Source organism: Lethenteron reissneri, chromosome 28 (assembly GCF_015708825.2).
Source record: "Lethenteron reissneri isolate LAM-NWPU_2019-01 chromosome 28, ASM1570882v1, whole genome shotgun sequence".
Classification (NCBI taxonomy): Eukaryota; Metazoa; Chordata; class Hyperoartia; order Petromyzontiformes; family Petromyzontidae; genus Lethenteron; species Lethenteron reissneri.
In genome coordinates, this window is record NC_083806.1 from 4,491,166 (window position 1) to 4,635,344 (window position 144,179).

Here is a 144,179-nt window from a genome sequence, read left to right on the forward strand (position 1 = left end):
CGGGCATATTTGCGGAATACACCACGCCGCCGTTGACCCTGGCCATTGACCGAGCAACCCAACGTTCCTACCAGCTCCCTCCGCAGGAATGTGTTAATCTGCATGGGAGCCTATGAATTTATATGTCGGTCACGGTGAACCGGGACTGATACCATCGACTAAAAGCACGCTTGAGAGCCCGCAGCAATCCCTGTTGTTGGGGCGGCTGACACCTGGGTTCAAACTCAGGCTTCCCAGCGTCTGTGACCTCTGAGCCGTCCGACGCATCTGAAAATGTTTTTATAAATTTGTATTTTATTTGTAATGTCTGCAGGGTTTACACAACTGCCAACACATCCACCCAATTTATTTTCTTACTTGATAGGAACAAAAAAAACAACCCAACACGTCGAGACACTTTGAGCATCTCTTGATTTGTGTTGCATCGTTGAGGTTTGGTTTTCTGAAGCAGGAGGAGGAGGAAGAGAGAGAGAGAGAGAGACGACATCTCGAGGGCGCGATTACCAGGCGATGATGCCACCCCTGCTCTGGGGCAGGAGGTGGTGTGGGGTGGGGAGACGGAGCGAGCAGTGAGTGGATTGATGCGGGTAGCCACACGGGTGCCTGGTGGTGTGTTCTTGGAAGTGCCGCGTGCCGTTTCAGAAGTTCGCGGTTCGAACCCCACCCCCCAACCACCCATCCAAATTCTAGATTTTAAGCTTTCGTGACTGCAAGGATTCATACTCTTAGGTTTTTTTCGGTAAAGTCACGTAGGTAAAAAAATATAAATAATAGAAATACTAAAATAAATAAAATAATCACCCATTCAAACCCACGGCCGCCCTGGTAAATACGGCGGGCGCATTAACTATGAATACAGTGTGCCGTGTGCTTCGCAGTAAATGTCACAGATCTCGTGACTATACTTGTAACGCCGGCGCTACGGTCCAAATTTGCTGATATTTGAATAACTAAAAAGGTTCAATTATCCGAATACCAAATGTGCCACTCGTGAAGAAATGCCTATATCCTATCTGTCTCTCCATTCGTGGTGGCTATAGAACGTGGCCTCTAATCCAGCACCGTCTAGGCGACGGTTGCTGGGTCACCGCAAAAATGTCGTGAAACTCCCCCTGCCGGTGGGCGTCGAGGAGGCGTAGCCACCACCACCAGTCACCACCACCACCACGGTCACCACCACCAGTCACCATCACCACCACCAGTCACCACTACCACCACCACCACTGTCACCACCAGTCACCACCAGTCACCACCACCAATCACCACCACCACCAGTCACCACCACCACTGACACCACCACCACGACCACGGTCACCACCACCAGTCACCACCACCACATGTCACCACCACTGTCACCACCACCACCACTGTCACCACCACTGTCACCACCACCACTGTCACCACCACCACCAGTACACCACCACCACAACCAGTCACCACCACCACCACTGTCACCACCACCACCACCACTGTCACCACCACCACCACCAGTCACCACCACCACAACCAGTCACCACCACCAGTCACCACCACCACTGTCACCACCACCACCACCACCAGTCACCACCACCAGTCACCACCACCACTGTTACCACCACCACTGTCACCACCACCACCACTGTCACCATCACCACTGTCACCACCACCACCACCACCACAACCAGTCACTACCACCAGTCACCACCACCACTGTCACCACCACCACCACAGTCACCACCACCACTGTCACCACCACCACCACCACTAGTCACCACCACCACTAGTCACCACCACCACTAGTCACCACCACCACTGTCACCACCACCACCACGGTCACCACCAGCCCTGTCACCACCACCACCAGTCACCACCACTGTCACCACCACCACCACTGTCACCACCACTGTCACCACCACCACTGTCACCACCACCACCAGTCACCACCACCACAACCAGTCACCACCACCACCACTGTCACCACCACCACCACCACTGTCACCACCACCACCACCAGTCACCACCACCACAACCAGTCACCACCACCAGTCACCACCACCACTGTCACCACCACCACCACCAGTCACCACCACCAGTCACCACCACCACTGTTACCACCACCACTGTCACCACCACCACCACTGTCACCAACCATCACCACTGTCACCACCACCACCACCGTCACCACCACCACCAGTCACTACCACCAGTCACCACCACCACTGTCACCACCACCACCACAGTCACCACCACCACTGTCACCACCACCACCACTGTCACCAACCATCACCACTGTCACCACCACCACCACCGTCACCACCACCACCAGTCACTACCACCAGTCACCACCACCACTGTCACCACCACCACCACAGTCACCACCACCACTGTCACCACCACCACTAGTCACCACCACCACTAGTCACCACCACCACTAGTCACCACCACCACTGTCACCACCACCACCACGGTCACCACCAGCCCTGTCACCACCACCACTGTCACCACCGCCACCACCACGGTCACCACCAGCACTGTCACCACCACTACCACTGTCACCACCACCACCACCACTGTCACCACCACCACCACCACTGTCACCACCACCACCACCACTGTCACCACCACCACCACTGTCACCACCACCACCACCACTGTCACCACCACCGCCACCACCACCCACTGGCCACGTCTATGCATTGTGAGCTGGTGCGTGATCGTGCGTGCAACTACGGGCATCTCTCAAGCGGCGTGATGCACGGTAGAATCCGAATGTTTGTTAACATTGGAGGTATCCGACGAGCTATGCAGCTACCTTTCACAGATGTCCAGTATAGATGTCCGTAGTGGACCACGTGTATCCCCGTGTGTGTGAGCATGCAGTGCCATGCACGTGTCGTGTGTCTGCAGTGTGCGTGTGCGGTGTGATGTTGGCGCTGCTGTGTACGCATTGGTGCACAAGCACAAAGAACAACTCAACACGCTCCGTGTCGTTATCCCCACGTGGCCTTCAGATGAATTATACAACAGGCGACGTGTCGGGCAATGTCCCTTCTTCATAATGAGACTTGTGGCGGTGCAGTAATGAGACTTCTGGTTTAGAAGCAGCAGCAGCAGCAGACGAGGAAGCGGCGGCGATATTGACATCTCACGCTGAGACCCCAGGCTCGCACCCCTCCCCCACGCTCCCCGGAACGCGTGAATTATAAACGAGGAGATGCGAGAGAGTTGTGCTGATGGGACCACGGGGAGGTGACGGCCAATGACAGAGACACGTTGGGGAGGGGGGGAGATGTGCGGCGAATGAGGAAGATACGGAACGGAGGACACGTGGGAGGAGGAGATACAGATATGATGCAGGGGTTGGGAGAAGAGAGGGGATGTGATGAGCGCACGATGGTGGGTAGAGAGAGGTTGATGTAGGGCAGCGGTCGGGAACCTATGGCTCGCGAGCCATATATGGCTCTTCCGGTGACGGCATATGGCTCCCAGACAATTTTGAGTTGAAAAAAATAATAATAAAAAAGTAAAAAATAAATCAGTTTGGAACTGATTTTAAAATACTTGTGATATTGCTTAATAATACTGTGCCATTTTTAAGTAAACAGAAATTAGTTTTGAAGATAAATTTCACGGGTCACGGGTCCCGTGACCAGAAGTCGCATTAAAAGTAAGACATTTAATTTATTATACGTTAAAAATACTATATGGCTCTCAATGAAAGATATTTAGAAATATTTGGCTTTTATGGCTCTCCCAGTCAAAAAGGTTCCCGACCCCTGATGTAGGGGATGAGAGAGAAAAATGAGAACGCGTGAAAAGAGGACAGGGATGAGAGAGAGAGAGAGAGGTGGGAAACACTAGGAGGAGGGAGTGAGGAGGAGAGGTGGTGAAGGTGGAGGATGAGAGAGGGTGGAGAGGGGAGAGAGAGAGAGTAGGCGGTGCTGCTACTCGCTACTGACAGCACTTGCCCCTACAGCCCTGCTAGAAGCTAGCTGGGGGAGCTTTATCTGTGTGTGCATCATAGGTGGTGCTGCTACTCGCTACTGACAGCACTTTCCCCTACAGCCCTGCTAGAGGCTACCTGGGGGAGCTTTGTCTGTGTGTGTGACAGCACTTGCCCCTGCAGTCGTGTGAAGTCTACCTGGGGGATCTTTGCCTCTAGTGTGGAACTGTAATAAATACATAAATATAAACTTTGCATGCCAAAAAAAAGAGAGAGGAGGAAGAAGAGACAGCGCGGACGAGGAGGAGCGAGTGAGAAAACACGCGGACGAGAGAGGGAGGAGTGAGACGGAGCGAGAAGATGAGACGGTAGGCGGTGAATTACTCGTGGGCGGACGGGGACCAGGAACGAGAGGGGAGAAGACGCGAATCTTGAGCGCGGGTTGCAGAGGCGGCACGGGGCGACTCGGCGCCCTGGACCGCTCGCAGCGCTCACGGCGGTGCCGGCAAGTGGCAGCAGAGCCACAGAGCCAGAGACTCCGTGCCGTGTCCTCTTCTCATCATCCTCCTGCTGCTGCTGCTGCTGTGGCTTCCGTCTTAAGTGCTTTTGGTTGCCGTTGTTGACGCTGCGGCTACTGCTGCTGCGGCTGCTGCTTTGACCTTGGATGCACGACGCACCGTCACGGGATGACGAGGAGGCGAGCGGGGGGTGGTGGGGGGTGAGTCCGTGGTCTTGAGTGGTGGAGGTGGTGGAGGAGGTGGTGATACAGCAAATCTGGCTGTGACGGTCCCACCTGATGACGGAGACTTGTGTTGCCTCCGAAACGTCGTGATTTTTATTATTTTACTTTTTATTAATTTTAATTTCATTTTTTTACCTACGTGACTTTACCGAAAAAACTAAGAGTACGAATCCTTGCAGTCACGAAAGCTTCAAATCTAGAGGTGGGGAGAGATGGTGGAGGTGGGACGAGAGTGCTGCTATCGTTACTCGGCTCCATGAAAACCTCGCCGGTTACTCTCCCGCAGAGAGAAGACGCCACGCACTGCTGCCCTGTGTGTGTTAGTCTGTGGTCATTACCCCGCTCCTCCGATGAGCGCGGTTGGCTACGTGCGGTGCGAAAGAAGTCCAACGTAGTACGTATGTACTCGATGGTGAACTTACTTCACTGCTGCCGCCTCCTGGGGCACAGGACGATCCCGAGTCAACGAGGACCGGTGGCAGCCGTGGTGGAGGTGGTGGTAGTGGTGGCGATGATTGTGGTGGTGTCGATGATGGCGGTGGCGATGATGGCGGTGGCGATGATGGTGGTGGCGATGATGGTGGTGATGATGGTGGTGGCGGTGATGGTGGTGGCGGTGATGGTGGTGGCGATGATGGTGGTGGTGGTGATGATGGTGGTGGCGGTGGTGATGGTGGTGGCGGTGGTGATGATGGTGGCGGCGATGATGGTGGTGGTGGCGATGATGGTGGTGGTGGCGATGATTGTGGTAGTGGCGATGATGGTGGTGGCGATGATGGTGGTGGTGGCGATGATGGTGGTGGTGGCAATGATGGTGGTAGCGGTGATGGTGGTGATGGTGATGATGGTGGTGGTGGCGATGATGGTGGTAGTGGTAATGGTGGTGGCGATGATGGTGGTAGTGGTGATGGTGGTGGTGTCGATGATTGTGGTAGTGGTGATGGTGGTGGCAATGATGGTGGTGGGGAGTGGTGGTGCAGTGGCCAGCGCGCCGCGCTACGAACCCGGCGACCCCAGTTCGATTCCCGCTCACGGCCACCAACACCACGTGACGATTACCTGAACCGGGCCTTGGGCCTCCCCTAGGTCGACTCGGCCTCAAATGAGCACCTGGTGCGATGTGTAAACATCGCCGCTCGGGAGACAAAGGCGGCCGTGCGTGGTATTGGCCACCCCATCCCCTCGCGTGCTGTCCCCGCCTTCATAGTCGCTCACGAAACAGCACTTGGCCCTAACAGTCCGTTAAGGCTACACGGGGGTTCTTTGTTATTTTGTTATTCATGGCGGTGGCAGCGGTGGCTGTGATGGTGGCGAGACATCTTTCAAATTCGCATCCCTTCAAGTTCATTCACGACCGGCCCATCACGTAAGGGGCCGTCCATAAATGACGTCACGCGATTTTGGACGATTTTTGACCCCCCCCCCCCTTCGTCACACGGCGTCACAAAAAGTCAGACCCCCCCCCTCAAATATGACGTCACAAAGCTCTGCCCCCCCCCCCTCGCCCCAAAAAATAAAGCATGCTTCAAATCGCTTTAAACTATTGTCATTGTAGTGCGTATTTAATGTGGCGATGTACTCTGATGTTGTAGGAGAAAACTTTTATTAAGAAGTCTATTTAATTAAGTAGAACGTGTTGGCTATATTTATTTAAAGTTGCGCATTTTGATGCGACGTCACATTTCTCGTCACAAATGTCTGACCCCTCCCCCCCCGCCCCTAGGTGCGTGACGTCATTTATGGACGGCCCCTAATAGAAGAGGCCAACGTTTCGGGCAACGCTCCTTGCCGCAGCCGCCGCGAGAATAAGAGGGCGTCTCTGTCGCGAGGAGCTCATCTTGTCTTCCACGAGTTTCGTATTCCAGGGCTCCGCACGATTTGGCCGCAAAGCGAATGGCTTCGCTTCCCCACACAAACTGTTGACACTGCCCGTGGCGGGGACCTCTCCGAGCGGATTAGAGCGCAAATAAACGTTTAACGTCATAGCAGTGCCGGTCTTAGATGTAGCACGTGTGTGTGTAGGGGGAGCGGTGGTGCAGCGGTTAGCGCCCTGCACTACGAACCTGGCGATCCGGGCTCGTTTTAGCCGCTCACGGCCAATACCCAGTGACGATTATTTGAACCGGTCCTGGGCCTCCCCTAGGTCGACTAAGCCTAAAACAAATACCGGTGTGTAGACATCGCCACTCGGGAGACAAAGGCGGCCGGGCGTGGTGTTGGCCACCCACCCCCTCGTGTGCCGTGCCGGCCTTCGTAAGTGCTCGCTAACAGCACTTGCCCCAACAGTCTGTTAAGGCTATACGGGGGACCTTTGTCTTTGTGGTGACTAAGAGAGGCACAATTTCCCCCGTGTAGCCTCCACGGGCCGGTGGGGCAAGTGCTGTTATCAGCAGGCACCTAGGAAGGCCGGTGCTGCGTGCCCGGACTGCTGTGTCCGTCACCCCGCGTGCGTTCACAACACAGCGCCGGGTTCTCATTTCAGCCCGAGTCGACCTAGGGGAGGACCCAGGGCCGGGTTGAGGTCATCGCCACCGAAGTGGGACACTGGGTTTTCATTTGAGGCAGAGTTCGACCTCGGGGCAGGACCCAGGGTTGGCTGCGTTGGCTATGTACGGCGCGAAAGAAGTCCAACGTCCTTACCATACGCAAGATAATAACCACCGACGATTTGGGAACGGAACACACGGGTTGTCGGGTTCATAGCGCAGCGTGCTAACCACTGCGCCACCGCTCCCCCCCGCCGCCCCGTACCATCAACAGAATCACCACAACCACTGCCAGCAGAACCATCACCGCAACAACCACGAGCACCGCAGAAACAACACAACAACCACCACCACCACTGAGCGCCACTCACGACAAGAGGCACGGTAGAGTTTCCACAATGGGGGTGGAGAGGGGCGAGGGGCGGGGTTATTGATTCATTGAGCGAATGCGGATCGATGGGGATGATAGGGGGAGGAGGGTGGCGGTGTTCGCCACACTGGGTAACAGCACCCCCCGCATCGATTGACGTGACCGCCCTCCCTGCTTCCTCCACCCCAATGAAGAGCCCTGGGGGCAATTGCAGGGCTGCGCCTTCACTCCACCCGCAGCTGTTGAGTTGTAGGGTGGGGGTGGGTAGTGTGGGGGGGGGGGACACGGAATTTAGCGATTGGTGGGTTCCGTCTGTGGGCGGGGCTAGAGTCGTGACGTAGTCAAACGACACGGCCCTCGCTCCTCCCCTAACCGCTGATTGGCTGGCAAGCTCAGAGGAGAATTCCTCCCGAGAATTCCGCCTGGTGATGCTGGTTGTAATTACTGGCGAAACGTCGGACTCGAATTGTAAATGTTGTGGGTTTATTCTCCAACACACAACCGGTGTTGCTGTACCAGTACGTTGCAAACCTTACTAATTGGCTGTGTCGGGTGGCGGCGGGTTTAACGACACATTCATATATTCACGCGATCTCACCCAAAACACCTCTATTATTGGAGCTATAGGGTTTGTATGTGCATGTATGTTGAACTTCTTTTGCACCGTACGTAGCCCAACCGCGATAATCGGACGCTGTCCAGGCCCATTGCCTCCTGCACGCCGGAGCCAGGTGGAGCGTTGCAGGGCTCAAGCGTGAGGGATGGCGGAGACTTGGGTCGTTAGGTCTTCATCCAGCAGTGGATTGATCAAGGCCGATGTTGATGACCATCACCATGACGACGATGATTGTACATGAATCAGGAGCAGTTGACAATCCTGTACATCGCCCACCGGTGGAATACTCACGGCCAATTGGGCCAATTTGTACTCAGGCAATTGCCTGAATATGGCTGATCGGTACCTCTCAGGGTGGCAAATGCTAACAAGGTTTTTTTCGAAGCGCTGCACTTCTAAATCACATCTGTGCGTGATAGCAAAGTGCCCACGGTAGCTTCACTGAAAGGTACCGAAGTACCCATTCAACGACCTTTTTTTCCCGTGCCTGTGCTGCAATATCCACAGCACGTGGAGAATAAACAGCGAGCGACGTGTCTCTAAAACCGACGCTCGATACCCCAAGCATCGTGCTCACGGTGGACACTCGGGGCAATTGCCACCCAAAGTGGTACCGACCCTATTCTTAGGTTATTTCGGTAAAGTCACGTAGGTAAAAAATTAAAATTAATAAATGTAAATTTAAAATAAAATAAAAATCACGACGTTTCGGAGGCAACACAAGCTTCCGTCTTCAGGTGGAACCGTCACAGCACGATAGCTGTATCAAGTGAGAAAAATTCCAAGAACACAGTATTTGTATATATACTGGTTGAGGGTGGAAGGAGCCAAGGTAGGCCCTGAATATTATTTTTGTGAGGTTCGGTGCAGCTGAAGCACGCTGTTAGGAATGGGCCTTTGTTGTGTAAACATCATCCGCACCTAGTTTGTGTGTTCTTGGAATTTCTCTCACTTGATACAGCTATCGTGCTGTGACGGTTCCACCTGAAGACGGAAGCTTGTGTTGCCTCCGAAACGTCGTGATTTTTATTTTATTTTTATTTAACTTTTATTAATTTAAATTTTTTACCTACGTGACTTTACCGAAAAAACCTAAGAATACGAATCCTTGCAGTCACGAAAGCTTCAAATCTAGAATTGGTACCGACCCACCAACCGCATTGGCACACGCGCTGGCAGGGCACGCGCGCGTGCCAAGCCGACCCCAGCAATGGCACCGGATAGCGCCGCAAACTCGACTCGGTGGCAACTCTCGCGCCGGACAGCCAGGGGAGGCTGGGCTCGACTCCCGCGTGGGGTGTGCACGTTCTCGCCGCGGCATTGCTGCAGATTCTCCAGTGTCCTCCTCCCCACGGTTAAATAAACAACGCACGCGCCGCGCGCTGTAACCGCTACTGAACCACACACCGCCAAGGTTAGTTAACTCGGTTGGGGTCACGCACGCTCACTCTCGCTCGCAGCAGCAGCAGCGGCGGCGGTGGCATCACCCGCCCACCTGACTGAGAAAAACTTGGCAGGACCCTCCTGCAAAAGAGTCTTGAGACTCGGCGAGGCTTTACTGGGTAAGCGAGAGGTGCAATGACGACAACAACAACAACAACGACAACAACGCGACACGCGCTTCTGCGCCAGACTCGATATCGGCACGAGGTCTCCGCCTTCATCGTCCGCCACCGAGCGCGAGGCCCGGGTCCAACGGAGACGCGGAGAGGCGGGGTGGGGGGCTCTCCGTGGATACATGGGGGGGGGGGGGGGGGTGGCGGTGGTGATGCCCGCCAGGCCCGTGGTGGAACGTGGTGCGCTCAACACGCGTGTCGCTACCGAGCGACAGCGAACCGCTCGTTAAATAAGGTAAGAAGGGTGCAACGGTTCCACCGCCGTGCCGCGGCCTCCCTTCCCCTCCCTCCCCCTGCCCCCCTCCCCTGCACCCCCCCCGCCCCCCCCTGCCGCACCCCCCTCCCACCACCACCACTCCCAACTCCCGCCGTGGCGACATCGCTCAGCTACCTGGATTGAGGATCGCGATTCATTTAGGAGAATGGGTTGTGCGTGCTGTTTCTTCTTCTTCTACTTAACGTTGCGGTGAGCGGTGGCGCCTCGAGTGACGCGAAGCCGCGGCTCACGATCCAGGGTCGGCACCGCTCGGCGTCGCGAGCGAACGGCACCCACGGCGCAGTCAGAGCGTCTCCCACGGTTCCAGCGGGCACCGCGCGGGCGGAGGGAGGGGGGGTGCTGCGGCGGCTTCTATCCCTTAACGACGGTCCCGAGCCAGCGGTGTCAACTCCACATTCACACGGCGGGGGGCCCAGTCCATCCGTATTCTCGCCACCGCCGCCGCCTTCCGGCAAAGTTCGTTGCGCGGGCTCCCTGGCCCAGGGCTCGAACTCGCGACCTTCCGACCGCAGCTCGCGCCCCTCTGTGCCCCCGACGCAGTCACACGCGCTCCTTGATGCGCTCCATGTAGTTCCGGAAGGCGTCGGGCTCCCGCAGTCCCATGTCGCGGCACACCCACTCCAGGTCCTCCGCGCTCGCGCCCACGGCCGGCGGGGACGGCGGCGGTCGCGGCGGCAGCGGCGGCGACGCCGATGGCGCCGCCGCCGCGTCCGGCGCTCCGGCCGCGAACGTCGTGAACTTTACCCTCTTGCGCTTGGACGTCGGCGAGTTGAGCGAGGCTTCCGCGACGCCGTTACCGACGCCGCCGCCGCCGCCGCCGGCATCGGCGCCGTCGCCGCCGCCCGGTCCGAGCGGCGCCGCGTCGGAGCGGCCGCCACGGCCGGGGGGGCCGCCGCCGTCGGTGGGCGTCACGTCGGTGGGCGTGGGCGAGCGCGGCTGCGGCTGGTTGAGCCAAACCCAGTCGTGCGGGCGGCGAGGCTTGGCGCCGGACGGGCAGCGCTCACTGCCGTTGGCGGTCGCCCCCCCCCGCCGCCGCCGCGGGGCCGCCCGCCCCGTGCGCCTTCTTGCCGCCGGCGCCGCGGTAGCGCAGGGCGAAGGTCAAGCAGTTGACGAGGAAGACGGCGATGGCGAGGCAGAAGACGGCGAGCAGCGCGTACATCCCGATCTCCAGGTCGGTGAGGGAGCGCGGCGACGGTGGCGGCGGCACCTCGGTGCGCACCGCGTCGTTCCCCAGTTCGTTGTCGTCGTCGTCGTCGTCCTCCGACGTCATCACGGCCTCCCGCTGCTCGTCCGGCTCCTCCTCCTCGTCCTCGTCGTCGTCGTCGCCACGCTCGCGGCTGCGCGGTGTCCCCGGGAAGCTCCTCTCCAAGTCGACGTCGTCGGGGATGCCGCGGAATCGCTCGTCGCTGCTCGTCGTCACCGCCACCATCGTCGTCGTCGTCGCAGTCGACCCCGCGGAGGAGGAGGCGTCAGCGACCCCGCGGCTGTTCTCATCGCCCTCATCCGACGCCACGGGGAGGCCCGGTGGTGGAGACGATATCGGAGGCGGCGGAGGCCGTCTGTCGCCGCCACGCGGATCGCCGTCAGCGTCGCTGCCGTAATCTCCGAAGTCGTCGCCGGCGGCGGCAGCACCGAACTTGACGTTGACGGCGCAGGTGCTCGCCGCCACGACGCCGCTCCTGCGCTTCGACTTCTGGCAGACGTCCGGCACGCCGAGCTCGGCGCGCAGGAGGTCGCCGCGGCCCTCGCCCTCGGCCGTCACCGTCGGACCCACCCAGGGGTCACCGTCGCCCCGGCCCCCCCGGGGAGCCGGAGCGCGCACGGAGACCACGGACTCGTCGAGCGACGTGAGCGTCAGCGAGAAGGAGCCCGGGTCGTAGATGTCGAGCGGGGCGGCCGTGTCATCGCTGAACTCGAGCCACGCGTTCAGCACCGCCTCCTGGGCAGCGCACGCAGCAAGGTCAGAGGTCACCCGAGGAGGAGCCTCAACAGACTGAGGGGGCGAGCGCTGTCAGCGAGTGGCACCTAATGAAGGCCGGTGTGGCACACGACGGGGGGTGAGGTGGTCAGCACCACGCTCGGCCGCCTTTGTCTCCCCAGTGGCGATGTTTACACATCGTACCAGGTACTCATTTGAGGCTGAGCTTACCTAGGCGAGGTCTAGGACCGGTTCAGATAATCGTCACTGGCATTGGCTGCGAGCGGAAATCGAACTCGGGTCGCCGGCTTGTATGTACGATGTAGCCAACCGTGCTGACCGGAGGTGCAGGGGAAGGACAACGAACTACACACAAAAATAATAGAGTTTTCAATCTAAATGATTTAAAAGTGCATAGCTCCAGTGGCTTCCTAATATCGCAAAGAAGAGCGTTCCAGACGGCCGCGAAGCGCATCTGAAAGCTCGCCATGTGGTGACCGTCTTTGTTCGACCGCCAGCCAAAACCTGCTCCTGCTGCTTCTGCGAGGATGAGTTCACGTGATGGTTTATCCAAGCGTGAGTGAGCGAGCATCTGTGAGCGAGCATTTGTTAGCGAGCGTGAGTTTGTGAGCGCGTTTGTAAGTGTCTTTGTGAGCAAGTGAGCGTGCATTTGTGAGTGTGTGTTTGTGAGTGTGTGTTTGTTGTTGTTGGTTGTTTGACTTGCATCCCACTGGGATTTTTGCACACAGCGTTGGTGTACGGTGTTTTTTTCCGCAAAATGTTGCTGTCTTTTCTTGGATTTTCTGTTTGCACTCAGTCACATATTCACTTTAAGATGTTTTTTGTTCATGTTTTTGTTTTTTGTTTGTTGCGGTTGCAACCGATTCAAGAGCCGAATGGCTCACAGGGCTATACCTTTTAACTTGTGAGCGTTCGCTTGTAAGCGAGCGCGCGTTTGTGAGCGTGTTTGTAAGTGTCTTTGTGAGCAAGTGAGCGTGCATTTGTGAGTGTGTGTTTGTGAGTGTGTGTTTGTGAGCGTTCGCTTGTAAGCGAGCGCGTGTTTGAGCAATCGAGCGAGCGAGCAGACCGGACCTGCTTGTGGGCGTGCAGGCGCTGTGCGGCGACGCTGGCGAGCACGGCGGGCAGTGGGCCCGGCGCGGCGCCCACGGTGAGCGAGAGGCCGCCCACCAGGAGGAGACGCAGCGCAGCGAGCGCCACGCGCTCCTCCAGCACGGACAGCGGCGCCTCGCCGTGCACGCCCTCCGACAGCGGCGACACCACCTGCACGCACGCGGAGAGCGGCACGCGTGCGGAGACACGCGTAGAGTGACACAGGTAGAGACACGTGCAGAGACACACGCAGAGACACACGCAGAGACAGACGCAGAGACACGCGTAGAGTGCCACACGCAGAGACGCGCACACACAGAGACACGCGTAAAGTGATTACGCGCGTAGATTGACACACGCAGAGATACGCGCAGAGACACACGCAGAAACACGCGGTGAGTGACACATGCGCAGAGACACACGCACACGTAGAGACACACACACACACAGAGACACGCGTAAAGTGATACGCGCGCAGAGACGCGCGTAGATTGACACGCGTGCAGAGACACGCACACACAAACGTAGAGACACACACACAAGTCGAAACACACACGCACACGTAGAGAGACACACACGCACACGTAGAGACACACACACACGCACATATACATGTCTAGACACACACGTAGACACACGCATACATAGAGACACACATACACACACACGTAGAGACACACACACACACAAGTCGAGATACACACGCACACACACACACGCGTGACCACGCGCGTGCCCACGAGTGGCGATGTTGCCCAAGAGGCCGCGGGCGGGCGCGTCACCTGCACGGCGGTGACTCCGGCCTCCCGGGCGATCACCACGAGGCCCGGCTGCTGCCGCACCTCGGCCACGGCCGGATTGGCGACCCGCACCAGGCCGGCGCGCGCCACCACCTCGCTCACGTCCAGCAGCCAGTCGGGCCCCAGCATGGGCGTGCGCAGGCCCGAGCCCTCCGAGGCCTCGGCCTCAAAGCGGGCGAGCACGCGCACCGTGGCACGCTGGGAGAGCAGCGTGCAGCCACGGCCACGTCGCTCCTCCGCCTCATCGGTGGCGTCGGCCCCACCGCCGGCCCCACCCCCGGCCCCACCCCCGGCCCCACCCCCGGCCCCACCTCCGGCCCCACCTCCGGTCGCCGCCGCCGCTTCGTCGTCATCGTCGTCGCGGTTGTCTTCGCCCCGGCTCCTCCGTGAGGATCTGCGGGGTGGGGAGCGCCAGTCTCGACTCGGTAAGTCTGTGAGTCTCTGTTGTGAGTCTATGAGTCTCTGTTGCGAGTCTATGAGTCACTGTGTGAGTGAGTCTATGAGTCTCTGTGCGAGTCTATGAGTCTCTGTTGTGAGTCTATGAGTCACTGCGTGAGTCTATGAGTCCCTGTGTGAGTGAGTCTATGGGTCTCTTGAGTGACTGTCTGAGTCTCTGCGTGAGTCTATTAGTCTCTGTGTGAGTGACTCTATGAGTCTCTGTTGTGAGTCTGTGAGTCTCTGTTGTGAGTCTATGAGTCTCTGTGTGAGTCTATTAGTCTCTGTGTGAGTGAGTCTATGAGTCTCTGTGTGAGTCTATGAGTCACCGTGTGAGTGAGTCTATAGGTCTCTTGAGTGACTCTATGAGATTCTGTGTGACTCTATGAGTCTCTGTGTGAGTGACTATGAGTCTGTGTGAGTGACTCTATGAGTCTCTGTGCGAGTGACTCTATGAGAGTGACTCTGTGAATCTCTGTGTGAGTGACTCTATGAGTCTCTGTGTGAGTGACTCTATGAGTCTCTGTGCGAGTTAATCTATGAGTCTCTGTGCTTGTGACTCTATGAGATTCTGTGTGACTCTAATAGTCTCTGTGTGAGTGACTCTATGAGTCTGTGCGAGTGACTCTATGAGAGTGATTTTGTGAATCTCTGTGTGAGTGACTCTATGAGTCTCTGTGCGAGTGACTCTATGAGAGTGACTCTGTGAATCTCTGTGTGAGTGACTCTATGAGTCTCTGTGCGAGTGACTCTATGAGTCTATGTGCGAGTGAATCTATGAGTCTCTGTGCTTGTGACTCTATGAGATTATGTGTGACTCTATGAGTCTCTGTGTGAGTGACTCTATGAGTCTGTGTGAGTGACTCTATGAGTCTCTGTGCGAGTGACTCTATGAGAGTGACTCTGTGAATCTCTGTGTGAGTGACTCTATGAGTCTCTGTGCGAGTGACTCTATGAGAGTGACTCTGTGAATCTCTGTGTGAGTGACTCTATGAGTCTCTGTGTGAGTGACTCTATGAGTCTCTGTGCGAGTGAATCTATGAGTCTCTGTGCTTGTGACTCTATGAGATTCTGTGTGACTCTAATAGTCTCTGTGTGAGTGACTCTATGAGTCTGTGCGAGTGACTCTATGAGAGTGATTTTGTGAATCTCTGTGTGAGTGACTCTATGAGTCTCTGTGCGAGTGACTCTATGAGTCTATGTGCGAGTGAATCTATGAGTCTCTGTGCTTGTGACTCTATGAGATTCTGTGTGACTCTATGAGTCTCTGTGTGAGTGACTCTATGAGTCTGTGTGAGTGACTCTATGAGTCTCTGTGCGAGTGACTCTATGAGAGTGACTCTGTGAATCTCTGTGTGAGTGACTCTATGAGTCTCTGTGCGAGTGACTCTATGAGAGTGACTCTGTGAATCTCTGTGTGAGTGACTCTATGAGTCTCTGTGTGAGTGACTCTATGAGTCTCTGTGCGAGTGAATCTATGAGTCTCTGTGCGAGTGACTCTATGAGATTCTGTGTGACTCTATGAGTCTCTGTGTGAGTGACTCTATGAGTCTCTGTGTGAGTGACTCTGTGAGTCTCTGTGCGAGTGACTCCGAGTCTCTGTGCGAGTGACTCCGAGTCTCTCCGCGTGGACCCTACCTGCCGGTGAGCGGCACTGCCCCGGCAGCGCCGGCGCCGTCGGTGACCGGCGGAGGCACCGGCACCACCGCGGCTGCTCCGCGGGGGGCCCGCCAACCTTTAACCTGCTGCAGCTGCGAGTCGGAGAGCAGCACGGTGAGGGGCAGCCGGGGCAGCCACACGGCGACCGTGAGCGTGGCGCTCAGGTGCTCGTAGGAGAAACGCACGCGCGCCGCCAGCGAACCCTTGCTCTCCTTGCCGTTCACATAGACGTAGTCACAGCCGTCGGACACCTGCGGGCGGGGGGTGATGGAGGGCGACATGCCACCGAGGTGATGATGGTCAGGGGTTTGGGTCAGGATTCAGTCATCGTTTAGGTCGATCTATACGGTGTGCAGTGTTTGATGTCGAGACACAGATCCCCCGTGCAGCCTTAACAGACTGTCGGAGCAAGTGTGCTGAAAGCGAATAGCACCTATGAAGGCCGGCACGGCACACAAAGGGGATGAGTGGCCAACACCACGCCCGACCGCCTTTGTTTCCCCAGTGGCGATGTTAAACACCGCACCAGGTACTCATTTGAGGCTGAGTCGACCTAAGGGAGGCCCAGGACCGTTTCAGATAATCGTCACTGGTGTTGGCCGTGAGCGAGAATCGAACTCGGGCTGCTGGGTTTGTAGCGCAGCACGCTAACCACGCACAGACGCACACACACAGACACAAACAAAAACACGCACGCAGACACACACAGACACACAAACAGACACAAACACAGAAACACACACACAGACACACAGACACAGACACACAGACACAAACAGGAACACGCACGCAGACACACACACAGACACACACAGACACACACAGACACAGACACACAAACACAAACAGGAACACGCACGCAGACACACACACAAACACACACAGACACACACACAGATACACACAGACACACACACACAGACACACACACAGACACACACGCAGATACACACAGACACACACACAGACACACACACACACAGACACACACAGACACACACAGACACACACACACAGACACAGACACACAGACACAAACAGGAACACGCACGCAGACACACACACAGACACACACAGACACACACAGACACACAGATACAAACAGGAACACGCACGCAGACACACACACACACATAGACACACACACACAGACACACACACAGACACACACGCAGATACACACAGACACACACGCAGATACACACACACAGACACACACACACAGACACACACACAGACACACACACACAGCCACACACACACAGCCACACACACACAGCCACACACACAGACACACACAGACACACACACACAGACACACACAGACACACACAGACACACACACAGACACACACAGACACGCACACACACAGTCACACACAGACACACACACAGATACACACACACACACAGACACACACTGACACACAGACACACACAGACACACACACACACACACAGACACACACAGACACACACACGCACCTTGACAGTGTCGGGGCTGGCGGAGGAGCACTCGACGAACCCCGACACGTCTGCCAGCGTGCCGCTCGACTCCACGGTGAGCACGCGCACCGGCACGGCGACGGTGCGGCCCGACAGCGCCGCCGTGTTCACCAGCTCCGTGTCCTGCCGGCGGCACGCACCACAACGCCGTCACCACGGCCACCGCCAACACCACAAACCACCACAAACCACCACAACCACCAGAACCACCACAACCACCACCACAACACCCACCAACACCACAACCACCACAACCACCACCACAACACCCACCAACACCACAACCACCACAACCAACACCACAATCACCACAACCACCACAATCACCACAACCAACACCGTCACCACGCATTCCCCACCACAGGCCACCACAAACACCACAACCACCATAACCAACACCTCAACCACCAGAACCACCATAAACACCACAACCAACACCACAACCACCTCAACCAACACCCCAACCACCACAACGACCACCACAACCAACACCACAACCACCACAACTAACACCACAACCACTAGCACGGCCAGTACGGCCACCACCAATGCCATTGCTACCAGCACATCCACCACCGACATCACCACCACGGCCACGGCCACCATTACTACCAACACCGCCATCACCAACACCACAATCACCACCATAACGCCGACACCACCACTACGGCCATCACCACCACCGCTGTAACGCCATCACCACCATCACCACCACCACCCTAGCATGGCACAAGCGCCGTGGTGATGTCAAACTCCACTTAGTGGTGATCGGCGGCTGATACGTTTTACGTTTCGCGGATGTGGGGGGTGGGGGGTGGGGGTGGGGGGATGCAGATGAGGACCTGGACGGAAGAGAGGGGATGAGAGGGAGAGAGAGAGATGGGCAGAGTTGTGGAGGCCTACACATAGATTAAGGCCACAACAGAAGCCTGTCCATTTAGCAAATCCAATTTGGCACTGTAGGGAGATCAATGGGGCTTAGGCGAACACACAGGAGGGAGGGAGGGGGGGCAGGAGTGGGGGGGGGGCTGTTTCACCCACCACTGGACAGATTTACACGGGAAAATCTCTACACTGTAAGTGACGGCAGTTGTCACAATTTACACCTGCGCCGTGCCTTTAAAATCAAACGTTCTACATCAAAAGGTCAGCACATGGGGTCAGGTTGCATGGGTAGAGGAATACGAGACCAGGTGTGTCTCATGGACGTCGTCATCATCATCATCGATATCACCAGCAGCCATTGTCAATCCACTGCTGGATGAAGGCCTCTCCTGCGATGTAACGATCCACTCCGTGCCTCCACACGGAGGGATTTCCATCGCTCCGTCTCTCCCGGGGGACGCCTCTCGGAGGCGTTTCCACTCCTTGGCTGTCGCTCCGTTGTTGTTCTCGACCAATCGCACGCACATCTCGAGATACAAACACTGCCACGTGTAACACTACCATCCATACATCCCGCTTGCTATGCACAGACGCAAAGCAAATGAAACGGCAAGCAGCCAGCAACAAAAGCTATTAAAATTGGAGAATAGTTTACACGTTCTCTCTGAATCACGCGAGGTCATAAGGATGATGTGTGAGCGATCTCTGAGTGACACATTTTTTACTGTTTGGCCGTGTCGGGTGGTGGAGGGTTACGACACATTTATAAATAACGCGATCTGACCCAAAAAAACCTATATTATGAATAATATTGGTCGCGAAAGCCTACGTGTTAAATTGTACCATTTGTGCAAGTTTTTACCAGGGATAGCCCCAACGAGCTATTTTTTAGAGGCGACCTGGCCGCACGTGATGACAGCTTATCGTCAAAGTGGCCGATATCACCATCATCATCATCGCCACCACACATGGGCACGTGTAGCCACTGCACTGCCGCTCCCCATGCCAATAACACATTCACCGCACACGCGCACACCAAGACAAAGACCACCCCCCCCTACTACTATAGCCCGGACAGGCTGCCTAAATGTTGTTAGCGAGAAGCACCTATTCAGGCAGCCGCAGCACACGAGGGGGGTGGGTGGCCAGCACCACGACTCTGTGCGTCTCCCCCAGTGCCGGCGTTTGCACACTGCCATCAAGATGCTCGTTGAAGGGCGAGTCGACCTCGTCACTGGCGTTGGCCGTGAGCGGGAATCGAACTCGAGGCACCGGGTTCGGAGCGCTCTGCGCTCACCACGACAATGCCACTCCCTCAACATCGCCCGCGTGTGTGCCCTCACACACACACAAAGAGTGTGCACGCCTGTGCAGTTTTGGCTTCCGAAATGAATACACTTGACAAACGTCTTCATTAATTTTCGGCGTCTGACAAACACATAAATCACGGGCTGCTTGAGACCACGCACGGACATCGCTCATGGGGGGCCCAGAGGAGAGGCGGTACAGCGGGCGCGTGCGTGCGTGCGTGTGTGTGTGCGCGCGCGTGTGTGCATGTGTGTGCGTGCGTGTGTGCGTGTGTGTACGCGTGTGTGTGGACGTGAGGAAGGGAGGAGGGCAAGGGAGAGTGGGAGGGGGAGGAGGCAGGGAGGCAGGGAGGGGAGGGACGGGAGGGAGGGAGGGAGGGGAGGGAGGGGGAGGAGGCAGGGAGGGAGGGTTGAACGGATGAAGAGAGATAGAAAAGTGACGGAGGGAATCGGCGAGGTATAACAGAGAGGGAAAGAGGGAGGGAGGGAAAGAGGGCAGGAAAGAAGGGGAGAGGGAGCAGAAGATGGGGAGAGAAAGACGGGGAGAGGGAGGCGATAGAGGTTGGGAGGGAGGGAGCGGAGGGAGGGGGGAGATCGGGATGGAGGGAAGGCCACAGAAGGGACGGATCAGAGGAGAATGGTAGAGTCGTGGGTAACGAAGGAGGGTGGCTAGGCAGGGAGGAGTATTCAATCAGTTACCATGGCGACCGGGACGATGGCAACAATGTCCTTCTGCATGGCCGTGAGCTCGGTCATCACTCGCTCCGAGTCGGGCGACGAGGTGGACGATGAGGACGACGAGGAGGAGGAGGAGGACGAGGAGGAGGAGGTCCTCTTGGCGCCGTGGAGCTCCAGCTGCCAGAGGATGCGGCGCGTCACGGACTGGCTCGTGAAGTTGCCCATCGCGAAGTCCACGCGTAGCACGGCCACCGCCGCCTCCTCCCTGCGCACGCACCACACCAAGCATCGTCGTCGTCATCATCATCATCATCACCATCGTCGTCGTCGTCACCATCGTCGTCGTCGTCACCATCGTCGTCGTCACCATCGTCGTCGTCACCATCATCGTCGTCGTCACCATCATCGTCGTCGTCGTCAGCATCATCGTCGTCATCATCATCGTCGTCATCATCATCACCGTCGTCATCATCGTCGTCGTCGTAATCATCGTCGTCGTCATCGTCGTCGTCACCATCGTCGTCACCTGTTGGCACGCGGTTTTTGCCACTGCCGACAAGTTGTGTTTGAAAGTATTTAATATTACTTTGGTGTTCTTTTAGTCTCGTGCGGATCATTCGCCCCGTCTGGCCAACGCAGTGTTTGCCACAGGAGCAATTCAGTTTTCAGTTTAATGTATTAGGTATAGCCCTGGGAGCCATTCGGCTCTTGAATTAGGTGCAACCACAACAAACAAAAAGGTTAACAAGTCCAGGAAAAAACAGCAAAGTCTTCCAGAAAAAGCACCGTATATCAACGCTGTGTGCAAAAATCCCAGTGGGATGCAAGTCAAACAATAACAACCGTAAGACAATTTAGATTAAAGTTATCAGTCTAACTCTGTACTACAACAAACAAAAAAATGGCTAAAACCAAAAGTTTTCGAAATCACCAAAATAAAGCTATGAGAGCAATGTAACAGTGATCATAGGAACTGTGATTTAAATTTCACAATAAACGATATACATCACAATTAAAAACGGTAGGATGTGTATGCACGGTGTGCGTGCATAATGTGCACGTGCAATGTATGTGCATTGCACATTCACATTTTGTATGTTGATTACCCTATGAATAACCCAACCGGTGATGTCTAATCCGTTGTAATTTATATGCATGCATTTACCCCTGCCCCCTCCTGGTGTTCACACATGATTGGTTCGAAAGTGACGACATCACATGCATCCCTCGATTTAAGACCGGAACGAGAGGAGTTCTCCATAATGCTGGTTGCAATTACCAGCGAAACGTCGTACTTGAATTGCAAATTTCGATTTAAAGCTTTCGTGACTGCAGGGATTCATCTTCTTGGTTCTTTCGGTAAAGTCACGTAGAAGGGAAATAATAAAAATAAACCATTTTGTCAAGGCGCTCTTCCCCCTCCAACCCAGCTTAAATAGACGCTCCAAGCCTGGTGGTGTTTCATTCAGACTGTCTTTCCGACAGACCTGCTCTTCACCTGAGGACGGCTGCTTGCGTTGTGGCCGAAACGTCGTGAGAATTATTTTATTATGTTTTATTTTTATTATTTTATTATTTCCCTTCTACGTGACTTTCCCGAAAGAACCAAGAAGATGAATTGCAAATGTCGTGGGTTTACTCGCCAACACGCTAGTAAGGAATCGGCACTCTGTTTACGTGGCAACCCTTACGAATTGGCTGTGTCGGGTGGTGGCGGGTTTAACGACACATTTATATTTACGCGATTGAACCCCAAAAACCTGTGTTATGGATACTCGTTAATGTAATGTTATCGTTAATATCAGCATTGAATCTTAGCAGTGCAGCAACAACAAAAACAATGTGGAAACACACGTGGCGGTTGTTAATGTGCTTCAATATTCACAAAGGTCAAATATCCCCTGTATAGCCTTAGACTATTGGAACCTCATTTTCCAGTAAAAATATGATAATTGTTTTTTTACCCTTCTATCTGGCAACAAAACTGACACCTTTTTACAAGGAGTCATGTTTGCATAGACCACAATCACGGTTTCATTGCTTTTATGGTTTATTGGTGATTTTTGAAAAAAATTTCGGTTTGGCCATGTTTGTTTGTTGTAGTACAGAGTTAGACTGATGGCCTTAATCTAAGTTGTCTTGTGGTTGTTGTTTGACTTGCATCCCACTGGGATTTTTGCACAGTGTAGGTGTACGGTGCTTTTTCTGCAATATTTTGCTGTCTTTTCTTGGATTTTCTGTTTGCACATAGTCACTTTAAGATGTTTTCTTGTTCATGTTTTTTTTTTTTGTTGCGGTTGCACCCGATTCAAGAGCCGAATGGCTCACAGGGCTATACCTAATCAATGAAACTTGAAAATGAAACTTGAAAACTTGAGATGATAATCACTGCTGTGTTTGCCACGTGGCGCAGTGGCTTAGTGACGATATTAGCAGCCTAAGGGGTGTGGCAATCGGTCAGTTGGGGGCCCCAATATTTGATTCGTCTCGCACGGTCGCACCTGATGCCATTATACATCCACTGGCTCCTCTTGTCCAATCGCATCGTCGTGACGCTCACAGTCTCGGACATTTAACGCCGTAGGGACGTGGCGCCGTCTTCTTTGACACCGTTGCTGAAAACACATCTCGCCGTGGTTGTCAAAGGGGCCCCTAACTCGTAGCTTTGGCTACCAGTGGGGGGCCAGGGGGGGGGGCAGGGGGGTGGGAAGGCACCCCCCCCTGCCCCCCCCACTAGCTACGCTGCTGGGTGGGCGGCAATGGAGCTGTAGACGCGCTCGCTCACGATTCGGGCCGAGAGCGGTGGGACGAGAACAGCTTGCGGCGAGAGAATGGACGACGACGACGCTCCGAGCCATTCATTAGCACCCCGCGGGGGAGGAATTACAAACCACTGCCTCGACACCCCCCCACCCCGCACCCCTCAAACTCCCACGCGACAACCCTCAATCAGCTTATCTCCCCACAATTATTCTCAACTTTTTTTTGTCGTGGAAGGCCACCTTCCCCTCCCCCCTATCTTATCGCCACCAGAACATCGCAAACGACCACCCCACCCCCCCCCCCACCCCACTCAAACCCAGCGTGCCCCCCAGACACCAACGCAGTAGCGAGCGCGACACTACGGGGGGAGGGGGGGGGGGTGAGGACCACGTGAGTTTTCACGCAATCTATTCACGTCAGCTGTCCGTTCGGTGGCTGCCCCCCCACCCCCCGACACGACCGAGGGATGGCAGGAAATCGATAGATGTCTCCGTGGGGAATATCCTCATCCCAGATGACACGGGGCCCTGCCCTACTGGTGGCCAGCAGCGACGGCAGTGACCCAGATAACGAAGAATGGCGCCCAATAATGCCACTAGGTCCGGCGGGCTCTGTTCTTGACATGAATAATGCAGCATGTGTACACGTGTGTGGTTGTGAGTGTGTATGTGTGGGGTTGTGCGCGTGTGTGGGGGTGTGCGTGTGTGTGTGTGGGTGGGGTTGTGTGTGTGTGGGGGTGTGTGTGTGTGGGGGTGTGTGTGTGGGTGTGTGTGTGTACACGTGTGTGGTTGTGAGTGTGTATGTACACGTGTGTGTGTGTACACGTGTGGGGTCGTGAGTGTGTATGTGTGGGGTTGTGTGTGTGTGGGGGTGTGGGTGTGTGTGTGTGTACACGTGTGTGGGGTTGTGTGTTGAAAAGCTCGCGAGCCGAGTTCGATTCCCGCTCACGGCCAAAACCAGTGACGATTTTCCGAACCGGTACCTGGGCCTCCCCCTAGGTCGACTCAGCCTCAAATGAGTACCTGGTACGGCGTGTAAAACCTTGCAAATGGGGAGACAAAGGCGGCCGGGCGTGGTGCTGGTCGCTGTGTCGACCCCCTTGTGGTCTGTGCCGGCCTCTATTAGGTGCTGCTCGCTAACAACCCTCACCCCACAAGTCTATTATGGCGAAATGTGTCTGTGTGGGTCACATACACAGAGACACACCGACGCCACATCCTCTGTATGCTACAGCAGAGGTGTACGGGATTTCAACAGGACCTAGTGGCTTGGTCAAGCAAGGCCTGCGATACCATCAACAGGCCAGGGCGCTGGGTTACTCCCCTTGCTTTTCGGGGGATCCCTAATCCTCTGCTCGTCATCACGGAGGGCCTTGTTGATGGTGGGCAGGCTCAGGCAAAGCTGCGTTGCCCGGAGTCAGAGCCATTTTCCCGTTCACCTTGGGGTGCGCGACAGGGGTGTCCTCTGGCCTCAATACTATCGAACATTTTCGGTTGACAATGTAGTTCAATTAGCCCTTCATGGTTGTAGCAGAGAATGTAATACAATGGGAGGCCGATCGATGGCAGGGCGCCGTCAAGGGATGGCTGCGTCTTACTGCTCAACCATGTTACGTATGCTGAAGATGTGGCAATTGCTTTGTGCTCAGACGAGGAGTTTGAGACTCTGCTGCTGAACGTAGAGTGTGCCACTCGGAGGTGGGTCCTCACCATCGGTGCCACTTACAACAGAGCTCATCAGCCTGCCTGGATATCATATTCTTAGGTTTTTTCGGTAAAGTCACGTAAGTAAAAAAGTTAAAATTAATAAAAGTAAAATAAAAATAAAATAAAAAATCACGACGTTTCGGAAGCAACACAAGCTTCCGCCTTCAGGTGGAAGCTTGTGTTGCTTCCGAAACGTCGTGATTTTCTATTTTATTTTTATTTTACTTTTATTAATTTTAATTTTTTACCTACGTGACTTTACCGAAAAAACCTAAGAATATGAATCCTTGCAGTCACGAAAGCTTCAAATCTAGAATGCCTGGATATCGTCTGTGCCATGGATACTCCAGCCCCGGAGGCGGTTTTGGAGTGGGTGGAGGAGTTCCCGTACTTGGGCCGTTGTGCGCTTGGTCAGCTTCAGTCTGCCAGCGGAGATGTCACTTTATCTTTTCATCAAATAGTCAAAGTGATATCCTCCTCCAATGAGCATCGAGGTGGTGATCGATTCCCGATTACAGCCCTGAGCCCGTGGTGCAAGTTCCTCATTCATATGGCAGGGGCGAATATACCCTGTGTGGCCTTAAAGGGGAAAAAAAAAATATCTACAATGGGCAACGTTTCAGGTAATGGCCCTTGTCCATAGCACACGCCCATATTACAACCACTCATGACTTCCCCTCAAAGTGGTACTCGCTTTATCGACCCCAAGAGGGATGATGGGCTCATTTAACCCCCAGTCAGCCGTTGAACTCGCGACCTTTCGACCTCGGGCCGCTCGCTCTGCGCGCCGAGCCAATCGGTCCGTCTGTGGCGACGGCCGTGACATTGCCAGGGACCTCGCGGCAATCCGACCGGAAACAAATCGGCCAATAACACCACAACAACAACAACGACAAAGACAAATCTCTCTCCCCCCCACCGCCGTATGGCGTTAACAGACTGTTGGGGCAAGTGCTGTTAGCGAGTAGCACCGATGAAGACCGGCACAGCACACGAGTGGGAGGTGTGGCCATAACCGCCACCCCGACACCGCCTTTGTCTCTCCAATGATGACGTGTTTTTTTTCCTTTTACGAAATGTACGCACTGCACCAGGTACTCGACAACACCGCACGCAGACACACACACACACACACGTGCGGGTGGGCATGTGCTCCATCATGCTGATGGTGGAGTAGTAGGAACTGGGGGGGGGGGATGTGGGAGGTTGATTGAGCACCATCAATCAGCTGGTGGCACTGCAGTGGGGGGCGGGGGGGGTTATGGGGGGCTTAGACGGCAGGGCACGGTGTGGGGGTCCCGGGGACGCAGTTAACGAGCTATGACATTCTTTCGGTAAAGTCACGTAGCTTTACCGAAAGAACCAAGAATAAGAATCCCTGCAGTCACGAAAGCTTTAAATCGAGAGATATGACATTGCAAACAAGCTGGTCAAGCCAGTCGATTAAGTGAAGCCCCTATCGTGTGGCGGGATTTGACTGTTGAATGGAGACCCACAGAGACTCACATTACAGAGAGATACACAGACTTACGAAGACCAATCGACATATATAGAGATCCACATACTTCGGCAGACTCACAGACTTGCACACACAGGTTGACAAAGTTTAAACATCACCAATACATCCGTCAACAACCCTGCCCTCGTATAAATATAGCCGAGATACCATTAAAAAGGGCCATTTCCCGGAACGTTGCCCATTAAACAAATTTTGTTGACGTGGCATCCCTATTTAAATTAGCTTTGAGGCATTGGTGCTTGTCTTCTCTATACAGCCCCTGATTGGAAATTCCACATTCCTATGGCGGGGTGCGAGTCTCTACATAGGACAGTCACTGTTGTTGACTTCCCCCCCGCCCACCCCCACACAAAGTGGTAGATATTTTATCGACCCTGGATGGATGATGGGTCAAGTCGCTGCTGTTATTGCTGACAATACAATAACTACTACTACTGTTGTAGATGATGTTGATAATGATGATATTGCTATTGACGCTACTTGCTGCTGCTGCTGCTGATGATGATGATCACGACGAAGATTTTAGAATTTCTTGATCTGCTCGGAATGATCAGGATGATAATGATGATGCTGATGACGACGACTCTCGCTGCACAGCGGCCATCTCGGTCATTTCCAAACGACCTGCATCTGTCACTGACACGAGACAGATGGCCTTCGCCAGTCAGCCCCGCTGCTCGATAATTACAGCAGAGGAAGGCCACTTCACACCCACGTGCCCCCCCCTCCCCACACTCCCCCCCCCTCCTACCTCACCGCGTGCCACCGCTCCACTCGGCTGCCTCCTCTCAGCTACGCGCGATACAAAACTTGCGACAGGGCCCCCACCACCACCCCGCCCCCCCAACCTTCGCTTTTTCCACTGCCACACATCCGAGCTGAGCCAGCGCGGGTGCCGCACGGTCACACGGGTGGTTTTTTCTGTCGAGTGTCGTGGACTCGCACATTTACCCACGCCGATGATGACGACCACAACGACGACGACGACAGTGACGATAACAGCGATGACAAAGATGACGCCAAAGTTGACGTTGACAGCGAGCGATGATGACGATGGCGTTGTCGATCGAGGCTACAATGATGACGACAACGAGGAGGATGATGACGACGGTGACGACAGAGTTGGTCTCGTGATGACTGCGGCGATGATGATGATGATGACGGCACGGCGCCCACCGCCGTCACCCTCCCCTGCGCTCCTCCTCCCCCACCTCTTTCTCCTCGACGAGGGCGGCCTGGAGCGAGCGGCACTAACCCAGCGCTCAGCGACGCGCTCAGCGACGCGCTCAGCTCGCTTCACTGAGCGACCTGTGCGTGGCTACAGCTGATGAGGGCGAGCTCCCCCTACCCCCCCTCCCCTATTTCCACCCTCCCACTACCACCCCCCCACTTCCACCACCCCCCCCACTTACATCCTCCCCCCTCCACCTTCCACCACCCGAGTTGAACCGCCACAATGTGGAGCAGAGTCACTGTGGAATGGAACCACCGTGGAACGTAACACTGTCAAGTGGAACCATTGTTGAACAGATCAACTCCAATGGTACTTGGGACTGTAACCCCTGTGAAATTGGAACCGCTCTGCAACAGAACCATGGAACCATTCTACAATAGAACCATGGGACCACTCTGGAGCAGAACCACGCGACCATGGCACCACCCTAGAGCAACACAGACCCAGGAGTCTGGGCCCCCCGAGTCTCTGCCCACAAGAGATGCGTGTTCACCAGCGTCTCTGCCCCCGAGCGAATCCGTGCACTTCGTGAACTCCCGTGAACTCTCGTGACCTCCCGTCACGTGACCTCCCCTCACGTGCACGCTTCTCCATGGCATCTCGAGTCGCCCACGATCATTCCCCCCCACCCCAGCCCGCCCCCACCGCGCCCCCACCCCAGCCTGCCCCCACTCCACCCCATTTCGCCCCGCCCCCACCCCATTCTATTCCGCCCCGCGATCGGGAACGCCGAGTTGCGATTCCAGGTGAATGGCTTGGCAGAGGAGAGTCGCCATCTGCCGCGGCTTCATCATCGGGGGTGGGGGGGTTAGCACGGCCATCTGGTACGCAACGGCCAACTCGCCATTTGCCAGAGAAGCGCAAAGGTGGCGGCCCTGGTGAGATTACGGGATCATAGTCATCGTCATCATCATCATCATCGGGGGGTACATTTATAATCTCACTCAACGTATTCGCCAGGAGACATCAGAGTTGGGATGTTAATAGTTAGCCCCATCCATAGACGGGAGGTATACTGGATGTGGTGTGCCGGCAAAGAAAATGTCTTCCCGGTGGCTGAGCAGGACAGATCTGGCTGAAATTAACCCTTGGGCCTTCCCTGCTTTATCTATAGACCTCCCATCCATTCATGATCGATTTCTCGTCTATTGAAAACAGACATCCCATCCATTTTCTATTGAAAACAGACTTCCCATCCATTTTCTATTGAAAACAGACTTCCCATCCGTTTTCTATTGAAAACAGACTTCCCATCGATTCAGTATCTATTCATCGTCTATTCTGAATAGACGCCCGTCCATTGGGCCCCGCAAGGCTTGCTTCCACCTCGTAGAGGGCGCAGATGCCTCCCCTGGCCTGCGATTGGCTCGGCGGGTTTCATGGCCTGTGATTGGTTCGGCGGGTCCCCCCGAGGCCCTGTGATTGACTCGGTGGGTCCCCCTGTGGCCCTGCGATTGGCTCGGTGGGTCTCTCCGAGGCCCTGTGATTGGCTCGGTGGGTCCCCCTGTGGCCCTGCGATTGGCTCGATGGGTCTCTCCGAGGCCCTGCGTTTGATTGGACTTCTCACCCGACGGCGAGGCTGCGCCCCGGTTGGCGCCGTGTGGCCGCCACCGCCACCACGTGGTGCTTGCCCGAGTTGATGATGTCGCTGCTGAGCTCCCAGGCGGATGGGTCGACGGGCTGGGCCCCCAGCACCTCGATGCCCTTCTTCGCCTTGGCCCTGCGGCAGAGACGACCCCCACAAGCCCGCCCCGAACACGACGAGTTAACGAGCCGCGACGCCACGCATCAACACGCAGGGTCGTGCGGAGCCCGGGGCGAATCACACGGTGCCCCCTCCCCCAATCCTTCCCCATGCCGACGCCTTCACACCAAACGGGAAGTGTTACATCTGACACCGTGACGATGAAGCGCGCCCACGGGTGGGAAGGGAGTTTCACAACAACATCCGTGCGTGATTCACCAACCCTCGATGCTGCTGCTGCCTCTACTAGCGCTGGACTAGAGGCAGCTACTAGCACTGCAGCAGCTGCCACCACCACCACCACCACCACGGGCCAGCCAACACTCTCACGAGCACAGCCGACCGCCAGCACCGCCGCGCGTCACCGCGCACCAACTGTGATAATTACCGGCGCATCTCCCCCCTCAGCGTGAGGCCGGGACCGACAATCTTCGCCAGGGTCATTCATCATCGCCACCGTGCCAGGCAGCAGTGCGCCAGTGCGGTTTCAGACCTGGGAGTTCGTGCACAGACGCCATACGCTCTGTTCCATCTGCTACAGCGGAGGTGTAGGGAATTTCGGCAGAGCCTACATATCTGCTTTGTTGACCTGGTTCAAGGTCTATGATACGGTGAAGAGACCGGGGATTTGGGTTATTCTTGGTGATTTCAGGGTACCGGACTCTGCGCACAAACCTTTAAGGACCTTCATGATGCCAGGTAATGCTGCTTGGCTTGGGAGTCGGAGGCATTTCCTGTTCACCTTGGCGTGCGACAGGGATGTCCTCTGGCTCCCACATTATTTAACATCTTTTTCTTAACAACGGAGTTCAATTAGCCCTTCATGGCTGCACCGGAAGAATTTACATCTGGCACGGAGGTACAATGGGAGGCCGATCGATGCCCGGGTGCGGTCAAAGGAAGTATCCCCTTCTGGTCAACCACGTTCTGTACGCCGATGACCTGGTCATTGCCGCTCACTCCAAACAGGAGACTCTGCTGCTGAGCCTGGAGCATGCCACTTACCACAACAAAGACAAAGATCCCCCGTATAGCCTTAACCGACTGCAGGGACAAGTGCTGTTAGCGAGTGGCAGCAGCAGCAGTAGTGGCAGCAGTAGTGACAGTAGCAGTAGTGGTAGCAGCAGTAGTGGTAGCAGCAGCAGTGGTAGCAGCAGTGGTAGCAGCAGCGGTGGCAGCAGCAGCGGTGGTAGCAGTAGCAGCAATGGTAGCAGCAGTGGTAGCAGCAGCAGTGATAGCAGCAGTAGTGGTAGCAGCAGTGGTAGCAGCAGTGGTAGCAGCAGCAGTGATAGCAGCAGTGGTAGCAGCAGTGGTAGCAGCAGCAGTGATAGCAGCAGTAGTGGTAGCAGCAGTAGTGGTAACAGCAGCAGTGGTAGCAGCAGTGGTAGCAGCAGCGGTGGTAGCAGCAGCGGTGGTAGCAGCAGTAGTGGTAACAGCAGCAGTGGCAGCAGCAGTGGCAGCAGCGGCAGAAGCAGCGGTGGTAGCAGCAGCGGTGGCAGCAGCGGTGGCAGCAGCAGCGGTGGCAGCAGCAGCAGTGGCAGCAGCAGCGGTGGCAGCAGCGGTGGTGGAATTTGTGTCGTTGAGGACACGCAGATCAAGCTTCTGCGTGCAGCGGAGGGGAGAGCCCCTGGTGCACCGTTGACCTCTCGTGCTCTCGGGCCGCATTAACGCTCGGAGCCCAGAAATAATTTTCCGCATTAAGATGGAAATGTTTTTCTAGAATGATTTATAATGGGCATCGGGGCGGCAGTCATCTTCCTGTTTACAGTGGCGGACATTCCACGTTGCTATAGCGGTTGGGGGGAGGAGGAGGGCGAGGACATCCATGAGACGACCACTGTATGTTGACTTGCATGCAATGTGGTACTCGTTTTATCGATCCCTGGAGGGAGGGATTATGGGCTGAAATCACTCCCCCCACCAAACACCACAACCAGGATTTGAACTCGAAACCTTCCGATTGATGCCAACCGCCGTTGGTGGAGCAACCACGTGGCCGGACGATGACGTCACTGGCGCCAGCGTCCAGAGGTTACCGGTTCGATCACCCGGCGCGGCAGTTCAAACAATGGGGGGGGGGGGGGGGGGAGTTTCGTTAAATTCCCTCCCTCCCACGCCTCCGTTCACCCAGCAGGTCACGTGCAGTGGGGTAAATCGTGGGTGCCGCCACCCTCGGAGCAAGTCGTCTGACCGGCGTGGAAAGGGGAGGCCAACGACCGTCGCAGCGGCAGCGGCAGGAGATCGATTGGGAGGCGACTGACCGACCGGCGAGCGACCGGCGTGACCTGGCGACTAACTCGATCGTTCATCCGTCAGCCCCTTCGAGCGCGTCGGATTCTCCACCAAGCGAGCGCAGGGCGGTAGCCGCTGGGTTGCCGCACCCCGGACGTTCGCAAGGTGCGTATATATCCAACGTTCAAGCGAAGCAAGCGAGTAAATAAATGATGAGAGCGGAATTGGAGGTCGAATGTCAAATAGAGAGGGGGAACCGCCCCCACCCCCCCAAACAACGGTCCCCGGCGCTCCGCGACCTCCCCCAGACGCTCCCACATCCACCCTCACCCATCAATAACCACGCCTCATTAACCGCCGATTAATGGGCTTCCACATACTTCCTCCTGCGGCCGTCCCTCCCGGCCTTCCAGGGTGGGGGGAGCGGGGAGGGGAGGTGGCGGTGGCATTGTCAGCCATGGTCTATCCGCTGCTGGATGAATTCATCCCCCCACCCCCCCACAAAATCGTCCCCGTCTCTCGCGAGCTTGGCGAAGCCACCTATTCGCATGGACATTTACACAAACGTTCACACAAACATTTGGGTGAACATTCACATGCCATGCACACTTGAGACGCGCGTGTAGACAGACGCACACAGACGGACAAACAAATGAACAGACAGGCGTAGATAATCAGATGGACATATGGATAAAGAGGAATAGCAATGTAGATAAACGGACAGACATGAAGATAAGCAAAGAGACACGCATACAGATTAAGAGACACACACACACACAGATAATTATCAGACACGCACACAGGCAGCCAATTCATCTGATGGCTCGAGGGGTGGTGGCGGTGGGGGTGGGGGTGGGGGCCGTGGGGTGGGTGGTCGAATGATCGTAGCGATGTCGTGAATATTTAATGAGCAATATATTCCAGGTGAATCTTCTCGTCCCAGGGTCGCGACCCCTCACCGGCGGTCCCCCCCTCCCCCTCCCCCCTGCTGCTCGAGGGGTGATCATCGTTTGGGGATCAAGGGCATCTCAGGGGGGGGGGAGGTCGTGATCACCGAGGTGTCAGTCTCAGTCTGTGTACCAATATATTCTTGGGTTTTTTCGGTAAAGTCACGCAGGTAAAAAATTAAAATTTAAATTAATAAAAGTAAAATAAAATAAAAATAAAATAAAAATCACGACGTTTCGGAGGCAACACAAGCTTACGTCTTCAGGTGGAACTGTCACAGCACGATTGCTGTATCAAGTGACAGCACGATAGCTGTATCAAGTATCATTTTACTTGATACAGCTGTCGTGCTGTGACGGTTCCACCTGAAGACGGAAGCTTGTGTTGCCTCCGAAACGTCGTGATTTTTATTTTATTTTTACTTTACATTTATTAATTTAAATTTTTTACCTACGTGACTTTACCGAAAAAACCCAAGAATATGAATCCTTGCAGTCACGAAAGCTTCAAATCTAGAATGTGTACCAATATGTCAGTCCCGTCTTGCGCCTGTAGATCGTCTCATCAATCTGTCTCTCCACATTCGGAGCACAGCAACAGGGTCGCGATTCCCAGACGAGCCCGACCTTTGTGGCTTCTGCAGTTCAATTTCTCCGTCGCGGTTTATTTATCTATCGTTATAATTCTTTTCATGCGATTCCCCCCCGGTCCAACGTTATCCAGATTGCGCCATCCTCATCATCGTCGTCGTACGCCGCGTCGTTACGAGACAAAGAATCCGATTGGAAGAGTCGCACAGCGGTGTAGTCCTTAGTAGTAGAGAGTGGCCCGTGGAAGTGGATATCACAGAGCTTGCTGGCTCTGTGATATCCCCCTCTATATTTGGACGCCTGTATATTTGGAGTTTGCACTGTTGCCCCGATGGTCGCGTGTATTTTTCTCCGTGTCCTCCGGTCTTTCCCTCCACATTTGGAACCATGTGTATTTAGCTGCTATAACTTCCCACGCGATAAGCCACTTCGTTGAGCTACCATTTGTGGCCAGGTCGCTTCTGAAAAAGAGCTGTATAGCTCAGTGGGCCTTACCTGGTAAAATATAAATAGTTTCGTTTCTAGTTTTACTTTTGTATATAACAACCCATGGGAGTTGATATCACAATGATGTCTATGGGATTCTCCTTAACCCTTCTTGGCCGTGGCCGAGAACTGAACCTCTGGTCGGTGACTGCGTAGCTGCACCACCGCTCCACCGCAAGTCGGTGACAGTGCGGCTGGGCGACGATCAACAGCGCGATGTGATCGGCAGACACAGCTCCGAAATTAAACTTCCAAATAAAATGGCAGCAACCGGATACAACAAAAACCCATCATCATCAGGATCAATTTTAACGCATTCTCAGAAACGAATTAAAGAAGTTCTGCTTGGTGAGGCGAAACACACGAAGCACTCGTAAAGCACTCATAGAATACTCCCCACCACCCCCACCCCCCGCCCCCTCCCCCGCCTGAGTCGTTCCGCTCATTGCCGAAGCGCGGCGAGATGAGCGGCGAGGGGGGGGGGGGCGATGGCGAGCGCGTCTCACCGCAAGGTGAAGCGCTCCAGCGTGGAGTTGCGCGGCAGGGTCACGGTGATGCTGATGACCTCGCCGGGCCGGAAGGACTTTTCCGGAACGAGCAGCGCGACGCCGCCCTCCAGCCGCGACTCGGTCACTGGGGGCGACGGCGGAGACAGGAGGAGGCCCACGCTGCCGATGCGCAGCAGCGGCCTGTGGTGCTGCCGCGTGTCGGGGTCGTCGCGGCCGCGCCGGGAGCTGGAGTTGCCACCTCTGGAGGCATTTAAACAAAAAAAACGGGACGTATCATGGATATGGCTGGAGAGGTGGCAAGCGCTCTCTGGTGATGGTGGCGGCAATGGTGGTGGTACTAGGGTTGTCACCTCCGGGCCGTAAGAAAACTAAACTGGGTCAAAGCATGGGAAGTAGAATATCTTACGATACCAGAACTACGCGTGAATCCGTTGTCTGGAGTGGTGCATGATTATCGTGATTATTTTTGTGTTTTATGAAATTGGTAAATACGGGGACTAGATGTCCTCGATAAAACAAAAAATTAAATCAGAAATGTGCACCCGGATGCGAAATATCGGATGAGTCCAAAAGGTCCGCTTAGTTTCAGACCGATCCAAAAGAGCGAGGTGACAGGAAGTGACGCCGCTCACATCGCCCTCCCCTCCTCGCTGTTCCGACCAAAAGTGGACGTCGCATGGGAATCGGGTGACGTTACTTTTGTTCACACGAGGACACGTAATGCCAACGATCAGATAATCCGATTTAAAAAGCAAAATACTGCAAAATATTCTAAAATAATCCTAAATCTTTACAAACAGAACTCATTCCCAATACACGTTGGCCCAACGTTGCACGTTTACTGGGTTTCTATTCCTGGAAGGTCTCGGAGATCTCTCAGGACAGCCACCTCAACGAGAGATTGATCCTAGGGACTCCAGCACAGACGGAAACCCTAACTGGTGCAGGTGTGTAGTCCATGCTACCTGACACCTCCGCCTGCCCGCTGCTGCTGCTGCCTGGCTTCATCACCACGGCAACTCCCATCAGCCTCGGCCGGGCGGACCGAGAAGTAGAGCTCTACGCGGGCCGCAGCCTGGGACTCGCCCAAGGGCCTCTGCCTGCGACCCGGCACCACGGTGGGGGGCGCGAACCAGGCGAGGGGTAGGGCGAGCCCGGCCAGGCACAGGCCCAGGTTGGTGTCGAGGCGGCAGGAGCCGCGCGCCTCGCGCGTCTCGCGGAACGCGTGGAGGTGGACGCACGGCAGGCTCGCGATGTCGCTGTGGTCGTCCCAGTCGCGGCCCGTCGCGTGGAATAGGACCTTGGTGCACAGGAGAGGATGCTCACCGATCCAACGACGGATAACGTTGACGCAAGCCGGCCTTGTGGCCGCATTGGCGGTACTAATAAAATTTCGCAGCAGCTGCTTGCAGCAAGTATTTGATTCTACGATCCATCACATTAACTCAACAGGGAAGTTCAACTTCTGTCGGCCCCGCTCCTTCCGCTTTAGCCCCGCCTTTTCTCTCTCTGTGCCCTACCCCCTTTCTCCTTAGGCCCCACCCTTTCCCGATTGGCCCTGCCTCTTTCTGTTTCGGCCCTGAGTTTCAGGGCCACCTCCATCGTGAGCATTTATTTATTCATTGATTGCCCATCTCTGCCACAGTTTTCCGCCCTCCTCACCTGCACTTTGGGCGAGCTGGAGTACACCTTCTCCTGCACCAGCACGGCCCGCAGCCTTGCTGCCTGGCCACTGCCGCCGCCGGCGGGCCCTCCTCCTCCTCCAGAGGAAGAGGAGGCGGCGTCTGAGCCGCCACGAGGTCCATCCGACCAGCCGCCCAGCGACGGCCCCAGCAGCTCCGGAGGGATGGGGCGAGACACCCGGAAGGGGCCGAACGTGGCGTTGACGCGTGGCTCTGACAGGGGACGCACCCCCCGCGCGCCGAGCATCACGAAGGGGGCCTGCGTACGTGGGAACACGCGCGGGTGTGCAAAAGGGTGGGGGGGTGGGTGAAGGGACGGTGGGCGGCGGCCACAGAACGCGAGGTCGTCACGGTTCCGTACGGCAGAGGTCGCAAACGGGTTTTGATTCCTTACCCGTACCCGGCCGCACCAGGGTCGCAAACGGGTACCCGTACCGTACCCGGCCGTACCCGTACCCTACCCGTACCCGGCGTGTCCCACCGTGGACCTTGTTTCTGATCTGTTCTTAACGCACCCTCCGCGACACACGCACACACACACAAACACTACAAGCACACACCAAAGATCCCCCGTATAGCTTTAACAGGCTGTTGGGGCAAGTGCTGTTCGCGAACACCTATGAAGGCCGACACGGCACACGAGGGGGTGGGTGGCCAGCACCACGCCCGGCCGCCTTTGTCTCCCTAGTGGCGATGTTTACACACCGCACCAGGTACTCATTTGAGGCTGAGTCGACCTAGGGGAGGCCCAGGACCGGGTCAGATAATCGCCACTGATGTTGGCCGTGAGCGGAAATCGGATCCGGGTCGTCGGGTTCGTAGCGCAGCGCGCTAACCGCTACACTACCGCTCCCCACAACACACAGACTCACACACTACACACACACACTATGCACACACGCTACACGCACACACTACATACACTACACACACACTATGCACACACTATACACGCACACACTACATACACACACACACTATGCACACACGCTACACGCCAGAGGTGTGGACTCGAGTCATGTGACTTGGACTCGAGTCAGACTCGAGTCATGAATTTGATGACTTCAGACTCGACTTGGACTTGCATAACAATGACTTTGTCCCACCTCTGAGGTGTGGACTCGAGTCATGTGACTTGGACTCGAGTCAGACTCGAGTCATGAATTTGATGACTTCAGACTCGACTTGGACTTGCATAACAATGACTTTGTCCCACCTCTGCTACACGCACACACTACATACACTGCACACACTATGCACACACGCTACACGCACACACTACATACACACACACACTATGCACACACCATACACGCACACACTACATACACTGCACACACTATACACGCGCACACTACATACACTACACACACACTATGCACACACGCTACACGCACACACTACATACACTACACACACTATGCACGCACTACGCACGCACTACACACACTATACACGCTCACACTACATACACTACACGCACTACGCACACACTACATACACTACACACACTATACACGCACACACTACACACACTACATACACTACACACATTATACACGCACACACCATACACGCACACACTACATACACTACACACACTACATACACTGCACACGCCATACACGCTCGCCCGGCACCTGCAGCAGGTGCGCGCTGGCGTTGCGGAAGAGCTCCGCGTGCGGGTTGGCCGTGTGCAGCAGGAAGGCCAGGTGACCTTCCGGCAGGGTCACGTGGGCCCTCAGGTGTACGGGGGTCAGGGGTCGAGCCCCCAAGCCGGGGCCCTCTGCGACTGGGTCACCGCCGGACGCCGCCGCCGACTCTGCCGGAGGAAACGCGCCACGGTGAGCGGGGACTCACCACCCCCTACAGCACGGGGGGGGGGGGGTGTAGGGGAGCTCAAGGACCCCCCACTTGGTTTGGGTGAACCACAGACGAGAGGGTGGAGTGTCACGTGCAAGAAGCGGGTGGTTGGGTAGGTGTGTTAGTGATTGAGTTAGTGAAGGGGCGTGTGAGTTAGTGAGTGAACGGGTGAGTGGGTGAGTTAATGAGTGAGTGGGTGAACGAGTGGGTGAGTGAATGAGTGAGTGAACGAGTGAGTGGGTGAACGAGTGAGTGGGTGAACGAGTGAGTGAACGAGTGGTTGGGGTAAGTTAATGAGTAGGTGGGTGAGTGAATGAGTGGGTGGATGGGTGAGTGAGTGAGTGGGTGGGTGAGTGAGTGGGTGGGTGAGTGGGTGGGTGGGTGAATGAGTGGGTGGGTGGGTAGGTGAGTGAGTGGGTGAGTGAGTGGTTGAGCGAGTGGTTGAGTGAGTGGGTGAGTGAGTGGGTGGGTGAGTTGGTGAGTGGGTGGGTGAGTTGGTGAGTAGTTGGGTGAGTGAGTGAGTGGGTGAGTGAGTGGTTGAGTGAGTGGGTGAGTGAGTGGGTGAGTGAGTGGGTGAGTGGGTGAGTGGGTGAGTGGGTGAGTGGGTAGGTGAGTGAGTGAGTGGGTGAGTGACCTGGGATCAACACAAATGACAAAAGCACAAAAACCAAACCAAACAAACCAAAGTACAGCAATGAAGCAAACGGCAATCGGCACAAACACCAAAGGAAGAAGAAAGACGCAGCACAACACGACGAATGGAAAACATCACACACGCGTAAATCAGATGCTCAATCAATGCTAAATATTACATTCCCAGCAGCGCAAAATCGGCTTAGGGCAGATTACCTCGGGGGGACTGATTACGGGAGCACAACAGTGAGGCGGGGGACCTCTGCGGTCACTGGAGAGCGAGGGGAGGGGAGAGGAGAGCGGTAGCAACCAGCCGGCCGCGCGGAAGCAGCTGGGGGAGGAACGGGAACGCGGGAGACTGGGGGAGGCTTTTGCCCAGCAGTGGGAATATACAGACTATGCGCGCATCTTGAAGTTATTTCGCACCGTACGTGGACGACCGTCCTAATGGGACGCGCGGGGGGAAGAAAAACAAACGATAAACGAGACCCACAGACTCCCATAGAGACCCACAGATTCCCATAGAGACCTGCAGACTCCCATAGAGACCCACTGTCTCACAAAGAGACTCTTAGGCTTAAACTGAGACCCACAGGCTCACAGACCCACAGACTCACATAGACACCCACAGACTCCCATAGAGACCCACAGACTCCCATAGAGACCCACTGTCTCACAGAGACCCACAGACCCACATAGAGACCCACAGACTCCCATAGAGACCCACCGTCTCACATAGAAACTCTTAGGCTTAAACTGAGACCCACAGGCTCACAGACCCACAAACTCACATAGACACCCAGAGACTCACATAGAAACGCATAGGCTTGCACTAGGACCTACAGGCTCACAGACCCACAGACTCACATAGAGACCCACAGACTCACAGAGACCCACACACTCATATAGAGACCCATAGACTCACATACAGACCCACAGACTTACAGACCCACAGACTCACATAGAGACCCACATACTCACATAGAAACGCATAGGCTTGCACTAGGACCTACAGGCTCACAGACCCACAGACTCGCATAGAGACCCACAGACTCACAGAGACCCACATAGAGACCCACACACTCATATAGAGACCCATAGACTCACATAGAGACCCACAGACTCACAGACCCACAGACTCACATAGAGACCCACATACTCACATAGAAACGCATAGGCTTGCACTAGGACCTACAGGCTCACAGACCCACAGACTCACATAGAGACCCACAGACTCACAGAGACCCACATAGAGACCCACACACTCATACAGAGACCCATAGACTCACATAGAGACCCACAGACTCATGCTCTCTGCCTTCAACAACCCGCATTGACCGGCATGGTGAAGTATGGCCAATTGACCGCCGCGACCCGCTGGAGCATTGCGAATATGCCATCACGCCCCACTGATGTCAGCCGTGGCCCAGAATCACAGCGCAGTGCGCTAATCACTGCGCCTCCACTCCCCGTCGGGATGATTTCACTCAGATGAATTCCCCACGCGCTGCGCTTTGTAATTCAGTCGCAACGTATGTCTGCTCGAATGCCCTTTGTGTTGGCTCTGATCTCCACCGACGGGTTCGAAAGCCGGTGGTGGAAATTCCACGTTCATACGACGGCGCCCAGACCACCTTGCTGGGTACATTACATCTCATACATTCAGATGACCTTGACCGACTCACGAAAATGTGTACGGTGGCCATGACAACGACGTTCTTTTAACAGGAGACCAGGGAGATAACCATTTGGCAAATTGGGGGCGGGTGGCTGGGAGAATGTTTGTTAAAGATGTTTGGTTTGTTGTTGTTGATGTTGCTCGTGATGATCGCTAATGATCCACTCGTGAAACCTCCCGGTGGTTTTTTTTTTATTAGGGGGGGGGGGGTGAGTTAGAGAGCCGGCAAAGCGCTCGTAGAGAGGAGAGAGAGGGAGGGAGATGGAGAGAAATCTCCACCCTTGTTCTGAACACGCGACACAGGGAAGACGTCTTTAGTGGAGCTGATCGACTCCTTATTTATCGCTGTGCCCGGCAAGTGCACTCGACTGTCCGTGTTTCCGTGTGTGGCTGTGTGTGTGGTTGTGTGTGGGAGGCTGTGTGTGTGGCTGTGTGTGTGTGTGGCTGTGTGTGTGTATGTGTGGCTGTGTGTGTGGCTGTGTGTGTGTATGTGTGGCTATGTGTGTGTGTGGCTGTGTGTGTGTGTGGGTGCTCGCTAACAGCACTTGCCCCTACAGTCTGTTAAGGCTATACGGGGATCTTTGTCTTTGTCTTTGTATGTGTGTGCCTCGCGTGGGGAGCGGTAGTGAACTTGGCGACCCACTCATGGCCTAACACCAGTGACGATTATCTGAACCGGTCCTGGGCCTCCCCTAGGTCGACTCGGCCTCAAATGAGGACCTGGTGCGGTGTGTAAACATCGTCACTGGGGAGACAAAGGCGGCCGGGCGTAGTACTGGCCACCCACCCCCTCGTGTGCCGTGCCGGCCTTCATTAGATGGATACTCGCTAACAGCACTTCCCCAACAGTCTGTCAAGGCTATCCGGGGGAATCTTTGTCTTTGTCCGCGTGTGTCCACGTGTGTTTGTTCGTGCGTCCAATGTCACTTGAGCAACAAACAAAACAAAAACAAACACAAGACTCACAACTCGACCTCACCATCCCAGGTGATCACACCAAGTCGGCGTGAGAACACCACGTTGTACCGAGTCGGCATTGTTTGATGCTCGCGGCGGAGCGAATCGAAATAGGTTGGGTTTTTTTTGGGGGGGGGGGGGGGGCTGGGATCGTTCGAGGCGCGGTGGGCTACGTGCGGTGCGAAAGAAGTTCAACATGCGAGAAAGGACACGGGGCACGATGAGCGAGAGGGAGGGGGAAGTGACATCCACGGACTCGGCCCGAACTCGACGTCCGCAGGTCGCCGTCATCGCTGCTGAGACGCGGGGGGTGGGGGGGGCGACACGTGGACTTGAAATCTCTCTCGTGGGACGACTCCCTTTGCAGACTTGGAACTCTGCGGAACTCTCTGAAGGTTACAGCCCCCTCCCCTACCCCACCAACCCCCCTCCCCTCCCCCAACCCCCCCTCCCCTCCTCCAACACCCCCTCCCCTCCTCCAACACCCCCTCCCCTATCCCCCCAACCCCCCTCCCCTATCCCCCAACCCCCCCTCCCCTATCCCCCCCAACCCCCCTCCCCTCCCCCAACCCCCCTCCCCTATCCCCCCCCAACCCCCCCCTCCCCTATCCCCCCCCCAACCCCCCTCCCCTATCCCCCCTCTCCTCCCCTCCCCCAACCTCCCACCCCTCCCCCAACCCCCCCTCCACCCCTACGCACGACGGTTCGCTCAGCACTGCGGTTCAAGCCGCCGAACGCGGCGGGGACAACGCCACGAGTCGTGGAGAGGGGAGGGGTTCAGGGGGGGGGGATGTGTAGGGGAGGGGCGCTGTGCTCACCCCACCCCACCCACCACCCCCCCCCGCCCTCCTCCTCCTTGACGGCAGGGAGACAAAGGCGAGCCGACAGGTGAAGCGGTAACGCGGACGGACGACGCGGAAGGAGCGTGCGGAGGGCGTGAGGTCACGGTCGCGGTGGAGCACCGGGCAAAGTTGGTGGTGGGGGGGCATCAATCGTGCCCCCCCCTTAACCCCAACAGCCCCCCAGAGTTAAACGGTTTCTCTTGCGGTTGTGCCCCCCCCCCCATCCCTAACCCCGCACGCCCCCACCCGACCACTACCCCCCCACCGCGAAATCGGAGACCGTGCGGCTGGAGGAGTGGTGGTTCGCGTCCCTCTCTCTCCGCGTCCCTCTCTCTCCGCGTCCCTCTCTCTCCGTGTCCCTCTCTCTCCACGTCTCTCAATCTCTGTCTCTCTCTCCGTGTCCCTCTCTCTCCACGTCTCTCAATCTCTGTCTCTCTCTCCGTGTCCCTCTCTCTCCGTGTCCCTCTCTCTCCGCGTCCCTCTCTCTCCGCGTCCCTCTCTCTCCGTGTCCCTCTCTCTCCACGTCTCTCAATCTCTGTCTCTCTCTCCGTGTCCCTCTCTCTCCGTGTCCCTCTCTCTCCACGTCTCTCAATCTCTGTCTCTCTCTCCGTGTCCCTCTCTCTCCGTGTCCCTCTCTCTCCACGTCTCTCAATCTCTGTCTCTCTCTCCGTGTCCCTCTCTCTCCGTGTCCCTCTCTCTCCACGTCTCTCAATCTCTGTCTCACTCTTCGTGTCTCTCACTCTCCGTGTCTCTCACTCTCCGCGTCTCTCTCTCTCCGTGTCCCTCTCTCTCTGTCCCTCTCTCTCCTTGTCCCACTCTGTGTCCCGTGTCCCTCTCTCTCTCTCGGTCCCTGTGTCGCCTCTGTCTCTGCCCCCCACTCTCTCTGTGTACCTCCCCCTCTCTCTCTCTCCAGCCCGGGCCGCTCCCCCCCGTTACTGATGATTGATGTCCCCCGTGATTCATAGGGCCGATGGGTTTGCGGGTCTGCGTTTGTGTCTCCGGCTGTGTGTCTGGGTTTCCAATCAGAGGTTGTCGGAGGCACGACTCCACTCACACAAATTAATATCGTGTGGTTGTGTACGTGTTTGTGTACATGGTTGTGAACGTGATTGTGTACGTCTTTTGTACGCGTTTGTAAGCTCCTCTGGCATGTGAGGCTGCTATGGCTGGGGGTCACGTAGCCCGCATGCCCAAACAGCTTCTGTTTGGCCGGATGGCGTGGGGGCTAAACGGGCGCGGCACGGGCTGCAGACGAGATTCAGCTGATGTCTTACGGAGTGACGTGGAGCTGAGTGGACTTGCCGATGACCGCTACCAGCCGTGTCAAGGTCGGCCTCCGTGGAGGAGGCTCGTGAAGGACGCTGCTACTGGGCAGTTGGAGGCAGTCGCCCTCCAACAACAACAACAACGGAGGGCGGAGGAGCGACGCTCACAACAACGAGCGGCTAAAACGCAGCAACGTGGCACAGTGGCGGTGCATCTATGGGTCTCTACGTCAGTCTTTGGGTCTCTGTGCGAGTCTGTGGTGAGCGGTTCAATGCCTGCGGTAGCGGCAGCCGAAACCCGGATTCGAACCCAGGTTTAATCCTGGCGGCCACGGCTCTATCAGCGCGGCATCGTCTCCGCTCCACTGAGCCACCAGGCGGCCTGCGCGCTTGGCGCTGAACAGCGATGGCTCCGTCCGATGCCTTAGGCTGGCGCCGCCAATTAACTCGGAGCCCGCTAATTGCTGCCCAGTGGGGGCTGCCTCGGGAACGAAACATTAGCGTCGGCAAATTAGCGACGCAGCCAATTAATGAGGGGCGCATCCACACGGAGCTCTGTTCCGCTCGGATATCCCCATGCTGCTGCTTCTGTGCGGTGGTGTCGTGGTTATTGTCAAAGCGGTGCCTATTTTATCGACCCCGCCCCCCCCCCCGGCAGGGATGATGGGCTGAGTTGAGTAGGGTTGAGTCCCCCCCCCCATCCACCGCCCGCCCGCCCGCCCGCACCCCACCAAGCAATCGAAGTGAACTGCCAGGAGTCGCCAGTTCGAGTCGATCTCCCGGCGCGGCACTCGCCTCACGTGCACTCCGGCGCTGCTGACGCCTTCCTCACCACCACCACCACCATACAAAGACAAAGATCCCCCGTATAGCCTTAACAGTTAACAGACTGCCGAGCCAAGTGCTGTTAGCGAGTAGCACCTATGAAGGCCGGCACGGCACACGAGGGGGTGGGTAGCCAACACCACGCCCGACCGCCTTTGTCTCCCCAGTGGCGATGTTTTACACACCGCACCAGGTACTCATTTAAGGTTGAGTCGACCTAGGGGATACCCAATACCGGTTCAAATAATCGCCACCGGTGTTGGGCCGTGAGCGGGATTCGAACTCGGGTCACTTGGTTCGCGCTAACCGCTACACTTCCATACAAAGAACAAAGAACCCCCGTATAGCCTTTAACAGACTGTTGGGGCAAGTGCTGTTAGCGAGCACCTATGAAGGCCGGAACGGTACACGAGGGGGTGGGTGGCCAGCACCACGCCCGACCGCCTTTGTCTCCCTAGTGGCAATGTTTACACACCGCACCAGGTACTCATTTGAGGCTGAGTCGACATAGGGGAGGCCCGGGACCGGTTCAGATAATCGTCACTGGTGTTGGCCGTGAGTGGGAATCGAACTCGTGTCGCTGGGTTCATAGCGCAGCGCGCTAACCGCTGCACTATCGCACCATCACACACACACCAGTACGTGGAGCAGCAGCAGCAGCACAATCCACCATCGCCACCACGACCGCCACACACACAACCACCACTGGCACGCGACCACCCACCAACACCACCAACAGCACCACCAACAGCACCACCAACAGCACCACCAACAGCACCACCAACAGCACCACCACCAGCACCACCAACAGCGGCAGCAGCAGCAGGCACAGCTGTCGGTTTCGCGTGTGGGTGGAAGGTCAACGCGGCATTATTAGAATCTCACACACGGCAATCTACATGCGCACGGGTAGCATAGACCACGGTATAGGCTGTTTTTATGCACGTGCTCGTGAGGATGTATCAAGAATGACGAAGATTAATTCCGCCCCCCCCCAAAAAAAAGTATGAAAAAATAAAAATAGGAAATGCAACAGGAGGTGTGAAGATGTTTCAAACACCAAATCGAATTTTTTTCCCAGGAATCAAGTTCGCATTAACCGCACGCGGTACTTGTGGTGAACATTCAAACAAAACACATTGTCTTTGAAACCCATTGTTCTACACCAGAGACAGCCTTCTTTAGGGCCGAAGCCTCACCACCAGTTTCACCACCAGTGTCTCACCACCAACCACCAATGCCTCACCACCAGTCTCTCACCGCCAGTGTCTCACCAGCAGTGTCTCACCAGCAGTCTCACCACCAGTGCCTCACCACCAGTGCCTCACCACCAGTGTCTCACCAGCAGTGTCTCACCAGCAGTCTCACCACCAGTGCCTCACCACCAGTGTCTCACCAGCAGTCTCACCACCAGTGCCTCACCACCAGTGTCTCACCAGCAGTGTCTCACCAGCAGTGCCTCACCAGCAGTGTCTCACCAGCAGTCTCACCACCAGTGCCTCACCACCAGTGTCTCACCAGCAGTGTCTCACCAGCAGTCTCACCACCAGTGCCTCACCACCAGTGTCTCACCAGCAGTCTCACCACCAGTGCCTCACCACCAGTGTCTCACCAGCAGTCTCACCAGCAGTCTCACCACCAGTGCCTCACCACCAGTGTCTCACCAGCAGTCTCACCACCAGTGCCTCACCACCAGTGTCTCACCAGCAGTGTCTCACCAGCAGTCTCACCACCAGTGCCTCACCACCAGTGTCTCACCAGCAGTCTCACCACCAGTGCCTCACCACCAGTGTCTCACCAGCAGTCTCACCACCAGTGTCTCACCACCAGTGTCTCACCAGCAGTCTCACCACCAGTGTCTCACCACCAGTGTCTCACCACCAGTGCCTCACCACCAGTGTCTCACCAGCAGTCTCACCACCAGTGTCTCACCACCAGTGTCTCACCAGCAGTCTCACCACCAGTGCCTCACCACCAGTGTCTCACCAGCAGTCTCACCACCAGTGTCTCACCACCAGTGTCTCACCAGCAGTCTCACCACCAGTGTCTCACCACCAGTGTCTCACCAGCAGTCTCACCACCAGTGCCTCACACACCAGTGTCTCACCAGCAGTCTCACCACCAGTGTCTCACCCACCAGTGGTCTCACCAGCAGTCTCACCACCAGTGCCATCAACCACCAGTGTCTCACCAGCAGTCTCACCACCAGTGCCTCACCACCAGTGTCTCACCAGCAGTCCTCACCACCAGTGCCTCACCACCAGTGTCTCACCAGCAGTCTCACCACCAGTGCCTCACCACCAGTGCCTCACCACCAGTGCCTCACCACCAGTGCCTCACCAGCAGTCTCACCACCAGTGCCTCACCACCAGTGTCTCACCAGCAGTCTCACCACCAGTGCCTCACCACCAGTGTCTCACCACCAGTGTCTCACCACCAGTGCCTCACCACCAGTGCCTCACCACCAGTGCCTCACCACCAGTGCCTCACCACCAGTGCCTCACCGCCAGTGTCTCACCACCAGTGTCTCACCACCAGTGCCTCACCACCAGTGCCTCACCACCAGTGCCTCACCACCAGTGTCTTACCGCCAGTCTCTCACCACCAGTGCCTCACCACCAGTGCCTCACCACCAGTGCCTCACCACCAACCACCAGTGCCTCACCACCAGTGTCTCACCAGCAGTCTCACCACCAGTGCCTCACCACCAACCACCAGTGCCTCACCACCAGTGTCTCACCAGCAGTCTCACCACCAGTGACTCACCACCAACCACCAATGCCTCACCACCAGTGCCTCACCACCAGTGCCTCACCACCAGTGCCTCACCACCAGTGCCTCACCACCAGTGTCTCACCACCAGTGCCTCACCACCAACCACCAATGCCTCACCACCAGTGTCTCCCCACCACCAGTGCCTCACCACCAGTGCCTCACCACCCAGTACCTCACCACCAGTGCCTCACCACCAGTGCCTCACAACTCACCAGCACTACGCCCGGCCGCCTTTGTGGCGATATTTACGACATCGCCCAGATTCTAAGTGGAGGCTGAATAGACCGAGGGGAGGCCCAAGACCGGTTTAAATATTCTCCGCCACTCGTGAGCGTGAATCGAACGCCGGGTTCGTAGCACAGTGCGCTAACCACTGCGCCACCGTTCCTCCCACTCCCCCCTCCAATCAGAACACCAACACACAGCTTCCACTCCATCACCCCTTTGAACTGCCCTGGACGTTAAACAGACGTTCAACAATACACAAAGACAAAGACCCCCTCCCGTATAGCCTTAACAGACTGCCGGGGCAAGAGCACCTATAAAGGCCGGCACGGCACACAAGGGGGTGGGTGGCCAGCACCACGCCCGACCGTCTCTCCAGTGGCGATGTTTTACACACCGCACCAGGTAATCATTTGAGGCTGAGCCGACCTAGGGGAGGCCCAGGACCGTTTCAGATAATCGTCACTGGCGTTTGCCATGAGCGGGAATCGAACCCGGGTCGTCAGGTTCGTAGCGCAGCGTGCTAACCGCTACACTACCGCTCCCCATACACACATACACACACGTGCACACACGTGCACACACATGCACACACATGCACACACATGCACACACCACATCCCGTCAGCCCAAGGCCGTAGCCATGGAGTCAACCTTGAGGGGGGACCAAATCTTCCAGGGGGTCTGGGGGTCCCCCTTCAGGAAAAAAAAATCTAAATTTGAAAACTAATTTCCTGCCTAAAATATTTTAAAAATTCACTAACACATAGGATGGACTTTTTTTTTTACAATGTCTAATAGTGTATTGTATTACATTGCTGTTTTTTTATTTTTTTTACCTTTTCTTGTTTCATTGTATGTAATGGCAGAAATTAGGTATTAATAAAGTACAACCATAACCACAATCATATCAACAGAAATCTATTTTATAGCAATATATTGGGGGGGGGGGGGGCGGGGACATTTTGAGCATATTTAAATATTGGGGGGATGTGTCCACCCCAATAAATATTATAATTACTGCCTTGCGTCAGCCACACGCGGCCTACCTTCTGGGAGTGCAACGATTTCAGCAGCGAATGGTTCAACTTGAGCGAAACTCAGGAGCGGTTTCGACTTTCAGTATCTCGTCAGCAGAGTCAGGCTCGCTCGAATCAATGATGGTGAACAGCCAAACGTTCATACGACATCAAGACAAATAGCCCCGTCTCTGTGCGCGCGTGCGTGTGTGTGTGTGTGTTAGATATGGGTTCGGAGTTCGACAGAAAGCTATATAGTGATACATAACTCGAAATAATCACTCGCCTTGTTGTGGAGAATATAATGACCAAATGAGCATGCATGTATGTTGAACTTCTTTCGCACCGTACCGCCATGCATCTGTTCCTCCACATAGCAGCAGAGTAGCACACGCTCAGAGCAGGGCGTGTGGCTGACGGGATGTGTAAACATTGTGCTGCACCTGTGTGTGTTTTATGTGGAGTTAAAGATGTGTGAAGGAGACATGGTCTTGTCTATTCCCCGTGTCGTGTTTGTAGTGCCGGACCAAATCTGGACCAGATCCGGACCAAATTTGAACCAGATTCGGACCAAATCTGGAACAAATTGGCACCAAATCTGGACCAGATCCGGACCAAATCTGGACCAGATGCATCCTCCGAGCACTCACGCCCACCCTAAACCCCACCACTCACCCTCATTCCATCCCAGCCCCACGCGGCTTGATGATTTAACGAGGTCACGTGACGTGTCCTGCCACGAGGAGCCACGTGTGATTAAATTTAAGTTGTCAGGGGAGCGATTCGTTTGTTGGGTGGGAGGGAGGGAGAGGGGAGTGGAGCGGGAGAGGGGGGAAAGGTGGGAGGGGAGTGGATGAGGGGGGAGAGGGGGAAGGGTGGGAGGGAGAGGGGAGTGGGAGGGGAGTGGGAGAGGGGGGAGAGTGGGAGGGAGAGGCCGTGCCGGCCTTCAAGGAGCAGTGGGCGATGGAGGAGGCCGTGTGCTCCGTGGCAGATGACGGGGAGCTCTGCATGCTGTTATGAGCTACCCGTCGGAGGCCGTCGGACTGCGAGGGGGGCGGCGTACATAACGAGAGAGTGAGCGCGAGAAAAGGAGCGAGAGAATGAGCGAGAGAGAGAGCGAGCGAGCGAGCGAGAGAGTGAGCGAGAGAACGAGCGAGCGAGCGAGCGAGTGAGCGAGAGAGCGAGCGAGGGCAACATAAAGCCCCGTTTAAAAAAAAAAATTACGAAATGATGAACGAAACAAAGTGCCGAATACACCGAGCATCTTCTTGTTTCCACTGATCGTAAAAAAAAGGAGGGAGAGGGGAGTGGGAGGGAGGGAGGGAGGGAGGGGGGAGGGAGAGGGGAGTGGGAGGGAGGGAGGGGGGAGCGGGAGGGAGAGGGAGGGAGGGAGAGGGGAGTGGGAGAGGGGGAGAGAGGGGGAGGGTGGGAGGGAGAGGGGAGTGGGAGGGAGGGAGAGGGGAGGGAGAGGGGAGCGGGAGGGAGAGGGAGGGAGGGAGAGGGGAGGGAGAGGGGAGCGGGAGGGAGGGGAGGGAGGGAGACAGAGGCAGAGGAGATAGATGAAGAGAGAGGAGAGGGAGCGTGTAATTGAGATCCCGTCTGCCGCTCACTCTGGCACCCGTAACGTCGACCGTGGTCTAAATGGGCCACTGCATTGATTTCATCAGCAACTGCAACAGCAGCTACACCAGCAGCTGCATAAGTGACGGGAGCTTCAGGCGCATCATCATCAGCAGCAGCTGCATCATCATCGTCGTCACCACGACCTTCTTCTGCTTGGTTTGTTGTCCTGCCCACGCAAATGCGATGAGCGCGCTTGGCGAGGTACTGCGAGAACGACGTTCAACGTAAATAAATACACAACCTGAATCATCATCATCATGAAGAAACGATTTTAAACGTCACGTTGGTGTTGTTACTATTCAGTACACTCACCGAACTTAGTAACCAAGCTACAGTCGACATTATAGACTGCCAGTACACTCCGATTTGGAACCAGGCTCCAGTCGACTTCGCGACCATCGAACCTTCATGCAACGCGGGGGTTGTCGTGCCCCCCCCCGCCTCACCGCCACACACGTGCACATGTTCACACGTATATAAGCACACACGTACACACACGTACATACGTACACACACACTCGCATCTGTCACCAAGAGGTGTATGGTAAAAGGGGGACAGTTGCCAGCAACAGGCGGTGAATGTTGTTGGGTCAACATCGTCGGTTCTTGTTTTGTGGGAGTGTGCCCCTTGAGGGCGAGTGGGTGGGTGGGTGGTCGCGATGAGTGTGGGTGGGTGAGTGGGCGGGTGGGTGAGAGAGGGGTGGGTGAGTTGGTGGGTGAGTGGGAAGGCGAGTGCGTGGGTGAGTGGATGCATGAGTGAGTGGAATTGGTGGGTGAGTGGAATGGGTGGGTTTGGTGAGTGGAATGGGTGGGTTTGGTGAGTGGAATGGGTAGGTGGGTGAATGGGTGGGTGAGTGGATGCATGAATGAGTGTGTGAATGGAATGAGTGGGTTTGGTGAATGGAATAGGTGAATGGGTGGGTGGGTGAATGGGTGGGCGAGTAGGTGAGTGGATGGTTGGATAAGAGAGGGGTGGGTGAGTTTGTGGGTGAGTTTGTGGATGAGTTTGTGGGTGAGTTGGTGGATGAGTTTGTGGGTGAGTTTGTGGGTGAGTTTGTGGGTGAGTTTGTGGGCGAGTTTGTGGGTGAGTTGGTGGGTGAGTTGGTGGGTGAGTTGGTGGGTGAGCGGATGGGTCGGCTCCGCGTCTAACGCCTTCTCCCTGCGCTCACCATTTCCACACACCAGGAGCGAGCGGACGACCACCGCTATCCACCGACATCACCCGATTCCTCACCATCCGCTCACCCGCGCCCCGCACTCACCAAGCAGCAGCAGCAGCTGCCACGTGTAAGAGCGCGCGCGTGTGGAGCCCGAGGACACAGCTCCCCCCTGCCTCACCCAGCAAGCCCCCCCACCCACCCAGACCCAGGCCGTGATGGCCCAAGAGGTCAGTGAAGTGACTCCGTGATCGATAATCACACACGGCACACACGGCCAATCACGGCTCAAAGATGACACACACGCACACACGCACCCCCCTCTCTCTTTCTCCTCTATCTCTCACTCCCCCACCTCTCACTCGCCCTCTTGCTCACACTGCCCCGATTCACTCCGGCTACTCCTCAAGCAATGATGGTCAGTCGCCTGCTGATCACTCTTCTAACGCTACTGCCCTTGCCCCGTGAACTTCACTCCCTCGCTTCCTCAGCCCGTGTCGAGCGCCTCCTCGGGCTGAGCCGACCGACGGTCTCCGTCCTCGTCCACACGAATCAACATATATGCTCCAAGCTCGTGTGCCGTTTCATTCAGACTCTGTCGCCTCGACGGACCTGGTTTTCACCTGAGGACGGCTGCTTGCGTTGTGGCCGAAACGTCGTGAGAATAATTTTATTATGTTTTATTTTTATTATTTTATTACTTCCCTTCTACGCGACTTTACCGAAAGAACCAAGAAGAAAAAAACTAATCTCCATATATATAAAAGGCAAAGTTGGGAATATGTGTGTCTGTTCAAAATGTTTAGCGTACTTCCCGACGTGCAACAAACTGGAAATTTGCCATGTGGGTACTTTCCAGACTGTACACCATGCAAACATTATAAAAACACACTTTTTTTGGGGGGGCGAGCTCAATAATGCAGAGATTTTTTGCACGGCAAGTGAGCTGTGACGTCACATCTGTCACGTGACCCGCGCACGTGGAAGCGTAACGCGTTGTAGTGTAGCGGGTAGCGCTACGCTGCGCTACGAACCCGGCGACCCGAGTTCGATTCCCGCTCACGGCCACCACCGGTGACGCTTATTTCAACCGCTTCTGCTCCTCCCCTAGGTCGACTCAGCCTCAAACGAGTAACTGGTGTGGTGTGTGAACATTGCCACTAGGGTGACAAAGGCGGCCGGGCGTGGTGGATCCAAGTCCCCGGACGAAGCCGGGTAGGAAAGTTCGTATTCTATATATTCCATATATCACTTTGCGTTCCATCACAGGTGTCCCGTAACACATTTCTGACACGCCCCCCCCCGCTCCCCTCCCCCAATCCCCCCCTCCAGCTGCTGCCACTCCCAGGCCACACACACGACGAGGCGGAGAACCCCATCGGAAGATTTTTTTTTTAATTTCCCGAGCGAACTTCGCTCGCGAGTTCCACTGCTCGGTATCATGGGAAACGGCGTCGGGCCTCGATGTGGGATTCAGCCATGAAGAGGAAGAGGAAATTGGGGGGGATGGGAAGGAGATGTGGGAGGGGGTGAGAGGATGGGAGGAGGGAGGGTAGGGAGAGGAGGGAGGGTACTTCGGCACGCGTAAATAATAAGAGCAATGCGGACGTCCGGAATAAACACCGCAGCCGTAACCCGAACACTGCACCTCCTCCTGGCTGTGACATTCCTCCTCCTCCTCGAAGACGCTGGCGGAACCACTCAACCACTCACCCACTCGCTCACCGCTGGTCGAATCATCATCATCAACTCACCCACTCACCCACTCGCTCACCGCTGGTCGAACCATCACCAACTCCCCTACTCACCACTGGTGGAACCATCACCAACTCCCCCACTCACCCACTCGCTCACCGCTGGTCGAATCATCATCATCACCAACTCACCCACTCGCTCACCGCTGGTCGAAACATCACCAACTCACCCACTCGCTCAACGCTGGTGGAACCATCACCAACTCCCCCACTCACCCACTCGCTCACCGCTGGTCGAACCATCACCAACTCACCCACTAGATCAACGCTGGTGGAACCATCACCAACTCCCCCACTCACCCACTCGCTCACCGCTGGTCAAACCATCACCAACTCACCAACTCGCCCACTCGCTCACCGCTGGTGGAACCATCACCAACTCACCCACCCACTCGCTCACCGCTGGTGGAACCATCCCCACTCACCCACTCGCTCAACGCTGGTCGAAACATCACCAACTCAACCACTCGCTCACCACTGGTGGAACCATCACCAACTCACCCACTCACCCACTCGCTCACCGCTGGTCGAACCATCACCAACTCACCCACTCGCTCACCGCTGGTCGAACCATGAACCGCATCAAAACATGGACATGAGGCCGTTGCTGCAGCACATCGCCTTCATGAATGGGACATCAAAGGCACTGGCCACAGTGGTGTGATAGTGGCCACGTGACCCGCACTATGGACCTTGCAGTAAACTCAGAGACACAGAGACTCATTGAGATACAGAGAGACTCATAGAGATAAGAGAGACTCGTAGTGATACACAGAGACTCAGAGAGATACACAGAGACTCAGAGAGATACATAGAGACTCATAGTGATACACAGAGACTCGGAGAGATACACAGAGACTCAGAGATACACAGATACTCAGAGAGATACACAGACTCATAGTGATATACAGAGACTCAGTGATACACGGAGACTCGGAGATACACAGAGACTCATAGAGATACACAGAGACTCAGAGATACACAGAGACTCGGAGATACACAGAGACTCATAGAGATACACAGATACTCAGAGATACACAGAGACTCAGAGAGATACACAGAGACTCATAGTGATACATAGAGACTCCTAGAGATACACAGATACTCAGTGATACACAGAGACTCAGAGATACACAGAGACTCATAGAGATACACAGAGACTCTTAGAGGATACACAGAGACTCTTAGAGGATACACAGAGACTCATAGATACAGCTACATAGAGATACACAGAGACTCAGAGATACATAGAGACTCCTAGAGATACACAGAGACTCAGAGATACACAGAGACTCATAGAGAATACACAGCTACTCTTAGAGGATACACAGAGACTCATAGAGATACACAGAGACTCAGAGAGATACACAGAGACTCAGAGAGATACACAGACTCAGAGATACACAGAGACTCGTAGTGATACACAGAGACTCATAGTGATACACAGAGACTCAGAGATACACAGAGACTCAGAGATACACAGCGATTCATAGAGAGATACACAGAGACTCGTAGTGATACACAGAGACTCGTAGTGATACAGACTCATAGAGATACATAGAGACTCATAGAGATACACGGAGACTCATAGAGATGCACAGAGACTCTTAGAGGATACACAGAGACTTAGAGGATACACAGAGACTCATAGTGATACACAGAGACTCATAGAAATACACAGATACTCACAGAGATACAGAGAGACACGTAGTGATACACAGAGACTCAGAGAGATACACAGATACTCAGTGATACACAGAGACTCAGAGATACACAGAGACTCATAGAGATACACAGAGACTCTTAGAGGATACACAGATACTCTTAGAGGATACACAGAGACTCTTAGAGGATACACAGAGACTCTTAGAGGATACACAGAGACTCAGAGATACAGCTACATGGAGGGCGTGTTGTAAAACCACTGTTTGTCTGCGCTCCTTCAACTGAGGAGGAGAGAACGGCAAGAAGACACGAGATCTCTCTCTCTCTGCTGAAGCCCTCTCGTCGTCACGAGTAGCAGCAGCAGACCTCAACATTTGTGGCATTTCGTTCCTGCACCTACATCGCTACTGGCAGGGCCGTTCATGGGGGGAGGGGGGCTGCGGGGCCCGGGGCAAACCCCACACCGCGTGGACACCCCGACGCCTTCAGACTAACGCGGAAGTATTACATCGGACACCGTGACGTCGAAGCAAATCTCCCCCCACCCTGAAAGCGCGGGGCCCGGGGCGGTCGCCTCGATTTCCCATAGCCTCGGGACGGCTCTGGCTGCTGCCATCACAAGCGGGGATAGATGAAGAAGGCTGCGATGATAATTGTTTTTTTACCCTTCTATCTGGCAACAAAACTGACACCTTTTTACAAGGAGTCATGTTTGCATAGATCGCAATACCTGCAGTCATAATACAAACAAAAAACATAACTCTGATAATGTGCACTGTCCTTGAAGTTGATTGGTCCACACCCGAGACAGCTTTCCTTAGAGCCTAGTCTCACATGGGTTGGACCAGATGACGCCAAAAGGCTGCGATGCCAGCAGAAGGAGACTCGGCGAGGGGTGGGGCAGGACGCCGTCACGCGGCTCAAGGAAGGTTGGATGATGAAGGTCGATCGATCGGTCAAGGATAATCATCAGAATATGTATTTATACTGGAGAGATCCGATGAGCTATTAACATTTTTTTTACACAGATGTCCAGTAGAGGCACGGGGTCAGAGCTTTAAAAAAAAATACTGAGTACACGCTCGGAGTGCAAAGTATAGGATGGGCAAAACAAATCACTAAAAAAATCTATTCAAATAAAGCTAAACTATGTTCTCTTTCCAGCTCAAGCCCACCGAGCTATTAATTCGTTTATCAGAAGCGACCTGCCCCGCAATTGACGGCTCTCAGGGGCAGAGGTCGCAAACGGGTTTTGATTCCTTACCCGTACCCGGCCGTACCAGGGTCGCAAATGGGTACCCGTACCCGGCCGGGTACGGGTACCCGTACCCGGCTGGGTACGGGTACCCGTTCCCTACCCGTACCCTACCCGAAATGAGTGACAAACGGTTACTCACCAGTGACTCACGGCCTACCCGTACCCGTACCCGGCCGCACCAGGGTCGCAAACGGCTACCCGTACCCGGCCGGGTATCGGGTAGGGTACGGGTATCGGGTACCCGCTTGCGACCTCTGCTCAGGGGTCGGCTCGTTGAGGACTGCCCCGTCGCGTTCTTTACCCATGTCGCATTGCGGCTCTCGAGAAATATTGACGGTTTTTTAATATACCGAATTCGACATTTTTGGTTCTTTTTCTTCTTATGTTGGTTTGCCGACCCCTTGCGACGGCTCAACAAAGTGACTCATCACGGTGGACATTTATAGCAGCAAAATAAACTAAATGCACGTGCTTTTTTGTATTTTAAATTCGTAAACAATAACAACAACGACAACGGGCCGGCAGACGGAGGGAACGAACGGAACGCTGTCTGTGCAACCGAGGACGGAGATGACGCGAGAGCTGCGTGCAGAACGAGAAAGTGTGAGCGAGAGAGTGAGCGAGAGAGTGACCGAGAGATTGAGCGAGAGAGTAAGCGAGAGAGTGACCGAGAGAGTGAGCGAGCGAGAGAGCGAGCGAGAGAGTGACCGAGAGGGTGAGCGAGAGGGTGAGCGAGAGGGTGAGCGAGAGAGTGACCGAGAGAGTGAGCGAGAGAGTGACCGAGAGGGTGACCGAGAGAGTGAGCGAGAGAGTGAGCGAGAGAGTGAGCGAGAGAGTGACCGAGAGAGTGACCGAGAGAGTGAGCGAGGGAGTGAGCGAGAGAGGTGGGGGGTTTACATAAAGCAAAGTTATAAAAAAAATTACTAAATGATGAACGAAGCAAAGTGCCGACTACACCGAGCATCTTCTTGTTTCCACTGATCGTAAAAAAAAGAGGGATCGCCGGCCCTGTGAAGATCGCCACCCGAGCTCTCTCTAGCCACGCGTCCGCACCCTCCGATTAGCGCGGGTTGGCAACGTACGGTGCGAAAGAGGTTCAACAGACAGTGCCGCGCGTCCATCCGATTTTATTTTGAAAATGGTTTCCCCCTCTTCTGCTTCTGTTGACCCGGATCGATCAAAAGTTGTTGGAAGACAGCATCAACAAAAGACATAGATGGGAGACGTTACTCTTGTTTGTAAGTGGCTCGTAAAATATTATACTCGTAAACTATACAGCCCCCGCCCCCCACTCAGCCCCCCCCCCTCACTCAGCCCCCCCACCCCCAACGAGGCTGGGCGATGAGATGGTGTGATGAGATCGTATCCTGTGGTCGTAAATTAATCATTATACTCTTCATCATTACCAACGTCATCACGATGGTGAATCATCGCCATAATCACGACCATCATCATCATCACCACCACCATCATCACCACCATCATCACCACCATCATTATCTCCATCACCACCATCATCATCACCGCCATCATCATCACCGCCATCATCATCATCACCACCACCATCATTATCACCACCACCATCATCATTATCACCACCACTATCATTATCACTACCACCACCATCATCACCACCATCACCATCATCATCACCACCAACAACATCATCAACACCATCATTATCACCACCGCCACCACCATAATTATCACCACCGCCACCACCATAATTATCACCACCGCCACCACCATAATTATCACCATCATCAACCATCTGTAGCCGACGACAAATCATTGAAACAGTTTTTTTTGCTTTATATATATAAAGCCACCTTGAGTTCGCAGCTCGCGAAAACGGCTGGAGAGTTACACACCACGCGGACGCGCGCCGGTGCACGCGCATGCGCACAGGTTGCCAGCCTTGCCCAGGCCACCAGCTCCAGAGAACTGCTTTGAGTGGCCACCGTGCCGTTTGGGAGTCTCGCCCACCAACGCGCAGAAGGGTTGCGAGAAAATGTGGCCGACAATGCGAGCGAGCTGCGGTTGTGGTGATGCAGAATCGGATTCGTTCGACTGGAGGAGGAATCCGATGAGCTGCAAAGCTCTTGATCACATTGCCAGTCGATAACAGCACCGCCGCCATCGCTTACATCCGCACACCACTCCTCATCCTCCTCCTCCTCATCATACACTCACCTCACACTCACTCACCTCACACTCACTCACCTCACACTCACCACACACACACTCACCTCACACTCACCTCACACTCACCACACACTCACCTCACGCTCACCATACACTCACCACACACACACTCACCTCACACACACCACACACTCACCTCGAACTAACCACACACACACTCACCTCACACTCACTCACCTCACACACACCACACACACACTCACCTCACACTCACCACGTGCACACTCACCTCACTCACCACACTCACACCCACCTCACACACCACACTCACCTCACACTCACCACACTCTCACCACCCACACACTTACCTCACACTCACCTCACACTCCCCACACATACACTCACCTCACACTCACCACACTCTCACCACGCACACTCTCCTTACACTCACCACACACACCCTCACCACACACTAACCACACACTCACCTCACACTGACCACACTCACCACACCTTATGCTCACCACACACACTCTCACCTCACACTGACAACACACGCTCACCTCGCACACTCTCCTTACACTCACCTCACACTCCCCACACGCTCACCACACACTGACCACACACACTCACCACACACTGACCACACACACTCACCTCACACTGACAACACACGCACACTCTCCTTACACTCACCTCACACACACTAACCACACTCTCACCACGTACACTCACCTCACACTCACCACGCACACACTAAACCCCCCGCGCTCCCCACAAATCCCACACACACTCTGCAGATTGTCCAACAATCACATTTCCTGCACACTGACAACACTCGCCCCACACTCCCCGCACACTCTCTCACTACACTCCCTACACTCTCCCCTTACTCTCCCTCCTCACAATCCCCACTCTCCCCTAACTCTCCCCTTACTCTCCCCTTCCTCTCCCTCCTCACAATCCCCACTCTCCCCTAACTCTCCCCTTACTCTCCCCTTCCTCTCCCTCCTCACAATCCCCACTCCCCCCTTTCTCTCCCTTCTTACAATCTCCACTCTCCCATTCCTCTCCATCCTCACAATCTCCACTCTCCCCTAACTCTCCCTTCTCACAATCCCTACACTCCCCCCACTCCCCCCTTCCTCTCCCGCTGCCAATGGCACCATCCTTCCCCAGGGGAGTCGGCACGAACGAGGAAAACACTCTCCAACACTTAACTCTCCCAGGAGAGACTCTCTCCCCCTCTCCCTCCCTCCCCCTCTCTCCTATCGCTGTCTCGCACTCTCTCGCTCTCTCCCTCCCTCTCGCTCTCCGCTCGCATCAAACGTGCGGCCACACGCAGCAGCAGCAGCAGCTGCCTCGCTCTTCCGACCTCCAGGATCATCGCTTCCACAACCTCCTGCCTCTCTCCCTCCCCTCTCTCGCCCCTCTCCCTCTTCCCTCGCTCTCTTCTTTTTCTGTTTTACGATCAGAGGAAACAAGAAGATGCTCGGTGTAGTCGGCACTTTGCTTCGTTCATCATTTAGGTTTTTTGTTTTTTTTAATGCTTTGCTTTATGTAACCCCCCCCCCCTCCTTTTTAAATGAAAGATTTCACAAAAGATGTCACGCTCTGCTCTCCTTACCCCTTCCCTCTCCGCCCCGACCACCCTCCTGTGTCTGCCCCCCCCCCCTTGTCTCTCTCGCTCTCCGTGTACCACTTTCCACGTACAACCACCACCACCACTCTGCCGTTCTCTCCCCCTTGACTGTCTCCCCCCCTTGACTGTCTCCCCCGTGTCGCGTTTCTTGTCCCTCTGCCCCTGCCTTTCACTCCTCGTGTCACTCTCCCCATGTCGCTCCCACCCGAATCGCTCTCCTTGTGTATTTGTCCCTACCTCTCTCTCCGCCTGCCTAATCCCCTGTGCATGTCTCTCCCTTCTCAATCTCCCTGTCTCTCTCCACCCCATCTCTTGATCCCCGTGTACCCCTTCCCTCCCCGTCTCCCCCACCCTCCATCGCTCTCCCCCTTCTCCATCTCCCCTGTCTCTCTCCCCCCATCTCTCTCTCTGTCCCGACACTCCCCGTGTCTCTCCGTGTCTCTCCGTGGCCGGACAAGGGGTTGAATAAACTCGGGTGACCGGGTTCACAGTGACGTCTTACAAGCGATTAGCCCCACGATCATCGTACCGAGCGCTCTTCTCTTTGTTGTTGTTGTTGCTGTAACATTTGTCCTCAAATAGCCAGGACACAATCGCCTGCTGAGTAATTACAATTAATACAATCAATAGCCTCATCTCCCCAGTTACTCGCAGCCTCTCCTCCCCCTCCCCGTGTCACCGCATTCTCCAGACTCAAGGACGCGCCGGAAAATAAAATAAAAACGCCATGCCCGAATGTAAAGGTACGCACATATGGTGTAACACAAAACAAGACAAAGATCCCCCCCCTCCCCCGTATAGCCTTGACAGACTGTTGGGGCAAGTGCTGTTAGCGAGCACCTATGAAGGTCTCACAAACACTTGCGTGCTCTGGAGAAGGACCATTGTCCGAAACGTCATATATTACATATGTTTGTCCCTTCGAAGACCACACTTTGTTAGTGACGATCCCGTTTAGTGATTTAAAAAAAAAATCAGTTTGCGGTTCTCGGTCAAATCACTCCACTGCTGGATGAAGGCCTCCCCATGCCGTGTCTGTTAATGGAAATCGCTTGCCCATACTCCACCGCGCTGGTCAGTGCAGATTGGATGAAGGTGGCAGGAATGGGGTGGGGGCGGTGTATATCCAGGTATCGCTCGCCACTGATGTTAGCCGTGACCGGGAATAGAACTCGGGTCTCCGGGGGTTGATGGCGCTGAGCGCTCCCTCCGCGCTCTAAGTAATCATGAGCGGCCGTGTGGACAACATAAATCGACAATCAATGCCCCCTCCACAAAGCCACCTCTCGAACGGCCTTCTGGGAGTGCGTCATTTCAGCAGCGTTGCTTCAAGACAAGCAACAGGGAGAGAGAGAGAGAGTCAAGCAAAGCCTCACTGCTGCTGCTGCTGGTGAGACACCGCGAGCCGAAACCCGTCCCGAGTTGTTGCTCAGTCCTGAAGCAACGCTGCTCAAATTGTGAACTACCTGGAGGGCCTTGCCTGCGCACGTGCGGCTGATGATGGGATGTGTAAAAAAAGAAAACATCTTCTTGGTTCTTTCGGTAAAGTCACGTAGAAGGAAAATAATAAAATAATAATAAAACATAATAAAATAATTCTCACGACGCTTTCGGCTACAACGCAAGCAGCCGTCCTCAGGTGAAGAATGAAACGTCACCAAGCTTGGAGCGTGGCGAGGGAGTCAACGTTGTCCCGTAAACGGATTTTGTGAACCACCCACAGCGACAGCGAAGATGCTCCCAGGACCGGCACGGCGTGGGGGGGGGGGGGGTGTTGAATGGTCGGGGTGGTGGGGTTTATCCAGCAGTGGATTGGTATCACGTTAACGCCAGTGCGATGCAACACCGCGATAAGAACGGCGATGATGGTGGCAGTGAAGACCCACGGTCATACCGCGCGCGTTATGTGACCTCGACACTGATAGTGAATTCCTCCTCCATCTCGGAGGAAATTATACTCTGATTCTATCCCCCCCCCAAACACACCCCCACTTCCTACCCCTCCCCCTCCACCCCGCCCCTCCCTACCCATCAATCTACCCCCTTAGGATAGTTGGTGTAACGCATCAGAAATTGGTTTGCATCCAAGCAGGACCCGTGTCTAACAGAGAGGGGCCCACGTCAATAAACATCTGGCGCTTCGCCCAGCATTGGTTCCAGGGAGCCTGACGACACACCCGATGAGACCGCCGAATGTCGAAACCGGGCAGGAGTGGGTGCGGTGCGAGGGTTGGACCCACATCGGGAGAGAGGCCGAAATCTGCTGATGGAAACGCCGCATGTCGAAAGCGGTCCAGCCTTTGTGTTGAACCCAACGCTGCCGATGATGAGATGCACTTTCCAGAATAAGGCCGTGTGGCTGATGGGATGTGTGAATGTTTTAATATTTTATTTATTCATTGTTTTTTTTGGAGCGACAGATAGGTGGGAAGCGACGTCTGGTCTTCGCCTGAGGACGGCTGCTTGCGTTGTGGCCGAAACGTCGTGAGAATTATTTTATTATGTTTTATTTTTTATTATTTTATTACTTCCCTTCTACGTGACTTTACCGAAAGAACCAAGAAGATGAATCGCTGCAGTCACGAAAGCTTTAAATCGAAATTTAGTCAGATGTTGTACTTGTTATTGATGTTCTTCACAGCGACGCCGAATGATTATTAAGTCATGGGTCAAGGGGGTTCATCGCTCAGAGGGTTGAGAATAGGAATTTCACATCCATCACTCTACGTGTGCGATGTGGAACTTCTTTCGCACCGTACGTAGCCAACCGAGCTCATCGGAGGCGCGGGGGAAGGACAAACGAACAGGAGGAGAAGCATTCGCGTGGTAACGAGCACGAGCTCGGATATGCGAACGTCTAAAGCCCGCTGTGCTTAACCTCGTGCTTAAGCACGCACTCCCTGGGGGTGCGAGACGTGGGCAGGTTTTATTTTAAGAAGGTAAATAATCGAAAACACAAATTTAAGCACGGACGCGTAAGTTAGACAAATGAGCTTCTTTCATCAAACCCTATGTATTTATGAAAACATACTTTTTAAAAAACGATTTAGAAACCAAAGGGGTTGCAATGCTGCAGTAATAAAGGTTTAATAACCGTCGGGGCCCAAGGGAGTGACCGGGTTACCGCCGAGCGAAAGCAAAGTGGAGCCCGTGGTGGACGCGGGCGGTTAAATGGTCAAGCGGATGATTTGCGACGGCCTTCTGATGCGCGAGGGCCTTCTGATGTGTGAGGACCTTCTGATGTGTGAGGGCCTTCTGATGCGCGAGGGCCTTCTGATGCGCGAGGGCCTTCTGATGTGTGAGGTCCTTCTGATGCGTGAGGGCCTTCTGATGTGTGAGGGCCTTCTGATGTGTGAGGGCCTTCTGATGTGTGAGGGCCTTCTGATGTGTGAGGGCCTTCTGATGCGTGAGGGCCTTCTGATGTGTGAGGACCTTCTGATGTGTGAGGGCCTTCTGATGCGCGAGGGCCTTCTGATGTGTGAGGTCCTTCTGATGCGTGAGGGCCTTCTGATGTGTGAGGGCCTTCTTATGTGTGAGGGCCTTCTGATGCGCGAGGGCCTTCTGATGTGTGAGGTCCTTCTGATGCATGAGGGCCTTCTGATGTGTGAGGGCCTTCTTATGTGTGAGGGCCTTCTGATGCGTGAGGGCCTTCTGATGCGTGAGGTCCTTCTGATGTGTGAGGGCCTTCTTATGTGTGAGGGCCTTCTGATGCGTGAGGGTCTTCTGATGCGTGAGGGCCTTCTGATGTGTGAGGGCCTTCTTATGTGTGAGGGTCTTCTGATGCGTGAGGGTCTTCTGATGCGTGAGGGCCTTCTGATGTGTGAGGGCCTTCTTATGTGTGAGGGTCTTCTGATGCGTGAGGTCCTTCTGATGCGTGAGGTCCTTCTGATGCGTGAGGTCCTTCTGATGCGTGAGGTCCTTCTGATGCGTGAGGTCCTTCTGATGCGTGAGGGCCTTCTGATGCGTGAGGGTCTTCTGATGCGTGAGGGTCTTCTGATGCGTGAGGTCCTTCTGATGCGTGAGGTCCTTCTGATGTGTGAGGGTCTTCTGATGCGTGAGGTCCTTCTGATGCGTGAGGTCCTTCTGATGCGTGAGGACCTTCTGATGTGTGAGGGTCTTCTGATGCGTGAGGTCCTTCTGATGTGTGAGGGTCTTCTGATGCGTGAGGTCCTTCTGATGCGTGAGGGCCTTCTGATGCGTGAGGTCCTTCTGATGTGTGAGGGTCTTCTGATGCGTGAGGTCCTTCTGATGCGTGAGGGCCTTCTGATGCGTGAGGACCTTCTGATGCGTGAGGGCCTTCTGATGCGTGAGGACCTTCTGATGCGTGAGGACCTTCTGATGCGTGAGGGCCTTCCGATGCGTGACGACCTTCTGATGCGTGAGGGCCTTCTGATGTGTGAGGGCCTTCTGATGCGTGAGGGCCTTCTGATGCGTGAGGGTCTTCTGATGCGTGAGGTCCTTCTGATGCGTGAGGGTCTTCTGATGCGTGACGACCTTCTGATGCGTGAGGGCCTTCTGATGCGTGAGGGCCTTCTGATGTGTGAGGGTCTTCTGATGCGTGAGGGCCTTCTGATGTGTGAGGGCCTTCTGATGCGTGACGACCTTCTGATGCGTGAGGGCCTTCTGATGTGTGAGGGCCTTCTGATGCGTGAGGGCCTTCTGATGCGTGAGGGTCTTCCGATGCGTGAGGTCCTTCTGATGCGTGAGGGTCTTCTGATGCGTGACGACCTTCTGATGCGTGAGGGCCTTCTGATGCGTGAGGGCCTTCTGATGCGTGAGGGCCTTCTGATGCGTGACGACCTTCTGATGCGTGAGGGCCTTCTGATGCGTGAGGGCCTTCTGATGTGTGAGGGTCTTCTGATGCGTGAGGGCCTTCTGATGTGTGAGGGCCTTCTTATGTGTGAGGGCCTTCTGATGTGTGAGGGCCTTCTGATGCGTGAGGTCCTTCTGATGCGTGAGGGCCTTCTGATGTGTGAGGGCCTTCTGATGTGTGAGGGCCTTCTGATGTGTGAGGGCCTTCTGATGCGTGAGGGCCTTCTGATGTGTGAGGGCCTTCTGATGTGTGAGGGTCTTCTGATGTGAGGGCCTTCTTATGTGTGAGGGCCTTCTGATGTGTGAGGGCCTTCTGATGTGTGAGGGCCTTCTGATGTGTGAGGGCCTTCTGATGCGTGAGAGCCTTCTGATGTGTGAGGGCCTTCTGATGTGTGAGGGCCTTCTGATGCGTGAGGGTCTTCTGATGCGTGAGGGTCTTCTGATGTGTGAGAGCATTCTGATGCGTGAGGGTCTTCTGATGCGTGAGGGTCTTCTGATGTGTGAGAGCATTCTGATGCGTGAGGGTCTTCTGATGCGTGAGGGTCTTCTGATGTGTGAGAGCCTTCTGATGCGTGAGGGTCTTCTGATGCGTGAGGGTCTTCTGATGTGTGAGAGCATTCTGATGCGTGAGGGTCTTCTGATGCGTGAGGGTCTTCTGATGTGTGAGAGCATTCTGATGCGTGAGGGTCTTCTGATGCGTGAGGGTCTTCTGATGTGTGAGAGCATTCTGATGTGTGAGGGCCTTCTGATGCGTGAGGGTCTTCTGATGCGTGAGGGTCTTCTGATGTGTGAGGGCCTTCTGATGCGTGAGGGCATTCTGATGCGCGATCGTGCGCCCTGTGCCACTGCAAAGGGACCGGTCCCCGTACAGTGGCAGAATTTCACACGTCCTAACATTGGAAACACTGTTGTTGTTGCTGTTGCTGTTATTGTTGTTGATGTTATTGCTATCATCGTTGTTGTTGGTATTGTTGATGTTGGTGGTATTATTGTTGTTGGAAGTATTGATGTTGTTATTGTCGATGTTGTTGATATTATCATCATTGTTGTTGATGTTGTTGAAGTTGTTATTATTGTTGTTGTCAGCTGCTGGAGTAACATCCCCCTTGCACCTCTCCCCCTTCCTCGGCGCTGCAGCGGCAGATTGTTGCGGCCACGACGCTCGCAGAGCCCCGGAGTGGAGTGAAGTCGCAGCTCAGCGGTGACCCGCGGGCGCTGGGCTCCCAGACAGCCCCCCGCGTCACCCACGAGGTTTCTCTGTTTGTGACGAGCGGGGTGCGAATACCCCCCCCCCTCCTCACCCCCCTCCTCACCCCTCCCTGCCGCAGCCGCCAAACACCCCGACAGCCTAAAAGCCCTCAATCGTGATAAGGAGCCTTGCACCTGCCCCCCGCTCATACCTCCCCCTTGCCCCCCTCCCCCGACTCTCTACCCCGGGGGTGTCGTCCCTCCTCCTCCCACTGTTCCTGTCTGATAACGCCCCCCCCCTCTGCCCCCCCCCCTCTGCCCCACCTCCCACCCCCCCTCCCACCCCCCCTCCCACTAACAACTCCACAACCTTCTCCACGGTGGCGAGGAGATGTGAACTACCTCGCCTGCGTTACAGGAGGTCGTGGGCTCGACCCCGACTCCTGCTGCTGCTGCTGTATATTTGGAGTTCGCGGTGCGTCTCTCTCTCCCGGTGGTCGCGTGGATTTTTTTTCCTCGGGGGGGGGGGAGGGGAGGGTGTCATCCGGGTTTGCCATCCACATTTGGAATCAACGTCACGCGTTTAGAGCTTTTGGCTGCCGCTGTAAATTGCCACGTGAGTGATAAGTCGTCTTCGTCGAGCTATCATTTGTGGCCAGGTCGCTTTTGAAAAAGAGTTACATAGCGCAGTGGGCCATTATTTGGTCAAATAAATAAATATTTTTTTCAATCCACCATACAGCATCAAAAACTTCATAGCGTGATGGATTGTTCGTATTTGGTCACGGGGGGGGTGGTGACTACTCGGCACGTTACGTACAAAAATATGTGGAGAAGTCAACAAGCCAGTTGTCACCATGGATAGACTCGCCCATCCCCCATCCCCCGTCATAGGAATGTGGAATCGTCATCACCGCCTCGGGACTGTAAACGGGAGACGAGCAAACCGATGCCTCGATGCGGATGTCACCACCGTGGCTGCGACCGCTAAATGATTCAGCAAGGCCACGTAAACAAGAATACAAATTGTTGCGCAGGCAGCAAAGATTATCACGGTACAACAACAAAAATATCTGCTGATGTTTGTGCGTTGCCATTTGTGCACGAGCAGCAGCAACAACAACAACCCAATTAATTCGTCAATAACAACAATACGGCCTTTAAAGAAAATATATAATAGATGACGTTTCGGGCAATGACCCTTCCTCATCGACCCACAGACTCACAGGGGAATCGATAGACGCGCACAGATAACTACAGACTCACAGAGGGATCGAGCCACCTGGACACATCCAAGCCGATAGCATTACACGGCATAGCAGTGGACAAAGTCAAAGATCCCCCGTATAGCCTTCAACAAACCGTTGGGGCAAGTGCTGTGAGCGAGCACCTTTGAGGGCCGAGACAGCACACGAGGGGAGTGGGTGTGGTTAGCACCACGCCCGGCCGCCTTTGTCTCCCCAGGGTTTATGTTTACGACACACCGCACTAGGTACTCATTTAAGCCTGAGTCGGCCGAGGGGAGGCCCAAGACGGGGTCAAATATTCGCCACTGTGTTTTTTGTTGTGCGCGAGCGGATAATCGAACTCGGCTCGCCAGGTTCGCAGCGTAGTGCGATCACCACTGCGCCACCGCTCCCCCGTGATGGCAGGAGAGTGCACAGACACACACAGAGACGGAAACAGATACACACAGACACACACACACACAGAGACAGACACACACAGACAGAAACAAAGACACACACAGACAGACACACACAGACACACAGACACATACAGAGACAGACACACACACAGAGACAGAAACAACGACACACACAGACAGACAGACACACAGACAGACACACACAGACAGAAACAAAGACACACAGACACATACAGAGACAGAAACAAAGACACACACACAGAGACAGACACACACACAGAGGCATACACACAGACACATACACACACAGACACATACACACAGACACACAGAGACAGAAACAAAGACACACACAGAGGCAGACACACACACAGAGACAGAAACAGACACACACACAGAGACAGAAACAAAGACACACACACAGACAGACACACACAGACAGAAACAAAGACACACAGACACATACAGAGACAGAAACAAAGACACACACACAGAGACAGACACACACACAGAGGCATACACACAGACACATACACACACAGACACATACACACAGACACACAGAGACAGAAACAAAGACACACACAGAGGCAGACACACACACAGAGACAGAAACAGACACACACACAGAGACAGACACAAAGACACACACAGACAGACACACACAGAGACAGAAACAGACACACACACACAGACAGACACACACAGACAGAAACAAAGACACACAGACACATACAGAGACAGAAACAAAAACACACACACAGAGACAGACACACACACAGAGGCATACACACAGACACATACACACACAGACACACAGAGACAGAAACAAAGACACACACACAGAGACAGACACACACACAGAGGCATACACACAGACACATACACACACAGACACATACACACAGACACACAGAGACAGAAACAAAGACACACACAGAGGCAGACACACACACAGAGACAGAAACAGACACACACACAGAGACAGAAACAAAGACACACACAGACAGACACACACAGAGACAGAAACAGACACACACACAGACAGAGACACACAGACAGAAACAAAGACACACAGACACATACAGAGACAGAAACAAAAACACACACACAGAGACAGACACACACACACAGAGGCATACACACAGACACATACACACACAGACACATACACACAGACACACAGAGACAGAAACAAAGACACACACAGAGGCAGACACACACACAGAGACAGAAACAGACACACACAGACAGACAGAAACAAAGACACACACAGACAGACACACACATACACACAGACACACACATACACACAGACAGACACACACACACACAGACACACACATACACACACACAGACACACACATACACACACACATACACACACATACACACACACATACACACACATATAGACACACACACATACATACACACACACACACATACAGACACATACACACATACAGACAAAGACAAAGATCCCCATATAGCCTCAATAGACTGTCGGGGCAAGTGCTGTTAGCGAGCACCTATGAAGGCCAGAACGGTACACGAGGAGGTGGGTGGCCAGCACCACGCCCGACCGCCTTTGTCTCCCTAGTGGTGATGTTTACACACCGCACCAGGTACTCATTTGAGGCTGAGTCGACCTAGGGGAGGCCCGGGACCGGTTCAGATAATCGTCACCGATGTGGGCCGTGAGCGGGAATCGAACCCGGGTCGCCGGGATTATAGCGCAGCGCGCTAACCGCTACACTACCGCTCCCCACACAGACACACACAGACACACAGACACACACACAGACACACACACACACACGTGCCCCCACCCGCACTCTCCTCCCCGTGCCACTGATCGAACGCTGCCCTCTCCATAAGCGCTGAACGGAAGGCGAGACACAATGGCTTACAGCCCTCTTACAGGCACCGTGCACGCACCACACCCGCCACAGCCCACGCAACCACCTCACGTCTGCCTCACCACACAACCGCCCCACCAACCGACATACACACTCACCACCCAATACAGCACACTCTCTCACATGACATCCTACATAGCCACACACTCACCCACCCCACCCCATCAGTTCAGACGTCACTCGCCACTGATGTTAGCCGTGGCCCGGAATCGAACGCAGGTCGAGGCGAGACCACTGCGCAGCGCGCCAACCACCGTGATGAAGACGACGACGACGATGATGACAAACGCAGACGGCAGACACATCCACCCAGCAAAGTAAAGAGACATTTTCTTGAAGCCCCACTCTCTCTCAGCGCGCTCGCCCTCTCTGCGCGATCCACAAACCCTCGTTCTCCACGCCTCTCGATTGCAGCCGCCTATTTAAAAAAAACACGAGTCGAGGGCCCCCTTTAATTCGAGGAGCACCCGACACCCCGAATCCAGTTGGGACTCAAGGCCCCATGAACCTGGGACTCAAGGCCCCCCAGTGGTGTACTCAAGTCCACTATCAGGGGGACTAAAGGTCTAAATTAATGGGACTCAAAACCCATACCAAGGGGACTGAAAACTGCTTACAGGGGTAAGCATTTACACCATTGGAACCTCATTTGCCAGTAGAAAAAATATGATAATGGGGTTTTTACCCTTTTATCTGGCAACAAAACTGACACCGTTTTTACGAGGAGTCATGTTTGCATACACCACAATACCTGCAGTCGGAATGCAAACAAAAGCATTATGACTGCAGGTATTGTGGTCTATGCAAACATGACTCCTCGTAAAAAAAGGTGTCAGTTTTGTTGCCAGATAAAAGGGTAAAAAAACAATTATCATGCTTACAGGGGGTCTAAAAGCCTCTATCAGGGGAACTCAAAACCACCTATCAGGGAGACTTAAAACCTTCTATTAGAGGGACTCAAAACTCCTATTAGGGGGACTTAAAACTCCATATCAGAGGGACTCAAAACTCCTATTAGGGGGACTTAAAACCCCATATCAGAGGGACTCAAAACTCCTATTAGGGAGACACAAGATCCCAAAACCGGGGACCACAACCCACAAGATCTCTGCAGGAGGTGTGCGCGAAGGTTTGCGGGGTATCTTTGGAACTCAATTCCCGAGGAGACGGTACCCCTGTCCCGGGGGGTGTGGGGACCCCTGTCCCGGGGGTAGAGTCACTCACGGAGAGCCGACGCCGCCGTGACGAGGAGGAGAAGGTGGAGGAGGTGGAGGAGGAGGAGGGGGGTGACTCCGCGCCACGCGAAGGAGGAGAGGCCGGAGCGCTCCTCCATCGCCAACTCTCCCGCGGCTCCGCTACCCGTGGGGCTGATGCTACTGCTGATGCTGCTGCTGCTGATGCTGCTGATGATGGTGCTGATGATGAAGCTGCTGCTGATGCTGATGATGCTGTTACTGCTGATGCTGCTGATGAAGCTGCTGATGATGGTGCTGATGATGGTACTGCTGCTGCTGCTGATGGTACTGCTGCTGCTGATGGTAGTGCTGATGCTACTGCTGCTGCTACTACTGCTGATGCTACTGCTGCTACTGATGATGGTGCTGCTACTGCTGCTGCTACTGATGATGCTGATGTCGGGCCCGCTTCCGTTGCGGGACGCGGCTGAGTTGCGGTGGGAGAGGAGAGACGCCTGGACCCTGCCTCTCTCGCTGCTCTCTCGCTCGCTCCCCACTGCTCCTCCCTCTCCTCCGGTTTCTCCTCCTCTCTCTACTCTCCTCCTCCTCTCTCGTTCCTCTGCTTCTCGCCGCTCTCCTGCCCTCCGCTCTCCTCTTGCTCTGCTCTCTCTCGCTCTCCCCTTCTCTCTGTGAGCGCACCAAGTTCACAAGGGCCTCGCTTCATTTACAACTACACGCTGCCCCCTCCCCATGCACTCACTCACTCCCTCCCTCCGCCCTCCAATCATCCCCCCTCCTCTTCCCCTAAACCCCACCCTGCTCGCCCGACCCTCCCCAGAACCCCCACCACTCCCTCTCCCCTCCTCCACTCTCACGGCGGCTTCCTCCTCGCCCTCCCATCACTGCACCCACTTCCCTCCCACTCTCCATCTTTCCCTCCTCCGCTCTCCACTCCTCATTTCTGGTCACTCCCTCGCACTCCCCGCCACTCCTAAATTCCTCCCCCCCTCCTCCTCCTCCTGCCTCGTCCCTCACTCTCGGCCCCGTATCCATCCCGCCCTCCCCACCCCTCCGTGACTCCCTACCCCATAGTCCATACATTCCACTCCTCCTGCCCCCCCCATTCACTCCCTCCACATTCACTCCCTCCCCCCTCCATCACTCCCTCCCGCCCGCCCACCCACTCACCCACCCGCTCCCCACCCGCTCACCCACCCACTCCCATCCACTCCCCCAGTCCCCCACCCGCTCCCCCACTCCCCCACTCCCCACTCCCCCACCCGCTCCCCCACCCACTCCCCCACCCACTCACCCACCCGCTCCCCCACTCACTCCCCCACCAGCTCCCCCACTCCCCACTCCCCCACTCACCCACTCACCCACCCACTCACCCACCCACTCCCCCACCCCTCCCCATCCTTCCATCTCTCCCCGACCACCAACCTCTCCTGGTCCCTCCCTCGACCACCCGCGAGCACAGATCCCCCCCCCCCAGACCCCCCCCCCAACCTCCCACCCCCCGACCTCCCACCCCCCGACCCCTCCTCCTCTCTCCCCCGACTCCCCCGGCCCCTCCCCCGGTCACGTCGCGCGCGCGCTTCATGTGGCGGAGTAGGTTTACGTGAGAATTGATCAAACAGTGCGACGGCAGGAGAGAGATAGACACACAGATACACAGAGAGAGAGACACACACAGATACACAAAGAGAGACACACACATATACACAGAGAGACACACACAGAGAGACACACACAGATACACAGAGAGAGACGCACACAGATACACAGAGAGAGACACACAGAGAGAGACACACACAGATACAGAGAGAGAGACACACACACAGAGAGACACACACAGATACAGAGACACACACACAGACACACACAGATACAGAGACACACACACAGACAGAGATACAGAGAGACACACACAGATACAGAGAGAGAGAGACAGATACAGAGACACACACACACAGATACACTACAGAGAGAGAGAGAGAGAGACAGACACACAGATACACAGAGAGAGAGAGACAGACACACACAGACACAGAGATACAGAGAGACACACACACAGATACATATAGACAGACACAGACACACAGAGATACAGAGAGACACACACGCACACAGATACATATAGAGACAGACACACACAGACACACACAGATACACAGAGAGAGACAGACACACACGCACACAGATACAGAGAGACACACACACACATACACAGATACAGAGACACACACGCACACAGATACAGAGACACACACGCACACAGATACAGAGAGAGAGAGACAGACACACACGCATACAGATACAGAGAGAGACACACAGATACAGAGAGAGAGAGAGACACACACAGATATACAGAGATACACAAATACAGAGAGACACACACACGATACAGAGAGAGAGACACAGATACAGAGAAAGACACATACAGATACAGAGAGAGAGACACACAGATACACAGAGAGACACACACAGATACAGAGAGAGACATAGATACAGAGAAAGACACATACAGATACAGAGAGAGAGAGACACACAGATACACAGAGAGACACACACAGATACAGAGAGAGAGAGAGAGACACACACAGACACAGAGAGACATACACACACACAGACACAGAGAGAGACACACACAGACACAGAGAGACACACACACAGATACACAGCGAGTGATACAGAGAGAGACACACAGATACAGGGAGAGAGCACGTGGGACCATTGCGAGTATTCTACAACACGAGTCACAATGGGATGATAACGATGATGATGATTATGATGACGATGATGACTATGATGATGATTATGACGATGACGATGATGACGATGGTGATTATGATGATTATGATGACGATGATACCAAATACCGTAGATGCACATGCAGCCAATGGCTCGATTCACCACCAACAGGCAAAACTAGAAGACAATAAAACCACACTGAAGCTTATTTCAAACTCACTTTCATCCGAATGTCCGTCATCCATATCACAATACTATTTAAACTGCTCACGCGTAGATTAGTGTTATTATTTTAGCGGCTTAGTCGTCGTTCACGTGAACTGCACGTCTCACAATCGTCCAGGAATCACGGACACGAGCCGGAAGGCAGCAGCAGCAACCAACAATTTGCCCAACCTCTGCGGTCCACTATATGTTAAGATGTTTTCAGCCGATTACTAATTAATTGAGTTTTCTGTTGTTTTGTTGTTGTATTAATCGGACAAAACTCCACGCGTGTGAGCGAGGGGACAGCACTCTATCCCATACGGATGGAACAAATTTAGATGACGTAATGTTGAATTTCTGTCGCACCGTACGTAGCCAAGCATGCTAATCGGAGGTGCCAGCGATGCAAATAGGAGATTAGTCCACACTTGCTGTACTGCATTCTCCTGGCGCCGACAGGAAGGGAGTTGCACAGCCCATCTGTGCGTGAGCCACCAACCCTCACTGCCGCTTCCACAGCGATGTCAATCCACTGCTGGATGACGATCTCGCCACGTCACGTGGGATGTCACGTGGCCGTGCTCTCTGCTGCACGCTACGTCGCCTCGGCCTCCTATAACAACCCTGTTATGTATGATGGTTGCCTATCAAATCCAAGCAGCCTCGAACCTACTTCGCTTGTAAGATTCTGAATGATGTGTTGCTCATAGTCTGGTCGATAAGGGAATAATCATTATTATTTCATTATTTCGATTTAAAGCTTTCGTGACTGCAAGGATTCATCTTCTTGGTTCTTTCGGTAAAGTCACGTAGAAGGAAAATAATAAAATAATAAAATAGAACATAATAAAATAATTCTCACGACGTTTCGGCCACAACGCAAGCAGCCGTCTTCAGGTGGAGAACAGGTCTGTCAAGGAGACAGAGTCTGACAGACCTGTTCTCCACCTGAAGACGGCTGCTTGCGTTGTGGCCGAAACGTCGTGAGAATAATTTTATTATGTTTTATTTTTATTATTTTATTATTTTCCTTCTACGTGACTTTACCGAAAGAACCAAGAAGATATTTAATTATTATTATAATCATCATCGTCATCGTCAGGAAGGCAGCGATGGCGAGGTTGTTTGGCATCTAGGTAAAAAATTAAAATTAATAAAAGTTAAATAAAATAAAAAATCACGACGTTTCGATTGCAACACAAGCAATCATCATCGTGTATAATGAAATAGCAACAAAACATTCTAACCAGAAAAACTATAGACAGACATATAAGCAGACAGATATCACCAAGATACATAGAGAGAGAGTAACACGTGACTTTACCGAAAAAACCCAAGAATATGAATCCTTGCAGTCACGAAAGCTTCAAATATAGAATTGTTTAGCATCCCCACAGCGACCATGCAAAGAGCTGCCAATCACTCACGGTGGGGTAAAATGTGGGTGACGGTCATTCTCGTTTGACGATAACTTGTGGTGAGTCGATGTGTGCATGCACGTGAGTGTCTACGAGTGTATGTGTCTGTCTGTCTGTATGAGAGAGTGTGTATGCATGTGTGTGTGCATTCGTATGAGTGTATTTGTATATGTGTTGTATGTCTGAATGCATGTCTGTATGTGTATGTATGCGTGTGGGGAGCGGTGGTGTAGCGGTTAGCGCGCTGCGCTATGAACCCGGCGACCCGAGTTCGATTCCCGCTCACGGCCAACACCAGTGCCGATTATTTGAACCGGTCATGGGCCTCCCCTAGGTCGACTTAGCCCTAAATTAGTACCTGCAGCGGCGTGTCAACATTGCCACTAGGGAAACAAAGGCGGCCGGGCGTGGTTTTGGCCACCCACCCCCTCGTGTGTCGTTCCGGCCTTCATAGGTGCTCGCTAACAGCACTTCCCCCGTAGGTCTGTTAAGGCTACACGGGGGATTTTTGTCTTTAATCTGTGTATGTGTCTATATGTATATCCGTATGTGCACCTGTGTGTTCTGTATGTATATCTGCATGTCTCTGTGTTTGTGAATGTCTGTGTGTCTGTATGTCCCTCTGTGTGTATGTATGTATATTCGTCTGTCTCTATGTGTGTATGTCTCTATTTATATCTGTCTGTATATATATATGTGTGTCTGTATATATATTCGAATTTATCTCTGCACATCTGTCAGTATGACCGTGCGTGCGTGCGTGCGCGCGCTTGTATATTTTTCATTAGCAAATTGATCGCGCGGTTTATGACCGCGAATCTTTTGACTTCCTTCTTGAAAGCCAAAGGGAGAGAGACGCTGGCACCAACAGCGTCGGCAGCAGCAGCAGCAGCAACAACAAAGATCGGCAGTGACAGCGCGGATAAGAGATTGGAAAAGTATCTCTCCTCCCAGCGACGATACGACGAAATCCGCTCATCGCCAGGACGTTGCACGTGGTGGTGATGATGATGATGATGACGATGATGAAGGCGTTTGCCGTCGAACGGAGCCACGGAGCTTAAGGGGCAGCACCAGGGGTCGCAACCGGGTACCCGATACCCGTTCCCTACCCGATACCCGGCTACCCGTACCCGGCCGGGTACGGGTACCCGTTTGCGACCCTGGTGCGGCCGGGTACGGGTAGGCCATGAGTCACTGGTGAGTAACCGTTTGTCACTCATTTCGGGGAGGGTACGTGTACGGGTAGCGTACGGCTACCCATACCCGGCCGGGTACGGGTACCCGTTTGCGACCCTGGTGCGGCCGGGTACGGGTAAGGAATCAAAACCCGTTTGCGTCCTCTGGGCAGCACGGAGAGAATGAGGAACCACGTGCACCCTCGCTCACGGCACGGGGATACGCGTGTGCGTTGCGCCAGTTGTGTGGGGAGCGGTGGCGCAGCGGTTAGGGCGCTGCGCTACGAACCCGGCGACCCGAGTTCGATTTCTCGCTCAGGGCCACTGACACCGGTGACGATCATCTGAACCGGTTCAGGGCCTCCCCTAGGTCGACTCAGCCTCAATCGTGTACCTGGCGCGTTGCGCAATACACATCAGCACTGGGGGAGACAAAGGCGGTCGGGCGTGGTGCTCACCACCACGAGCTGCCTACATTGGGATGTGTGGCCAAGTTGGCAGGTAACCAGCACACTGCGCCACGAACGCATCATCCACCTACTTGCTGTACTGCCAACCTACTTGCTGTACTGCCACCTACTGGCCGCCTCGGCAGGGTGGGGACGGGGAGGTGGGGGGTGGGGGATGGCTTGGGGCTCGCTCATCTAATCCGCCATCATTCATTACACCTCGCGGACACAGGCAGGACGAATAAGCCTCGGACATATTTTCAAATTACACATTCCTGTCCCCCCCTTCCCCGCTCCCACCCCACCCCAATCCACCCCTCCCCCACAATCCCCCTCCCAGCCCCCCTTCCCCCCCAGCCCCCCTCCCCCGCTCCCACCTCACCCCAATCCACCTCTCCCCCGCTCCTCCTCCCAGCCCCCCTTCCCCCCCAGCCCCCCTCCCCCGCTCCCACCCCACCCCAATCCACCCCTCCTCCACAATCCCCCCCCCCCGCCGCTGCCCTTGCAAGCAACATCGAGTCGAGCCAAGGTCAAAGTGGCACCCGTCAGACGAGCGACGCGGTGACGCGCCGTGGCTGACACGGGCACCGACGCAGCTGCACCGCCTGCGCACTCCATCGCTATGTCACTGTATGGGTATTCATGCGAGTTTGCGGTTGTTGTTGTTTGACTTGCATCCCACTGGGATTTTTGCACAGCGTTGGTGTACGGTGCTTTTTTTCTGGAAGACTTTGCAGTTTTTTTCCTGGATTTTTTTGTTTGCGCATAGTCACTTTGAGATGTTTTCTTGTTCTTTTTTTTGTTGTTGCGGTTGCACCCGATTCAAGAACCGAATGGCTCACAGGGCTATACCTAATAAATGAAACTGAAACGGAACTGAGTCTGTGGGCCTCTCTATGAGTCTATGGGTTTTCCGTGTGGGTTTATCAGGCCTCCATCAGAATCAGAATCTTAGCTTTATACTGCAGGAGGAATCCGATGAGCTATAAAGTTATTTCTCTCTCACAGATGTCCAGTGAGGGCACGGGGTCAGAACGTCACAACAACGAACAGTACAAATTAATATTCAATGTTTTTGGGTTAGATCGCGTCAGTAAAAACGTGTCGTAACCCTCCACCACCCGACACAGCAACACACCGGTGGGCTGAAGTAGTAACTAATTGGCGTTTTGTTTACGTGATGACTCCCCTACTAATTGGCTATGTCGGGTGGTAGAGGGTTAGGGGCCGTCCATAAATGATGTCACGCGATTTTGGACGATTTTTGACCCCCCCGCCCCGTTGTCACACGGCGTCACAAAAAGTGAGACCCCCCCCCTCAAATATGGCGTCACAAAGCTCTGCCCCCCCCCAAATAAAACATGATTCAAATCGCTTTAAACTATTGTCATTGTAGTGCGTATTTAATGTGGCGCTGCACTCTGATGTTGTAGGAGAAAACATGTATTCAAAAGTCTATTTAATTAAGTAGAACGTGTTGTCTATATTTATTTAAAGTTGCGCATTTTGATGTGACGTCACATTTCTCAACCCCCCTCCCATCGTCACACATCGTCACAAATGTCTGACCCCCTCCCCCTAGGTGCGTGACGTCATTTATGGACGGCCCCTTACGACACATTTATACTTTACGCGATCTAACCCAAAAAAACCTTCATTCTTAATATTACTGGTCGCGAAAGCCTGACTGTCAAACATCACAAAACCCACGATGGGAGTGCATTGGTTATCTCTGCGTCACTCTGCGGGCATCTCTGTGCGAGTCCATGGGCCTCTGTGCGAGTCCATGGGCCTCTGTGTGAGGCTGTAGCTCCAGCGAGATGGAGAGCACAACCCCTGTGTGTGCACCCACGGTGTTGTTTCAAGTTTCATGTATTAGGTATATAGCCCTGTGAGCCATACGGCTCTTCAGTCGGGTGCAACCGCAACAAACTAAATATGAACAGAGAAACATCTTAAAGCGACGACGCGCAACAGAAACATCCTGGGATAAACCAGCAAATCTTCCAGAAAAAAAAGACACCGTATTACAACGCTGTGTGCAAAAATCCCAGTGTGATGCAAGTCAAACAATAACAACAATAGGACAATTTTGACTAAAGTTATCAGGCCAACTCCGCACTTTTGCAAGAAACATGGCTTAACCGTGTTTTCGAAATCACCAAAATAAATCTATAAAATACAATGTGCGAGGGGTGTGTACCGCGAGAGATGGCAACGCTTCCATTCAGCAGTGGAGTGTTGATGACTGATGCCTGCTTGCTGCTGCTGCTGATGATGATTTATCCACGTCGGGACTTCATTAGCATGTAAAACACCCACCCCATGAGTTACTTTCGCCCTTTTGTGGCGACGTAACTCTGTCCTTCTAATTACGCACACGCTGTATATCCCGATCTGATAGGGTATTTAATTACGCGAATCAATGTGCCTGCGCGTCAACGTGGGGGGGGGGGGGGACAGATTTATTTTGTCTCGACACGTGGACGCCCCAACACACGGCCGTTAAACGAGGCGAATTGAAATGAAGGAAAAGTGCGCAGAGGAGCGTCGAGGGGAGGGAGGAAGGCGTGGGAGTCGCGCAGAGAGACGGAGAGAAAGAGAGAGGTACGTGGATTAGCCATAGCAAGCAACTGTTGTTACCCGTGCCAAAGACAAAGATCCCCCCCCCCTATAGCCTGCACAGGCTGTTGGGGCAAGTGTCGTTAGCGAGCACCGATGAAAGCGACGGGGTGGGTGGCCGACACACCACGCCCGGCCGCTGCTGCTTGCACGCCGCACCAGGGACTCATTTGAGGTTGAGTCGACCTAGGGGAGGCTCAGGACCGGTTTATAAAATCGTCACTGGTGGTGGCCGTGAGTGGGAATCGAACTCGGTTCGCCGGGTTCATAGCGCAGCGCGCTAACCGCTACACTACCGCTCCCCTCAATGTGAGCTCGCGAGCAACTGTTGATACCCGTGGCACCACCACCAGCAGCAGCAGCAGCATGACGACGGGAAGGGGAGTAGAGTCAAGGATGCGATGGGTGGGACAAAGAGCAACGGGGGCGAGAGAGACAGGAGACTGGGGGGGGGGGGGAGATGAGAAGGATGGAGGAGGAGGAGTGGAGAAATCTCGAGCGAAGGTGTCAGGGGAGGTGAGGAGAGGGAGGAGAGAGGGGGGAGAGGCGACACCAGGGCCTGGACGCTGCTGCTGCTGCTACACGGACGGAGGAGGCGGCGTCTGTTTTCGCAGTGGGCGGACGGCGTTGAGAGGGGTTCATAATGGGCGTGGCCACACACAGAAGCCACGTGGTTTGCGGGAGGTTTGAGCTGATGTACAGGGTGGTTCAGATGTCTCGTGACCCCTAACATTGTTTTCTATTGCATATTCACTTTTGGTTTAAATAAACCTTACTTATAAAAAATGTGAAAGTTTTAGAGAATTAAATGGGGGGTCACAAGACATCTGGACCATCACTGTGCAGACAGAGCAGGATTCAAAAGTGGGGGTGGCCACGCACACACACAAGTCACGTGGTTTACGGGAGGCTTGAGCTGATGTGAAGACATATATAGAATGTTGGTACGCAGGCAGGTTAATCACATTCCTGCGGAGGGAGCTGGTAGGAACGTTGGGTTGCTCGGTCAATGGCCAGGGTCAACGGCGGCGTGGTGTATTCCGCATATATGCCCGACTGTGAGGGCGGGCACAAGCCGGCGTGAGTAGGTTAAACGTTGAGTTTTATAAGGGCACCACGGGGTGACCATCCCCTCCCCACCCAGCCCCACCCCTCCCACCCCCCACCCAGCCCCACCCAGCCCCACCCTCCCCACCCAGCCCCTCCCCACCCTCCCCTCCCCACCCAGCCCCTCCCCACCCTCCCCTCTCCACCCAGCCCCACCCTTCCCATTTTTTGATGCACGACGGACGGACGGACACAATAATCCCCTGTGGGCTGGTGTAACCAGGAGGTTCCTACCAGTATGACATCAACTCTGAAGCGGCGTGAGTGGGGCTTTGGCAGGGCACGTCCCGAAGATGGGGCGATGGTCGGTGATCGACAACATGAACGTGCTGTGAAGAAGGGCCGTTGTCCGAAACGTCCAATGTTTCTGTATATACACAGTTGCTTCCCTTTGCAGGCCACGCACGTCTTGTAGCTGGAGCTGCTGGCGATGCTGCGAAGCGAGTGGAGGACCATCGACGTGACCGGCAAGCGAGTCCCAGAGCACGCGAACTCGCAGAGCCATCGGCAAAAATTACAACATCAGCATCGTTCGTGTGCCGGGCAACCACGGGGAGAGGAGTGGGGGGCTAGGGTGGGGGGCTAGGGTGGGGGGCTAGTGTGGGGGGCTAGGGTGGGGGGCTAGGGTGGGGGGCTAGTGTGGGGGGCTAGGGTGGGGGGGCTAGGGTGGGGGGCTAGGGTGGGGGGGCTAGTGTGGGGGGCTAGGGTGGGGGGGCTAGGGTGGGGGGGCTAGGGTGGGGGGCTAGGGTGGGAGGCTAGGGTGGGGGGCTAGGGTGGAGGGCTAGGGTGGGGGACTAGGGTGGGGGGGCTAGGGTGGGGGGCTAGGGTGGAGGGCTAGGGTGGGGGACTAGGGTGAGGGGGCTAGGGTGGGGGGGCTAGGGTGGGGGGCTAGGGTGGGGGGCTATGGTGGGGGGCTATGGTGGGGGGCTAGGGTGGGGGGCTAGGGTGGGGGGCTAGGGTGGGGGGTGGGGACCAGGCAGCATGAACGCACATTTAATTGCCAATTAAGCCGGAGCTGGCGGAAATGAAGACGTCACGGGGTGCTTAGAGCCCCCCCCCCCCCGTTTGCCTCGGGCCGAGTCGTCAATTAAGCTTCCCCCTCCCCCCCATCACTCCCCCCCCCCGCCCCCCCCGGTGGGATAGAATTCTCACCGCCAGGCGGGAGAAGATCGTAACGAGCGCTTTACGACGGGGACATTAAGCGATGGAGTTGGCAGCGCCTACGCGGAGAGGGGCGGGGGTATGTAGGGGGGAGGGATTTGGGGGGCTCGGGGGGAACCCCCCACTTAGGAACCCAGCTCAGCTTCAGAGACGTGAGGAGCGGGGAGAGGGGGCGCAACCGGACGCGATCGAGGCGACTTGGCCACAGGCAACATCCAGCCCAGTGCCCCCCCCACCCCATCACCGTCCCTCCCTTCAGAGACATCGCACTCCTCCCTCAGTCGCCACTCTCTCATTTAGTCTTCCATCCCTGTCCCTCTCTTTTTTTTTTTTTTTTTTTTTTTTTTTTTTTACGATCAGTGGAAACAAGAAGATGCTCGGTGTATTCGGCACTTTGTTTCGGTCATCATTTCGTAATTTTTTTTTTTTTTTTTTTTTTTTTTTTTTTTTTTTTAAACGGGGCTTTATGTTGCCCTCGCTCGCTCGCTCTCTCGCTCACTCGCTCTCTCGCTCGCTCTCTCGCTCGCTCTCTCGCTCACTCTCTCGCTTGCTCGCTCTCTCGCTCTCTCTCACTCGCTCTCTCTCTCGCTCATTCTCTCGCTCACTCTCTCGTTATTTACGCCGCCCCCCTCGCAGTCCTATGGCCTCCGACGGGTAGCTCATAACAGCATGCAGAGCTCCCCGTCATCTGCCACGGAGCACACGGCCTCCTCCATCGCCCACTGCTCCTTGAAGGCCGGCACGGCGTGGGTCAGCCGCGCGTGGCGGAACTCCAGCCACACCCTGGCTCCGACCAGAGCGCGGAAGATGCCCAGGCTGCTGGCCGGACGTTTCCCCTCCAGGGCCACCTTCCTCGCCCTGTATATGGCGAGCTTGGCGTAGCCGACGAGCACGTTGACCAGCCCCTGGAGATGTTGGGGTCCGTCGCCCTTTCGGTATCCAAAGATGAGGACCGTCGGGGAGAAGTGGAGGCTGAACTTTAGGAGGATGTTTCTCAGGACCTTGAACAGCGAGTCCAGGCTCTTGCACTCCACGTATTGGTGCGCCACCGTCTCCACTTTTCCGCAGAACCGGCACTCCGGGGGCGTGTCAGTGAAGCGCGCCAGGGAGGCGTTGGTGGTGACGGTGCCGTGGGCGATGCTCCAGCTGAGGTCGCCGATGCGGTTGTACGTCGGGCTGGAGTAGAGTTGCCTCCAGCGAGGCCTCTCCGGAGAGATGCAGGGCAGGGCTTTCCTCCAGGCATGGTCCTTATGGCTCCTCAGGGTGTCCTGTTGGTGAAACCGGACCATGTAGGAGTAGAGCACCTTCCTCTTGACATTTGCGAAGGCCACCTCTGGTAGGTCCTCTACCAGAGGTGGCCTCTCATCGCCTCGCTTCCCCCCCCCCCCCCCAGAACTCTCCCTCCCATTCACCTCTGTCCCATATCCCACATCCCCGAACGCTCCTCTCGCACCACTCCTCCCAGTCAATTCAACTCTCTTCCCCCCCCCCCCATTCCTTTCCCCCTCTCCCCCCCATCTCTCCCTCCGTCCCCCCCCTCCCTCCTTCCCTCCCCCTCTCCCTCCTTTCCTCCCCCTCTCCCCCCCATTCCTTCCCCCCCCCTCCCTCCATTCATTCCCCCTCTCCCTCCGTTCCCCCCCTCTCCCCCCATTCCTTCCCCCCCCCCTCTCCCCCCTTCCCTCCCCCTCCCCCCCCTTCCCCCCTCCCCCACCCTGCGCTCTGTGCAATCCGGGATTGTTCCACGCCTTGGTTGGAGACAAAGACTCGTGGAGCCACACTCTGTGCCTCTGGCTGCTGACCCCGTCCGTCATAGGGGGGGGGGGGGTGGTGGTGGGGGTGCGAAGCAATGAGAAGGCGTCTGCCCCCTGGGTGGGCACCTCTCACCGCCCGTCTTTGTCTCCCCCCCCTCTTTTTTCTCCCCTTTGTCTGAGCCCCCCCCCCCCCACCCCCCAAATCAGTCTTCGTCAGATTATATCGGGGGCGCTGCGGGTGCTGATTGCTTCCATGAAGAAGTAAACCGGCAGTGCCGTTGAGACGGAGCGGCTACAGCGGCAGTGTTCTATCCACCGCTGGATGAAGGGCCCTCCCCAGGCCGTCGCCACGGGCTGGGTGCACAGTTCTCCATCTTCACCCGCGGTGGTCGTCGTCGTCGTCTCGGGCACGTCCTGTCTCACGTGTGTGTGCGCGTGTGTGTGCGTGTGTGTGAGTGCGTGTGTGTGTGTGTGCGCGTGTGTGTGCATGTGAGTGTGTGTGTGCGTGTGCGTGTGCATGTGAGTGTGTGCGTGTGTGTGCGTGTGGGCGCGTGTGTGTGCGTGTGTGTGTGCATGTGTGTGTGTGCGTGTGTGTGTGTGCGTGCGTGTGGGCGCGTGTGTGTGCGTGTGTGCATGTGAGTGTGTGCATGTGTGTGCGTGTGTGCGAGTGTGTGGGCGCGTGTGTGTGTGTGCGTGTATGTGTGTGCATGTGTGTGTGCGCGTGTGTGCGTGTGTGTGCATGTGTGTGTGCGCGAAACGTGGACCCCTCTAATGGAACATCTTAGCCGGTTAGAAACATTTAGGCTGGCTTGCCTACGATCCATCCTGGGTTTAACCAGGCTGGATTGTGTGAGGAGCTCACAAATCCTTGAAAGATGTGAGTGTGTGCATGTGTGTGCGTGTGTGCGAGTGTGTGGGCGCGTGTGTGTGTGTGCGTGTATGTGTGTGCATGTGTGTGTGCGTGTGTGCGCGTGTGTGCGTGTGTGTGCATGTGTGTGTGCGCGAAACGTGGACCCCTCTAATGGAACATCTTAGCCGGTTAGAAACATTTAGGCTGGCTTGCCTACGATCCATCCTGGGTTTAACCAGGCTGGATTGTGTGAGGAGCTCACAAATCCTTGAAAGATGTTAACAAAGTCCCATCGGTGAGCTCCTCCGGCAGGCAAGGCTGCGTTGGCTGGGTCATGTAGCCCGCATGCCCAGACACCGCATGCCCAGCCACCGCATGCCTAAACAGCTTTTGTTCGGCTGGATCGATGGGGCTAATCGGGCGCGGCACGGGCTAGACAGGAGATGGAGTGATACAAGAGGATGTGGAATTGAGTAGACTTGCCGATGACTGGTACCAGCGGTCTCAAGATCGGCCTCTGTGGAGGAGGCTCGTGAAGGACGCTACTGGGCAGTTGGAGGCAGTCGCCCTCCAACAACAACGGAGGGCGGAGGAGTGACGCTCACAACAACGAGCGGAGCGCCGGGTGGCTAAAGCACAGCAAGTTGGCACAGTAGGGGGCACAGGTGGTGCATCAGCCAGTCGTCTCAGTCAGTCAATCCGTGGCAAATGGGTCTGCCCCGTGACCTCCTGCCAGTAGGCGTTCGACACTTCACGTGGCCTCAAGGTGCACATAGCCTGGCACAAGCGTCGTGGTGACGTCACCGCCACTTAGTGGCGAATGGCGGTTGTTGTTGTGTGCGCGTGCGTGCGTGTGACATGGTGGGGAGCGGTGGTGTAGCGGTTAGCGCGCTGCACGACGAAACCTGGCGACCAGAGTTCGATTCCAGCTCACGGCCAACACCAGTGACGATTATCTGAGCCGGTGGTGGGCATCCTCTAGGTCGACTCAGCCTCAAATGAGTACTTGGTGCGGTGTGTAAACATCGCCACTGGGGGAGACAAAGGCGGCCGGGCGTGGTGTTGGCCACCCACCCCCTCGTGCGCCGTGCCGGCGTTCATAGGTACTCGCTAATAGCACTTGCCCCAACAGCATGCATAGATTACACGGGGGAGCTTTGTCTTTGTGTGTGCTCGTGGGGAACGGAATTTGAGCGATTTGTGACACCCCTTAATGGGTTCAATTGAGCAATTAACCCCCGAAGTAAATGCATATTTGCACAATTAAGTTAATAAATAATTGCATAATTGAAAGCACGTAATCTTCTTGGTTCTTTCGGTAAAGTCACGTAGAAGGGAAGTAATAAAATAAGAAAAATAAAACATAATAAAATAATTATCACGACGTTTCGGCCACAACGCAAGCAGCCGTCTTCAGGTGAAGAAGAAAAAATGAAAGCACGTATCTCACAGCTCATTCATCACAGTGCACAACAGGGCTGATTTTACACGCCCCGCAACAGACAATTCTCAATCGACAAATATTTGACCATACTTCACCACAAAGGTCCTCCTACACGGACGGATCGTCAACCCCGCTTGCTGCACCGCCTCTCCCGGGCGTCACGAGGCACGTGATGACGCTCTCCCTGCCCCGGACGGAGACGAATGAATCCATTCGCAAATCTCGCCCCCTCTCGTTGGAGAGAACGTCCCGCGGAAGTGGCTCCCACCACCGAACTAATTCCGAGACCCCCCCCCCCCCCGCACACAGGAAGGGGGAGAGGTGGGGGCTGGCGAGGGGTGGTGTGGGGTTCTCTTTCCCAAGCGCCCTGCTACCGCGTGGTTGTTTATCAGACCGGATTTGTTTATTTCGATCAATTAATTGGGGAGGGGGAGAGAAAAAATTATATAAATATAATTAATTACGATGGGATCCGTGCGTCTGCGTGAGCGTGTGCGGCGGTGGTGCAGCGTTTTGCGCGCCGCGTTGCGAACCTGGCCACCCGAGTTCGATTCCCGTTCACGGTGAGCACGGGTGACGATTATGTGAACAGGCCCTGGGCCTCCTCTAGGTCGACTCAGCCTCTCGGGAGACAAAGACGGTCGTGACGTGGTGCTGGCCACCCCACCCCCTCGTGTTCCGTGCCAGCCTTCACAGGTGCTCGCTAACAGCACTTGCTCCGACACAGTCTGTTAAGGCTAATGTTGTCTTTGTGTGTGTACCGAGGAAATCTGTGTATCGACAGAGGGTGGTGCTGTGAGGAGGAGGAGGAAGGAGGGGGGGGGGGAATTCATCCACACAGCAGAGTAACAGATGCGCGTCACTCCGCGGTAATTGCTCGTAATAGCTCCCCGGTTTCCTCTGTCATCGGTGTCTCTCTCTCCATTGGAGTGGCATCGCCGGAGGGGGGCGCGGGTGGGGGCGGAGGAGGGAGCAGAGGAATGGGCGAAGGAAGGGGGGGGGGGAAGGGGGTGGGGGGGACAAGTGGGGAGAGGAGGGTGGGGGTTTGGAGGAAGAAGGACATGGGGGGGGGGGTGGGGAATAATAATGGGTGATAATCGAGGAGTGATGGGTGATGATGGGGAGTAGTGGTAGGAAGTGTTGAAGGGTGTTGATGATGGGGTTGATGGTGGGGGTAATAATGGGGGTGATGGTGGAGGTGATGGTGGGGGTGATGATGGGGCTGATGATGGCGTTGATGATGGGGTTGATGGTGGGGGTGATGGTGGGGGTGATGATGGGGGTGATGTTGGAGGTGATGATGGGGGTGATGGTGGGGGTGATGATGGGGCTGATGGTGGGGTTGATGGTGGAGGTGATGTTGGAGGTGACGGTAGAGCTGATAGTGGAGGTGATGGTGGAGGTGATGGTGGGGGTGATGGTGGGGGTGATGGTGGAGGTCACAGCGTGTCTATCCCCATCCCCGAGACCATAGTTCCCTTAATCCCCTCCACCCCGATCCTTTTCTCTCAGCCCGGGTCAAAGTTGAGTGCGTGACCCCCAACCCCCGTGTGTGTGTGTGTGCGGAGCGGTGGCGCAGTAGTTGAGTGATACTTAAACCGGCATTTGGGTCTCCCCGAGGTCGACTCAGCCTTAACACAGGGTGATGGTGTTGCCAGAGCCATGCCAGGCCGCCTTTTGCCTCTCGAGTCGCTGATGTTCGCACACCGCACCGGGCACCGTACTCATGCCAGGCCGAGTCAGATGTCAGATAAATAACCACTCGCCACTGACGTTAGCCGCGTGGCACGAGAATGCAACCGAATGATTCGAAATGCAGTGCAGCCCCAAGCACTGATTTAGTATATATTTATACTTAATATTTTTATCTGTATTGTATTATGATTGTTATTGGGATCAAACATCGAAATGGAATGTTTTGCACTTTTTGTAAGCAGCATGGACGGGTGGTGCTTTTTCTGTAGGATTTAATTGTTTATGCACGTGATGTTTAGATTTGTGTACAATGAATTTTAGGTGTATCTTGCAATTTTATTGTTTGTTGCGGTTGCACCCAAATCAAGAGCCCAATGGCTCACAGAGTAAATCCTAATAAATGAAACTGAAACTGAAACACTGAGCCACCGTTCTAGATTTGAAGCTTTCGTCATTTGAAGCTAAGAATAAGTATTCATATTCTTAGGTTTTTTCGGTAAAGTCACGTAGGTAAAAATTTAAAATTAAAATTAATAAAAGTAAAATAAAAATAAAATAAAAAATCATGACGATGGCTATCGTGCTGTGACGGTTCCACCTGAAGACGGACGCTTGTGTTGCCTCCGAAACGTCGTTATTTTTATTTTATTTTTATTTTACTTTTATTAATTTTAATTTAAAACTTTTACCTACGTGGCTTTACCGAAAAAACCTAAGAATATAAAACTGAGCCACCGCTCCGCCAAAATAGACATCACAGAGAGTGGGGGAGGGCGGGGCAGGGAGGATGCGGGGTGGGGGGTGGGATTCACCAACAGTGGCGTGAGCAAGCACTTGCAGGGCTGCGCCTACAGCTTTTTATACTTTTACCAAAGCCGCCGTTAGAGGGGACGGGGGGGGGGGCAAACATTGCCAGCTGCTGCGCACGGGGAAGGCCACGGGGGGCGGGCAGCGGGTCCCATTTAAAACGGGGACCGGGTTTATCTCCTTATCCCCTGGAGTTAATCCCCTTCTTGTGAATCCCAGAGAGAAGCGGGGGCGGGGGGCTGTGGGGGAGGGTACCACGCGGGGGTGGGTGGGTGGGATGCGTACACCGGGGTACACTGGACCGGGTACACGGGCGTTGGGTAACACAGGTGGTCTGGGACGCGAGGTACAATCACGGGAACCAGGTGTATCGATTCGATTTAAAGCTTTCGTGACTGCATGGATTCATCTTATTGGTTCTTTCGGTAAAGTCACGTAGAAGGGAAGTAATAAAATAATAAAATAAAACATAATAAAATAATTCTCACGACGTTTCGGCCACAACGCAAGCAGCCGTCCTCAGGTGAAGAGGACGGCTGCTTGCCTGAGGACGGCTGCTTGCGTTGTGGCCGAAACGTCGTGAGAATTATTTTATAATGTTTTATTTTTATTATTTTATTATTTCCCTTCCAGATGTATCGTCTCAACGTCAAAGTTGCAGCAGACGTAACGCCTTCGATGTTGTAAGGTCGTAGCCCTGGTAGCGGTTCAGAGTATGTGTCTGCTGAAACACATTTTCACGTGATGATGAACCAACCTCGTGGAGCGATAGCCTGCAGGTCGCTTCTGAAAATGTAGCTCAGTGGGCCTTAATAGTTCTTAAACTGTAAAAAAATAAAAATTTGTTTTAAAAGTTTTAGTTTAAGGTGACGTGGCCGAGCGGTTCCTGCAGAGGTGCGCGGTTCGAGCCTGCCTGCCGCCCTAGTTAATCCTGCGGTGTGCATATTAACCACAACGATACTGGTCGTCGTCTGCTGCACCGTGGACGTTATAGAGGCCCCGTGACCGCGAGGAGTAGGCCATTGTGTGCCGGCATCAATGACATTTTGAGAAAACATTTACACCGCAGATCACTCAATGAATACACTGCAATTAAGACAACGGTCGTCACCTGCTGCGAAAACTTGGCAGGAGGCTCCTGTGAAAAAAAAGTTGAGGCTTCGTGAAGCTGCCCTGTGCTGTGAAGAAGGACCATTGCCCGAAACGTCGCATATTACGGGGTCCAGGTACACGCATATTACATAAAGACAAAGAACCCCCGTATAGCTTTAACAGACTGCAGGGGGTCAAGTGCTGTTAGCGAGCACCTATGAAGGCAGAAACGGTACACGAGGGGGTGGGTGGCCAGCACCACGCCTGGCCGCCTTTGTCTCCCCAGTGTCGATGTTTACACACCACACACTCATTTGAGGCTGAGTCGACCTAGGGGATGCCCAGGACCCAGTTCAGATAATCGTCACCCGTGTTGGCCGTGAGCGGAATCGAACCCGGGTCGCCGAGTTCGTATCGCAGCGCTAACCGCTACACCACCGCTCCCCACTATCACACAGCACACGGAGATACGCACACATACACACATACATACACACACGTACAAAGACGCATCCCACACGCAGCAATCATCACAGATTCACAGACACTCCCCCCACGTACAACGACGCACTCTACCCCCCCCGGTGAACCCGACATAGACTGTTGGAGCAGCTGCTGGTTACCCAACCTCATCAGGTTGGTCCGCCACTGATTGTTTACATCAACTTGGTTTCGTTCGCGCGGTGCGCCAATCACTGCACCCACCGCTCCGCGCAGGGACGGATCCTGCGTGGATCTTCAGCGCCGGTAAGTCGCGCCGTGCCTACCAAAGTCATTAAACCGCGCGACCCGATAATCCCCCCCCACCCTCCCCACAGCCCCCCCCCCCACCCTCCCCACAGCCCCCCCCCCACTACCACCAACTCCCCCCCCACCCTCCCCACAGCCCCCCCCCACTACCACAAACCAGTGTCTCCCCCCCCCACAGCCCCCCCCCCCGCACGAAGCCCCCTATCCCCAACACAAGAAGTCGGTGAAAGGCATGCAGTTAAGATGAGACTAACGTGTGCGCAGTGTGTGTGTGCAGTGTGTGTGCAGTGTGTGTGTGCGTGCAGTGTGTGTGTAGTGTGTGTGTGTGTGCAGTGTGTGTGTGCAGTGTGTGTGTGCAGTGTGTGTGTGGATGCAGTGTGTATGTGCAGTGTGTGTGTGCAGTGTGTGCAGTGTGTGTGCAGTGTGTGTGTGTGTGCAGTGTGTGTGCAGTGTGTGCAGTGTGTGTGCAGTGTGTGTGTGTGCAGTGTGTGTGTGCAGTGTGTGTGTATGCAGTGTCTGTGTGCAGTGTCTGTGTGGAGTGTGTGTGTGCAGTGTGTGTGTGTGCAGTGTGTGTGTGCAGTGTGTGTGTGTGCGGTGTGTGTGTGGAGTGTGTGTGGTGTGTGTGTGCAGTGTGTGTGTGGAGTGTGTGTGCAGTGTGTGTGTGTGCAGTGTGTGTGTGTGCAGTGTGTGTGTGTGCAGTGTGTGTGTGGAGTGTGTGCAGTGTGTGTGTGCAGTGTGTGTGTGTATGGAGTGTGTGTGCAGTGTGTGTGTGTGTGCAGTGTGTGTGTGTGCAGTGTGTCTGTGTGCAGTGTGTGTGTATGTGAGTGTGTGCGTGTGTGTGCGTGTGCAGTGTGTGCGTGTGCAGTGTGCAGTGTGTGTGTGCAGTGTGTGTGTGTGCAGTGTGTGTGTGCAGTGTGTGTTTGTGTGTGTGCAGGGTGTGTAGTGTGTGCGTGTTTGTGTGTGTGTAAATATGTCGACTCAGCCACAACACGAGTACTTGGTGCGACGTGCAAACATCGCCATTGGGGAGACAAAGACGGCCGGGCGTGATTGTAACCACAACACCCCCCCCCCCGTACACGATTAGCGAGCATCTGTTCAGGCTGCCGCGGCACACGAGGTAGTGGCCGCCTTTGTCTCCCCACTGCTGATGTTGTACACACCTAACCGGGTACTAATTTAAGGCTAAGTCGACCTGCGGGAGGTGGGGGAGGGGAAGTCCGGGAGCGGTTCGGACGATCGTCACCGGTTTTGCCCGCAAGCACAGAAGCGATCTCGTGTCGTGCAGTGTGCTAACCACTGCGCCACCGCTCCCCCCACTGCATTTGTTCAGATACGAAATATTTGTGCGTGACTCTCCCAAAATCCGGGATGAGAACCCGGAATCATCAATTCCCCGACACTTTGCATCGCGGTAATGCACGGGGCCATTAGGGAGCGCGTGATGCCACCGCTAATGCGAAAATTAAGACCCTCCTAGAATTCACAATCCCGAGTAATGCAGCTCTCCCCTTCTCCCCGGGCACCCACGCGTCCGCCCACTCCCCCCCCGCCCCCCACTACTCAGCGACACAACCACCAACACCAGCATCATCATCCACACCACACGCACCGTCACCACAAACACAATCATCGTCATCCATAGCATACGCATCCACCATCAAAACTACAATCGTCATCCATAGCACACCACCACCACCACCCTAATAAACCATAGCACATGCACCACCACCACCACCACAATCATCATACACCCCACCCACACCACCGACATCGTCCTGTGCAGGTAATGGAGAGAGATTAGCGGAGTGACCAGAGACAGAGGGGGACAGGAAAACACAGAGAGACAAAGCCACAGAGACACAGAGACAGCCACGGAGACACAGAGACAAAGCCACAGAGACACAGAGACAGAAAGAGACACAGAGACACAGAAACACAGAGAGAGTGAGACACAGAGACACAGAGAGAGTGAGACACAGAGAGAGTGAGACACAGAGACACAGCCACAGAAACACAGAGACACAGAGAGAGTGAGACACAGAGACACAGAGAGAGTGAGACACAGAGAGAGTGAGACACAGAGACAAAGCCACAGAGACACAGAGAGAGTGAGACACAGAGACACAGAGAGAGTGAGACACAGAGACACAGAGAGAGTGAGACACAGAGACACAGAGAGAGTGAGACACAGAGAGAGTGAGACACAGAGACACAGAAACACAGAGAGAGTGAGACACAGAGACACAGAGAGAGTGAGACAGAGAGAGTGAGACACGGAGACACAGAGACAGAGAGAGACACACACACAACAAAGGTGTAGTAGCATCTCAACTTAACAGTTACATCAGAAACAACTCTCCTGCGTGTAGACCACAGCCCTGGTAGCGGCAATGCTGTTCGAGGGCTGTCGTGTGTGGTGGTATCGGGCAGTGTTGGTGGCGAATGAGTATATTTAGCGATTTATGTACTACGAAGAAGGACCCGTGCACGAAACGTCACCTATTATATATATCTTCTTGGTTCTTTCGGTAAAGTCACGTATAAGGGAAGTAATAAAATAATAAAAATAAAACATAATAAAATAATTCTCACGACGTTTCGGCCACGAAAGCTTTAAATCGAAACTATTATATTTAGTTTTCCTTCTGAGGCCACGGTGTTGTTATTGACCAGTTTGTTGTTGTTGTTGTTGACTGTGAATCTGCACCACTGCCAACGCAGCAGCAGTAGCAGCAATCACCCAATCCTCCCCGACTGGTTCAATCACAAGGGAATTGGTTCATTGCCGTCGGTGAGAGCCACTCGGACGAGTGAGGGTACAGCGGCCTCTAGCGGACACACGCGGGACTCAGCGCTCTGGCACGTGAAGCCCAAAGGGACCGTCCATAAATGACGTCACGCACCTGGGGGGGGGGGGGGGGTCAGACATTTGTGACGATGTGTGACGAGGAGGGGGGGGGTGAGAAATGTGACGTCACATCAAAATGCGCAACTTTAAATGAATATAGACAACACGTTCTACTTAATTAAATAGACTTTCAAATACATGTTCTCTCCTACAACATCAGAGTGCAGCGGCACATTAAATACGCACTACAATGACAATAGTTTAACGCGATTTGAAGCATGTTTTATTTTTTTTGGGGGGGGGGGGCAGAGCTTTGTGACGTCATATTTGAGGGGGGGGGGGGTCTGACTTTTTGTGACGCCGTGTGACGAAGGGGGGGGGGGTGAAAAATTGTCAAATCGCGTGACGTCATTTATGGACGGCCCCTAACCCCAAACTCACGCTAATTCTCCGCTCTCCTGCCGCGTGGGATGCAACCCAGAACCCATTCGTTGGGAGGATTTAATAGTGCCGGATTAGGGGCCGTCCATAAATGACGTCACGCGATTTTGGACGATTGTTAACCTCGTCACAAAAAGTCAGACCCCCCACCCCCCTCAAATATGACGTCATATTTAATGTGGCGCTGCACTCTGATGTTGTAGGAGAAAACATTTATTAAAAAGTCTAATTAATTAAGTAGAACGTGTTGTCTATATTTATTTAAAGTTGCGCATTTTGATGTGACGTCACATTTCTCACCCCCCCCCCCCTTCGTCACACATCGTCACAAATGTCTGACCTTCCCCCCCCCCCCCCACTAGGTGCGTGACGTCATTTATGGACGGCCCCTTAAGCTAGTGCGGGGCCTGTTGCATATGTTATGAAGGGAGCCTAAATAAAAACAACACATTAATATTAAAACACATTTTTAACTTGCACAGTAAAGTAACTGTATGTTTTCATTTGCTACACAGCCAGATACTACGACAAATCGCTAACCTTAAACACCCAGTCGTTCGTAAAAGTTGAAGGCGGTATAGTACTATAGTAATAGAGCAAGTGCAGAATCACTGAACCGGAATTTATAGCTTGAAAGCGTTTAGCGCGGGGCCCTTGGAAGTGCGGGGCCCGTAGTATTATGTAGCTACTTATGTAGCTACTTATATTATGTAGTTGCTACTTATATTATGTAGCTACTTATGTGGTAGCTACATATGTAGCTGCTTGTGCTACGAGGATAATGGGGAGAGGTTATGATTGAGATTGAACAGCGTTTGAAACGACAGCAAGACCCCCGTAAACGAGACGTATTGAGAGTCATTGTGGATTTCCCAGGTCAAAACAAAGGGCATTATTCTTACTCCTGCCTGCGTCTTACAAAGATCCCCCGTATAGCCTTTAACATACTGTTGGGGCAAGTGCTGTTAGCGAGCACCTATTAAGGCCGACACGGTACACGAGGGCAGTGCATGGCCAACACCACACCAGGTACTCATGAGGCTGAGTCGACCTAAGGGAGGCCCAGGACCGGTTCAGATAATCGTCACTGGGTGTTGGCCGTGGGGGGAAATCGAACTCGGGTCGCCAGGTTCATAGCGCAGCGCGCTAACCGCTACACCATCGCTCCAAAATACACAATATATAAAATTAGCAAACACACACAAACACACACTCGCTCGATACGACCAGAGCACGCACCCATTTATTACGGCGATCACGTGATTATGGATAGTACATCCGATCACACTATTGTTAATATAACAATACACAGGACGAGGCGAGGTATAGTGGGCGGGTGGATATGTGTGTGTGGGGGGGGTCATAAAGCCTTAGCGACGAGCGGAGCCGATTTCATAAAAAAAAAAACACGGAGAAGAGGTTGTTTAAGCGCAGGCCGACAGCTTCACATACGGTACTTATCTTCACAATACAGCATTTAAAGAGATTGTACTCCCTGGCGGCATATTGCGCGGACGTGGACACACACTGGAGGGATTAACGCGTGGGCGATAGCAGCCAAGACGATATATGATTCATAACGATCTGCATTCTATTGATCTGCGAAGCGGCGGAATGTCGCGTACCTTGGACAGCACTTATTTGAGTAACTTAACACCACTTCCATGGACAAAGACCCCCCCCACTCCCTGTATAGACGTACAGACTTGCCGGAGCAAGTGCCGTTGACGAACACATTGTGACACCTAACAAAGACAAAGGTCCCCCGTATAGCCGCGCAGACTGATGGGGCAAGTGCTGTCTTAGCGAGTAACCTACCGAAGCCGGGCCGCCTATCTCCCCAGTTCTGATGTTTTACATACACACACACTTATTTAAGGTCGACCCGACCTAGGGGAGACCCAGGACCGGTGCATATATTCACCGTTAGTGAAAAAAAAGGCGGACATACCCACGCTTTACCCCACCACGCGACACCCAACTTGTGGTGTTCCCCATCTACACTGCTGGGCGGACAGAGGCCGGCAAGTTGGGGGTGGATTTAAGAAACGTGGCGACCCGTTCAAGTGCCGCGCCGAGAGATCGAATCGGCGGCCTTTGGGGTTGCAAGTCGCGACACGTTGCTACCGTCAATTAGCCACGACAGAAGAAGTTGTTGTTGTTGATGTTCCTCTTACACTGGGAGCTACTCGCCACTACAAACTCTTAACCGCTGCAAACACGCCGAGAGGCTGCCTGCTGTCGTCCTCATCGTCTGCGACACGTGAGACAATGCGTAACAGGTGTTACAGGCTGCCGCGGGGGGCGACTGTACGGGCGGCACAGGGTGGGGGGAGGTGGGCATCGCGGAAACATCGATCGCGTCCACCTTTGCCAAACTACTCCACCACCAACCCGTGCACTGACCGGCGTGGTGGTGAAATATGGTTCGCCCACTCCCCTCCACCGTCCCACTTTTGTGTGTGGGGGGGGGGTCCTCATCCAGCAGTGGATTTACAAAGGGCAGGAGAGTTTGTTTATATTATTCTGTGGTTCACGCCACCCTCCCCTTCCCCTCCCAAATTCTAATTGCGTGAGAAGTCGCAGTAAGCAGTCAATCACCACCGCTCCCCCCACTTCCCGTGTTCAGAGAATAAACCGCGGAAGCAGCTATCACAAAACTGCTTCTGAGAGCCATTCGGAGTGACCTCTCTCATCCACGCACTGGAGGGATGCTGCATTGTCCCGCGTGACAAGAGATAAATGTTCCCTTGCCTGACACTCAAATTGAGATATGTTGTGTAACATTCTCATCCGCCATGGATGTTTTTGTTTTCATGTTTCAAGTGGAAATCAGATTTTAAACAAGATGGCTTTTCTAGTTTCGCATTCTTTGGTTACCCGGGCCTACACACCATCAACTCGCCTCCCTTGAGAATCTGGTTTCAATCGAGGATGGCTGAAAAGACTGGGATCGAACCCAGGGGTCTCAATGGTGCCGGGCTCAGCGCCTCTGACTGCTGTGATCTATTGCACGTAGTGACGGTCACAACCTGCCAACCACCAATCCCCCCACCCCTCCTCAATGTACATTGAACCTCTTTCGCACCGTACGTAGCCAACCGTTACAAGGGTACGATTAATCGATGAGGACAAGTCATCGTTTGTCACACCAACGAATGCACTCGTTAAACTTGCATGCAACCTCCATTGCCGAGCAGTGGCCAGGAATCTCGAGTGATAGTCGTCAACGCACCAAAATGAAAACAGAAGATGACGTCTTGATAAAAGGGGGGGGGGGGCATCAGAGACCACAGAGGCGTTCTACTCCACGGAGGTCTCTTACCCCCCGGTATCTAAAACCAGACTGGGCGGCGCGAGCATTGCAAAAAAATAAACAAAATAACAAAACATGAAAGTAAAGATACGATAAAACTTTATATATATAATTTATGACAAGTCCTAAAACAACGGCGACGACAATGTTTAAATCAGCAAATAAAACATGAGATCTCTCCCCCCTCCACCGCCCAACCTCTGCATTTACAACGAAACAGCGACAATTGATGGGGGGGTGTGGGGGTGTGGGGGTAGGGGGGCTGTGGGGGTAGGGGGGGGCTCCAAGCGTGGACTCCTGGGACCACCCGGTGGGTGAAATCTTCGCCTTCATCTTCTTCCTCCGTATGGCTGACGATGTTGATGCAGCGCAACAACATCAATTTCACATTCGAGCCGGCGAAGCCAGATAGTCAAGAGCGGCAGCGGAGATGTCTCGCCGCGATTCCTCCTTCGTATTTGCGGATCGCGGCATTGCGGTGTTGCGAGTTCTCTGTCCTGGATGACCAGAGCCGCACACTGCTGGAGGGATTTTAAGTTTCCATTACTTGTGCGTCCGCATCTACTGCCATGGTTAGTGCGGTGGATGCGGTTTAGGGCGGACCAGGAGCTTCGTGGAAGGTCAAGGCCAGGGAAATGAGAAGACAAGAATACACGACTGTGGCACCACCGAAACCTTCCGACTTAATACTCCATGGGTGGAGGTGGCATTACGGAGGGCAAGGGGTGGCACAGAGTAATTGGCTGCGACTGCGATGATGATACGCCACTTCGTTGAGCTATCATTTGTGGCCAGGTCGCTTCTGAAAGAGCTATATAGCTCAGTGGGCCTTACCTGGTAAGATAAAAAAAAAAACATTTTTAAGGCCCCCACAGTCCGAATTCCAGCCCCCTCCCCCTCACCCAAAATATTAATATATAATAAAAACCACTTTGAACAGGGATTGTAAGCCTCGCTTGATACTTGAGAGCCAAGCAGCAGGCACGTGCCTGGTGCATGCTGGGTATCTCCTGGTTCTCGGGGGGCTGCTCTCCACGCGAAGCCAGAATGTCGCCAACGGAAGTGACGCTGTACGTCCACAATGTAGCAGGGACCCTCCTCACGACACTGAAGAGTCTCAAGAGACCGTTTCTAAATGTGCAGGGGAAAAGAACCGGAGGCCCCAGAGAAAAATCCGCACACCGCACTACCACGGCGAGAGAGAACTCCAAATATACAGCAGGCGTCACAGGGGTCGGGATCGAACCCACGCGCGACCTCCTGCATACCAGGCGAGGTAGTTCACATCTCGCCACCGTGCCAATTGCTGGCCTGCATCTTTACCTAAACATTTACAGCAGAGTTTTAGTGATACTATATACACAATTTGGTTCCCGCCCCCACCCCCCCATCTATATATATTAAAAAAAAATCTCCCTGTGTGATTGTGACAGCCACGACTCGTATTGGTCCACAGCCTGCCCCGGGTACTGTAGCTAGCATGCCATGTGACGTTCAGTCTCTCATCGCTCACAGGCGAGGGGTGGTGGGGGGGGGGGTTTGAGAATCGCTCCTCCTGACGTTCAACAACATTTACAACTTTTCTACAAAGGGGTGTGGACCAATCAACTTCAAGGACAATGCATACATTATCAGAGCTATGTTTTTTGTTTGCATTATGACTGCAGGTATTGTGGTCTATGCAAACATGACTCCTTCTAAAAAAAGGTGTCAGTTTTGTTGCCAGATAGAAGGGTAAAACAACGATTATCATATTTTTTACTGGCAAATGAGGTTCCAATAGGGATTCAATCGTTGGGTATTTTTGTGAATGTTGTCTAAAGTGTCTCTCCGGCTAAGCCCCCCCCCCCACACCCCGCCAGGGTGAGCGAGCGAGCAAGTGGAGAGTAGCGAGGTAGTCCGGGTGTGTGCGCGAGCATCGACTGGGCTGGGGCCAAGCATGTGGAACAATGAACGAATCGATCCGTGTGTAACTGCCTTGTACCCGAGTCCAAACCACTGCCCACTGGTCCAATGGTTAGTTATCCTCAAACCACCCGAATGTGGAATCGTAGTTGTTGCACCGCATCTACATCGGCCATACGAAAGAAGATGAGGAAGTTATCCTCTTAACATTTAGCGGCCCGAAGGTAACTGCCGAAAGTTTATATAAAACATTAGACCAGTCGGCGGCGGCAGCCTGCACGGTACATTGAGTAACGATGCAATCGACTTTCAGCTCACGAAACACGCATCCAATCGCGTGGGGGTAACAGCCTCGGGGTTTTTCATTGTTCGCTGCCCCGTCCATAATGTTTAAAATAATAAAAATGAAACTTGAAATGCGCGCAGTATTTCACAGACGCCGCATGTAACCCTTGAGGTGTGGAGCCAGGCGGAATAATTGTGGAGTGGTTAAGAAATAGGGCTGGGGGGAGGAAGGTCTTTTGAGTGTCTCTTTAAAGTTGGGGGTAGATATTGAAACGTTGCTCCGAATGTGGCGCTCCTACCACCCCAATGGGGGGGGGGGGGGTCATGCACGGCAGAGGGCAGTGCAGCGGTTAGTGGCTGTGTCACTGTGTGACTGACCGCTGTGTGACTGCACACGCCACTGCCGACAGATAGCGCCTCTTTGCGACTGACCGGCGCTCCGCTTTAATTGCCGACTTCTACGCTGACCCCCCCCACCCCCCACCGGCTCTTCAAGCCCCACTGACAAGTGTAGTGAAGTATGGTCACGTGCCCCTGTGACCGTTTGTATATAAAATCAACGATTTTGGGGGTGACACACAAGATGTTGGCCTGCGTGCGTGTTGGTATGCGGTCGGTGTTATTCTGTGTGTGTGTATGCGTGGGTGGGCAGATATGTAGAACTCTAACCACACCAGGCACAGGTTTTTGGTACGGTAAACCCCCTCAATAACCCGCACGGTGTCTGGAGGCCCTCATCCAGAAGTAGATCGACAAAAGGGCTGTACACGTGTTAAGACGTACCACGCAAGCTCCCAGGTAAGCCGAGTTGCGCGCTAGGAGCTCGCTTGCAACATGAGCGCTCCACCGCCCTGCACAACAGCTCATGATTACAACCACAGCATCAACCGTACGTGTAAATGTTCAACCGTATGCCTGAACTTCTTTCGCACCGTACGTAGCCATCGGAGGTGCGGGAGGACAACAAACCAAAACCACCAATGTTTAACCGCACAGCGGGCCCACCCACACCACACGCACCACCGCCTATTCAACTTCCCCCGAACAGGCGTTCAGAGTTGACTCTCCTTTCTTTTTGGTAAAGTTTAGATTTGGCCTAAAAAATTAAAAACACACACACGCAGCCGCAGCTCTTATCTTGTAGCCACGCAAACCAGGCTGCGTTGATTATTTGAATTCGTTAAAACGTAGGGGCTGTGACGAAAAACACATCTGACAACCTGGCGTTTCGATTCCTGGACCCAGATAACGACGGCCTCTCTTGAGATTGTCTCGGTCTGTACGAGAGCACCGGGTTCAGTGTGTAAACAATAGACATTGGGGGGGAAGCCTGTTGCAGAGCAGTGCGGGACACGCAGCCCAGGTAGGTGTCATACCTACCTCGGGGGCCTTACATGGTAAAATAATAATAGTTTAATAGTTGTGTACACAGGACAGATAATGACCGTATTCTCTGGATTGTAAGGCACACAAACTCCCTCCGCCTCCACATCCCTGTATATTAAAGCAAAGTTGGGGGTAGCTGTGTGTGTTTGTGCTCGAGACCAGATTTGTAGAACTTTATTGCCAATGGGCAGAAGTTTGAGGGGCCGTCTTACTTTCTGAAGCGTCTTATGTGCGTATGCTGAACTTCTTTCGCACCGTACGTAGCAAAGGGTGCTTATAATCTGGAGAATACGGTCTTAAGTAATTGTTTTTCTTTTGGGCTGCGCTTTCTTAAAAACTAAAAATGTCCCATGGTAGACTCAAGATAATTAGAGCTGGGCCCGCCGACTCAGTCGATGAATCCACTAACAGTTATAATCGGCTGGTTTTTTCGACCCAGAAATTTGGCCCCCGAAGGTGGGAAACACCCCCCCCCGTCCCCCACTGACTCGCCACGACCCGGCTGACTACGGCCACTGAGCCTCCCGTCCAGCGGCACATGTCGGGGTGGGGGAGGGTGGGGGCGAAGGTCAAAGTTGAGACTTTTTTCCCAAACCCCCCCCCCCTGATAAATATTTCTTGGCGCTATTCGATTGAGTCGCGTGAATAACCGAACCGTCAGATTCGGTCACCGTAATCGAGCACTCGAATAAAATCTTCGAGCCGACCCCCAGCGTTGACCCCCGGAACGCGGAGGGGGTCTGGGTTGGCGATGGCCACGGGGGCAAGGGGGGCGGTCAGTACCCCTGCAGCTCTGGCAGGTTGCGGTAAAGCTCCAGGGCTCCGGGGTTCGACAACGAACCGAGCTGCACCACCTCCTGGCCGGCGATGACCTGCTTCACCGCCACCTCCACCTTCTTGCCGTTGATGGTGTACTGCACGAGGAGAGACGGAGAGGGGTAGGGAGAGAGAGGGTAAAGAGAGCAGGAGAGCACGTACATACTCACATCATCACCATCACTATCAGCAGCAGCAGCAGTGATATATATTTTTGTTATTTTTATTGTACGCTCGGCACAAGTGCCGTGGTGTTTCGATTTAAAGCTTTTGTGACTGCAGGGATTCATCTTCTTGGTTCTTTCGGTAAAGTCACGTAGAAGGGAAGTAATATTATGTTTTATTTTTATTATTTTACTACTTCCCTTCTACGTGACTTTACCGAAAGAACCAAGAAGAACAATGAAGCTCTTTTTCACAGATGTCCACTCGGGGTTGGTGAGAACGTTACAACAACAAACGACACGCGAGGTGCTAGCTAACAGCACTCGCCCCACCCAGCAGTCTGTTGAAGGCTATACGGAGTGGCGGGGGAACCGTTGATGTTTTGTGCGTGTGGTGGTTACCGGGATGTCCTTGGTCTCCAGGATGAGTGCCGGCACGTGGCGCGCCGACAGCGCCGTGCGGATGGCGCCACGGAGCCGCTTGTCCAGCTCCTGCGTGAGGCCGCGGCCCGGCACCATCTTGAGGAAGAGCACGACGCGCTCGTCGCCGTCGCTGCCGTACTGCGGCACGCACACGCTGTCCTCCACCTCCTCAAACGCCTCCACTGCCGCGGCAAAGGGAGCACGGCAAACGAGCACAGCCACCGCGCAAGGTCAGCATCGCCCATCGCCGCGTCCGCCGTTCGCGGTTCGTCGAAATCACCGCCGTCATCGTACCGCCATTGCCCGTCACCGCCACCATCGTCATAATCAATCGTCGGCGCCATTACTACGGTCACCGTCGTCAAGATCATCACAGTCATCACCGCTATTACCGTCGCCACTGTCATCATCACCATCATCAATTGACACCGCTATCACAACCATCACTGTTATCACTGCCGTCACAACCATCTGCATCATCACTATAATCGTCGTCGTCATCATCGTGATCTTTTCGATTTAAAGCTTTCGTGACTGCAGGGATTCATCTTCTTGGTCCATTTGGTAAAGTCACGTAGAAGGAAAATAATAAAATAATAAAACATAATAAAATAATTCTCACGACGTTTCGGCCACAACGCAAGCAGCTGTCTTCAGGTGGAGAACAGGTCTGTCGAGAAGACAGCGTCTGAAGCTCTGCCTTCTCTGCCTTCTCGACAGACCTGTTCTTCATCTGGGGACGGCTGCTTGCGTTGTGGCCGAAACGTCGTGAGAATTATTTTATTATGTTTTATTTTTATTATTTTATTATTTTCCTTCTACGTGACTTTACCGAAAGAACCAAGAAGATCACCATCGTCGTCGTCAATGCCACCAGCGTCATCGCCGTCGTCGCGGCTCTCCTGTGGGTTGCGTTGCCGCTCCTCCAGACGGCCCGTCAAGTGACGGAGTAGCGCGACGTGGGGGGATACCGGGCGTGCAACCAGCAAGCGGGCAAGCGACCCGCACGTGGGCGCGCCAGAAGTGCGGGGTGCGGAGCGAGCGGCGTGTCACCAACCTATGTTGTAGATCTCCGAGCTTCCAAAGCGAACTCCGTTTGGGTTCAGGGTCCCGTCACTGGGAGAAAACAAAAACAGCGCCGTCGATGATGAACGCACAGCCCCGCAGAATGCTCCACGCTCTACTCTCCCCTCCACGCACTCTCCTACCTCTACCCTCTTCTTGGTTCTTTCGGTAAAGTCACGTAAAATGGAAATAATAAAATAATAAAAATAAACATAATAAAATAATTCTCACGACGTTTCGGCCACAACGCAAGCAGCCGTCCTCAGGTGAAGAACAGGTCTGTCGGAAAGACAGCATCTGAATGAACACCACCAGGCTTGGCAGCCAATCAACACCATCAGGCTTGGCAGCCAAGCCTGGTGGTGTTCATTCAGACGCTGTCTTTCCGAAAGACCTGTTCTTCACCTGAGGGCGGCTGCTTGCGTTGTGGCCGAAACGTCGTGAGAATTATTTAATTATGTTTTATTTTTATTATTTCCATTCTACGTGACTTTACCGAAAAAACCAAGAAGATGAATCCTTGCAGACACGAAAGCTTTAAATCGATACCTCTACCCTCTTAACGAAACGAGGGGGGGGGGGCAGAGTGCCCCTCTCCCCCCCCGCGCGCCGTGTGTGCTCTCTCACCTTCGGCCAAGCATGATGATGCCCCCCGTCTTGGGGTTGATCTTGCAGTAGTCTCCATGGGCCCAGATCCCTGCACAGGGAACACCACATCAACGTCGTCATCAGCCATGCCTGATCCGCTGCTGGATGACGGCCTCCCCGAGCCGTTGCCATCTCTCACAGTCTTGCGACGCTACATTTTGTTCTTTGCCTCCAATGATATTTCTTTGTAGAACTAACGAGAGTGTGATTTTAACAGATCCTATGACGGAGTGGGGTGGGGAGCGGTGGTGCAGCGGTTAGCGCACTGCGCGGAGAACCCGGCGATATCAGTGGCGAGTGATGTCTGAACTGGTCCTGGGCCCCCTCTTCATGAACCCGCACTGACCAGCATGGTGAAGTATGGTCAAACCCCCCCTCAACCCCCCACGACTGATACGGCATGTGGAGGCCTTCATCTAACACTGGACTAAGGGTTCTACGCTATTATTCAAATATAATAATACGGGAAAATACATATCTTTATATATAATGGAGTTATGACCAGTACTGTCATATAGTGCACACATCTTTCTGCACCGAGGAAGGAACAGAGAAGAGAGAGGTTTAAACGACAGAAATGAGAATGCTGGGAATATCTCTATGAGAAAGGAGGAGGAATGATGAAGTTAGAGCCTTGGGTTATTAAGATATTTCCCTGAGAAGGTAACGGACATTAGACCGATATGGTCTGAGACAAAGGTGATGCATTTAGAAGGGCTATTGAGACCTATAGACTCGCAGAGGAAGCCACAGACTCACAGAGACCGATCGACTCAGATAGAAACCAAAAGACTCGCACATAAACTCATAGACTCGCAAAGACTCGCACAGACACCTATAGACTCACACAGAGACCACCCGTAGATGAGAGGGGCCATGGAGATGCCACCGGTGCAGGGCACACGGAGGGGAAGGGAGACGAGGGTGAGGTGGGGAGGATGCGGTGGAGCGAGGTATGAGGACGGTGGATGTGACCGCAGAAGAGACACGGAATGGAAGCTCACAGAGAGAGAAAACCCGAGCAGCCGACCCTGATTTTTGGCTTCAAAACACTAAAACCATCGTTATAATCACGAGGAAGGGGAGGGGGCGGGTTGCAGAAGTCGCAAACGGGTTTTGATTCCTTACCCGTACCCGGTCGCACCAGGGTCGCAAATGGGTACCCGGGTACCCGTTCCCTACCCGTACCCGTACCCTACCCGAAATGAGTGACAAACGGTTACTCACCAGTGACTCACGGCCTACCCGTACCTGTACCCGGCCGCACCAGGGTCGCAAACGGCTACCCGTACCCGGCCGGGTGCGGGTACGGGTACGGGTAGCCGGGTATCGGGTAGGGTACGGGTATCGGGTACCCGGTTGCGACCTCTGGCGGGGTGGCAGGTGTTTGGTAATTCCCAGCACGGCTGGAACATCTGTGTGTGCTGCGCTCCTGGGGCACGGTGTTTCAGTGTCGCCGCTCCACGCCGCGCGGTTGGGGCGAACACCGGTCGCCAGGGCTCCTCACCGGGGAATTTGGCGAAGTAGGCCTTGTGGTACTTCTTGTTGTCCGGGTCGTTCCAGAAGTGCGTGGGCTGGCACGGGATGGGCTTGGTGCACACCAGCTCGCCGCTCTGCCCAAACACCTGCTCGCCTGCCGACACAAAACGAGGACCCACAACGCGATCCGTCAACCCCGCAGCGCACGAGTGGGTCGGGCGATGGCAGTACAGCAGTAGATTGTTGAATCTATCTGCGTGGAGTTTTTGAATGTCGCTCCCTCGTGTGTACGGTGTGCTGGTTTTTTCTCCGGGTTCTCTGTATGCCTCCCGCACGAAGACAAATGCTCAGGAATGGGATCGAACCCGGAGCATCCACGCGTGTGGCAGGACCCTCCACAGAACGAGTCTTGAGACTCAAGTGAGGTTTGTCTTCGAGTTGTGCGCCTTTTGGCGTCATCTGGTCCAACCCATGTGAGACTAGGCTCTAAGGAAAGCTGTCTCGGGTGTGGACCAATCAACTTCAAGGACAGTGCATACATTATCAGAGTTATGTTTTTTGTTTGCATTATGACTGCAGGTATTGTGGTCTATGCAAACATGACTCCTTGTAAAAAAAGGTGTCAGTTTTGTTGCCAGATAGAAGGGTAAAAAAAATGTATCAAGTGAGGTTGTTATTTTTTTTTATCCTGGGTACATACGGGGGTAGAACTGTCGTTGATATTTGTGGCACCACTTATGAGACGTCATCACATTTCGACTCGACGAATTGGAACTCTGGAATATTTTCACCGGAAACCACCGCGACATGGGCGCTCCAAAGCGCCAGCCGTTTCGCGAAGCGCAAATGGGGCCCTTTTCGATTTAAAGCTTTCGTGACTGCAGGGATTCATCTTCTTGGTTCTTTCGGTAAAGTCACGTAGAAGGAAAATAATAAAATAATAAAAATAAAACATAATAAAATTTTGATTTAAAGCTTTCGTGACTGCAGGGATTCATCTTCTTGGTTCTTTCGGTAAAGTCACGTAGAAGGGAAGTAATACAATAATAAAAAAATAAAACATAATACAATAATTCTCACAATTCGATTTAAAGCTTTCGTGACTGCAGGGATTCATCTTCTCGGTTCTTTCGGTAAAGTCACGTAGAAGGGAAATAATAAAATAATAAAAAGAAAACATAATAAAATTTCGATTTAAAGCTTTCGTGACTGCAGAGATTCATCTTCTTGGTTCTTTCGGTAAAGTCACGTAGAAGGGAAATAATAAAATAATAAAAAGAAAACATAATAATCACGTAGAAGGGAAATAATAAAATAATAAAAACAAATCACTAAAATTATATTATTATGTTTTATTTTTATTATTTTATTATTTCCCTTCTACGTGACTTTACCGAAAGAACCAAGAAGGGGCCTGTGAAGTTATCCTGACAGCTTGCAGTCGGGGCCCTTACATATTCAGACGAGATTTTCAGACTAGATTTACAATTCCAGAAGGGTTTCAATTCACAAGTGCCTTACGTCGGAAGCGTTTATAACTTTTTTTTCATGCTTTAGAAATAATTTCGCTTCCGAGTCGAGCAGTAATTTGTTTAGGAAAGCACTCTGCCGGCGATATTTTGTTTCCCGTTCGCTGCCCAAACCTCACGTGGAACTTCAGAGAGACCGACAGCTGAACGCTCCCAGTGGAGACGTTTCATCTCGGAGTAAACATCGCAAAACTAACCCCGACCCGCATGAAACCCACAACGCAATGACATCATATCGCTGATTAATGATTTTCTTTAGTTTGCTAGGAGTTAAAACTGATTACGGTCAAGGTCTCTTCACGTTGCACCGTGTGTTGCTGATGTTCAGCGTGGTGCCTGACAGCGTCGTTCAACAATGGTGTCCAACGTTTCGCTCCACGATAGAACAGAGGGAGAAACCAGCTGCTCAACTGAGTCGATACGCCATGAGGACGTGGTGTCACCATGTCGCCCAAGCCCGTCGCCACCCGTTCACCGCGCTCGTCCCGCGTGACGTCAGCGGTCACGGCTCGGCTTTTGCAGCGGAAAAGAAAAACCACCCAGGAGTCCGGCCGAACCGGCCGGACTCGGCACGGCTTCATCGAACGCGGTGGAGGCGGTGCAGAAAAAGACGCCGGGCCTCACCTTGCTCGTTCCAGCTCTGCACGGGCATGCCGAGGTGGCACGCCTGGATTTCCCCACGGTGCACGGGGAGCGTCACGTTCTGCCCCATGAAGCACGAGATGATGTCGGTGCCTCCTGCGCATGGCGAGAGAGAGAGACGCGCGTCACGCGATGGTACGGTAGGGTACGGCGCCCCCTCCGTGCGGCGGCAAACGTTGTTGGTGTTACGAGCCGTGGTGAAGGCGCGCTACGTTACAAACGCTCGCCAGCTCTGCTGCTGGTGGAAGGGTCTCTTGAGAGCCCCCTACAGAGGGCATCTGTGGCCTACGCTTCCACGCTGGCCAACGTAGCTCGAGTAGCAGCGGCATCCCCGAATAAAAAAAATACGTATTTGGTCAGATTAGGTGACCCAGCCTGAAAATCAATTGTCAAAACAGGACTCACATTCGATTTTTTGAGAAAATGGCCCTTCGTCAGAGCACGCAAATAGAGAGGCCAGTAGAGCGAGGGAGAGAGAGTAGAAAACAAAGAGTTGGAGACTGCACTTAGCACCCACGGGGCCTGATGAGAATTAGAAAAAATCTAACTGCGATTCAAAATGTTGGCTACGAGAGCCTACGAGCCGAACGAGCACGTGCGCACGTACAATGGTGGTGCGCTGCGGTGTGGGGGGCAGGGGCGGGGGGCTGGTGACACTCACCAGAGATGGAGCCGAGCAGCACGTCCCGCTTGATGTGCGTGTAGACGTAGTCATAGCTCTGCGGTTTGAGCGGCGAGCCCGTCGACAGGATGGTGTGCAGGCTCGCCAGGCTGTGCGTCTCCGCTGGTGGATGGCAACGATGTTGGCGATCAGTAACGGGCGGTAGGGTGCCGCCGGCGCGGTGCTAACGCTCGCATCTCGAAGTAAAGAAAGGGCTGAGTTCCATTCCTGACTCAGGGTTACTTTCCGCGAGGAGTTTTTTTTTTATGTTCTGGCCCTCTTTCAGGGTCCAGGCTTTGCCGAACTGGAAAAATGACACTGCAAAAGATGCTCAATTGGGATCGTACACGGCAAACGTTGACTCTCAAACTAAGGAAATCCACGTCGTGACCTAGATTTTTATGAAAATAACGATGATTTTACGTTTGACGGAGCGCCCTTTACAACGACGCACTGCAGAGTGCTTTAGACGAGATGAGAAATTTACATCGCATCTCTTTTAAAACATTGAAAAGGGCACCCTCCCCAGTGGCAGCAGTGCCCTGTCCTGGCATTAGCATTCGTCTGCCAGTAAGTGGGCAACCATTGCTTCTCCGTGCAATCCCAATCGAGTCATTCGTGGTGACACATTTGTCGAGATGGTGACCGCGGCACACGATGGCCTACTCGCTCTGAATGTCACCGGGGAATCGTTATCGCCGGCTGCCAAACAGACTTCACGTCGCAATATTTACGCGTCAATACACAACCTAAGCATTAACCAGGGCGGGCTGCCGGATTCGATCCGCGGAGCTCCGCAGCAAGCGTTGAACGCGCTGTGGCTGGGCCCCACCGCGCCACACCCCACACTCGCTCCGCTTTTACCGACCGACACAGAAAGTTGCGTCACAAACTGGGCGCCCGATAACGACGGCCGCGACCCCGACCCATGCCGACGATTTTGAATGCAAAACGGCGACACGCCGGACCGTCCGGGACTCGACAAGAGACTCGTAAATATTTATTAAAAAATCCAATTAACCGCGTGGCTTGCATTAACGGCGCCCCCGCGCTATCTTGCGCATAAATCACCATGGAAAGGACTTAAAAGTCAGCGCCGTGAATTAGCAATGACTGCAGCATGCTCGCACGAATGCACGCATGCGCAGGAACACGGACACAGAGGAACTGCCAAGAAAATGATATCCCCTCTGTATAATGCAAATACATGGACGGTAATCACAGACGTGCTTTGTTGCAGATTGCCGACTCAATTTAATCGTAAACCAATTTAACAACCGCCGAGGTGTCCAGGATGAGATATGTGCAATTCAAGAAGATGAACATTACACAAATGTAAATCACTTTGTATCTAAAAACGGAATCGGAAGCTATTTTTTTTTTTGTGCGACGACCATTGTTTCTGCGGCGATCGGTGATGGTGCAAAAATTGGACATTACGGCTCAGGGATCAAAAGGGCTTACGTAGTTCCGGGAGAATGTGCAAAGTTTAAAGATGTCACGGGGGGCGGTGGCGGGGGGGGCGGTAGCGGGGGGGGGGGGGTGGGCGGTGGTGGGGAGTGGTGGGAGGACGGAGGGAGGCGGCTTACCAGGCTTGAGACCTTTGTCCTCTAGAAGTGACAGCAGCTTGGCACCTGTGCCAAAAATGGTGATCCTGTTCCAGAAACCAAAATACAACACACACACACCCACGCGCGACACACGTGTGTGTTTTCCATCACAAGCACAGAACAAACAGCACGCGCGCATAACCTAACAATGCGGCCGAGGGTGGGGGGGTCATGCAGCTCGTCAAACATAATCCTCTTAATATCCCGCTCGCTGTTTTTATTCCTTCTGCTCGTGGCTATTAATGGCAACCGGACGGACGCAAGCCGCTAATGTGGTCATTTGGCAAACAGACATTCTAAATGCGTAAAGCGTACAGAGAGGCGGCGCAGCGTTAGTGCCTGCTGCGACTGTGGACGGGGGCGTTCCGAGTTGGATTCCCGGCTGGGGAGAAGTGATATCGGAACCGACCCTAAGAACTCTGCTACCGATACCGTCTGGTCAGCTGGCTAGCGAGCAGCATTTGGTTTAACAAGCCTGCCAGCTACTGAGACCCAAGCAGGTTGAAACCGGTCCACAGCTTGCTTGCTTGCTTATATAATTCTGGATACTATTTGCTCTCAGAGAGCCGACAGGCTGGTGGATTAGTACGGTGAATGTCATTTGGATTCACATCGCGAGTGCCAATGCTCACCCCAGCTTGTCGATGAGGTCGAAGAGGATGGTGGGCGTGGGGATGAGAGGCGAGCCGTCGTACAGAACCACGCTGGCTCCCACCGCCAGCGACGTCACCAGCCAGTTCCACATCATCCACCCCGCCTGGGAATAAGTAATGCACACTCGCACGCTCAACATGTGCGTTTTCTTCTAGATTTGAAGCTTTCGTGACTGCAAGGATTCATATTCTTAGGTTTTTTCGGTAAAGTTACGTAGGTAAAAAATTAAAATTAATAAAAGTAAAATAAAAATAAAAAATAAAAATCACGACGTTTCGGAGGCAACACAAGCTTCCGTCTTCAGGTGGGGCTGTGACGGTTCCACCTGAAGACGGAAGCTTGTGTTGCCTCCGAAACGTCGTGATTTTTTATTTTTTTTATTTTACTTTTATTAATTTAAATTTTTTACCTACGTGACTTTACCGAAAAAACCTAAGAACATGCGCGTTTTCGCCGGCCAGTGTTATGGAATTCCTAATAGATTTTTGGATTATGCCGCGTAATGTAATGATCTGGATAAATATTTGTCGTGAAGACCCTCTATCGCCCAAAACAGCCAAACAATTAAACTGTCACGTGGCGTACAAGCATTTTACGTGCAAATTATTAATGTTCCAGCTCACACCAAAGTTGGCAATTGGATACGCTATCTCACACATATGGTACAAACTAACGCGTACACGCATGCACGCACATCGGGCAACAAAAATGACAAACCTTACTGGCTGTGTCGGGTGGTGGAGGGTTACAATACATTTTTTATTACGCAATCTAACCCAAAAACCTTCATTATGAACACAAACGCATTTGCACGCACGCACGCACACGGCACTCCAGACCGACACGTCACACAAAGACACCCCATCGACATTCGCACTCGCGCCCCACCCTCCTCCCGTCCCTACAGCCCCTCCTAAGTGGAGCCCCACCATCAATTGGTCACGTCGGCAGATGGCACTCCAGATTGCCACACTGGTGTGTGTGTGTGTGGGCGAGGTGCGTGGTGGGGGAGAATGGGGGAGGTGGGGAGCTCACCGTGGTGTAGTAGATGATGGTGTCATCACTGGACATGTCCCCGGCCAGCATGTGCTCCTGCAGGTGCTTGATGAGCGTTCCCTGCGTGATGGCAAGCTCGTTAGCGCCAGGCCATAACGCGCTCGTTAGCGCGTGGGTGCCAGGCCGTCATCCGGTGGCACCTGAGGCCGGACAGCTGTGCGCTGCCACCTCTGATGATCGGCGCCGACAATATAAACACCATGAACTGTGTTCGATTTAAAGCTTTCGTGACTGCAGGGATTCATCTTCTTGGTTCTTTCGGTAAAGTCACGTAGAAGGAAAATAATAAAATAATAAAAATAAAACATAATTAAATAATTCTCACGACGTTTCGGCCACAACGCAAGCAGCCGTCTTCAGGTGGAGAACAGGTCTGTCAGACTCTGCCTTCTCGACAGACCTGTTCTCCACCTGAAGACGGCTGCTTGCGTTGTGGCCGAAACGTCATGAGAATTATTGTATTATGTTTTATTTTTATTATTTTATTATTTTCCTTCTACGTGACTTTACCGAAAGAACCAAGAATATGAACCACGAATTGTGTTCGATTCCTGGCCCTGTGGCTGATAGCGGCGTGTGAGCAACGTATGAAACAGGTCCTGGGCACTATGAGACATCTCCTTTACCAGTGGCAAAATATAGCAATGGGTTTTTACCCTTTCAACTGGTACAAAAACTGACACCTTTATACAAGGCATCATGTTTGCAATAACCACAACACAAGCAGTCAAAATGCAAACAATACTCTGATAGTGCGCTGTCTTTGAGTTGTACGCCTTTTGGCATCATCTTGTTCAACACCAATGGACACTAGGCTCTAAGAAAAGCTGTCTCGGGTGTGGACCAATCAACTTCAAGGACAGTGCTTATCATTATCATCATATTTTGTTTACATGTTCACTGCTTGTGTTGTGGTTATTGCAAACATGATGCCTTGTATAAAGGTGTCAGTTTTTGTACCAGTTGAAAGGGTAAAAACCAATTACTATTACTAGGTCCTGGGCACTCAACACTCCTTCACCAACCAAACAACCGCAGTGACCGACATGGAATGGGAAAACCTTGATCCAGCAGCGGATTGGCAAGGGGCAGTTAACTGAATTGCGAATGCGCTAATCGGCATTGTGTCTGGCTCACGGGGCCAGAGAGATGCTCAATGGTGCGTTCGTCAGCTCACGCGCATGCGCCAGGCTGCTGCCGGTGACACCTGCTTGGCTCAACAGCTGTGTGGCCGAACGGTGCTCGCTAACCATCTGTGGCGATCCAGAGGCCGGACGCGTTGCCCATCCGGCCCTGCGGTTGCACGGGGCGAACGTCGCGATCGAGTGTGCGAGCGAAAAAGCTGATGCGAGACCGAGCGAGTGAGCGAGCCGGCGAGAAAGCAAGTGCGATGGCGAGCGAGTGTTGGGCGAGAGAGAAAGCGACCAAAGCAAGCGGGTGAGCGAGTGTTGATTGAGAGAGCGACCGAGTGGGCGAGTGGGCGACCGAGTGGGCGAGTGGGCGAGTGGGCGAGCGCGTTTGCGAGCAAGTGAGTTCGAATGTGAACGAGCGAACAAGCGGGCGAAGCCGGTGAGAATTTCATAAAAACGAGTGACGGGACCGTGAGAGAGCTATTTGAGCGAGCGAGCGAGCGCGGACGGGTGCGTCGCTTACCCCTGCGGAGTGCACCATGCACTTGGGCGCCCCCGTGGTGCCCGACGAGTACATGATGACGAGCGGGTGGTTGAACGGCAGCTGCTCGAACTCCAGCTGTGGCTCTGGGCCCCCGGCGAGGCGACCCAGGCCCAGGAAATCCTCCAGGAACATGCTGCACACACACCGGGGCGCAGGGGCGGCACCGCTCGTTCGGTGGAAAGGCGGCGGCGACGGCGCAGTGGGGGGACACGCGCTCTTTCTGCGTGGTCTTTGTGTGCTCTCCCCCAGTTCTGCAGAGTGTGAGTGAGTAGCTGTGTGGAGTTTGTATATTCTCCCCCAGTTCTGCAGAGTGTGAGCGAGTAGCTGTGTGGAGTTTGTATGCTCTCCCCCAGTTCTCAGGAGTGTGAGTAGCTGTGTAGAGTTTGTATGCTCTCCCCCAGTTCTGCAGAGTGTGAGTGAGTAGCTGTGTGGAGTTTGTATGCTCTCCCCCAGTTCTGCAGAGTGTGAGTGAGTAACTGTGTTGGGTGTTGTATGCTCTCCCCCAGTTCTCAGGAGTGTGAGTAACTGTGTGGAGTTTGTATGTTCTCCCCCAGTTCTGCAGAGTGTGAGTGAGTAGCTGTGTGGAGTTTGTATGCTCTCCCCCAGTTCTGCAGAGTGTGAGTGAGTAGCTGTGTGGAGTTTGTATTTTCTCCCCCAGTTCTGCAGAGTGTGAGTAACTGTGTGGAGTTTGTATGTTCTCCCCCAGTTCTGCAGAGTGTGAGTGAGTAGCTGTGTGGAGTTTGTATGCTCTCTCCCAGTTCTGCAGAGTGTGAGTGAGTAGCTGTGTGAAGTTTGTATGCTCTCCCCCAGTTCTGCAGAGTGTGAGTGAGTAGCGGTGTGAAGTTTGTATGCTCTCCCCCAGTTCTGCAGAGTGTGAGTGAGTAGTCGTGTGGAGTTTGTATGCTCTCCCCCAGTTCTGCAGAGTGTGAGTGAGTAGCGGTGTGAAGTTTGTATGCTCTCCCCCAGTTCTGCAGAGTGTGAGTGAGTAGCGGTGTGAAGTTTGTATGCTCTCCCCCAGTTCTGCAGAGTGTGAGTGAGTAGCTGTGTGGAGTTTGATTATTCTCTCTCTCCCGGTTCTGCATGAGCTTTTTCCGGATTCTCGGATTTCCTCCCATACCATGTAACTGGCATTGGCCAAAACATCTCAAAGCTGAAAGATTACAAGCAAACTACAGTGCTACAATTGGGATTACACCCAGTGATTAAACATCACCACTGGGGAGACAAAGGTGGTCTGTTGTGGTGCTGGCCTCCCACCCCATCATGTGCTCGCTAACAGCACTTGTCCCAAGAGTCTAGTAAAGACTATACGGGCGCATCAGTCTTTGTTTTTGAATATCGGGGCTTATTTTCTGCCCTGAAGTCCCAGCGGCATAGATACATAAATCTAGCCCTGCAGAACCCACCGCAATTGTAAGGAATAAAAAAATAATTAAGTCTTGAATAGAATTATGAGCCTCTGCATGGCAACAATTCAGCTGCTGGGGTGGGGGCGGGGGTGCTGGGGGGTTTGTGAAGGGGAGGAGGATGGGGTCGGGGGGGGGGGGGGCTGTGTCGTTACGCGGCTGAACATTCCGTGCGCGCAACGGCGCAGCCTCCTGCAGGAGCCCGCGGCCGCGCGACGCTGCCGTATTGACTACGGATGTCGGAGCTGCAAACCGCTGGCGTGGATCAATACGGAGAAGCCTGCCCCCCCCCCACTCCCCCCACTCCCCACCTCCCCACCCCCTGTCCATTAACGCGGAGCGCCGCTCTCCAGAGCGCCGTGCGTCTCAGACACCGCCCAACGGCGCCATTAGGCGACGTCATCGATCGGCGGAGCGACACGACGCAGCGCTTTACCCTTTGCGCTAACGAGTGAGGCAGCGCATGTGCACGCACGCCTGTCTCTACAAATTCGGGTTGCCGGTGCCTGATGTTAGCTGGGGGCTCCCAACTGTGCAGAAAATAAATCAAATAAAAGTAAATGTCTTTCGACTGCGTAGTTTTGTCACGGTTCTGTTGCTGTTCTTCCATGTGCTTTTGGGTTTCCCCGCGTGTTGTTCGGCACGATGTTCGACGTTTCGCTCCACGCCGCTGGGAGCTCCTTTGGTCAAGAAGGAGCTCGCAGGACGAGGAGCGAAATGTTGGACATTGTGCCGAACAATACGTGGTGCAGCCACCCGAAAGTACGTCGTCAGAGTTAATAAGTAAACAAGTAGGTTTCTTGTCGCTTTTGGGGGGCCCACCCTGAGCTTGGGACCCCGATCGAGAAGTCGAACCCCCTTTGTCCCCCTTTCTTGTGAGGACCGCACGCACGCACATGTGCACGGACGCAGGTGCAATCGCCCACAACAACAGCCACTATTTACCACCAAGTGCCGGTATCGTCACCACGGCGCTCGTGCCGGTGCACCTTGAGGCCGCGTGAAGTGTCAAAGGCTCGCTACTGACAGGAGGGCACGGGACTGACCCAGGTGTTCCGAGTCAGCGGATTGAAATGACTCGCACACGCCAGTACACACACGCGCACGCACCTGTTAGGGATGGTGGAGAGGTCGATGTTCTTCCTGGTTCCCACGTAAGGGACCACGATGACACTCTCCAGGTCTGGCAAGCCTGCAGAGGAACACCCAAGGCACACAGGGGATTGTGGCAAATCATGCCTGACAGTGATCCTAGAAGAGCCGCGGCGATTAGCGCGATTGACGACGATTGATTCGGCGTTTTCATTTTCACTTGGGGCCATTTATATCTCTATTTGCGATGTTGGCGGTCGTTTAATAGACACGGCGTCACCTGAGATTGGTCTAATCAACCGGCTGCGTGACGTAGTAGGGGATGTAAGGATGCATTAATTGACATCCCGTCATTAAACTTATAATCAAATAATAATTACGTACACCTTCCAAGTCTTTGCCAATGCACGGAATGTTTATTTTTATTTTTATTCACGGTTGCTGAGCAGAGGCTCGAATCAGCCAGTAACAAACAGCACGATTGAAGGTGTGAGAGATAACAGGAGTTAAGAAGTTTCTTGGAATTGAGCAACGTTGTCATGAGAACTTGGAGAAAAGAGACGATGGGTGGAGGGGATTCCAGAGTCAAGCAGTGCGAGGGAAGAAACAGAGAGAAAAAGTGTGATGGGGATGAAACTCGTGAGTCTGGTAGACCGGGTCCTCAACATGGGCGGAGGAATCAACGGGTGAAATAATCACGGAAAATGTTTTGGGGAGGGGGATTATAATGTAGTTTTTATCAAGATGATGATGATGATGATAATAGCAACAACAATAATAATCCGAGCGACGGTCACGCACCTCGCACAACGGACAGCAGCTTGCTCATGTGGTCGTGCGTCTTGCCGTTGTAGACCACGGCCTCGACCGAGAAGATGACCTTGGGCTGGATCTGCGAGAACCGGTCCAGGACTCCCTGCGGCAGGAAAACAACCGAACGTCGCGTCCGCATGGCGGTCACTCGGCCAAAGACGGGGCGGGAGGCGAGGGGGATGGCTTTACCGCGTAATTTTGTTAAACCAGGCGAGAAGTCGTCAATTGATGAGATGGCGAGGAGTCTCTTGTGCAAAGCCAGGCCTGGTGTAAATTTCGATTTAAAGCTTTCGTGACTGCAGGGATTCATCTTCTTGGTTCTTTCGGTAAAGTCACGTAGAAGGGAAGTAATAAAATAATAAAAATAAAACATAATAAAATAATTCTCACGACGTTTCGGCCACAACGCAAGCCGCCGTCCTCAGGTGAAAACCAGGTCAGACGCTGTCGCCTCGACAGACCTGGTTTTCACCTGAGGATGGCTACTTGCGTTGTGGCCGAAACGTCGTGAGAATTGTTTTATTATGTTTTATTTTTATTATTTTATTACTCCCTTCTACGTGACTTTACCGAAAGAACCAAGAAGAACAGGCCTGGTGTGTTGCCAAAATGACAAGGGGCAATGAGATTTAAAAACCGAGGACGACAATGACGCAAGAAAGAAAAAATAAAGAGGAAACAAAAACCCCAAATCGAACGACTGCTTTGCGGTGTGCAAGTATAAGTAACTATTAAATAAATATCATCCTGCAACCAAAGGTGGCTGGGGCAAATAACTTAAAAACAAATAAACGTTCAGATTAAAATTAATTACAGAAACGTCAATTAGATTAAGGGTGCTTATATTGTATAAACACACGCGGACATGTGTCTTATACAATCGGCAGTTCAGCCTCACATTGTTGTTCAGGTGGGAGGGTAACCATAGTCAATTTGAAGCCATGGAATTCCAGTACGTCCTTGGTTGTCGCGATGGCAACACGCTGGCGTAGCTATGTACGATACGATACGAGAGCCACGGTAGTCGAGTCACCCGCTTTGCAAAGAATCGGTACATCTTGACCAAATCGCCCGGGCAGTATCTGCTCCCAGCAGACCTCGGAAGCGAAGCGGGTTTGAGCTTAGATAGTGCGTGGATGTGTGACCACAATACGAATTTCAGACAGGCGTGGATAATAGCGGTTGTGGGCAGCAGGGGGCAGTGCAGAAAAATAAAAAATTCTTCCGCTCCCCCTCCACCCCCACACCATCACCACTCACTCTGACCAGCGTGGTGAAGTATGGTCAGATAACCCTCGTGACTGGATGAAGGCTTCCTCCCCATACTGTGTCGGACATAGGGGACTGTTTGAACATACTTCAAGAAATACAAAGATTCCCCTGTATAGCCTTTAACAGACTGTTGGGGCACGTTCTGTTAGCGAGCACCTATGGAGGCCGCCCGGCTGCCTTTGTCTCTCTCAATACTGACGTTTACACACCACATAAGGCTGAGTCGACCTCGGAAGGGGAAGCAGAACCATTTCAGATATTCGTCACCGATGTTGGCCATGAACAGGAATCGAACTCAGGATAACTGGATTCAAAGCGTAGTGCTCTAACCACTGCGCCACAGCTACCCCCCCCCCCCCCCCCCACTTGACCAACAAGACCAAGCGGCGGTGACGTCACCGCGGCGATTGTGCCGGGCTGGGCGCGCGCAACGATCAGGGACAAGGCTCACGTTGGTGCCAAAGTCTGGGGACGTGGCGCTCCAGATGGCGCCGATGCTCGAAGCGGCCAGCATCGCCTCCACGGCCACCACGCAGTTAGGGAGGTATCCTGCGGTCGCGCAAACGTTGCAACGGGGGGAAACGGGGGGCAAGCATACGTCACCAACCCTGGCGTGGGAATAGGAGCTCGCAACGATTTCCCCAACTACGGTTGAACGCGTATTCTTGGTTCTTTCGGTAAAGTCACGTAGAAGGGAAATAATACAAATTTCTTGCCGTGGATTTCACACCTGATAATGTTTGCTTGTGTTGCAGTCGAAACGTCGTGAGAATTTTTACGATATTATTTTATTATTTCCCTTCTACGTGACTTTACCAAAAGAACCAAGAATATGAATCCCTGCAGTCACGAAAGCTTTAAATCAAAATTTTACGGTTGAACGCGTTCACACATTAGTGCAGTCCGCCTTGTCTGTGACGGGTTGAGGGTTGCGGCAGGGGGTGATAACTCTCTTAGGGATGATTCAGTGTGAACGAAACTTTGGTGTAAAGATGTGTTCCTATTCGGGACTCGGCCCATTGAAAACGGGCCAATTTGATTAAATGACCACGGCAGAAATTTTGGACAAAATTAGTGAAAGATCTCAATTGAATGCAATGATTTGGTTGGTGAACATCACAGGTGACTGATACCCAGGATCATCGTGGTGCTAGCTAAGTGCTCTGACCTTTGAGTCACCTGGCCAACTCAGATTCAGTGACTGTAAAGACCAGCCAAGAGGTCAAAGCGCTGATCTGGCACCGCTGAGATCCAGGGTTTGGATCCAGCTTTGAGCCACCGCCTGTGGTCAAACCAGGGACTGGATCCAGCTTTGAGCCACCGCCTGTGGTCAAACCAGGGACTGGATCCAGCTTTAAGCCACCGCCTGTGGTCAAACCAGGGACTGAATCCAGCTTTGAGCCACCGCTTGTGGTTAAACCAGGGACTGGATCCAGCTTTGAGCCACCGCCTGTGGTTAAACCAGGGACTGGATCCAGCTTTGAGCCACTGCCTGTGGTTAAACCAGGGACTGGATCCAGCTTTGAGCCACCGCCTGTGGTTAAACCAGGGTTTGGATCCAGCTTTGAGCCACCGCCTGTGGTTAAACCAGGGACTGGATCCAGCTTTGAGCCACCGCTTGTGGTTAAACCAGGGACTGGATCCAGCTTTGAGCCACCGCCTGTGGTTAAACCGGGCTTATCAAGCACAGTGAGATGACGGTCTCTCTCTCTCTCTCTCAGTTCGGTCACCAATGAATGCACACAAAAAAACCCACGACATTAAATTTTGGTTCTGCACCTTGTTTTGACAAAGTGTATATTTCTGAGAATTAAAAATATGGCTTTGATTGTCATACGACGAGAATTACCCTCTGTAGCAGGGCTGGCAGTGTTGGTAAAGTATTGCCCACAACTCCGAAGGTCAATTGAAGGGATCTCAGAGGTAGCTCAATGATTTGTTGCTTCAGCGGGTTATTATCTAACACGGAGGGGCTGCTCTGCTCTGCAAGAGTTCCAAAACAAGATTTTTCCATCTCATCTCACGACGCTGATTACACACGATGGGATAAAATAACATTTTTTTTTTTTACTAAATATAATATGCATGAACATTATCATCACTCAAAACTTAAGAGGTCACCTAGAGTCACGACAGAAATAGTTACAAACGGTGATAATATCCCACCCCTAAAAGATGAAACCCTCTTCATCCTGCCAAGTGGAAAAAGGAATCCTGGCGGAATGTGACGTTACAAGCCAGCAGGCAATGGATAGCACTGGGGGGTTTGGGTGAAGGGGGCAGGGGGGGGGCAAGCATTACCCAGATCACGTGGGTGGCATCGCGCTGCCCACGCTCTGGCCACGGCGCAATCACGCACGACACTCGTGGTGGCGTGTCGGGTGGGATGGGAAGATATGCGTGAGCTTTGGCGCAAGCCGCTGGGACCTCCCAGGCCGACTGCACTGCCATATTCTAATCAGGTCTGAACACTTGCTATCGTCAACTCTTACGAGTTCGGTAACATTGTAAAGAGTAGGGTGCCTTCCTTGTTAGGTTTCGCACAATTGTGTTGTAGCGATGATAATGATGATGATGATGACATCCTACGTGACTTTACCGAAAGAACCAAGAAGATGCATGGCGTTGTTCATTGTGTTTCCCGATAACAACAAACATTTTTCGTGAGATTTTAATCACGTGCACGAATTATTGTAGGGTGATGAGTATGCTCACGATCAAGAGTTATTTTGTTGGATGGTGACGAAACACGTTGATAGAGAAGCATGGGGAGATGCACGCTGGCAGCTCGTGCCGAGAAACAGGAAGGAGGGTTCGTTGATCGGGAAGAAACAATGATTATAGAGACATCACATTTGACGGTTAAAGAAAGGGAAATGGTCTCAGAAGGGTGATGAGCGAGACTTGTCACGGAATGGCAGTCAAAGGAGGGAACTGCACTTAAAGAGGATGACCACGACGGAGATGAAGTAAAGAGATCAACTTGCGTGCAGGAGTGTCGATGGATTGTGACGTGACAGGACCGTGACAGCTCAGGGAGGCCTTCCTCCACTAGTGGACTGATATCCATGGCTGTTGATGATGAGGAAATCTTTACATCCTTAATTATTATGAAGATTGACAGACGATGACGAAATAATCATATCCCTAATAACGATATGTGACCGATAACGATTATGACGACAGATGAATGACGAAATCAGTGCATCCCTAATCACAATAATGACGATTCATGAACGATGATGACGGCGATGAAGATTGCATCATGTCCATAATTGTGACGACGATTGACGGATGATGATGATGATGATGATGACGCCGAAGCTGCTGTGGGAATTGTCACGACTGTGTGGGTGACGTAAGACGACTTGGCGAGTGCGTGCCGGTGACGAGGTAGACGAGGAGGTGTCGTACCGGCCACGCGGTCGCCCTTGCCGATGCCGAGTTTGCGCATGGCGGCGGCGTAGAGCGCCACGTCGCGCCGCAGCTCGCCAAACGTCACCTTGCTCACCTCCTCGCCCCCCTCCACTGCAACGCACAGAGACAAAGACAACCCGTATAGCCTTCACACACTTTTGGGGCAAGTTCTGTTTGGGTGCCAGGGTGGCGTGATGATACCTCGCCTGGTATACAGGAGGCCGTGGGTTTGATCCCGACCCCGACGCCTGCTGTATATTTGGAGTTTGCGTGATCTCTCCCTGTGGTCGTGGATTTTTCTCCGGGTTCTCTAGTTTTTCCTCCACATTTAGAAACGTGCGTTCAGATTACTTGGCTACTATACATTTCCGCATGGTAAGCCACTTTGTTGAGCGATCATTTGTAGTTGTTCACTTATGAAGAATAACTATATAGTGATAGGTTTTAACCCTTTCAACTGGTACAAAAACCTTTATACAAGGCATCATGTTTGCAATAACCACAACACAAGCAGTCAAATTGCAAACAAAAAGAAACAAAGAAAAACAACTCTTATAATGATAAGCACTGTCCTTGAAGTTGATTGGTCCACACCTGAGACAGCTTTTCTTAGAGCCTAGTCTCCATTGGTGTTGTGCATATCATTATCATTATCAGAGTTGTTTCTTTTTGTTTGCAATTTGACTGCTTGTATTGTGGTTATTGCAAACATGATGCCTTGTATAAAGGTGTCAGTTTTTGTACCAGTTGAAAGGGTAAAAACCTATCACTATATTTTACCACTGGTAAAGGAGGTCTCATTGTGAATAACTATATAGTTCTGGGCCCTTACCTGGTAAAATTAAAATAACTTTTAGTTCAAAGTTTTATGTTAGTGAGTAGCACCTACGAAGGCCGCCACAGCACACAATGGGGTGGGTGGCCAGCACAACGCCCGGCCGCCTTTGTCTCCTCAAAGGTGACCAGGTACTCATTTGAGGGTGAGCCGACATTAAGGAGGCTCAGGACCGGTTCAAATAATCGTCACCGGTGTTGGTGGCCGTGAGCGGGAATTGAACTCGGGTTGGCCGGGTTCATAGCAGAGCGCGTTAACTGCTGCACCACCGGTCCCCCCCACACACACGTGCACGCACGTGCACTGTTATTGGGTCACCGGGTTCATTGAGCAGTGTGCTAACCACTGCACTTCCTCTCCCCATAAGGCTGCACGTCACATACCCACACACGCAGGGTACAGAGCACCCACTCGTTATCAAGAGCTCGCTAAGAAGATGTTCACAAGTGCACTGGTGTCACACTTGTTCACAATGTATAAAAGTCAATAATAGTCCTTCACAAAGCACCCTGCGTGGCATCGGCACTGTCTGAGCGCGTGAGCTCTCTGCAAACAAGCAGCAAATGCAAACAGTGCCAATGGCCAAAATGGACTATCCTACGCCACAGGACGGTATTTTGTAGTCCTTCGCCCGCACCTCCAATTAACGCGGTTGGCTACATGCGGTGCGAAAGAAGTTCTACATACATGCATAGACACACACAGGACTCTGTCTCGGGCAGAAATCCCAAGTTGCCCAGGCTCGGCCTACGCCTCGCTTTCCTGGGACCGAGCCTTGCGAAAGTCAACGAGATAAACATTAGTTACATACGCGCGCTCGCACAAATGCCGTGTACAACCTTGCAGCGTTCCGTTTCACAATCCCACTCTAAGTGAATGTATTAGGGCTCTTGAGTAGTTCTATATCAAGTAATCGCAAGCCGCAAGGGAGTTAGGGCGGCTATTGCCTTACCCCCTTAACTTGGCAGACTGGAGGTGGGGGGAAAACAAAAAACTTTAGCCCCCCCCATTAAAAATCCATATATACATGAGGGTAGGAGAGCCAACTGACTTCATTTTAACAGACATATGTATATCATCAAGACATATGTATTATTGTCAAGCTGTGATTAAAATCACGAAAAAACGCCTAAATAATTTAACTATATTTCAGCCTCTAAGAATAATAAAAATTGTGCTTTGACCGTCTGGAACGTTTCTCTCAGCAGCAGGGCGGGCGGTGAAGCAGCTGCCCTCTGCTGTGTGGGCTGAAGGTCACTCGCAAGGGAGCTCAGAAGTAGCTCTGTAATATCCGACTATGCTTGGTTATCGCAGCCAGGCAGTGGTGGCTACGCACGTGTCCTGTAATCCAGTACACTGTGGAGGCGAGGGTGGGTGGACCGCGCCAAACTTTGGTCAAACTAACTTCCCGTTGCCGTCGAGGAAGTGCCATAACCTGGCTTGCCAGGAGAAGGCGGAACAGCAAAGTGCGGACTACGTCTGTCCCTTCTGTACGGGATAAAGTGTTGCCCCCTTGGCGAGCGTGACTTTTCTCCCGGTGCTCCAGTTCCCTCATACATTTTTTCCGGAAAAACATCCTGATATGTAGAGACCCACAGAGCTTGGGCGGTTATTAGTACCGCCGGCTCACTGCTTGGCTCCTGCCTTGCAGCTCGTCTGTGGTTCCTCGGTGAATGCGAGATTCAATTTGCGCGATCGACGTTGACGCTATATTATAAAAAACAACTTTAAAAAAAGTACACGGATCATGGACTAACATGAAGAGTTGCACTTCTCTGTGAGAGTTCACTATTGATTCTTTGTCTTATGACATGGCAACAATAGCACATCTGGGATAATATTGTGGGGGGGGGGGGATTAAAAAAAACCGAGAGATACCGGAGCCGAAAGGTTGGACAAAAATAATCGAAATAATTAATCCTTGCCAGGGATGTGACCCCATGTCAAGCGCCCCCCTTTGTAACAGTGAGCCAGCCTCCCAAAACATCTCAAGACTGACGGCGCTGTCGCTTGCCACGTGACATGTTAAAAGAAGAGATTAAAAAGTTGACGTGATTGCTAAATATATACCGTCTTAATACCGGAGATTATTTGTAAAGCTCTTACACTGATCCTATAATAATTAAAACTTTAAAAGGCACGAGGGGTCACCGCATTGAAAACGGAAGTTAGAACTGCGCCGCAAACTCAGGGCGAGAGAGCTCAACTTTGCGCATTCTCTCCTCCAAACTTTCAAAAATTCGGGCCACGTAGCGCAGCTTGTGTCATTTTATTCGGAAACAAAACTGCGATTTTTCCATTTTAATGCCAGCCCAAGCTGCGCCATTTTCCCTCCCGTTGGCAACAAATGCTCTCCCAAACAGATGGCGGTAGAGGCCCCCCCCCCACCCATCCCTCCCAACCACCCCTACTGCACGCCCCCCACCACACGCCACCACCCACTAACATCTCCTCTCGGGACAAACATAAAGGTGGTGGTGGTGTCGGTGGGTCAAGACAGGAATATTTTAATGAATGATTTATCATTATTCTTGGGCAGCTATGTCACGTACACATCGAGCTGCCGTTGCCGCCACCGCCACTCAAGGGTGGCACAGTCGGGTTTTTTACAATCGGATTTAATTGTCTTTTTATATTAAACCCGATCATCTGAGATTGGGAGAAATCCGGTTTAATTGGTTCTAATTGCAGAACCGCACTTCTCACCGATGGGCTTCATCCATTCCAAGCGAAGGAACTCACTGGCACCCACGATTGTGGAGGAGAAGCTCCTCCTCGTGTTCATCAAGACCAACCTGCCCGCCGCATTCTACGACTACCCCATGCCCGACGGCCCCCCCGAGTACGATAGCAGCACCGACGAGGAAGCAGCCCAAGCCTATCAGAGTTTCGTATTCATTAAACCAGGTTTTAATTCCCCGAAATCGGGTTTAATTGTATTAAAGAAAAAACCTGATGCCTGCCGCTGGAAAAATCGGGTTTTTTCCACCCATGCCGCCACTAAACAGCGCGCTCCGTGCGCGACAAAGCACACGATAGGGCCACTGTTCTGCTATAGGATTACGCGATAAGATTTACCCGGCGTCTCTATAAAACGGCCGTCGGGAAAAGGTGAACTTTTATCCGAAACGCCACGGATTCGCAGCTGCGATACCTGGTGGCCCGTACTCATTAAAGCGTACGATTCGTTTTTCAAAGTCGGTATGGGATTGGAGAGGGCTTCAATATTTGGCAGCCGACTGCGTAAATCGGAAAGGGCTGGTAAATATTGCAGCCCTGGTAGAGCGAGCGGCTCGCAACCCTCAGCCTACGAGTTAAAATCCTGGATGTGGTGGTGGTGGGGAAGTCCATCATAGGAACAAGGAATTCCCATCGCTGGCTCAGGGCAGTAAAACAGGTGATGACCACCTTCTCTCGCAACAGCAGGGTCACTCTTTGATTCAATTGCGCAACGTTTCCTGAAGGGCCATTTCTTGGAAATTGCTGCAGCTTCACGAGCTGAAGCTTTGACAGCTCAATGGGATTTGTTTTCCTCTGCGCCACGATTTAACGCCTCGGGGGCAATTGGAGGCTAATTGCAATCAATGCCCGCCAATTAGGGCACCGCGTGGTGTGCAGAACGCTGTATACTAAAATGTATATGGTATCGAGGCCGCAGCATTTTTAAGACTGTCCGCTTGACAGGAAAGTTTGCATGGTCCAGGACTAAAAGTCGATGTTTCATTTGAGATGGCTGGGTGTATAAACACTCATGCATGGAGCGATCGAAGGAAAAAAATAATGAGAGGGAGCAGTGGACTAGATTAACACTACCCGAGCTACTGTTCCAGTAGTCCCGAGACCGCACATGTTGGAGGATACCGACAGTTCAGTCATCCTGAACGGCACCCCGACGATCGAATCGGTCATGGGAATAGTAGTAGCAGTAGTCATGGAGTGGGCCAAACAACCAAATATAGGACCACAGAGCTTGGGAAATAGTTTGCGCAGGTTCTGGCCATCTCGCTCACCTGTGGTTTTTGCGCCCTCTCCGAATCGAGGCAAAACTGCGCGGTGCGTTACAGACGCGCGTATTTATCGTTTCAACGAAACACGGCAAAGAGCTCTCGACGCGAACCCGACGTTGCCGATGTGCGACCCCCCCATGTGCAGACCTGCGGCGTAGAGCGCAACCTTCTCCGCGTCCCCGCGATGCAGAAGGTTCTCGGCAAAGTTGAGGCGGCTCCCGTGGAACCACTCGGGCACTTCGGCGATCGTCTTGCTCGTGTTCACCACCTGCGGGGGAGACGCGGGTGGGCCATACACGGTGCGGGTGAGGCAGGTAGATCACGTGGTACAGGCGAGGCGTGTGGGTCACATGGTATAGGTGAGGCAGGTGCAGGTGATGCAAATGAGTATCATGGCACAGGCGAGGGCAGATGCAGGTGGGGCCATTATTTGACGCAAGTGGTGCGCTGTTCACTGTGGGAGTACCAAATGGGATTTTTTTGTGGAGTTCTTCGCGACTGGGCTGAGATCATAAACTTGTTCCTACCCTTGCGAAACTCCCTTTCATCAATGTTTGGGCAGCTGACAGCTGGATTTGAATTCAGACATCCTGAGCCACCTGACGACCTCACAAGGATACAGCCACTTAAACTAATGACCGTCAGCCATGATTCTGAGCAACATAGCTTGGTTTCGTTTGTGGAGTATGTGTCAGGAAGATTCAGCTTATAAATATTTCCCAAGCCAGGTCGGTTACTGTCATCGTGTAGAGTGCACTGACAAGGCATTCCTACATATCACAGTGTTTTTTTAAATATAAAAAGCACATTCTTCAAACAGACACGAAGACAGATCAGGTTATAAACAAAAGCAGGATCAGCACGCGTTGAGAATATCTTTCAACACAACCATAACCACTGTCATAATAATCACAGAAATGTAAATTATTCCACGACTGACTGCGAGTTTTAAGACATTTTCAGGAAGGTTCTTCCGCATTGGGATGTCTGTGCCAATTCCAATGATGAGGGTTTGGAATGTGGCAGGAAACTGGTCTCCCGCACCTCCGATTAGCACGGTTGGATACGTAAGGTGCAAAAGAAATTCAACATACATCATCATCAGCCACTGATCAGTCCATTGCTGTATCAAGGGCTACTCAATTTGCCACAATCTCTCAAAAGAACCTGTGATATAATCATCTTAAATCAGAGTACCCGGAGGATACCCACCACAAATGCAAGAGGTGGATGCTTAACACTGCCAATCTCCGAGCCAACTTGCAGCCCAAGCCTATAACATCTGATATTCCCAGGCATCCTCAAATCCACGTACTCAACCGTGGCTAACATAAACCATCCGGACTGCCCAGCGTGGCGAAGTATGGTCAAACAATCCCCGCGGCCAACACTGCATGCGTGAGGGAAGCCTTCATCAAGCAGTGGATTGGGAAAAAAGCGCTGTAAATAATGCAGCGCCACTAAAATATTCTAAAATTATGTTTGTGAAATCATCATAATCATTATTAACGTTTGTATGTTTGCATGTTGAACTTCTTTGGCAGCCTTCACGAAATGACAGCTGATGACAGTGGGGATGACGGTGATGACAGTGGAAGGGTGAGTCCAAGAAAAACAAAAAACACCACGTTTGATTGACAGGCACTTTGGCATTTTCACTGGCGTCTCTAACGTCACACTGCCTAAATTGATAGCAAACAAACCAAAAATATCTGGCCCCGAGGCTCACAGAACCGGATTTCAAAGAGTGCACCACCCAGTCTTACGCTAAAAAGCACACGTTAGATTTAACTTAGGCGCCGCACCCTCTGTTGCCACGTCACGCACAAACATTTCGATGTTCAGGAACGTACGGAGAGCCAGCATTGCCGAGAGGCTGGGTTCGAATCCAAGTCACCTTTAAAGTCAAAACCGGGTTCTCAAGTTTAGTGAGTTAATGATCTCAGGCCGCTCACTAATGATTGATGTTGAGCGATTAACTTTCATAAATCGAGTTGTGGTTCAACCAGGTTCTCAAGTGGGCACCACGGTGGCGAGACGTTGACTACCTCGCCTGGTTTACACGAGGTCGTGGGTTCGATCTCGACCCTGACGCCTGTATATTTGGAGTTTGCATGTTCTCTCTGTGGTCGCATGCATTTTTCTCCGGGTCTTCCACTTTTTCTCCTCCACATTTAGAAACACGCATTTAGAGTATTTGGCTGCTATAAATTTCCACGTGATAAGCCACTTCTCGTTGGGCTATCATTTGTGGCCAGGTCGCTTCTGAAAAAGAGCTGTGATAGTTCAGTGGGCCTTACCTGGTAAAACAAAAATAGTTTGGTTTAGTAAAGCATTGATGCTCTTAACCCAGTCATCAATTACTGACGGAGACCCACAGACCAATATATTAACATAGAGACCCAAAGACTTACACGAATTGCATTACAATTTAACTGAGTTCTCAAGTGCTGGGAGTTGATGGTCTTAACCCAGTCACCAATAACTTACATACAGATCCATAGACTTACAGAGATCCATATATTTAGATAAAACCCCTTAAAAACTCAGATAAACTGAGTCGCTTTAAAGCAGGTTTCTTAAGTGTAATGAGTTGGTGGTCTCAGCAATGACTGCACAAAAACAACCCAAACATAAAATTTGGTTAAGCACTTAAATTTGCTAAATTCAAGCTCTGGCACGGTGGACATGATTCATACTATGTGAGGATCTGAGGTCACTAGAAGGAGTAGCTCTGTGATATCTGCTTCCACAGGCCGTTTCAATGCTAATATGAGAGTCCTGAGCGGATACTTCGTCATGTGATGTGATGCCGATAGCACAATCAGGTTAAAATTGTGGAAAATATGGAAGGAAAAACCGCACAGATGCATGGCTCCTATAACGCTTCTAAACATGCATTTGCCCTTGGAATACTTCTCAACCACCCCGCCGTTATTCTAAATAAGTGTTGCTTATGTTAAGTTCAAAGCTGCACGGTGAAATTACGTCACAAGCAATGAGGTCATGGCCTTGGCCAACAAGGTGAAACCTTTCAGTTATTTTTTTCATGCCAAGTTTTGACAAATACTTTTATCAATTTTGCCAGGTTTCTACACAGCACAATTTGGCCGTGACATTTTGTTCATATCTAATCGTCTTCACGAGCAATCTTGGGCCCCCTCCACGTCCCGTTTACAGATCAGACAGGAGCATAAAGCCCAACACAATTATCGCTTCCAACCCGGGTCAGAAAGCGTCAAGCAGCACGCGGTGAACGATGCCTTGGATGCAAGGCCACCCCGCGGCGCAGCACTCACCTCGTCGTATGGCACGGAATGCACCACGCCGCTGAACTTCCAGAACACCTCCCAGAATTCAGCGTAATTCTCCACCGACCACTGGTGCAGCTCGGCGTAATTGGCTGCAAGACAAGAGCAAGGGGAGAGGCGTTACCCTTCAGCACGGGTCACTGACGCCAAGGCCTATTTAGGTCAGTGCCAAGTCGACGTTTTGTCATTGTGAAATAATCAGTAATAATAAAAGTGGTGACTGATGCATAGCTCTCAATTCAACTGTGTCTCATTCTACTGCTATGCCTTTAATGCACTGTGAAAAAAGGACCATTCTCTGAAATGTCGCCAATTTTTTTATTTCTATGGCCACGATATTAATACTGCACCGCATGCCGCACAGCGTAACACAGTGCGGTATACAGCTCTCCAACGTGTTTTCGGGTGCAGTTCGGCACGATGTCCGACGTTTATCTCCACGTCCTGGGAGCCTCTGCAGGAAAATCTATTCGTTGGACATCATGCCAGGCACCGCACGATACAAACTGAAAACACATCAGAGCTGTACGGCACAACCCACGAAAATTATACGCAGCGGTACATGCTTAGATGAATAGAGTGTGTGACAGAGCCCTATGGTAAAGCGTGAACATTTCATTGAAATAGACTCTGACTGAAGCAACACAATGCCTCAAAAGCAAAATTGTTAATTGCTGCACGGGGAGAAAAATGCATCATCATCTGCCAGCACCTTGATCTAATAATGTATGTTGGGTTAAAACAGAAAAAACATCTCTCACCGGCTGTAATTATCCAGCCTCATTACCACCCACCAATTGCTTGAGAACAAAATCTTCACATTTCACAAACACCTGCCAATACGTTTGTCCGACTGTCTAATGATAACGCATTTGCCTGAGAACATATGCATATCATAGGCATGATACTGTCAAGAAAAGCAACTGGACTTAGGTAGAATAGTCATGGTAACAAGGGATGATGGCTGGTGGTCGAGACTAACAATGGAGTAGCAGGCAAAGGAGTGAAACATCCGAGAGGACATCCACCGTGGAAACAGAGCAATAAAATCATCTCCTGTGCAGCAGCTAGATGGATTGTTGCATCACAAGACGAGTTGGTGGTGACTTGAGGAAGCTTTTACCCAAAGTGGAAGCCAATGGAGATGTAAAGTGGTTTTAACAATTGCTGAGATTCCCAATCGTGACTCATGAGGACCGGATGCTGTCCGTGTGTACTGTGTGCATGCTGTCTGTGTGTACTGTGTGCATGCTGTGTGTGTGTACTGTGTGCATGCTGTCTGTGTGTACTGTGTGCATGCTGTCCTGTGGGTACTGTGTGCATGCTGTGTGTGTGTACTGTGTGCATGCTGTCTGTGTGTACTGTGTGCATGCTGTCCGTGTGTACTGTGTGCATGCTGTCCGTGTGTACTGTGTGCATGCTGTCTGTGTGTACTGTGTGCATGCTGTCTGTGTGTACTGTGTGCATGCTGTCTATGTGTACTCTGTGCATGCTTTCTGCATATGCACGTGCACAGACGCGTGCAATTAATGCAGTCGGTGTGTTCCTTAAATAAATTAATTTGCGTGCATGCTGTTGGTATGCTATATAACTTTCATGCAATGTACCATGTGCAGTTTTCTATTTGTGTGGCTAGTGCCCCCCCCCGCCACCGCCGCAGGCCTCACGCATGGCTGCTCCCCCCACACGACTGCCTGGCAAGTGTGACCACTCCTTGACCCCTCCGCACCCGCCTCCTCACCTCCACTCGTGCCAGAGATCCCGTGGACGGGTTACAGCACATTATTCAACCACCCACTGCAGGCAACAGCTTCCTTTTTGCCCCCCGCGGGCCATCCCCCCCCCCACCCTTCCCTGAGCCTCCACCCTCCCACACTGTGGTGCCATCATCCTTGGTAATCAAAAAGATTCGTTAAATCACATCCGTGAAAATTGGGTTAATGGCTCACTAGATTATTTCAGTGTGTGAACGTCTTCCGCCCCCCTCCCCACGAAGTGCACATCTCTCGCCTCTGCTGTTCCCACACCGTTCCCCACACTTAAAGGCCCCTTCCAGCCAAATATCTCCTCTTGCTGAGCCTCCTCCCACCAAAATATCCCCTACTGCGCCCCCCCCCCCTGCCCCCAACGCGCATGCCCGTGATGTTGCGCAATGACCTCTCCTGCCTAACTCACCCGCCATGCCAATGCAGTTGCCGCCTTCCCCCCAATCTCCATTCTTGCCCCCCCCCCCACCCTTTCCCTCCCCCACAGCCCCCCCCTCCCCCCGTGGTCTGGTGCACGGTGACCCCCCCGAAACCCCCCCACTCCCGAGCTCCCCGCACCCCCCACACAGCCACGAACCCTACAGCCCCTCGAATACCCCCCCAGCCCTTGCCCCCCCCCCAACCCTTCCGAGGCCGTGCACGATACCCCCCCACCAGCCCCCCACTGCCCGTGGTCTCCTGCACGGCCACCCCTCCCCCTTAACCTCCCCAGACATTCACCTTTATCAGCACCCCCCCCATGACCCCGAACTTCCCCCCAGCCCCCACCGCTCCCCCCACTGCCCCTCCCCCCACCATAACCCTGCTGCCCCCAGCCCCTGCCCCCCATAACCCCGAAATTCCCCCCCAGCCCCCACCTCTCCACCCACAACCCAGCCCCTCCCCCCCCCCCGAGCCCCTCCCCCCAGCCCCCCACAACCCCGAAATTCCCCCCACAACCCCGCCCCTTCCTCCCCAGCTCCTCCCCCCGTAACCTCGAAATTCCCCCCCAGCCCCCACCTCTCCACCCACACCCCCTAGCCCCTCCCCCCTGCCCCCCATAACCCCAAAATTCCCCCCCAGCCCCCACCTCTCCACCCACACCCCCTAGCCCCTCCCCCCTGCCCCCCATAACCGCAAAATCCCCCCCCCAGCCCCCACAACCCCGCCCCTTCCCCCCCAGCCCCTCCCCCCATAACCCCAAAATCCCCCCCCAGCCCCCACCTCTTCCCCCACAACCCCGCCCCTTCCCCCCCAGCCCCTCCCCCCATAACCGCAAAATCCCCCCCCCAGCCCCCACCTCTTCCCCCACAACCCCGCCCCTTCCCCCCCAGCCCCCACCTCTCCCCCCACACCCCCTAGCCCCTCCCCCCTGCCCCCATAACCCCGAAATTCCCCCCCAGCCCCCACCTCTCTCCCCACAACCCCGCCCCCCCACCCTCCCCCCCAGCTCCTCCCCCCCATAACCCCGAAATCCCCCCCCAGCCCCCACCTCTCTTCCCATAACCCCGCCCCCCAGCCCCCCCCCCCCGCACCGAGGCGCGTGCCCGTGGTGTCCGCCACGACGGCGCGGAACCGGTCCATGCGCGTGGGCGCGCGCTTGGGGTCCGGCCTCCACATGACGCGCGTCTCCTCCTCCTCATCCTCCTCGCCGCGGCCGCCGTGCGTCTCCTTGTCCATGATCAGAGCCATCGCCTGGATCAGCAAAATTATATTATTCACGAGAATGTGCAAAACTAAAAAAAAACGATGCAATTTTGTTGAAGAGGGTTTTTGTTTGTTGTTTTTTTTTCCCTCTCTCCCCCTCCCCCCCCGCCGCGTGAAAAAGTTCCCGCAATTAAAAAAAAACCGCCCAATGCGAAATGTAGGCAACTGATTTTAAATTGCATCGAACGGCGAAGTAATTAAATTAATAAAAAACACGCGAAATTTGCCGACCGCCTCACAACCCTCTCTGCCAAGCCGGGCCGCCGAGCACCAACAAACGGGTGTATCCGTGCGCGACGATTAAATAATCCCGGCATCGCGAACGAACGCGCACAATTAGCAAAAAAATTACGCCAAACAGATTGCAATAATTCGGCCCCCCCCCCCCTTCGCGTCGCTCAACGAACCGGGCGTGCGCGTCAGTCAGCGGCGTGAGAGAGAGGTGAGGGTGAGAGAGGTGAGGGTGATAGAGCCAAGCAGCGAACAGCTCCACGGCCCGACGGCGAAGGTAGTGCCGGCCGCGTGCTTCGGTCTCGGGGTTTTGACGGCGCGGAGGCCGCGGACGCGCAACACCACCCCAGCGACGCGCCACCGCCGCGCCGCGCGCCCATTGGCTCGTATGGGCGTGACGTCACGTCGGCTGAGGCGTGACGTGGGGCGCCGCGCGCGCGCGAGCCTTTTTTTTCTCTCCCGCTGTTGGAAGCGGTGGGGGGGGTTGGAGGGGGGATTGAGGGGAGGGGGTTGAGGGGAGGGGGTTGAGGGGGGGGGATGAGGAATATGAGGGGAGGGGGTATGAGGGGAGGGGCTTGAGGGGGGGGGGATGAGGGATATGAGGGGAGGGGGTTGAGGGGGGGTGAGGGATATGAGGGGAGGGGGGGATGAGGGGAGGGGGTATGAGGGATGGGGGGATAGGGTATGAGGGGAGGGGGGATGAGGGGAGGGGGGGATGAGGGGAGGGGGATGAGGGAGAGGGGGATGAGGGGGAGGGGGGATGAGGAGAAGGGGGATGAGGGAGAGGGGGATATGAGGGGAGGGGGGAAGGAGGGGATGGGGGGATGAGGGGAGGGGAAATGAGGGGAGGGGGGGATGAGGGGAGGGGGAGGAGGGAGAGGGGGATGAGGGAGGGATGAAGGGGGGGAGGGGGGAGGATGAGGGAGGGGGATGAGGGAGAGGGGGATGAGGGAGAGGGGATGAGGGAGAGGGGGGATGAGGGGAGGGGGGAATGAGGAGGGAGGGGGATGAGAGGAGGGGGATGAGGGGGAGGGGATGAGGAGAGGGGGATGAGGGAGGGGGAGGAGGGGAGGGGGAAATTGGGCGGTGAGGGGGGGATGAGGGGAGGGGGATGAGGGAGGGGATGGAAGGGAGGGGGAATGAGGGGAGGGGATGGGAGGGGGAGGGTGATGAGGGGAGGGGTAGGAGGGGAGGGGCCGTGAGGGGGGGGGGATGAGGGATTATGAGGGGAGGGGGTTGAGGGGGGGGGTGAGGGATAAGGAGGGGAGGGGGTATGAGGGATGGGGGGATGGGGTATGAGGGAGGGGGGATGAGGGGGGATGAGGGGAGGGGTATGAGGGGAGGGCTTGAGGGGGGGGTGAGGGATATGAGGGGAGGGGGGGATGAGGGGAGGGGGTATGAGGGATGGGGGGATGGGGTATGAGGGGAGGGGGGATGAGGGGAGGGGGATGAGGGGAGGGGGGATGAGGGGAGGGGGATGAGGGGGGTGAGGGGAGGGGGATGAGGGGGGAGGGGGATGAGGGGAGGGGGATGAGGGAGAGGGGGATATGAGGGGAGGGGGATGAGGGGAGGGGGATGAGGGGAGGGGGTATGAGGGGAGGGGCCTTGAGGGGGGGGGGATGAGGGCTATGAGGGGAGGGGGTTGAGGGGGGGTGAGGGATATGAGGGGGAGGGGGGGATGAGGGGAGGGGGTATGAGGGATGGGGGGATAGGGTTATGAGGGGAGGGGGGATGAGGGGAGGGGGGGATGAGGGGAGGGGGATGAGGGAGAGGGGGATGAGGGGAGGGGGATGAGGGAGAGGGGGATGAGGGAGAGGGGGATATGAGGGGAGGGGGGAATGAGGGGAGGGGAATGAGGGGAGGGGGGGATGAGGGGAGGGGGATGAGGGAGAGGGGGATGAGGGGAGGGGGATGAGGGGGGAGGGGGATGAGGGGAGGGGGATGAGGGAGAGGGGGGATGAGGGAGAGGGGGGATGAGGGAGAGGGGGATATGAGGGGAGGGGGGAATGAGGGGAGGGGGGATGAGAGGAGGGGGATGAGGGGAGGGGGATGAGGGAGAGGGGGATGAGGGGAGGGGGGAGGAGGGGAGGGGGATGCGGGGAGGGGGGGATGAGGGGAGGGGGATGAGGGGAGGGGGATGAGGGGAGGGGGGAATGAGGGGAGGGGGATGAGGGGAGGGGGATGAGGGGAGGGGGTATGAGGGGAGGGGCTTGAGGGGGGGGGGATGAGGGATATGAGGGGAGGGGGTTGAGGGGGGGGGTGAGGGATATGAGGGGAGGGGGTATGAGGGATGGGGGGATTGGGGTATGAGGGGAGGGGGGACTGAGGGGGAGGGGGATGAGGGGAGGGGTATGAGGGGAGGGGCTTGAGGGGGGGGTGCGGGATATGAGGGGAGGGGGGGATGAGGCGAGGGGGTATGATGGATGGGGGGCTGGGGTATGAGGGAGGGGGGATGCGGGCGAGGGGGATGAGGGGAGGGCGGGGATGAGGGGCGTAGGAGGGCATGAGGGGCGTGAGGGGGCAGGGGGATGAGGGGGGAGGGGGATGAGGGAGGGGGCATGAGGGAGAGGGGGATAGGGTATGGAGGGGAGAAGGGATGAGGGGAGGGGGGAGGAGATTGAGGGATAATGAGGGAGGGGAATGAAGAGGCGAGGGGGATGATGGAACGGGAGGCTGGGGAGCAGGGGAGAGGGGAGGGGGCCTGAGGGATAGGGGATGAGGGGAGGAGGGGAGGGGATGGGGAGCGTGGGGATGGGGAGAGGGGGGATGAGGGAGAGGGGGAATGAGGGGAGGGGGGATGAGAGGGAGGGGGATGAGGGGAGGGGGATGAGGGAGAGGGGGATGAGGGGAGGGGGATGAGGGGAGGGGGATGAGGGGAGGGGGGATGAGGGGAGGGGGATGAGGGGAGGGGGATGAGGGGAGGGGGATGAGGGGAGGGGGATGAGGGGAGATGGGAGGAGATATTTGATTGGTTATCTCACTCGACTGAATGCCAATGCTGCCACACAACACACCCCACCCCTCCCCTCAATTACATTTAATTTGAATGCAGATCGAGTTAATTACAATTACATAAACAATACAACGGGACACATTAGTCTGTGGCCTTAAAAATATATATATATAACAGATGACATTTCGGGTAATGATGGCCCGTCATTGCACATAGGACGGAGAGATGAGTGGATAATGAGTTGATGACTGCACTCTATTAACCACGCTATCTCTTCTGGTCTCGCTGTGTGCTATGAAAAAGGGCCATTGCCCGAAACGTTGGCTATTATGTATTTGCTTATTTTTGGGCCACAGCGTTATTGACGAATTTGTTGCCTGTGTTTTTGTCAATTGTGCTTCTGCCAACGCAGCAGCAGCAGCAGCAACATCACCCAATAATTCATACCATAAAATTCACAACAAACAAGTTCAAGCCACGACACGATGAAGAAACATGTCTCATTTATAAACAGGATCGTGAGGAAATGGTCCCCTCGTAGAGGGGGATTGCCTTTCAGATTCATAGAGGCCCCTTTAATCTGAGTCAACATACAAGTTGCAGGAACATGTTACAGCAGTTTTTAAATATATATATAAATCAGATTAACGCTGCAATAAACAAACAAGCGAATGGCACATTTACAGAAAAATAGTCCATGCAAAATTGGAGACTGAATCTTGGCGTTTCCTCAGCCACTAAACTTGTATAACCTTGACAGGAGTAAATATTTTAACAGTAAATCAAATGTAAAACGGCTTAACAACGCGTAAAGTACGAATACACACTCCGTGACTTTTAAACTAAATCCAGTTTGTTCGTATATTATACAGACTGTATAATATGTTGTTACTAATACAGTACATAGATTACGGTGACGGTGAAATGTGAACCAGGTTTCTCTCAATTACTGACTACATTTTAATTAAGTCGTTGATTTACCACTGCTACATAAATTAACATCTTTACAAAGGTGAACCGTTTTATAACACTTTGGCTCTTATCGATGTCCCAATTGTTTCCTATTACTGGTAGGAACCTCCTGGTTACACCAGCCCACAGGGGATTATTGTGTCCGTCGTGCAGGGAGGGGCTGGGTGGGGTGGGAGGGGCTGGGTGGGGAGGGGAGGGTGGGGAGGGGCTGGGTGGGGAGGGTGGGGCTGGGTGGGGAGGGGAGGGTGGGGAGGGGCTGGGTGGGGAGGGTGGGGCTGGGTGGGGAGGGGATGGTGGGGAGGGGCTGGGTGGGGAGGGTGGGGCTGGGTGGGGGGGAGGGGAGGGGTTGGGTGGGGAGGGTGGGGCTGGGTGGGGGGGGGCTGCGTGGGGGGTGGGAGGGGTGGGGCTGGGTGGAGGGTGGGGAGGGGCTAGGTGGGGAGGGTGGGGCTGGGTGGGGGGTGGGAAGGGTGGGGCTGGGTGGGGAGGGGCTGGTCACCCCGTGGTGCCCTTATAAAACTCAACGTTTAACCTACTCACGCCGGCTTGTGCCCGCCCTCACAGTCGGGCATATTTGCGGAATACACCACGCCGCCGTTGACCCTGCAGGCCATTGACCGAGCAACCCAACGTTCCTACCAGCTCCCTCCGCAGCAGTGTGTTTAACTGGGCCACCTTTGTATTACCCCTGCACGTACTATGCAGGGCTTGTAGCAGCTTTATAAACGATCACTTGGCCCTTATTGTCGATATAACTAGACAGCACTCGTTTTTGTTTTATGGGTTTTATCCGAGTGAATCTCTGGCATTTTAAGAAAAATTACGTAACTGTTGGTAATTCAACCATTGTTAAAATACAGTAAACGTGACTACATGAATAAAATGTACCTTTACATGCTTCAATTAAATTATTTACGTGTAACAAACCCATATACATAGAACTCCACTGGAAGCATATACAAGTACTTTTTCAATTCTCGAAGGTAGAGTATTTAATATGAATAAAAAATGCACTCCCAGTAAGCATGCCAACGTTGACACCATGGGTACCTCATTTGCCAATAAAAATATGATAATTGTTTTTTTACCCTTCTATCTGGCAACAAAACTGACACCTTTTTACAAGGAGTCATGTTTGCATAGACCACAATACCTGCAGTCATAATGCAAACAAAAAACATAACTCTGATAATGTGCACTGTCCTTGAAGTTGATTGGTCCACACCCGAGACAGCTTTCCTTAGAGCCTAGTCTCACATGGGTTGGACAAGATGACGCCAAAAGGCACACAACTCAAAGACACTCCCAGTCAACATGCCAACGTTGGTTGGTATGTGATTGGCCCAACGATGGCCTAACGTTGGCCCAAAGTTGGGCTAACGTTTCGTGGTTCACTGGGGCCTGGAGAGGCCGTGTCAATCACGGTGGTAGTTTGACCATACTTCACCCTGTTGGTCAATTACAGGATGGATGGAGATGAGGAAGTGGCAGGTCAATTATCAGGTTCCAGTGTCACTCACCACTGAGGCTGTAGCCATGGCCGGGAATCGAATTCAGTTTGGCTGGTTCAGTGTGCTAATCACTGTGGCACTGATCTCCTCCCCCCCTACACCATACTTGTAAAGCTACGATGTAACTTAATAAATATAACGTTGTGAAGTTTCTGTTTAATAAGAGGCCATTAGCTGATTGAATGACGGCCATTTATATTCATCAGGATTAACACAAGGTCACAAAGCACGTGCACATAGAGGACACTATTCTCGTCAGGAGTTTTATTTTACAGATTACAACACAAAGCTGTATTTGTCCATGGCTATTCAACTGTTGATGCTGGGCGTAATGCTTACATATCTGTAAAACGCAATACTGTACAGTAGTTATGATAATAAATTACATTAGATTGCAGCAGTATTCTGTTGTCAGTCCATTGCCGTGTGAGGGCCCTCCTACACGTGATGGCTAAACTGGTCTAAGGCCCATCCCAATTCGGCAAAACCTGCACGAACCGGCGTGGTGAAGTATGGTCAGTCAACCCACACATGACCACAAAGCCAGACGTAACCGCGTCGTGACGGGCACGGGTGTGATTTCGTACTTCCAATTGGCGCTTACCAAATCCCTAAAGTGTATCTTTTAATTAAACATTTACCTCGTGTACACAGGGATGGTCCAGATGTCTTATGATCCCTATTTAGTCCTCTAAAATGTATTTTTGTTTAAAGTAAGGTTTTTAAAAATAACTTAAATGAATATGCAAATAATTGTTTAGGGGTCAATTAATTGGGGGGGGGGGGTAACAAGACATGTGGACCACCCTGTATATACTGTCTTGGTGTCTCATAGAAAAATAAATTTAATGGATTTAAAACTTTTTGAGAGGGTTTTGAGTCAACGCCTGGTCTCTGCTGACCAGCGTGGTGAAGTATGGCCCGGCAACCCCCGTTATCGACGTGACGTTTGGAGGGCTTCATCCAGCAGTGGGTTGACAAAGGACCGCTAAATAATATTATTTTTCGATTTAAAGCTTTCGTGACTGCAGGGATTCATCTTCTTGGTTCTTTCGGTAAAGTCACGTAGAAGGGAAGTAATAAAATAAAAAAGCATAACAAAATAAATATTTATTTTATTATTAAAGTAATAAAAAATATAAGGAAATATTTATTTATTTTATTATGTTTTATTTTTATTATTTTATTACTTCCCTTCTACGTGACTTTACCGAAAGATCCAAGAATAATAATATTATTATTATTCTTGGATCTTTCGGTAAAGTCTTTCCGACAGCTCTGTGTCTTCACCTGAGGCCGGCTGCTTGTGTTGTGGCCGAAACGTCGTGAGAATTTTATTATGTTTTATTTTTTATTCTTTTATTATTTCCCTTCTACGTGACTTTACCGAAACATCCAAGAATATGAATCCCTGCAGTCACGAAAGCTTTAAATCGAAATGTTATTATTATTCATATTTGGTCCGGTTTATCTTCAGCCAAATCACACTGTCTGGGTATGTACGTGTATATTAATTCGTTTTTATTATGCTTTTAGTGACGACCCATGCCACCTGGAATGCGCCTGATGCCGTCAGAACTCAGAAGCTAAGTCTTCAGGCTGGTGAGCCCTTGTGAGAATCAATTGTTGTGCAATGCTTTTATGTTCCCACGTATTTGCTCCACACCTTCACCAACCCGCGCTGGTGCAGCGTGGTTAAATAGCCCCCTTCAATCGGCATGGCATGGGGCGACCCTCAATCAAACAGTGGAATGACAAAGGGTTGCACACGCAAAGACAAAGATCCCCCTATTCCCCCGTATAGCCTTAGCAGACTGTTGGAGCAATTGTTGGTAGGGAGCACCTATGAAGGCCGGCACGACACACGAGAGGGGGGAGGGGGGTGGTGGCCAGCCATCACCACGCCCGGCCGCAGCAGGTACTCATTTGAGGCTGAGTCGACGTAGGGGAGGCCCAGAACCGGCTCAGAAAATCTTCACTCGTCTGTGTTGGCAGTGACAGTGGGAATCGAACTCGGGTCGCCGGATGCGTAGTGCTCCCCCGACTCGCACACAGGCGTGCAATTTGCCTACTGAAGGTGCGTGGTCTGAAGGTAGGCACCTTGACAACACAAACAAGGAGAACGTACCGAGACGAACAAACACACGCGCTCCGACTGCCACCGTTGCGTCGTCGCTGTCGCTAGAGAAAGCGTCGTCAAAACCCCCCTTTATCCTGAGCCAGGCGAACAACCGATCAAAACAATTCACCATTAAAGTCCTCCATCATCGGCCCATGCTCGATCCACCGCTGTATCAAGGCCTCCCTGAGCCGCCGTCACCACTCTCGATCCTACGATTTAAGAATCCACCCAGCGAATGCACGAAATCGACCAGGCAGCTTAGAGCCGCTGGTTTGTGTGTTAAAGAAGGGAAGGGAGGGGTGTTGACTTGCAACTCGGGAGACAAAGGCGGCCGGGTGTGGTGCTGGCCACCCACCCCTCTCGTGTGTCGTGCCGGCCTTCGTAGATGCTACTCGCTAACAGCACTTGCCCTAACAGTCTGTTAAAGGCTATATGGGGGATCTTTTTTCTTTGTTGACTCAGCCCAGCATCCCTCCGGGGTCATTAAAAGAACCACCACTTCATGGATACGTTTTGATAAGTTACCACCGGTTGTCCTATGGGGAGACTTGTCCCCGCCATAGGAATGTGGGATGTCCACCACTGACTTTGCAGGGCTGTAATCGGGAAATGACCACGCACCATTGCCTCAATGCTCATTTGAAATTGTTTTGACTTTGACCTGCGCATGCATTGATTTTACTGCTCGATCTCTCTTGGTAGATGCCCTCTTCTTTCCGTGTCTCCCACTCGGTAGTTCGTCTCGACCACCACCAACACCACCACTATCACCCATCCCAGCCAGCATCGAGAAGAAAACCTCCCTTCCAAGGTTTGGTTAACGGAGATCAGCAGCAGCAGTACAAAGTACAGCGATGGTAAGTGGGGGAATTTCTGGAAATAATTAACAACACCACAGCCAAACTTGAATCATACTTCCTCCAACGTGTTTAATAAATTGCTACTGCAGGGCGGGAGTGCGAGGGGACACTGAAATGCATGAGTACAGAGCGTTTTATGGTTTTCAGCCAACAACATTATTTATGATGGGTAACACTTAACCAGATGAGTCTGGGACTGATAAGAAATCACACGCGAATGATTAGTGAGTTATCTGTCGGACGACTTCCCTTTAAAGGAACAGTGACTCTTTTTTTATGCGTTCAATAAGGCAGGGCAACATTTGCACCGGGCTTGACGCTGCTGTTGCTGCGTTGGCAGTGGTGTACAAGCAGAGGTAACATAAACTCAACACATTCATCGACAACACTGTGTGCGTGGCCTGAAACGAAAACAAACCCGTAAACATATAATGGGCGATGACGTTTCGTGCAATGGCCCTTCTTCATTGACGTGCTGTGGAAATAAAGGCCCGTTGCCCGAAACGTCGGAGCTGCAGACAAAGCAGGGAACTCGTCCGAAGGGTCGTCCATCGGGGAGACGGAGTTGTTTTTTGTTGTTGTTAAGTCTTCTAATGGACCACTGCCGACGCAGTTTCCACAAAACAGTAACCTGTCTAACAGGCGCCAGTGCATAATTAGACACGTATCGATCGCCTCTATTCATCAGACAGGCAACGCAATCGACTGACTCCCTTGTCCGTGAAACACATGAACGCGGCCAACTTTGCCACGTGTTTTACGCACGGCTTGCGAAACGTGGCCCAGGAACGTGGCCCTATCCCCCCCCCAAGCCATTGCCCTGGCTCGACCCTCCCTCGTGTGCCATTCCCCAAGTTCGTGCGATAATTATAATTGGCAGCGGTGACAAGAGCCCAGCGGGAGCGCGTACGACCGCTCTGTTGCAAAGGTTTCGCGGTCAGAGCCCGGCAGGACGCGTTGGTCGCAACGTATCACTGCGGGTGCATAAGAGGCCGTCCATAAATGACGTCACGCACCTAGGGGCGGGGGGGGGGTCAGATATTTGTGACGATGTGTGACGGGGGGGGGGGGTGAGAAATGTGACGTCACATCAAAATGCGCAACTTTAAATAAATATAGACAACACGTTCTACTTAATTAAATAGGCTTTTTAATAAATGTTTTCTCCTACAATATCAGAGTGCAACGGCACATTAAATACGCACTACAATGACAATAGTTTAAAGCGATTTGAAGCATGTTTTATTTTTTTTTTGGGGGGGGGGGGCAGAGCTTTGTGACGTCACGTTTGAGGGGGGGGGTCTGACTTTTGTGACGCCGTGTGACGATGGGGGGGGGGGGGGCAGGTAAAAATCGTCCAAAATCGCGTGACGTCATTTATGGACGGCCCCTAAACCGTTCCAAATACGCGCCGTCTGCTTCACAGTTCACGTGAAACATGCCGCGACGTCGTTCGAAGTGAGTAGGCAACTTTGTCTGTCCCAGCACGGCGGCTGCCATGGTCCGAATTGACCACCTTTGAAGAAATGACACTCACCATTCATCGTTCCCTACCGACACGCTAAATCTTCTTGGTTCTTTCGGTAAAGTCACGTAGAAGGGAAATAATAAAATAATAAAAATTAAACATAATAAAATAATTCTCACGACGTTTCGGCCACAACGCAAGCAGCCGTCCTCAGGTGAAGAACAGGTCTGTCGGAAAGACAGCGTCTGAATGAACACCACCAGGCTTGGCAGCGTATATTTAAGCTGCTGGGTTAGAGGGGGAAGAGCGCCTTGACAAAGGAATTTGCATATCAACAGAGGAATTTAGCATATTTATGGAAAATGCAGATATGGGATTAGTCACTACTTGTGGAATGCGTAGGACGTGGGGGGGGGGGGTCTCAAAGTCATATGCTCGTGTATTATGTAGGATTAGCAGCAACAAAGGGAGCAAGTAGGGTTAGCAGTAATAAAGTGAAGGAATGTTTAATAGTAAGGCGCTGCAGCAGCCACTAAATGTGCACTCGCAAGGCGCAGTCACCTTGCACCGTACAGGGGCAGCTGCCACCGGGCGTGTGCTTTCCTATGCTTGATCGCAGGTGAGATGTAAGTAGCCTGTCGCTTATTGCGTGTACAGCGCTCTCCATCCCTGTGAAATGTTGAGTGAGAACATCAATGCCACGCACGTCCTCTCATGTGAACTTCACACACACACACACAGGCATACACCTTCTTGGTTCTTTCGGTAAAGTCACGTAGAAGGGAAATAATACAATAATAAAAATTAAACATAATAAAATAAAATTCTCACGACGTTTCGGCCACAACGCAAGCAGCCGTCCTCAGGTGAAGAAACAGGTCTGTCGGGAAGACAGTCTGAATGACACGCCCCAGGCTTGGAGCGACTATTTCAGCTGGGTTGGAGGGGGAAGGTGCGCCTTGACAAAATAATTTGCATATCAAGAGGAATTTAGCATATTTATGGGAAATGCAGATATGGGATTAGTACTACTTGTGAAATGCGTAGGAGATGGGAGGAGGGTTTAAAGTCATTATGCCTGTGCATTATGCAGGATTAGCAGAATCAAAGGGAGGGGGATAGGGGTAGCATTAATGAAGTGAAGGGATGTTAATAGTATGTAGCTGCAGTAACTAAATCACCACGTAAACAACTAAAGTATAAACTGCACCTGTATACCTTTTGACCATCACCATGATCAGCAGCCGCGATCTGCGCACCGCTGGATGAAGACCCACGCCATCTCTCACGGTCTCGCCACTCAACGCTCCATATTCTAGACCAGTGGTCGGGAACCTATGGCTCGCGAGCCATATATGGCTCTTCCAGTGACGGCATATGGCTCCCAGACAATTTTGAGTTAAAAAAATAATAATAATGATGAGAAAACAAAAAATCAATTTGGAACTGATTTTAAAATACTTGTGATATTGTTTAATAATACTGTGTCATTTTAAAGTAAACAGAAATTAGTTTTGAAGATAAATTTCACGGGTCACGCTTGCATGAAGCTCAACCTCACCACGTATGGACCAGACTACAAGGCCATCAGCAAAACCACGCAGCACCAGAGGTCGCATTAAAAGTAAGACATATTTAATTTATTAAACGTTAAAAATACTATATGGCTCTCAATGAAATATAGTTAGAAATATTTGGCTTTTATGGCTCTCCCAGTCAAAAAGGTTCCCGACCCCTGGTCTAGACCCTTGCACGCGAGCTGATTTCAGCACTCCATCTCGCTTGGCCGGACGCCATCCCAGGGCGTGTCCCGCCTCCACCTTTGGCTGCCAATTCTTCGCTAAAATCTTCAGCCGCCGGCTACTGCCCCGTCCAGCCGTGACGCGCCGGGCCCAAATCATCTTAATCTCTTTCACGCGTGCCATCGCGATGTCTCTTGCAGACATGATTCCCTGCGAAAGGTTTCTGTTTGGTGTTTTAACACATGGACACCTCTTCTTGGTTCTTTCGGTAAAGTCACGTAGAAGGGAAATAATACAATAATAAAAATAAAACATAATAAAATAATTCTCACGACGTTTCGGCCACAACGCAAGCAGCCGTCCTCAGGTGAAGACCAGGTCTGTCGGGGAGACAGCGTCTGAATGACGCTGTCTCTTCACCTGAGGACGGCTGCTTGCGTTGTGGCCGAAACATCGTGAGAATTGTATTTTATTATGTTTCATTTTTATTATTTTATTATTTCCCTTCTACGTGACTTTACCGAAAGAACCAATAAGATGAATCCCTGCAGTCACGAAAGCTTTAAATCGAAACATTAACACCTGCTGTATTGCCGGAAAGGGTAAAGCCTAAGATTATATGAAATGCATGTATAACAGAGGTTTTTTGGGTTAGATCGTGTAGAAAAATATAAATGTGTCGTTAAAACCCGCCACCACCCGACACAGCCAACTCGTATGGTCGTCACGTACACAGAACATGGCCAAATTTCGATTTAAAGCTTTCGTGACTGCAGGGATTCATCTTCTTGGTTCTTTCGGTAAAGTCACGTAGAAGGTAAATAATAAAATAATAATAAAAAAACGTAATAAAATACAATTCTCACGACGTTTCGGCCGCAACGCAGGCAGCCGTCCTCAGGTGAAGAACAGGGCTGTCGGAAAGACAGCATCTGAATGAACACCACCAAGCTTGGCAGCGCATATTTAAGCTGGGTTAAACCCAGCTGCCAAGCTTGGTGGTGTTCATTCAGACG

At 53.4% G+C, this 144,179-nt stretch overlaps 2 protein-coding genes across 2 annotated transcripts; both read right to left on the minus strand.

Annotated features, from left to right (window-relative positions):
- Positions 1–10,197: 10,197 nt before the first annotated feature.
- LOC133348818 (transmembrane protein 132E-like) lies at positions 10,198–70,526 on the minus strand. The gene is given in 13 exon segments (XM_061561843.1): positions 10,198–11,056; positions 11,058–11,968; positions 13,040–13,228; positions 13,840–14,251; positions 15,931–16,202; positions 17,437–17,580; positions 20,349–20,592; positions 29,117–29,269; positions 34,056–34,298; positions 35,024–35,358; positions 35,721–35,999; positions 37,381–37,562; positions 69,862–70,526. Coding segments are annotated over 13 exon segments (3,960 nt in total). The 5' UTR covers positions 69,971–70,526; the 3' UTR covers positions 10,198–10,569.
- A 23,080-nt stretch (positions 70,527–93,606) lies between these two features.
- AACS (acetoacetyl-CoA synthetase) lies at positions 93,607–131,908 on the minus strand. Its single transcript, XM_061561876.1, has 19 exons — positions 131,715–131,908; positions 131,136–131,295; positions 127,844–127,947; positions 124,692–124,812; positions 119,700–119,813; positions 116,737–116,834; positions 115,002–115,116; positions 114,219–114,300; positions 111,682–111,835; positions 110,008–110,088; positions 108,951–109,075; positions 108,298–108,362; positions 106,709–106,831; positions 106,030–106,143; positions 103,905–104,030; positions 102,377–102,446; positions 101,742–101,800; positions 100,664–100,866; positions 93,607–100,195 (listed from the first exon to the last, which is right to left on the minus strand). The coding sequence occupies exons 2-19, from the start codon at positions 131,290–131,292 to the stop codon at positions 100,058–100,060; spliced, it is 2,049 nt and encodes a 682-aa protein (XP_061417860.1). The 5' UTR covers positions 131,293–131,295; positions 131,715–131,908; the 3' UTR covers positions 93,607–100,057.
- Between the last annotated feature and the right edge of the window lie 12,271 nt (positions 131,909–144,179).

What these genes read in the sequence shown, in the direction of transcription:
- AACS (XM_061561876.1), bottom strand. Translation starts at nt 131,292, where the DNA reads ATGGCTCTGATCATGGACAAGGAGACGCACGGCGGCCGCGGCGAGGAG. An exon ending in GCATGGTGCACTCCGCAGGG is followed by an intron (nt 110,089 to 111,681) that starts GTAAGCGACGCA and finishes GCCATCACGCAG; the next exon opens with GGAACGCTCATCAAGCACCT. An exon ending in CTCGGAGATCTACAACATAG is followed by an intron (nt 100,867 to 101,741) that starts GTTGGTGACACG and finishes TTGCCGCGGCAG; the next exon opens with TGGAGGCGTTTGAGGAGGTG.